General features: G+C 36.3%; 2 protein-coding genes across 3 annotated transcripts in view; one reads left to right on the forward strand and one right to left on the reverse strand.

Moving 5' to 3' along the window:
• Positions 1-14,678: 14,678 nt before the first annotated feature.
• Positions 14,679-66,959, forward strand: LOC145686052 (2-oxoisovalerate dehydrogenase subunit alpha, mitochondrial-like). 2 transcript variants are annotated; one of them, XM_081758937.1, is made up of 9 exons: positions 14,680-14,968; positions 25,925-26,212; positions 32,808-33,003; positions 35,311-35,472; positions 42,256-42,400; positions 44,578-44,781; positions 46,379-46,550; positions 54,527-54,621; positions 66,400-66,955. In XM_081758937.1, exons 1-9 carry the CDS (start codon positions 14,870-14,872, stop codon positions 66,482-66,484), a joined length of 1,446 nt encoding a protein of 481 aa, XP_081615063.1. In that variant the 5' UTR covers positions 14,680-14,869; the 3' UTR covers positions 66,485-66,955. The 2 variants fall into 2 exon arrangements, with proteins under 2 accessions (XP_081615064.1, XP_081615063.1); XM_081758938.1 differs by lacking the exon at positions 25,925-26,212 and having other exon boundaries at positions 14,679-14,968; positions 66,400-66,959.
• A 6,400-nt stretch (positions 66,960-73,359) lies between these two features.
• LOC145686053 (thioredoxin domain-containing protein 16-like) overlaps positions 73,360-144,179 on the reverse strand; it is an 88,095-nt gene continuing 17,275 nt past the window's right edge. Inside the window, exons 2-18 of the mRNA XM_081758939.1 lie at positions 138,687-138,772; positions 134,807-134,880; positions 130,390-130,464; positions 125,182-125,303; positions 121,896-122,170; positions 115,708-115,868; positions 114,861-114,936; positions 108,973-109,105; positions 106,289-106,414; positions 99,324-99,543; positions 91,629-91,753; positions 88,976-89,054; positions 85,717-85,861; positions 84,690-84,874; positions 79,448-79,626; positions 75,226-75,378; positions 73,360-73,568 (exon numbers count right to left, since the gene is read on the reverse strand). Coding sequence (XP_081615065.1) covers positions 73,537-73,568; positions 75,226-75,378; positions 79,448-79,626; positions 84,690-84,874; positions 85,717-85,861; positions 88,976-89,054; positions 91,629-91,753; positions 99,324-99,543; positions 106,289-106,414; positions 108,973-109,105; positions 114,861-114,936; positions 115,708-115,868; positions 121,896-122,170; positions 125,182-125,303; positions 130,390-130,464; positions 134,807-134,880; positions 138,687-138,772 — 2,246 coding nt within the window. The 3' untranslated portion in view covers positions 73,360-73,536. The remainder of the gene's footprint in view (positions 73,569-75,225; positions 75,379-79,447; positions 79,627-84,689; positions 84,875-85,716; positions 85,862-88,975; positions 89,055-91,628; positions 91,754-99,323; positions 99,544-106,288; positions 106,415-108,972; positions 109,106-114,860; positions 114,937-115,707; positions 115,869-121,895; positions 122,171-125,181; positions 125,304-130,389; positions 130,465-134,806; positions 134,881-138,686; positions 138,773-144,179) is intronic.

Below are 144,179 nucleotides of genomic sequence, written 5' to 3' on the forward strand. Positions count from 1 at the left end.
CCTTAACATACGATCACTGTTGACGCACCAACTGCTCTTTACACAGCTCCTACAGGAAGAACAAATTGCCGCATTTGCTCTTAATGAAACTTACCTTGCACCATATTTAACATGCTATATACCGAAGTATCACTTACTTCGACATGACGCACCAACTGGACCACGTCTCTACGGAGGCACAGCTATTGGTATTCGGCAAAATCTTCCTTATCGTGCAGTTACTGTTCCACCTGCTCTTCACCTTCCTGAACATATCATGACGACAATTTATTTTAGAGGCAAAACCATTACCTTTGTTACTATTTACTATCGTCCAGGCAGAGCTTTCAGCTATGATTTCTTCCGCTATATTGATACCAACTTCCGGCATTACATTATCATGGCCGACCTCAATTTTCATAGCCGTTCCCAACGTGACAAAGACAACTTTCTCGATTTTGTTCGGAATGAAACACGAGCTGAATTTCATACTTTACCGAAACCTACACGTCCTATCAGTCGCACTACTCCTGACGTAGTCATAACTTCATCTTCACTATCTCAGTCTATTCACATATCTGTACTTGACTCCATAGGTAGCGACCATGTCCCCATCAAAGTCGAACTTCATTGTTCTCCCAACACTCAGCCGAAGCCTCCTCCTCAGAAAGTCTACTGCTACCGAAGGGCAAATTGGGAACAATATCGCACCGATTTAGACACTGCTGTAACTACGCTCACAATGCCTAGTACGCAATACGAACTCGATCGAACAATCACTGGACTTACTACAGCCCTTCAAGACGCAGCACAACGTTCTATTCCAACAATCGAAGTTCAGCTACACAAACCTAAGTTACCTCCGCAATATTTACCATTTATTTCAGCATCCCGGAGAGCTTTCCGTGAATATCTCGCTACGGGTAACCTTGAAGCGCTTCGGCTTCATCGCCAGTACCTAAGGATCACTCATAATTATATCGTTGCGTTCAAGAGACGCCACTGGATTCAAACTTGCAACACACTAGCTAATGAAACACATCCTACAAAATATTGGCGCAAGTTTCATCAATTAACAGGTAGAGTCTCTCGTACGCCTTACTCCATTGTTCATAATCATCAAGCAGTCCTTACGGATGCAGAAAAAGCTAATATTTTTGCTTCCTATTTTCAAAATATCTTTACACCTCTACCCGGTTGGCATACACCAGGTCGCTTGCAATCAACTATAAACCGACATACCGATGCAGCTTCTCCTTTCTTTCGTCCGTCTGCTGATCATGATTTAGAACCAAATAATCCTCTAACCATGCCGATTCAACCCGAAACTATTAGTAATACACTTAAAGGTAAACGGAATACTGCACCAGGATTTGACTCTGTTACATATGTACTCATCAGACAGGCGCTTCACTCTTTTCTACTCTTTCTTAGCACCATTTATACCTTTATTCTGCGAACTGGATATATTCCACTCGCCTGGAAATACTCAAAAGTGCTTCTCTTTCCTAAACCAAAGAAACCTCCATCAGAAGTCACATCATATCGTCCTATTCACCTCACTAGTTGTCTCTGCAAAATCTTGGAAAGAATCCTTGTCCGACGCATGCACGACCATCTTCACTCACATAATCTTCTTCCAATACACCAAGCTGGATTCCGACCAAATTTTAGTACTCAAGATCAATTATTCCGTCTCACCACAGCTATTTACAATCAATATAATACAGGTTTTCCTTATTGCCTTGTAACGTTTGATTTGGAAAAGGCTTTTGACAAAGTTTGGCACCCTGGCTTACTATATAAACTTCGTAACTATCTTCTGCCAACTTCGTACATCCGCTTCATACACTCCTTCTTAATAGGACGATTAGCTTATATCTCAATTAATGGAACGCTCTCTCATCCTATCTTGCTGCAATCTGGTGTACCACAAGGCTCATCATTGTCTCCTTTATTATACTTACTGTACGTCGCTGTTTTTTGTTATTCCTAATAACACCACAATATTTCAGTTTGCTGATGACACTGCTTTTTTCACAACTGGCCGCACCGTACAATCTCTCAATAAAACCATGCAAGTAGCCATTGATGCATTTGTGCGATGGTGTCATGTTTGGAGGTTAAATATTAACTCTTCCAAAACACAAACCATAGTTTTCTTACCACGTCGACGCCGTTCACGAGTACATCGAAACCCGAATCTACTTCGCCTTCAGGTTGACCTTACGCCTATTCCAGTTTCAAGTACTATTACGTATCTCGGTGTCATTTTTGACACTCATCTTACCTGGACTCCACATCTCACCAAACTCATAGGTCAGGCGCAAAATCGACTTAATCTTCTCAAACGATTAGTGGGCACAACCTGGGGATTAAGGGCACATACCGTTCTCAATACATATAAAACCTTCATGCGGAGTACATTAACCTATGGGCATACAGCCTGGGCATCTGCACCCCTAAAATTCTATCAAAAACTTGCTATACTAGAACGCCATGCTATACGCCTAGCATACCGCATAAGCCTACCTCATCCAACACGTTTACTTTATGAGATGATCGATTTTCCGCCATTATTAACGCACCTCGAACAACTACGTATACGTTACATCAGCAAACGTATAACACAGCCCCATCCTATGATACTTGATATACTCCGCTACGACCGTGACAACGATGCACCACCAACATTCATTGACACCCCTCTCCAACACTTCATGACATTATATCATTTACAGTTAGATGATGACATATTGGACCCCGAAATCTATACAATCTACCGACCGCATGAACTTTCATCTCATATCTATCCATCATATGCACAGTAATACCTATTAACAAGGGCCTCCTTCGTCTTCATCAGTTCCTGAATCGCCCCAGGAACAGAAGATAACTTCATTCGTCTGAACTAACATAACCTTGTGATGTGACGTCCAAAGCACTGCATTTCATCCATTCATTACAGTTGTTCATTTTATTACTGCAGCCCTCAACTTTCTTTTCCTCTCATATTTTGTGTTTCTGTAATAATAACTGCCAATATTCTCTTCTAACCATTAACCTATTAGTGTTTGTGTTATATATATATTTTTTTTCTTTCCTGGAATCATTTCAATCCATGTATGTTTCATATTAATGTGATGAATAAAGAAATAATAAACCTGGCAACCCTTAGACCACCTACATTTCCATAGAGACACTTGATACAGTACAACACTTACCCGAAGAAAGGGCACAACCCTTTAAACGGGACGACGAACAAAAAAAAAACACCTTCTACTCATCATACTGAATCAAGAGTCCTAACCTCTCTTGTGTTAGTTAATGTGCTAGCTACGATCAAGTGTTGTAATACGCATTTGGGAGCACAGCACACATACGACACTTAGAGGGCTGACGGAAGTTTTCACTTTCGGAGGGCAACTTGCTTTTTGAACCTCATTCATTTTCATCATCTTTTCTTTCTTCTTCATCTTCGTTTGGGCTTCGGCCCTTGGCTACTTTATCACGATGACGAACTCTGGCAACACAAACGGTCAAGCTCACCTAGGACGACATATAGGATTACCACCTACACTTCCGATGAATCCAAGCACTTCCCGCGATCAACCTTCATCTATTGGATCTCGCAGCCGGACTCGCCACTTTTCTTGGGGAAGTCAACCGATAGAAAGCACATCTAGAGATAGGCATCCTTCTACAGAATCTACACAATCTGCTAAACGTGTTCGATCAAGGTCCCCTATTACATCAATGGATATCGAGGGCAATCCACAGCATACTAATAAAATAACGGGTCCTGTAGATCATTCCTTACCAAGTTCAACTTTCGATCCTGTTTATCACTTTCTACTCACAGAATATGACACTAAATTCACAAATTCCAAAATGATATTTTTGCAAATAATGAAATACGTTCCTAGGGTACGGGACACTCTAGTTCAAATCGTTTCCACTAGGAATGGCTACATTTTGAAATAGAGATGCAAAAAAGCCGGCTTTTTTGAATCGATGGTTTTTTTCACATAAAAAGCCGGCTTTTTTGGAAAAAAAACGAGAATTTTGGAAATTTTGGCTTTTTTCATTTTCATGATTTTTCTATCTAAATAGCTTTCTTATAGTATATTCTATACTTAGATAAGAATTCCATGACCTAAATGTCATATTTCGCTCTAAAATTCACCATCAAGATGGATGGAGCACATGTTTTACGAATTAAAGCTAACATGAAGAATGTAGTATTTGAGGGCCATTTTAGAGGCTATTTAACTTTATTTTAACTTTTGAGTTATCGATATTTTTTCTTCTCGATATCATTTCAGTTTGTCGTCTGTTTCATTTCTAAGAGCTTAGTACTCTAGCTTCTAACGCAGAAGTTAAACTTGCGTTTTTCTATATGTCCGTCAAAGCGTACGTTTTTCAATATATCCGTCTAACCGTACTTCCACATTTCTGTTATACTGTAGCTGTGCAACGATTTAGCAATAATTTTCCGGGTACAACTTGAATACTAATTTATACAAATAATCAGTAGCGGATTTAGAAACGTACTTTGGGACGGGTTTCTCTTATTGTTTCATTTTCTAAAATCTCCTAATTTTATTTGGGAGGAGCTTGAAGTTTATGAGTACAAGCATAACTAATACTGTATTTCGTTTCGTTTATATATTTAGCGATAATCTTCCGGATACAACCTTGAAGATCATTTTATACTGAGAATCAGTGGCGGATTTAGAAAAGTATTTTGGGAGGGTTTCTTTCTTACTAATGTTTTGTTTTTCTAAACATTCGTAATTTTTATTTGACAGCAGCTTAAAGTTTATGAGTAAAGGCATAATTAATAGATATTTCGTTTGTTTTAGACATTCCGTAATTTTGGGGAACAGGCTTCAGTCCGAAAGACCGCCCCCCCCCCTAACCCTCGCAAAACCGTCACTGCTGGCAATTAGTAATAATAACGATTTAAAAACAATAAGAAATGAAGTCAGCCAACTCACAGTACACGCACTATTTCTACTTCATAGATGGAATGAAGAAAAGTTTTGTCACAATGGTCGAATGCTGAGTTGAATTCCGGACTTCTCGATAGAAGCGCAAAAGCTCCAGTCAATCATGTTTGTTGTGCAGTTGTATTTATCTTAACTAAAATATATTCCGTAGTCCTTTTTTTGTGTGTGTGTTGGTGGGGTGGGGAGAGTTCCATAATGATATGAAGGGTGTGAGCCAAGAACATGGTAACTAACAAATTTTCAATTGCTGAGTTACGCAGCATCAGATAGGCAGCAACGCATACCGCTTCGTTTAATCCCTCATGTATAGACTTATGTGAAAAATCAGCTTTCCGACTTTCAAAATGGATTGTGCAGCAGAAAATTTCTAATTTCTTAATATAGTAAAATTATGGGTTACCATGTTCTTATGTCACACCCTTCATGTTCAATCCCTCTTGTTAAAAATACAGAAAACTTGAGGACTGAATAAACCGTGATGATGCTTATATAAAACTGTAGAATTTCAAGAATATACAAAACCAAAAGCTCTAGGTGTGCAGCCTTTAAGTGTATCATATAAATCTAAGTATTTTTCTTATGTTCTATTTTAATTTTATTTTGTTCCAAAAAGAGGGTATGGAATATTTTGAAGTAAAAAATACTACATAGAATTTTGCTACTTATTTCAGTATTTTTTAAAAAGAAGTATTTACTTTTAGGGTTGGCTGGTTTACACCAGCTGTTTTTCTTCTTTTTTTTAAATAAACAACTGGTTTAAACCGAACAAAAAATAAAAGGTACGAAAAATGCGAATCGTGTGAACTTCATGGTGATGTTTCCATACATCAAACCATCTGCATTAGTTTTATTTCGTTTTCACCTTTTAATCAAGGTGTCCCATGTTCAATTCTCGGTCGAACCACAACCCTTCTTTCATGCGTAAACAAAGTAGCGGTTCGGATGTCACTTTAAGCGAAAATCTTCTCCTTGATAACCTCGGTATTACGTAAGGATGTTAAGCCTGAACATACGAAACGAAACTAAATTGTATATTTCTGCATGCCTGAATGCCTGTTGTTTTATAAAGAAGCCAAGGTTGCTTAAATATACTGATATAAATTGACAAAATTTATCGATTGCCTACGTAGCTTCCAACATTAGCTTGGATTGTACTTTCAATGATATGTACATACTAAATTTGTAATTTAATACCTCAGTTTTAGCGTACTGATTATGATACGTTGACCTTTAAATTTTACATGCAAAGCAATAACAGGATTTTTTCCATTATTGTTTTACATTTAGAGTAATGACGGGATTTTCCCGATGGCTAAGGCGGGAGTTTCTCAATTTAAGAAATTTACTGACCGGACCTCTTTAAGCTTATGTGACCTCTTCCAGCATAACCCCGTTGTTGCATAATAACACCAAGGCGAAACAAACTTATTTCTGTCAATATGTAATATAAATACATAAAGCAAAATATCTAAACCCAAAAAAAACTGGTTTAAACCAAAAAAGCCTAGTTTAAACTCCCCTCGAAAAACGGGTTTTTGGCATTTTCAAAAACAACCATGGTTCTTGCCAACCCTGCTTTCTTTTGTATTTAGGAGGTTAAAGAAAATCTTATTATAATATACATTGGTTAATCCTTTGGAATTCATAATGTAAATATGTTGAGAAGTAAAACTGTTTGAAATATCTTTTCGAAATTCATGGTTTATTTTCGACGTTTTATATTATTATCGGCATCAACCACTAATTAAATGACTTTTTGTGTTGTAGAGAAGCGAAACAAAATCTGGTTTCTCAATTTAAATCAGAATTTTCAAAAAAGCCCAAAATTTCCCAAGCAAAAAAGCGAAGCAGAAAAAACCGAGTTTTTTCCCAAAAAAGCCGGTTTTTTTCCGAGCCCTTGCATCTCTATTTTGAAATCGAAAGATCCGAATTTTGGAATCACCATACGGAATAAAGCTTCCTACGAAATTTTCGGGAAAAATGCTAAACTGACGAAATTGACAGATAAGCGTCAAAAGCAGCCTCCACCACCTCGACAACCATCTTTTCTGTCTGTTGTCATTAGAGGAGTCTCACCTGAACTAACAGATGCAGAAATACACGAGGAACTAGCGCAAGAAGGGATATCAGTCGATAAATGTCTTCGCATTCGAAATAATAATGGTCCTACATACATGATCCGCGTTCTTTGTAAGCGACAGGACACTATTGACTATTTATTGCGATATGGTGCGCCTATCTATAAGAAAATACACAGAGTTGAACCATCTAAAACTCAAGGACCGTTACCAATTCGTTGTGAAAAATGTCAGGTTTACAATGATCATACTACCGCTAACTGTTCAAATTCTTCTAAATGCGGATACTGCCCAGGGCTACACGAGACCAAGGCATGTCCCAATCTCCAAGGACCACCGAAATGTAACACTTGCAGTGGGCTTCATCCTACTTACAGTTATCGCTGTAAAGCCAAACCAGCACCGACCCCTGAGCATCCAGAACTAACGGTACCGCTAAAAACGGCCGATAAAACAACTCAACCTACTCAATCAATATTACCTCCGCTAACCGTCGAAGATCTCCTTCGTTATATCAGTTTGGTGTTACAAAATATATTTCCATTTCAGCGAGCTCATATCTTACACCACATAATCTCTGCTGCAAAAGCCATTTTTCACATCAATCTCCATGCAACTTACTCTAACAATTATGTTCATTTTCATGTTGGACCGCTGGAAACTGCTGTTTAAAGCCATGCATATGTTACTTTACATCATGGGGATTACTTTCCTATTCGTTAATATTCGATCCTTTTCACAACATAAGCTGCTATTTGAAACATTATTATATGAAGAACATATTAATGTATTTGCACTTAACGAAACCGCCTTAAGACCGAACATGTTAGCCCATATTTCTGGTTATCAACTGCAGCGCCACGATTATCCCAATCATATGGCACGTGCTCAAGGCGGAGTTGCAATAGGTTATTTTTCCAAATATCCAGTAAGAGCATACACTCCACAAGTTTTTGCCGATATGCCGGAATACTTACTTTATTCTAGATATTTTCCATCATTAATAGTTAATTTTAGCACTATCTATATTCGACCACGCCAACCCATACCATTACAATATTTTGAATACATAGCCCATAACTTTCGAAATATTATCATCATGGCGGATATTAATATCCATAGTCGTAGTGCTCGCGAAAAGGCAAATTTTCAGCAGTTCTTAACTGAAAATCTACAGTTGCATCTTCATGTCCTTCCGAGTCACACTAGACCAATCAGTCAGACTACACCAGATGTCATCATCACATCTATAAATCTTATTAATGACTGCCAGCTTGAAGTTCTCGATTCCATCGGAAGCGATCATCATCCAATTAAATTAACATTAACTCGAGGACAACCGCAACGACCGGTAATAGCCCCGCGAAGTGTTCCTAGATTTGACAAAGCGAATTGGCCTCATTTTCGGCAAGACATCGAACACTCTCTTTCAAGTGTAACAGCACCGGCTACCGAGCCTGAGTTGGCTTCGTGTCTTACTACTCTCACAGAGGCAATACGAACCAGTGCTCATCATAATATTCCAACTGTTCAAGTAACTCTCCATAAGCCAAAATTACCACCGATGTATGTCACTCTAATACACAAGGCTCTTCAACATCTTCGTGAATACTATCAAACAGGCAATGATGTCTATCTACATCAACATCGCCAATGGCAACGAGCGGTTCGCAACTATCTTGCTGCATATAAACGTCGCAGTTGGATTAAGACTTGTAATACCTTATCCGAAGAAGCACACCCATCTCGCTATTGGAAGAGGTTTAATCAACTAACTGGCAAGAATACGTCAACAACTTATCCTCTAATTGCAGATGGCACTCCTCTTTTCTCCGACGAAGAGAAAGCTAACGCATTTGCTAGTCAGCTACAGAGCGTTTTTACTCCAACAGCTGCCTCTAAGATCTCTGAACGGATAGACATCTCTTGCATTCCTGCTTTACAACCTTCTGCCGATCATGCTATTGATCTGGAACATCCACTCACCGCACCCATTACTACTGATGAACTCCACATAGCCCTCAAGCGGAAAAAGAACACAGCTCCTGGGGTTGATAGCATATGTTATCGACATATAAAAGAAGCCCCGCAATCACTTCTACTACTACTGGTGGCGATATATAATTTTATTCTCAGAACTGGTTTCTATCCTCCAGATTGGAAAGTCTCAAAAATTTGCATGTTCCATAAACCAAACAAGCCAGTGCATTCTGTTTCCTCTTACAGACCAATTCAACTGACATCAGTATTCAGTAAAATATTTGAGAAAATTCTTGTCTGCCGTCTTCATAAGTATCTTGAGACAACTACTCTACTACCCATCCATCAAGCAGGTTTTCGGCCTAATTTCTCCATAAATGACCAGCTACTTCGTCTCAGCACCATAATTACTAACCAGTATAATAAAGCCTTCCCTTCTTGCCTCATTCTTATGGATTTAGAAAAGGCTTTCGATAAAGTTTGGCATTACGGGTTAATTAAAAATTACAATCATTTAAGTTTCCACTTTGCTATTTGAGAATAGTATATTCTTTCCTTACAAATCGCATTGCTTATGTTACAGTGGGAAATGCTCTATCTTGGCCTATCTTTCCGCTTACTGGAGTTCCTCAGGGTTCGGCTCTCAGCCCTTTATTATATATCCTTTATGCTTCTAACATCCCTGCAGTTCCACGTAATGTTTTTACTTTCCAATACACCGATGACACAGCTTTTCTCGCTCTTGGTAAAACTATCCAACAACTTAATACTCTTTTACAACAAACTCTCGATAATTACGTCAGGTGGTGCAAGAGATGGCATTTAACTATTAATACAGAAAAGACGCAAGCAATCGTGTTCTTACCTCCGAACAGGCGTTCCAGAGTTTACAGAAATCCAAATCTCTTGCAAGTAAATGTTGATGGGTACCGAGTACGCCCTTCCCCTACTGCTACCTACTTAGGCGTGGTCTTTGACTCAAAGCTCACTTGGAATGCTCACCTGAAAAAGTTAACAGCTAAGGCTAAAATTCGTTTAAATCTATTGCGTCGTCTCACAGGCACAACTTGGGGTCTGAAAGCTGAAGTGTTACTTCATACCTATAAGGCGTTTCTCCGTCCCATCCTCACTTTTGGACACACCGCTTGGAGCAATGCTTCTGCGGCATATTACGAAAAACTCTGCATAATGGAGCGACATGCTATTCGGCTGGCGTATCGTGTTAAGCTTCCTTACCCTACATGGCTTACATATGAGTATATCGACTTCTCAAAACTCACGAAACACCTCGAAGAACTACGACTAAGGTATATAACTTCACGTATACAAACAGGTCATCCGTTATTCTTGGACATTCTGCAGACTGATGCTCTTACTGATGCTACATTTCGGTATAAACACTCGCCTTTAAACATCTTTGTATCACTGTTTGTTCGAAATGCACATCTGACTGCTGATAAACGGGAAATATATGATATTTACCTCATTAATGATCATCTTCCTCATATTTTTCCATATTAGCACGTAATCCTCATTATTAACAAGGGCTTCCCCCTGTCCTCATCAGTCCCGAGTAGCCCCGGGACAGAAGATTTAACACTGCATCTGTCTTGCTAATATAACTATGTTTGTGTTGTCTCTGCACTTCATCTCATACCTCATCATCATCGCTCTAAATTCTATTACTTTAGTGATACATTTTGCTTTCCATCATCTTAATATCTTAGCACCTCGTATACATATATATTCTTGCACATATTTATTCTACTTTTGATTTATTATTATTGTTCTTCTTCTTCTTCTTCTTATTATTATTATTATTTATCAGTATACCTAGTTTTATATGCTTACTTTTCTTCATGTTTATATAATTGCACTTTGACCATCTCACAATGTTTAACAATCAATGTATATCTACTGACACCTATGCCAAAGAGAGGGCGTAATCCTCTAATGGCTGGGAGTAAGAGTACCATCTTTACCAAAGCAGTACATAATTGATGAATAAAGATTTATCCAGTTCACTTATTACCTTATTCCCATACCCCCCCCAAAAATACCTTCTACACCCCGAAGAAAGGGCGCAACCCTTTAACCGGGTAGAGGACAAAAAAAACATGCCTTCTACAGCCCACCCACCCATCTACGGATGGGAATGGAATTCTTGAAAAAAAAATGGTGTTAAATCTTTGTATTTTAACCATGTATTGGTATAAAGGTTTCAGCGCTTAAGTGTCAATACGTTTCCAAAATTGAGAGTAGGTGATTAAAGGCGGCATGAAGAGAAATTTTGGGGGGCAATCCGCCGTGGTTTGCGATAGATCCGATTACGTCTTGCACATGGGGAAGTACGTGAGGGGATTTCAGTGGCTGGGTATCGGCTAAAGGCGGGGAGCAGCGGGATTATGGCGGATACCCCGCCGGTGGGACGAAGGCGTAATTAGTGTAATCGAGCAGGTGGCCCGGCTGGCGGAATGCTTATGGGATCAATTTCTACACATAATTCTATAGCATTCAAATTGTCTTGGTATTTCAAAGTGAGATCCGCGCATGATTTTTTCAGGTCCTCCGAAGACATTTCACACAATGAGCTTTCTCTGAGAAAGCTGAAGTCCTTGCTTACTTGAGTTCTTTCCGTAAGAGGTCAAAAATTCTGAAGAAAGATTGTCTAAAGCGATCCTCTTCACTAAAAAGTCTTGCTATATCTTCTCCTGACATTCTTTTCTTCTTCAAGATACACTTTTCTCTAAACTGATCTTCTATCAATCAAATTAATAGTAACCTTCGCTTCCGACAGCCATCTGTCAAATCCATAATTCTGAACCTGAAGATTGTGTTCAATTAATCACATGACAAATCAAGAGACCTTTGCAAAATCAAATCCTTATTCTCAGTATTCCTTCCAGACATGTTTCTAGAGGGACAATGCCCCCGGAGGGACACTGCCCCGTGTGAAAATAATATGATCCCTTCCGAATACTAAATGGGGCCCCAAAGAACATTTTTTTTCTGAAAGAAACCATGCTTATTCTGAATGTCTTTGTTAACTCCATTAGTTCATGCAAAACTGTCCCCCAAAATACTAAATTAATTACAAATTTAAGATCTTTGATTGGTTTCGTTAAGTTTTTGGCAACTTATGATTAGGGATGCGCACGAGTCGAGTCGAGACAGAATTTTCCTGAGAAAATTCGAGTCGAGACACAGCTCTTCCAATAGAAAAATATACGTTTTTCGAGTCGAGACATCACTTTTACATCACGTTTTCGAGACGAGACATCACTTTTACATCACGTTTTCGAGACGAGACAGCCTCAAATCTTGTCTCATGCGCATCCCTACTTATGATTGGTTTCATTAAGTTTGAATTAGATGAAGTGGTTATAATTTCATCAAATGCTGCGAGAACACTTTTCAGCTCAGATTTCCTCCCACTTTCTTAATTCGTCCAACCATCCCATCATCGTCCATACGGCCAAACTTGCCAGAGTTGATCTTGCCTCAAAATGGCGCCCCCTACATGCTCTCAACCAGCTGCGCCCCGGGGCAAATGCCCCCAATTGCCTCCCCTCGTAGATCCGGCCCTGCTCACGGAGTTCATATTTAAAAAAAAAAAAAACTGCACATAGGAAAAGAACTTGCATTATTACAGTAAAGTTAGTTATTTTATATAACTCATGTATAACTCCAGAATAGACAATAATAAAAAGTTTAGATGACTATAATATAGTTGTTATCGTTGGGATTAATTGCATTCGTAACAGCATTGTGACAACTACTCCACTGTTGTAGTCTTATGTGGCAGTGGCTAATTTCAGAAACTAAATGGAAACTACAAGTCAACTAAGTGCACAAGTTCGAAACAACATGAACTATATATAAAGTCCACAGTTCTAAAATACAGAAGTTTTAAACATCAGCTAGGTGCACAAGTTTTAAACTACATTAATCGTAAAGTTCATAAGTTATAAACTGCAGAAGACCTAAAACAGTGGCGTATTTGAGGGGGACTTCCAGACTTAAGCTCCCCCCGAAATTTTAGTTACTATATTAAAGTAAATTAATATCTTGCAGAATTTTCACATTTCCAGGAATAGTTAGCAAATACCGAAACAGAATCCTAAATACGCCACTGACCTAAAATTTAGAACTTGTGCTCATAATTTTAGGACTTGTTATCAAGGGCGCCGATCCTGAGGGGCCTGACCCCCCCCCAAAGCTCATGTGGGCCCCCTATTGTATTTATGAATATACAATATTTGGCATAATTTGAATGCAATTTGTCTTAAAATTCTCATATATATACCTTCTGCATCTGAATGGGCCCCCCCAAATTTTCAGAGAAATCGGCGCCCTTGCTTGTTATCCTTATTTTTGTACTGAGAAACTATGAAAGTAAAATGAACTCAAGGTAGCGTCCCAGAAGTTCTCTCTTCCCAACCCTTATAATGTTCTGGCTGTGGATCTGCTGCCATATAGCAGAAACAATTGCATAATGTAATATAGTCATGGCCGTATTTAACATTTTTGCCTTCCCTGTCCAATAAAAAATGTATTACCCCTGCGCTTCTTGGCCCAAGATTTTTTTTCTAAAATTCTCTTATATTCAGTTATACGTACTCAAAAACAACACAAGAATTAACAAATAAGACAAAACATTGTAGTTTTACGCTTGCAGCCGATAAGCAACAATCTCAGCTCCTAATGTCAGTAACATTGTAACGAGAGATCTTGGTCGTGTTGTCATACCAAGATTCTTTTCAGAATAGACGCCATTTAAATTTCTTGTTGATAGCCTCAATTTTCTGCATACTTCTATATCGAGTTTTTAAATATGCCGCCCCTGGAAATTTTCCACCCTGGGCCTCTGTGATCCATACATGGGCATGAATATAGCTGTAAGTTTTTCAGCCTCTAAAGTCTGTTCTCTGTATGGAACACATTTAAATGCAAAAAGAACATTATCTTACTTTTCAGGATCGAACAACTGAAGAACAATAGAGTAAATGAGAGACGAGCTCAATAAAAATTTGTGTTCCTATGTAGCTATAGGTATGCAGAACGATATTTTTAGGGGGCACTGTGGTTCAGTAGTAGAGCGTTTATTTCTGGTGCTAGGAGTCTCTGGTTCGATTTCAGGACAAGCAATTTATGGTGAACAAGTTCATATCCGTTGATTTTCTCCAGGTAGAACCTCCCCCCGTTTCCTCCCATGTTTCAATCCTACCATTTCTTTCGTGATCATTCACTTTCATTAATCATCCATCTCCTTTAGTCTGAAGGGAGTAATCGTGGGACGTAAAGCTACAAATTTGCTGACCAACATCTTCGAATTAAACACAAACCGCCCATATTCCTATGTGAACTGTACTGCAATGGGTGTTCATTAAATTGAAGGAATGACACATCCGTAGTTGTTTAACTCAAATGCTCTCCAAATACAAAAATGTAGATAAGCAAGTTATATTTCTAAAGCAATATTTTTCTAATGCTATGATTAAAATATCGTTTCACAATCGAGTAAAAAAATCTGACATCACTTTGACACAAAGTTATTATTGTCATTTTTTTTCTCCGTATGATCACTCTTTCTCTTCTAACTCAGAGAATGAATGATCTGTCTTCTATGTCTAATCTTCTGTGATATAAATGTTACAAGATTAATATGATCAGCACCCGAATTCGCATTTATCGCGAAGCTTAAAAATACCAGTTACAAATAAGCAGAATTTTATATATGTATATGAATTGAAATAGATTTATGTGTTTTGCAGAAAGTAGTCATATAGTCGAACGAGCAAACTATTCGTGTAATAGACAATGCAATCTGTATTCAATTGTGCGTCTTTTAGGCGATTAATTGCTTTCAGAGAAAAACTGCCAAGGAAAGTTATTTGGGTCCAGTTTAATCAAACATTTGTAAGTATCCTCAATTTCCTTGTCCTTATCATTTGTGTTAAATATAACTTGATTTATCATTTGTGTTAAATATAATCCGTCGTCAAAATAGTAATTTTAAGGTTAAAGTGAGTGAGTAACATATGAAAGAGGGATATTAAGTTGTACTGTCGAAGCACAATGTAGGAAACTAATATTTTATGTTTACAAATGTTGTTACTAGTGTCAGACCATTACAAGGGCTATATTAGGGTTAAAATGAAAGTGCATAACAAATACGATTGTGTAATGTACGTATTAATTGGGTTAACTTTCGCAGATGGCGGCCTCGAAATACAAACTTTACGGGAAAAATGAACAGAATCAGACGAAATGTCAGTATGAGAATAAGAAAAAGGTGAAGGATGACATTTATAATCTCCCCCAATTCGTTTAATGGCTCCAGAACCAAGTAGGGGGAGGTTGGATAAAACGAGATACCATATTCTTGTTTTTATTTTACTACGGAAAATGTGTTGAAGAAAACCACACATTAATTGTGTTTTAACTACAACATTTATTGAAGCATACAAAAAAGCATAATTAACTGACAGGAAACTACTGTGAAGCAAAATTTCCGTTTGAAAGAATAATGTCTTCAGTAATCAGAGACGTAAAATAAGAGTTTTTCATGTTATTATTTACAAAATGGGAAAGAATACCTTTTATTTAGGTCTATAGCAGAACAAAAGTCGCATACAAAGGTGTCGTCATCTTCCTTAGCATTAGAACACGCTTCTTGAGCCCATGCTTAGCATCCATAACATTGGATCTAACCTTCACCAGCTTTAGAGTCGACGTACAGTGAATTAAAAACATGCAAATTTCTCCTCCCTCTGTTTCATCTTGAGATGATGGCGACATGCATTCTTGGCTGTTTGCTGAAGGTTTATTAAACTTTTCTATGTGTTGACTTTTAACATCAGGATTAGGCGTTCCTTTGGATTTTTTTGTAAGCCTACTTTCAGGTTTGGCTGGTTTTGGTAGCTCTGTTTCTTCCTCTTGTCCATTTCCTTTTCTTACAAACGTCTTTTTGAAACGTTTTAAGAGGGATTTCGTAGCAGCCTTTTCTTCAGTTTTCTTGATTCTTTGTTGTAGTTTAATCATCCTTTCTTTTCCTTCCATTTCTAACTCACTCTTATATAGAGATGATGTTATTACAACAGTTTTCTTCTTTTATCAGTCATTTTTTTCTGGGCTAGGTCCTTTTACTTGAGGTAGGTAGAACAACATTTGGAGAGATGGAAAAGGGTAGCTTTTGTCGATAACAAGAGAGTTCTAATCCTTTCTCCCCTAAGGATGTTGCAGACTGGTCTGGCCGTAGGCTGTCTCCTGATAAATTTGTTTTTTGATCTCGTACGAAGCCCGTTGAAGAAGTGGAAGGTTACTCTTGGTCTTTGCTCACAGCAGACTGATGCATAACGCCTGGAGGTTCTTGCTGCAGGTCTGGCGTAGGATTGTCTGTGGTGACATAGGGTGCAAACAAGTGATCTGGGAAAACGTCAGGATTGTAAGGATTTATGCCGGTTTTGCTAAATCCTTTAACGGCAGTTTCTGCAACAGCTGCCCGTCAATACGGTGCTCTGAACAGTTTTCCAACTTTGTAAATTGTAACGCACGTACCTGGATGGTTGAACAGCCACTTTCGAACTTCTTGTTCACAATACGTGCTCAGTGGAGCCATGAAACTGACACCCAGGGGCTGAAGGCGATGAGTTAAGCTGTTCAAAAGGCCTAGGCCTACATTAATATATGGCTATTTAAAAAGAAATAGGTTATTTAAAAAAAGTAAAAGTAATAATATAAAAATAAATAGATGGATCAAAGGGGACCCAAAACAACTGTATCCCGTTTTATCCAACTCATAAGTGTCCCGTTTTGTCAAACTCCGACACTTTTCAAAACAAACATGGCTGCTGTCTAAACCTGAAGGGGAAATTAGATTAACTACACATGAGAATATTCGTTAATAAATGCTTATTCAAATGTAATACTCACCGGAATTGTATTCAAATATATGTAGGCAGTATAAGTAGAAAACAAAGCACGTAAATGTAGAAAGTGGCAAGAAAACAGAGTACAAAAGTTCTAAGAGCTACAACTTTCCATCAGCTGGTGCTCTGGAGGCGGGACGAACTGAGAATGATGTAATGACGGCAGAGAACAAGTTTCTTTCGTCGTCCGCTAGATAGCAGCACTAGTCTGGTGCCTAGGCGACGTATCTCGTTTTGTCAGACTACCCCGTTTTATCCAACTCTCCCCTACCTTGTTTCTGTCTAAATTGTGATAAAGGCAGTGGTGCTATTCAGTCGATTCGTACTGGTTCGCTAGAACCAACTGTTAAAATATTTCGAGTTCGCAGAACCGTTTGTTATAGTAAGTCATAAACTCTCTCTCTCTCTCTCACACACACACACACACAAGCTGGAAGGGACAGCTTGTTGGATACAAATTTTTGACAACCAAAACGAATTACCTATCTAAAGAACCTGGGAACGGTAAATTTTATTGTCTTTGTTTTCAGAAATTTTTACAGCTACAGGGTTAAACATGTAATTTCTCAAAACAAGGTATAAACGTTTATTTCTTAATCTCAAATGCTAAGATATCAAGAACGAGAACGGCTTATATCAGTGAAATGGTGAGCGTTATTTATATTTGAAACACATACATACCATTATCAACAATTGTCGGTCCATTGCTCATTGCTGACTGAAGGTCTTTCCAATACTTTTTGACAACAATCTATCTTGGACAATTCGTTTCCAATGTATTTACAGTGCTACATAATTTCGTAACACCACCTTGTATTAAGATGCTGTGTAGATCGCTATTTGTCACTTGTGGTAACTGTTTCGTTTTGTCTACCTTGTATGGTTTGTTTTTTATGAGAATTGCATTTATCTATCTACTATTTCATATCTATCTATCTATCTATCTATCTATCTATCTATCTATATATATATATATATATATATATATATATATATATATATATATATATATATATATATATATATATATATATATATATATATATATATATATATATATATAGGGTGTTCATTTATTACGTAGCCAAAGTCCACTGGTGAAATCCTCACACCTAAACAATAAAAAAAATCCATATGAACATAGGGTGAAATATGTGTTGTTTAAAAGTTACGAGATGCCGAAATCGAGAAAATTTGAGGCTGCCTAGCTCGAAAACTATGAGAGATATGAAAGGCGGTTAAAGAAATATTAGAGGAACTAGTACACTGCCTATCTAAATAACCATCTTTCAGACTTGACCATGTTTCAGAGTTGGGTTGTACCGGCGCACATGCTTCTAGAGAGAGAGGTGAAAGAGCGGAACCTATACTGCAGTTCCCTCTATAAAATCCGTTGCACCGATATGTCTCAAGTCTGAAAGATGGTTATTTAGATAGACAGTGTACTAGTTCTTTTAATATTTCTTTAACCGCCTTTGATATCTCTCATAATTTTCGAGCTAGGCAGCCTCAAATTTACAATTTTCTCGATTTCGGCATCTCGTAACTTTCAAACAACACATTTTTCACCCTATGTTCATATGGACTTTTTTTATTGTTTAGGTGTGAGGATTTTACCAGTGGATTTTGGCTACATAATAAATGAACATTCTATATATATAGCCTATGGAACCCGGAGATTCAATGCTGCGTTCACAGAAGTTCTCCACTATCTTTTATAGTTAGCGAACTGGATCCAGAACCGGTTGTTAAAAATTTAGAATAGCACCACTGGATAAAGATAGAAAACAACGAATCCTGCGGGGCTTGTAACCCCCTTTGCCCGCTCAATTATATTTTGTGAAGCACGTAACATTGGAGATCTTATATTGGGAGAAACTAGAAGATACCCAAAGTGAATGGTTATCATTAAAGAAAGAACAAATAAGTAGTAATGCAACGTTGAAAAGAGGCTTATGTGGGACTTATCCGAGGCCGCTATCTGCGGGAGTTTAACCTATTACTTTCCACTGGCTGAGTACATCTGCACGATGTAGAAAATCTGTATTTTATGTTTACAAATATAGAATTACTAATATGAATCCGAATAAAACCATTTTAAATGCTCTCAAAAACAATGTTCCGGGTGGCCCTGCTGATACTATTCTATTTGTTATTATATTCTTCTTCTTGTTCACCTCAACCATAGGTTGGTTGGCAACATGGAAATTTTAAAACTTTTCTCTCGGGAGAGCTGTTTTATACTTTGATAAGGCCTCCTCTTCGTAACTGCATCTAGATATTCTATCCTTGGTCTTCCTCTTCCTGGCTTTCCTTCTGGCTTTCTCTCTATCAGCACACTGATCCAATCGGAGTGTCGAATAAGATGACCAAGCATGCTGTTTCTTCTTTTTTTCCTATTATCTTCATGATCTGTCGTCCTTCGTTAGCTTCCTTTAGTACATCTTCATTCCTTTTGCTTTAGGTCCATGATATGCGCAGCATTCTGCGCCAACACCACATTTCAAATGCTTCCAACTTGGATATTTCAGCTTTCCTCAATGTCCACGTCTCTGATCCGTACAGCGCCACGCTCCATACCAGTGTCTTAATAAATCGTTTACGAACGTCCAGCGAACATTTCTTAATGTTAGTAGTCCCCTTTTCCTTTTCCTATTGAATGCTTGCTTAGCCTGTGCTATTCTGGAACTTACGTCTTTTTCACTTCTTCCGTCCGAGGATATTAGACTTATTATATTATAGACATATTATTTTGGTCTGCTCCTGGGGGGGGGGCACTCTCAGATCTCCGGGGAGCAGCGCCCTCCAAAAAATACAGGTCTGGAAGAAACACTGCTCTGGACTATGTGATTTTCTGCGATATCAAGTTTTTTTTTTTTTTTTTTTTTTTTTTTTTGTAGTATCAACCTAGAGTATATTAAAACTTCTTTAATATGTCTACGGTAGTGGCGGAGCCAGCAAAACGCCATGTGGCTAATAAATCCACATGTTAACCCTTTTAGGATTTCCTACTTTTTGAGGTAAATTTAAACTTTTATTCAAACAACTACTGCTTCCTCACTATTTACCGTAGGATCATGTGTTATACCCTCCTTTTTTCTTTTAGGATAGAGCATACTTTTCAATGGTACCAATCGCTTGTCCGTATCATATACCTGAACTGGAAAAATCGGGAAAACCGGAATTTTTCTTGAAAAAATCACTCCCTCGGAACACTGGTGCCCCTCGGGTCCGGCCCTGGTTTCACGAAAGGATCTCAAAAATTTTTGAGTAACATGCAAAGCTACGCACAATCCGTATGCAAAGTTTTAATATGATATCTTGAAAACTAAAGGCGTGGACAATTTTTGAAATTTGCCTTAAGAAAAAACGAAAAATTCAATACCCTCTGTCCCCACTGAGCGCCACCAAGTTAACCATCCGGTTCCAAAACGCATCTGGGGTTCTCTGATCCATCCTTGACTTGACCAATAAAAAAACCGGCTTAAATATCTGTTATAGAACCTAAATAAGTGGTCAAAGACGATACTACGCCATGATAACAAAAGTTACCAAAAATCCTAAAACGGTTAAAGGAGCGCAGACAAGCATCCCCATGCTGTAAGCGTTGGTGGACCACCGATGGGCAACTAGCGACATCTCGCCAAAAATTGGGGGCCCCGCAGCGACAAAACGCCAATGAACCACAGAGTTACTCCCCAAAAATATCTTAAATCGCTTATATGCGTGATTTGTTTACATTAAGGTGAATCTAAAAAAAAAAAAACACTTGAAAAAAGTATAGAAGAAAGTGTCCCGATGTAGGCGCAAACCACTGACCTTATGATTATTAGGCGCATGTTCTTCCGACTTTCAACCGTGTATATTCGCGATAACCGTTTGAGATCAGATAAAATGCATTCTCCATATAATTTTATAACAAAATGACACGCGTCTATTTACTTTATTTCATAGTTCTCCCATATTCACTTTCTGATGACAGTTGTCATCTGAATTCATACAATTATACGCAATTATCTCAAGATTTTTCACTTCATGATGTAGAGGCAGGGGTTACTTTTGACCCCCGGAGTTCACTTTAGGAACAATTCGTTAGGAAAAAATAATATAATAATAACTGCATGCACATGATTCGCGATAGTTCGTGTTGGCCCTTTCGCGATTCTCCACGACGAATTTGAAGGAGCGCGGAAAATGAAGTTCTCGCTGCTACGAGGTGGTAACTTCAAAACCCGGACTCTAGATATCTGTTTCGACTCGACAAAACTCTGCCGCCAGTGACACTAGCGGCAATCCTTCGACGAGTCGCTATATCGAAGATCGACATTAACCAGCAAGTGGGTCACTAGGTGTTGGCGACGTTTGCGACATGGGGATATATACTGGGTGGCCAAAAAGTAGGTATACACCTCTGCATTGATCTAGTATAACATTCTAGTTTAATGATTTATTTACTTAGGCTGTTCTGAGCTTAAGGTATAAGTAAAAGGACATTAAGATCAAATAACAAACTAAGTCTAGCTGATGGATAACAATAGGAAATGATATAAAATGCAATGAGCTGATCAGTACGGTTCTCTATACCTACTTTTCGGCCACCCTGTATATATTAAGCATATAATACATATACAAGCAGACAGTGGCGTATTACGAAATTGAAAACTCTGCAATATTTTTAATTTACTTTAAGACAGTAAATAAAATTTCAGGAGGGTTTATGCCTGAAAGCCCTCCTCTTAAATACGCCACTGCAAGCAGATATAAACCAATATACTGGACTGACTCTCTGGACCTGAGTTCGCTACTTCTTAATATTCACATAGTTCTCCAATTGCCTCATGATATGAAGAAATGAAACGAGATCTTTCAGTTTTAGAACCCACGATTATGCCTTGGAGGCTAAGGAAAGTGATGGTGATGAACGAAATGAAGAAAGTGGGAGAAAATAAGAGAACACGAGAAAACCCAAGCAATAGAAGTTGTCCACCACAAGGCCCACTTGGCGCGAGTTAGGACCCGACATAGCAGGAATCTACCTCCTCTGAGCTGCTGCGGCCCTTCAGGATGATGAGTCAACAAGATGTTAGTGGTCCAAATGGGAGTACAACCAGGGATCACTTACTACAAAGTTGCGTGTGCTAACAATTCAGCTAAACAGGTCAATAATTTTTAAAAAGTGAACTTTAGAAACTTGCTTCTCTTTTGTTCTTACACGGATACTCGCGCCCTCAGTCTTTAATTTTGATGCTTATGCTGACGAGAAGGAGCCCCTCACCCCCAAAGAAAGATAATTCAGGACATAACAAATGTTAAAATCTTGTGTAGGGTTAAAGGGAGCTTCAGAGAAGAGAGTTTTGTTTTTAACATGACTGTACAATTCTTGTGTTAAATTATAAGAAAAGTGGTATTATCGGGAGTCACAAATAGGAAATACTGCATATTAGCAGAATCAATTTTTGATATCACTATACTAAGAAGGCATAAGCTTAAGCACGTCAGCCCCTTCTCTACACCATCCGCGCCACTGGTCTACAGTGTTGATTTATCCATATACTTTGAACAGTATGGTTGAAATTATACCAATTTTATCAATTCTGACACTTCTGTCTATCACACAACCAACTGTGTTTGTTGTTTTATTAAATGCAATATAAGTCCACTTTTTTCTATCTCTTCTACGAAGTTTTAACACTTTATACTGTATGTAGTCCTAAATACATTACTTTGTGAGGAGTTTTTATTTATTTTTATTTATTTATTTTTTTATATTTTGTTTCCATTTTCCACTTCAAATCACAACAATCACTTTAACAATATTACAACACAACAAACCAAGAAATGAACTGTGTATATTGACTTTTCGTGCTTGTACGTTCAGGATCTTATTCTCAAAAATTTCAGTCTATGTTCTTCCCTCAGAGTAAGCGACCATGTTTCGCAACCATACAGAACAACAGGCATGATTATTGTTTTATGTATTTTAAGTTTCAAATTCCTCGACAGAATTCGCGACGACAAAAGATTTTGAACTAAATAATAACACGAATTCCCTGTAAACCTAGATATTTGAAAGTATCCATTTTATCAAAGTATTATTTGCTATTTTAACGCATCCATAATTTGCAGTATTACGATCCCGACGAACTTTCATGTATTTAGTATTCTCTGCGTTTACTTCTAAACCCATGTCCCTGCAAGCGTTTAATAAACCTTTGCATTTCTTTCTATTGTTCTCCTATCATCCCCTATTTTCATAATGAACATACAACATAAAATGGTGAATGCCATTCTGCTCCTGGCCATGGCTGCTATCTTTGCTTTTCCTTATAGCGTACTCCAGGCAAAATTCCAAGAAATACTTGCATTCTATCGGAATTAGTTGGGAGTAAATCTGTTAACACTCTGGGTAAGGAAACGATTTGCTTGATAGACGATCATATCTACTAAATCACTATCAAAAAGTAAGGAAAATAACTTGTATGAAGTTCGGGAATTAATGATCTTTACATCAGAGACTCCAGATTTTTCAGTAAACGCAGGAATAGGCAACACAACATATTTCTTATCTCATGATGAATTTTTTACATCCTTACGCGCGAACTTGGATGTGGAACAGTATCCATTTTTCCACCTCGTTCACAGGCTGTACACTTGGTCAATTACTTCCAATATCACTAATGACGTCTTAACTTTCTGTGCTGCTGCTGAGTCATCATTCAGAACACTTTCATCCCCTGAAGAAATTTCGTCCTCAGCAGTGTCACAAATTGCCGTCTTACTCAAAAAGCGTGGCATTATAATTCATTAATACTGTACGTACAAAATGGCGAGATGCAAACGAGAGACTCCAACTTAACAACTACTACTAGCAATACAATTCGCGCCAGAAAAATATTCGCGCCAGAGGAGAATCGTACTGCGTTACAATTGTGTACTCAAACATGGACAGTGGTTATAAATTGAAACCACAATTTAAGTCGTAATTTTGATACACGTTATAAAATGTCGTGACATACTTAAGCTGATAAGAAGACTGCAAAGAACACATTTTATTGAGATTTTTGAAGGGAACAAACGTAGCTTTAATTCAAAGCGATATAATACAAAACATACGAACAGTACAGTTTTACTTACATAAATAATTAAAATTTGGCCACAAAACGAAATAATCATGTTAAATCCATCAGTAGCGTAGTGTGGTATTCCGAACTGGGGATGCCAAAGTTAGTCACTTGTGCGATACAATACTACTGCAATCAGCAATACATAGCTATTCCGAGGGGAAATATAGGGTTGTAAAAAAAAATTAGGGGGAGGCCCCCTAATTGGTGGAGCCCCCTACGATTACAATTACGATCCATTTTATTACGATTAAAGCATAATTATTTTTATACTATTATTTACATAATCGACATGCTTCAAAGAGGCATTGAACTAACCATTTCTGTTTTGTTCTATCTCCTTGATGTTAGCGCTCGTACGTTCTGTACGGAAACTATGGCTTAGTTAAAGTTGGAAATACTTGAATATGCCAGCGTATATCTAAAGCAAAATGTAGAGTTGTAAGCGATTAGGAGAGTAAGGAAGCAGGTAGTTGGGCATGCGCATTCGACAGAAAGCAAACGAAAACCCCGATGCTTGCAGTAGGCCTGGAAGCCCAAGGAACATAACATACGACAAAAGAAAAGACAAAAAATGTGCATCTGAGTGACACGCATGCGTAGGTTCCGCTTGTCAAAGTAAGGCGAGAGAGCGCATCCAGAAGATTGCAGTGGAAATAATTGTGATAATTACAAGCAAACAATTTACATATAACGAAATACGTACTTTTTCTTATTGACAGGGGATGCCGGGAATACCGTCGTTCCCTTATGCTACGCCGCTGAAATCCATCTAGTGGACATCAAAGAACTTATAAAGGAACACACTATGGAATGACTGTCCCAAAATAGTCTAGAGAGAAAAAAGGGAGTGCTTTCAATGCGTAACCACCCTCCATAGAAATCCAAATTTTGGTAGTTAGAGTATGAAGGTACACCCCTTTAATCGGTTAAGCTGAAGATCTCAGTGCTGGAAGAGACATTGATCTTTAGCAAACCAACATTTTCACTAATGTGAGGACAGTTCGAATACAAATGGTTTCGTAAAAGTTGAGATTCTCTTAAAGACTATAATCATCAAATAATCATCACTATAATGAGAGGTTGATAAAAACGGTGACTCTTCTTTATCATTTTATGGAGCTATATATGCAGTTTATCTATTCGGATACATTTTGTTGTTAATATCAGGTACGTACGCAGGAATTTATTTCAGGTGGGAGTCCAAAGCTTTTTGGAAGGGGTCCAAATTCAGTATGAGAATAAAATATATTAAAATTCGTAGAATCACACCTAAAATTAGACTAAACTTACAGAAAAGTCAGGATTTCGATGGGCGGATCTTCAGGACACACCTCACGCGTATACCTGATATTATAGTTATTGGATGGTAGTTGAAGCTGATGTTAGAAATGTCATTTCATTACAAAAGTACTAAAATATTTTTCAGCATCCTTTATGTTTCTTTGTAATAATACACTATTCCATATTTTCTAAAAAAAAAAAAAAAAGTAAATAATCGCAAAATGTATTTTCAGTTATTTCTAGCATCAAATGATCTGTGAAATGGCTTTGATGCTTAATATTAGTAGGATCTCTGTCCCTCTCTAACGAGGTAAGGACAATGTCGCAGCGTATAGTTTGAAAACTCTATATATCTCACAATTTTAATTTTTACAAACATTCAGAAAATGTATAATTGTACAAGTAGGAAGAAGCATTTAATTTCCAGTATCGTAAATCCAAATTTAATATTTCTGGGTGTAGTGAAATTTGACGTTGATAAAAACCAAATATTAATGAATACTTCTTCTGTAAACAACATAATGTAATTTTCTTTTCAGTATAATTCGTCAACTGCTGCAGAATCTTCTATTAATGAATCTCAACCAGATGCGACTTCTGCTAAAGCGTCTACGTCTCTTGAGAAACCTTCAATGAAAACATCGGCAGCTTCTCCTCTTCCCTTATCGTCACATTCAGGCTCCGGTGAAGTAGCACGCTTCCCAGGAGCAAAGTGCCATTTCACTACACAATTGACTTTCATTCAACCGGATGTGGAAAATGGCATTCCAGCTTATCGGGTGATGAACAGCAAAGGGCAAATATTAGACGAATCACAGGATCCAAAGGTTTAATATCAATAATATGTCATTTGTTTAGTTTATTTAAAAAAAATATTTTAAGCTAAACTGTAGTATGTTTTACAATCTTGTTTTTCTTTAAGTACTGCACAGACCTCCACGTTGGCCTAATGGTTAGACTGTGCGTCTTTGGTGCATCTAGTTTCAGGTTAGATTCCTGGTAGTGAATTTTGAACACACTACCGTAGTTTGGATCCCACTTTAAACTGTGTGTCAACATCTCATATAGCCTCTCTGTGCTGAAAAGACTAAACTTCAACAAGCAAAAAACAATAAATCCTGCTCACATATCTGTATAGTAGGTACAATACCTAATGCATTTTAATGGTTTCACTTTTAAAAAATCAGTTCCTTACAGAAGATTAAGATTTGTTTCATTTAAGATTTGTTTCATTTGCTTCCATTCATGGACAGAAATCAGTATTATACGTAAAGTTTCATCAAGGGGGAGCTTTAAGCTCCAAGTTCATATAATTTCAAAGGTAAATGGCAAATGTTTATTTTTGCATTATATATTCTCAAGAGAAGATAAACCCTCTCCTTGCATACGCCACTAATAAGAACGTAGTGATTTTCAATGTGAAGTGTATAATAAAGTGTTTAATTATTTTTTACATTCATTTAGAACCTTAAGTACTTTTTAGTGCTCTGAGCTTCATAAAGTACTAGAATGTCTTAATTACTAGGGTCTAATATTCTCTAAGATTATTCAAGAAATTGTACTCATCAGAAATAAAAATCTGGCCATTACGATAGAATCAGAATTTAAACTGAGAGTTGATAAATAAAGTACTACTCAGTAGACACTAACTTTAAGTAAATAATTCTATTATGTGCAAAAAAAGATACTAGTGGAATTAAATCTTATGCGCTGAGTACATATAATAATAATAATAGTTACGGACCGTATCTCGCTCGGGAGATGGTTATTATGTTAGGCAACCCGCCTTACAAACAACCTCAATTAATTAACTCGAAATCTTAAGAATAAATGCTCCAAATCTCTTGCATATTTTTAAAAAGTATATAATAAAGACATTATACAAATTCTAATATCCTGTTAACCCAGAATATATCAGTTTCAGGCTGTGCCTAGGGGTTTAAAATTTAATCCAATGAAATTACATACGGGAACATATCCTGTTAATGAAATCCTTATATTCTTTCATCTCTATGCTTTATTTATGAAAAAATCTTTGGGCTTAACTTTGAATCAATCTAATTCGCAGAAGAGTTATCGAGTCCACAATTTAGCTGTCGAAAAACTATATTCCAAACTATAGCCCGTATTAGAGATATAGCTCCTACTGTGATATATCTTTAAGATCATTAAATGAAACCTTAACTTAACTAAAGTTACTCTAAATCTTGGGGCCTGCGGACTCACCTTCTTTGCATTCACTTACACGCCTTCCAGTGAGCCCTTAATTTTCAAAGGTTCCTTCAGCACTCGTTCAGAAACCTGGCCTAACCTCTACTCGTAGTAAAGCCTGTCAGAGGCAGTACTACTAAATAAGGATTCTAATCTAATCAATTTACAAGGATTGGGTAAGGTTAAAGGTAAGGCAATATTTCCTCAAGTAGGAAATAAATATGTCCCTCACTACGGAACTGGTTAAATTGTCGGATGTTTAACAAAACGGTATAGGTCCATAATCTCTGTCGCTCAGAAGTAAGACCTATAAACCCTATTCGGCAGGCCGATCATGACACCTGCCTTCATAAGGGGAATCGATCCCAAAACCATAGGATCCGTAAATACCAAATTAGCCTGCTGCTGGCCCTCAAGTAGAAACCAGACTTAACTGAGAGCTTACAAAGCCTCAGAGAAACTTTAAGAAAAATCCAATTTCCAAAATAGGAGTAGGATTAAAACCACATATAATACATAATAACTTCTAACTAAATCCTTATAATTTCGAAAAAAAAAGAAATTCCTAACCAGGGACTACCCTATCAAACCTATCTTACCTAGGAATACAGCCTCTAATTTGAAAAGCTGAGAAACTTCCTGTCTCAGAATCACTCATCTGAGTCTCGAAAAGTGCTAAGCTTCTAAGGAACCTAACATAACCTATAATGCTATCACTAAGGCAAAAAGCCAGCATAAAGCTGTGAGAAAAAATGATCTTCGAGGCGTCGAGCGTAAAGTCTAGCCAAAAATGAAGATGAGGAGGACAGCTCCTCCTTGTATTTATAGGGAACTACCCAAAAGGACGCTTTGACCTCCCTTACAAGCAATCCATTGATACTCCAAAAGAAAACAGTCTCCTCTCTCTTCAAAGCTGGCTGGCTAAATCCAGAAATAAACTGGTTTCTAAAACTATCAAGAGGGAAAGAAAGATTTTTGTCAATAATTTTTTAAGAATCTCTAAGAGAAAAAAATACATGTAATATACAAACATATATACAATAATAATATAGATAATAATTCTTACATGCTAATCAGAATATATGAATTAAATGCTACCAGTCCTGGGATCCCCATCTTATTTATTTTATCATAATTAAACATAATCATACTACTACTAATACACACACACACACACACACACACACACACACACACACACACACACACACACACACACATATATATATATATATATATATATATATATATATATATATATATATATATATATATATATATATATATATATATATACCTACGATATTAAGTTTTTTTAATATATACTACCAAGAGGCATAAAGTGACTCTTGCTTATGTAAGGTGGTAATGTAATACGTTAAATTGAGAGTTTTGTCGGCATCAGAGTGCTCCCAGAAGAGCCCTAAGCTATAGTGCTATTAATAATAACGTAGGCCTATGCATATACAAAGTTAGATAAGCAACTCTTCATGAATTATTTGCAAGACCTTTTCCTACTTCCAGAGTCTATGCAGATTTATCAGATCACCAACTGAAATGAAACCTTTAGTTTTACGTCCCACGGTTATGCCGGTTAGGCAAAAGGAGACGGTGATGATGAGAGATGAGGGAAATGGCGGAATGAAGAAAGTGGGAGGAAACGGGAGAACCCCAAGAAAACCCACGATCACGGTGTTTGTCCACCACAAAGTCCACACGGCGCGAGCTGGGATCGAACCAGGGACCCCAAGCACCAGAGGTGAACGCTCTACCACTGAGCCACCGCGCCCCCCCAGATCACCAAGTGAGTATTACGTGCAGTGTTTAGTGATGTATTTTTAACGTAGAGGCAACTCAATTTACATAGCTATTGATTGGGTTGCATATGCAACAGGGGATTTGGATATGATCCTCCAGTTTGTATTGAACTTCTCTCCAGCTTGTCTTTCACCAAACACTTTGATTTTAATTTGACATTTTTGAAAGTGTTCCTATAGTTAAATGACCTTAGATTGTAGAGATTTACATTTGATTTCAAGGAGCGACATGTGAGTTGGTAGTATGACCTTATACTAATTATTTCTCTAGGTGGTCCTTTTCCTTTTCCATCAGTTACTCCCCAACGTATAAGCAAAATATTTGCGTGTGCATTCATTTGGTTTGTTATGGCAAAAGCTAAGGTCCCTTGTTAATATTTTAACACTCAATACAACAATAGTGCTACAATACCGACATGACTTCTATACTAATTCAATTACTCAAATTTCAACTGCATTAAATAATGTATGGAAGTGTTCAGATGTGAACTATGCATTAAATGTCCGTTTACAATTAATCACACCGTAGACCACAATATCCAAGAAGCCTTACCCGATGGTCTAGTGGCTGCACATACGCCTGTGGTACATGTTGTTCAGGGTTCGATTTCCTGCAGGATAATAATAAACTCATTCATCATTCATCTATTGGAGTTATTCATCTTAAGTTGCAGTCCCGCGTCTCATGCAAGCTCAGTGCTAAAAAGAGACGCTAAACTTCAACAAACATCCCCATAAATTGCACAACGCCTTTGAAGATATTACGGTAAAATGTAAAAGTGATTAGCAGTCTCTTATCAAAAGGGTACTGTTAGGTTTCACTGTTGTTAAAGTGGATTATCATTCATATTTTCCTCTTCGATATGGTTTATCCTCATTTTCAGAATTACTCATATTTGATACAGCATACTACTTTGAAAAAGGATGACAATAACTTACTTTTGTGTTTGAATCATGAGAAGGAAATTTCGTATCATCATCAACAATAATTAAATGGTATAAGACGTTAGGTAACTGGTGAAAAACTCTGTTCTAATAATGTTTTATCTCATGTTAATTGCTTTATTGGTTGGATGGCTGTATTATAGAATTTAGCACCCTTGCAGTAGTAAGGCTACGTAAACCTACAGTTTAAGGGAGAATCCAAACCACCGTAATGCGTTCAAACTTTGCAAGGCTCTATCACTGAGAACTGAACTCAAGATCCCATGCATTAAAGGCGCGTGCTAGTCATTGGATCAATGGGTAGGGCTAAATGGCTTTATATTCACAATTGCTTAAACTTTTTTTGGATGTCTATTTATTTACTAACAATTCAGGTGGAAGAGTGGTTTGCACAAGGATCGAACAGCAATTGTAGGAAGTTCACTGCCAAGATATATAACTAGCGCAACCATCATAACGTTTCGTAGATAGAATAGGAAAATTCTATAAATTTCTAATTTAGGTGCCTGGCCACAAATTAGAATCTGGGACATCCAGTTATAAAGCAATGCCGTTATCTGTCCACGCTTGTAATTGTTTGGTGCTTTTTGTGCTATGTTTTAAAGTGTTCTGAGATTTCGAAGAGATCTTTAACTTTTTCCAGTCTTTATGAACGAATCAAGAATTCTTTTTGTGAGAACATAACTTTCTATAATAATAGTAATAACTATTATTATTGTTAGTATTCACAAAATTTTTCAGTTTGAAATATTGAGTTATTTGTCAGTATATTTTCGTGGAACACAGAAGAAATTTGAAGTCTTCTACTTTTCAAGAACTAGTTGTCCCTCTTCCTTTACAATTTTTATCCTATGACAGGCAATGTATGTGGTACGGTGCAAACTTTAGCTAAAATCTTAAATAATATATAATATAATGTAACATACCTGCAAAAAGTTGTAGCACTAACGTAATAATGGTAGCAAAGTTAAATTTTTTGCAACAGGCTAAGTAAAAAATCATTCAAGGCCACATTGAAAATCCTCTCATCATGTATACTTCTGACTTAGGAAAACCCTGTTAAGTCTTTGTCATCAGTCGACAGTGGTTTTAGAAATTATTTTATTATTCATTAGTAGAACATCTTTCATTGGAAGAGAATAGCATTATACTAACGTCAATTGCTCAAGAAATTATTTGATCATGTGCAAGATTTCACATTATTTTCACAGTATATTTTTTGAAATGTTATTGAAACTGGTGGAAATGCACTTAAGAAGACCTAGTGAGAATTCATAGATCTAATCCACTTACGTTATACAAAAATAAGGTGATTGTAAACCCAACATGGCAACCGTTGACATCCCTAACATGGTATTCAAAGACATACAGGCCCACCGATCTTAATAACACTTTTATTATCCGGAGCAACTACACAAGAAATCGTTCAAGCAGTTAACTGGTGGCACAGACTGATTATTTGCCAACAATATGGTATCTCAGGCATGCTGTAGATCTTGAAATAGAAGGACGATGGTCGTTGGCGATGGGCAGTTGACATTCAGGTGGCTTTCCACCATTTCTCACACGAGTTTCGATAGGGCTTATGTTTAAAGCTCCAGCTGACCAACATAGAGGATGTATACCGAGTAGCATACTGAATTGCCCTGGCAGTATGAGGATGCGCATTATCTTACTGGAAGATGGCTAAATACAATCACCCTCCACCCGCCTCGCCAGTACAGTCTCTTCCAACACCATCGGAAACGTTCTAGGAGATAATAAACTGCCAGTGATAATCATGCGACAATATCGCAGAAATGTAGACCAGTTTCAACAAGCTGTTATTTCAGTGCTTGTGTTCTCACATGACGGATTATGCTAGTCTGGTTGCACTGATGGTTGCCATTCTGTCAGCTAGGGTGACCGAAACGATCCTTCTATCTAGCTCGTCTGCTGTGGGTCCCTTTCGTATCACCCTACTGCTTACAACATCGAAAGATCAATGTTATGTGAGGGCCCACGCGAGTGGTTATTGTGCAGAATGACCACTCGATCCTTCGCATCCTCAAAATACGATAAAATATACAATCACTGGCTCGTCCCACCATTACAGACACACACTGTGACCCACACACAACTATTCGCAGTCTTGTCTATTATTTTCAAATTAGCAGTTATCTAAAAACAATACAATCAGTCTGCCATCTACGGCTTCTGGTGCGCTAGGATTCTATACAGATACAAGAACATGTTCCGGGGTGCGAATTTCATTGAAACCGGACGATATATACGTAGTGTTTTAAAATACTTTTCCACTAGTATATAATAAGATTAATTTTCTTTGAAAACCCAAATTGTACGTATTAGATCAAGCATTTACATAGTTATGTCTTATGTTTTCCGTATCAACATCATATTAGTAGCTGCATTTCATCTCAAGTGTAATATCTTCAATATTTAATTTCAGTTGGATAAGGAGACTGTAGTGAAAATGTACAAAACAATGACTCTTGTGAATGACATGGATAACATTTTGTTTAATTCTCAACGCCAAGGAAGGATTAGTTTCTACATGACGAGTACTGGGGAAGAAGCCACTCATATTGGCAGTGCAGCGGCTCTAGATCCGAAAGACTTAATTTTTTCACAGTATCGAGAACAAGGTAAGTATATAATTCCACGTATTATCAGTAGAAAAAAGGAATGTTCTGTCGCTTTTTGTGGAGGTCTGTGTTCAATTGGCCCTCCCACCATGAGTTGAATGCGAATGGAGATAAGGCAAGGTCTGTTGTTGGTGTGGGTATATCTAACACACTACGTGGTTGTGGCAGTTCAGCTTCACCGTGAACTTGTGTAGGGACAGAGTGAATATGGGACCTGCACAGAGCGTCATAAGGACGTGTATATTGTACGAGTTTAAACTGGCTTCAAACGACGCTGCGGCAGGGTGGAAGATATGCGAAGCCTTTGGTCAGGGTGTCATGATTACGCGGACAGTGCAGAGGTGGCTTAACAAGTTTAAGGATAATTACGAAACACTCGAAGACGCACCACGTGCCGGAAGACCAACACATGTACAAAATGAAGATCTTCAGGCAACAATTGAGGCGAACAATGGCCAAACATGTGAGAAACTGGGACTACAATTCAGTGTGAGTGTAGAAACCATTCGGCAGCACCTCCATCAACTTGCAAAGCGCTACAAATTGGGTCCATGGGTCTCCCATGATTTAACTCCGGGCCAGAAGGCAACGCGAGCAGACACCTGTGTTTCTTTTCTGTCTTGTCTGAGGAAGAAGTCACTTCTGGACAGGGTGTTGACATGTGATGAGAAGCGGGTCCTGTAGGAAGCTCCACGACGCCATCATCATTTTTTATCATCCCAGGAACCGGTTCCAAAACAGCTTAATCAAGCACTGCACCACAAGACGGTCCTTCTGTTTGTTTAGTGGACTGCTCACGACATAGTGCATCGGGAATGCTACCTGCTGATCAGAGCATCAATGCAACTGTGTACTGTCAGAAGTTGAACCGTATTCACGAAAAACTCTGGAACCAGCACTTCTGAATCGGAAAGGGGTCCTCCTGTTAAAGGACAACGCTAAGCTCAACGTGGCTAGGATGACCCGGGACACTATTCTGCGCCTTGGATGGAAAACACTATTGTATCTCCACACTCCCCGGACATTGCACCGTCCGATTATCATCTGTTCCATTCCTTCTACAATCACCTTAGAGGACGCCAGTTAAAATCCCTACTAGAGGTGCAAAATGCACTTGATACTTTCTTCGCTTCACAGCCCACCAAGTTCTATCGCGATGGAACCCATGGCTTTCCAAAACTTTGGCAGGAGGTCGTCGATGCTGATGGAGACTACTTTTGGTCTTCCAGGTAGTCTTAGGTTAGATATCGATGTTCGAAGGTGGTGGATGAAAAAGTGACAGAACTTTCTTGGTTACCGTTATAAAATACTATTGCAATTAAAAGGAGATTCTCAAAATCTTCCTAACTTCTCTCTATACAACAACAAGTAACACAACTACTGATATTATATTGAAAATTTAAAAAGAAACATACTTTCTCCAACATTCACTAAATTATTTGATTGTTACCTGAAATGGACCCTGAAAATTCTCTGGCTTCCTTTGTTGTATTTCGTATTATTGCTATTCTTAACATTTGTAAATTTCTATCCTCTTCAGTTCAATTTTGAATTTCAAATGTGAAAATAACTAAAAATTTGTAGGGCGATAATCAACAAAGCCTATAGATCAAAGTGTAATTCAGGTACCTACAAGCTAGTACGGTAAATATCAAATATGAAGTACGCCTTTTATGTAACTGAAATTAAAACAATCATGGAAAGAAATTAGAAAAATGATAAAATTTCTCAATGAAATACTTTATGTTAGTTTCCATAAACAAAACTATTGAAAATTCACTATGCAAATACAATTGATTATTTCCTTCTAATTAGCATTAATGCTTAAGATGAAAAGAAACTAAAACTACTTCAGCAAGTAATAGAAAGTTTTGATAGACATTCAAATGATTTTTTAAAACAGCTGGCATCTTAGGTTGCAAAGATTAAGAAATGTATACTCCCATCTGTTTATGTATAAATGAAGGTATTTTCTACTCCAACACACACGAAACTATATCATGAACACAATACGTAGTGCAAGAAAACCGAATTTGTAATGTTGTATATAAAAAAGTTCAGTGAATCATCAACCTTCCGTATAGTGAAAATATTTTAAGCTTCACCTAAAAGCAGAAATGTCCTAATTGAATCCCTTAAAGGTAAAAATTTATTTGTGGATACTTCTAAAGATATTACTTCAATTTTTAACTTAAAATGCCTTATACGTTCGCAGCACATAATATTGATTATTCTCTTTCTTATTATATATTATTGAATTATTCAATTTATTATATGAACAAATGAATATCACTTATTTTATTTTAGGCGTTCTAATGTGGAGAGGTTTCAAGTTGGAAGAATTTATGAATCAGTGTCTTGGAAATCATTTGGATCCAGCTAAAGGTCGTCAGATGCCTGTCCATTATGGTTCAACTGAACTTCATTTTGTAACAATATCTACTCCGTTGGGTGTTAATATTGCACAAGGTATGTTAAAGTCGTTACTTAGATGCTAACTAACTAACTAACTAACTCTATGGCCTATGGAACCCGGAGGTTCAGTGCCGCGTTCACAAAAGCTCTCCACTGACTTCTATCCTTAGCTAATTGGATCCAGTTTCTACTTTGTATTCCTATCTCTGCGAGATCCATCTTAATATTATCCTCCCATCTGCGCCTAGGTCTTCCTAATGGTCGTTTTCCTATGGGCCTACCAGTCAAGACTTTGAAAGCGTTTCTACTTTCTTCCATTCTAGCTACATGACCTGCCCACCTAAGCCTCCTAGACTTGACGACCCTAACAATGTTGGGTAAACCGTATAGACTATGTAGTTCCTCGTTATGAAGCTTCCGCCATTCCCCATTCTCGTTCCTCTTGGGTCCGAATATTCTTCTCAGGATAGTACCAAATTGTAGAAAAATAGTACCAAATTGAAACAAAAAGGGCTGAATTCATTGTTTTAAAATAGTGTAGTACATGACTCTATAACACCAAACTAAAAGAGGTAAAGTTCTAGAACACCCCCCTCCTTTCAAGAGTCCAAATCAAGAAAGTACTCTCTTTAAAAATTACTTTTTAAAACCATCCAAATAGGAGGGTCCCGAACAACCGTGGAAGTAGGTGAAACTTCTCTCGCACGTAGGAAGTATAACAGAAACCGCAAATTAAAAGGGAAAAGAGTTATCATCTTCGGTATGTATTGTACGGAAACCAAACGCACCTCTATTTCAATGTGACCAATAAACCGAAATGGTATTATGGCCATATATGAAGAAATATATAAAACGAGGAACAAATCAATCATCTCTGAGTCCGTGTGTAAACAGTACGTTATAATAAAATATTAAAATATAAATTATTGCATCTTATTCTCGCTTATTTCACGACCGGAGGAGAATAATAGACTGTAAGAAGAATATAAGGTAGGTAAACTGACATTTGTAAAAAATGTAAAACCGGCCCAGGGTCCTAGAACCTTCTCTGGAAGAAATAACACATTATTTCTAACTAGTGCAGCAAAAAACGCATAATACACATACGGAAACAAATTTTAAAAATGTGACAAGTATTTGTTAAATGGTGCTGAATTGGGTAGGATTGTACCAACTTTTTCACAAACCCAGATAGCAAAAATGACTTGCAACAAACTTGCAGCAGGTTTGCAATTCAAGTCTGCCAAATTTGCAGCAGACTTGTGATGCATGTCTGCAAGTTTGATGCAAGTTTAATGCAAACTTCCTAGTTGACGCTCTTCGAACTTGCAGCACGCCTGCAGTGCAAGTGTATGGTAAGTTTGCAAAGCAAGTTTCTGCAAGGGGTTTACTTGCACAGCAAACTAATTGCAAGTTTCCACTTGCACTGCAGGTGCACAGCAAGTCGGCAGCAAGTTAGTGCAGGTTTGACGCAAGTCTCTGCAAGGATACAACTTGAACTGCAAGTCTACAGCAAGATTGTAGTAAGTCTTCTGCAAGTTTATAGTTGCATTGCAAGTCTACAACAGGTCTTCAACAAGTGAGTGTAGTAAGTGTTCTGCAGGTATATACTTGCATTGCATCGCATTCCTTTTACAAACCGAACATTTACTGTATACGAACATTCACACAGTATATTTTTCTCAACAACTTTGTCAAACAATACACATTTAAAATATAAATTATCTCTACATACTGGATACTTACGTTATAATTATCCATTTGTTTTAACGCTTCACACACGTCACACCTACTACAAATGGCGGCATGGCGGGGAGATTTCTAAGATTAGACTTTTGTGACATCTGTTGGTAGAAACTAGAACTGACACACGTGCTACAAAGTTGCAGCAAGCCTCCGAGGCAAATAAAATCTAGCAAGTGAAAATCAAATTACGATATTTGCGGGTAACTCTTTCAAAAGGCTTGCAGCAGATGTACAGTGCACGGAAACTCTAGCAAGTTAAAATCAAATATAGTGAAAGACTTGCAGCAAACCAATATGCTATTAGGGAAAGAGGCTAAAAATGCCAGCGTGGTACCAACGTGCCGATGAATGAGAAAAAGGGCTGAATTTGGTACAATTGTACCAAGTGTTGCAACACTGAGCTGTATGTATAATACAGTATTAGCTACGTTATCATAGGTACAAACTAGAGACCTGCACGGGCCGAATTTTTCGGCCCGAGCCCAATCCGGCCCGAACGTACCTAGGCCCGACCCAGCCCGGGCCCGAAAAGTTTTGGAGATTTTCGGCCCGAGCCCGGCCCGGCCCGATAAGTTTTTTAAAATTCTTGGCCCAAGCCCGGCCCGGGCCCGATAAATTTTAAAAGCTTTTGGCCCGACCCCGGCCCGATAAATTTTTTTAAAAAAATAGCTCGAGCCCCAATCTTTCTCAAAATTTAGTACTAAATTTGACCTAACCCTCAGAAACATTTTCTAAACTCTGGTTCACAACCTGACGCTTGCCTCCCGAATGGTACCATTGCCTCCTAGAACTTTGCCTGTCACCGAGAGAACAAAAACTCTATTCCCTGTAACAAAAATCTAACTTAATTGATTTTTAGCATAAAGTGAAGATGGCAATGTTGTTTAGCGACAGGCACAACATTCCCATCCCTTCTTGTTATCTTTTGTGTTCAGTGAAGGTCAAGGTCAAAGCTCAATTTACCGCAAAATGCATGCAATCATCTATAGTGAAAGTGGAGCCGCTAAGCAACACAAACTGTAAATAGCCATTGCATTCTTTGTAACATTTTTCACGGACACACTTCTTCAACGTTTGACTTTATTCCAATTATCGTTTAACGAAAGTCAATAATTATTAAAGAATTGCAATTGATCGGCTCCAGCCAGGCCCGACCTGAAGAGAAATCAGTGTCGGCCAGCCCAAGCCCGGCCCGGCCCAAAGAAATAACAGTGTCGGCCCGCCCAAGCCCGGCCCGGCCCAAAGAAATAGCAGAGTCGGCCCGCCCAAGCCCGGCCCGCGGGCCGGGCCGGGCTTCGGGCCTCGGGCCAGGCCCGGCCCATGCAGGTCTCTAGTACAAACCTTACTGTATCTGTAAGGTTCCAGCTTTCAGCTAAACAGTAAATGGTGATTTTCTCAGAACCAATTTTTCAGTAGATTTTTTGCCTTGCATACCAAAAGTGTGGTTCGGAGCCTGTGTAAAACTGTAGCTTCAAGACTCGGTGCTGAACATACTTTGAACTCTAAATAAAGAAGCGAATTCTATTTCGCATGGTTGAACATGGTAGATTTACAAACTAAGCGAACTCAATATTGAAACCGGACATTCACAACTTTCAGCTGTAAAAAATGAAATGAAATCTTTCAGTGTCCAGGTTATTCCGTGTAGGCTAAAGTGATGATGGGAGTGAATGAAATTGTGGAATAATGAAAGTCGGAGGATGCGGGAGAGCCCACACAAACGGTGTTTGTCCACAAAACCCACGTGGCGAAAGCTGGAATCAAACCGAAGTTCCCACGCATCAGGGGTGAACGCTCTACCACTAATCCATCGTGTCCCCAGCTTTTGGTTGTAATATGGAACGTATTCTTGGGACACTGAACAGGTTCCAAAAATTCACTTCTCGCCGTCTCTTACTATTTTCGCTCAATTGTGATTAAGTTGAAACCAGAAGTAGTAGGAAATTTCTACCAGTTTCGTTTTTAGTAGCTTTATATGCTGAATCGATTCCAAAAACAGCTTGTCGCTATCACCGTTTTTTTGTTCTATGTCGATCAAAATTAAAACCAGAAGTGGTTAATTCGAATAAAGTGTTAGTGGAGTGGATTGAATTTATTCTTCGGACGCTGAATTGATTCTAAAACAACCAATTCTCGCCATCTTTTTCTGATTTTGCTTTGGTTATAAATATTGAAACTGGAAGTAGTAGTAAAATTCTACAAATTCCACACTGAGAAAAATCCGTTCTCCGGACAGCAGTGTCTTGTACAAATATACGGAATTCTCTTGCTTACTACAGAAACCAATACGCAGCATAAGTTATCCGTATGCTACATAGGCACTGCCTTTAGATGTTACATTATGCCGTTGCAAGATGCCTGATATTTAACAGTCTTCCTTATATTACATTCATATATGTATGTTACCTTCGTTAGCTAAATGTTATATACGTCCATTTGTATGTGAAATCCTGACCGCCTATATTGTTTCAAACGGAAAGTACGTACAGATGGAACACTTATACAGAAAGTATTATAGAAGATGCGTTTTCAGTTATACATCTGCTGTACGTAAAGTCCAAAAACTATAGGATTTACAAATGTAACATACGATTTTAAGAACGCCACATACGATGCTTTCTCAGCGCAGTTTTAGTAGACATATCTGAGTGAAGATGATATATTTTCTTCAGATACTGAATCGATTCTAATAAAGCGTTTGTTATTGATTTTGTTCCATATTAAAAGCGGAAGTGGTCAATTTGTGTCTCTTTTGGTTTGAATAGATTGTTAACAGAGGAGATTAAACCTATTCTTAAGATTCTAAATCGATTTCGAAACATAGCGTCTCAATATCTCTTACCCCTTTTAGCTCTGATACCTATCAACAAATGGATAGATAGATATATGTAAGCCGTTCTATAAGACTTCCTACACTTGTACATTTCACATAAATAAAAATTGCGACAGCTAACGCCGTGCAGCTAGGCCACCCAATTTACAGCTTATCCCATAATCGTGTCTGGTAAAGAGACTTCCTCTCTCTCTTCCCTTCGTCTCTCCCATATTAAAATCTGCAAACAACATGAGCGCAATTCTAATTTCAAAATATGCATGTACTAATATCGATAAAATGAAAAAATAAGACGAAACAAGATTCTAAGTTGATGGAGGGAGAAACTTAAACAAACACATTCATAATGAAAAATTGAAACCGATAGATATCTGTTAGAGATACAGAAGTAAGATAGAGAAAGAAAAGGAGAGAAAAAAAGAAGAAAACAAGAGCACAGATAAAAATATGAAATTTAAACGTAATAAAAAGAGCAACCTAAGATTATAAAGTTCCTTGTTCTAAACATATTTTCAGAACTATTCGAATAATAGAAGATGCTTGAAAAATTCATTAAATCAGTTTCAAAATGAACACCAAACTTAGTGGTCAAATTAAATACTCAATTTCTAGTGGAAGTGTAAAGTTCTGAGACACATCTAGAATAATATGAAAACTTTAACACATATGCTTTGTATGCGCGTGGTTCGGTTGCAAATTCAGTGCTGTTCATTGAACTTACTGATCCGAAATACATTATAATAAACCCATTAGGTAGCGTAGGTCATACCTTCTATTCCAGATTACTAATGCAAATTGAACAAAACCAATTGAATGAGTGCTATTTTACTGCTAAATTTCAATCAGAAAGAACCAATATTAGAAGTCCAAACTATATCATATGAAAAGTCACAAATGTTCAAAAGGAAAATTCGATGTTCCTAACAGACGTAGCAAACCTTACGTGTTTCACATTTGAAACGTGATTAAAACACATTGAATTATAGCAGGGAATCAAATTTTATGTCAAACTAATATAAACATTTTTTTCTTGAAATTACGAAAAAAGGGGACACTTTCTAGTCATCTCTAAAAATTTATCTGTTCCGAACATCCACTCTCGATTTCACCTGTTGCGACAAAGAACAGATTTTACTTATTTCTTTGCTTTTAAATTGTATTTCTTTCAGAGGTGATCAGGATTAAAGATGCTATCTCCATAGCACTAAAAACTACAACGCTGAAATTCCTAGTTAATTAGATTTTCCCGACCGGGTTGATTGGGTCATTTGAGTCATGTTTTGGAGCGGAACGCTTCTGTTTTGGTAAGGGCTAGTCACCAAGCTATCAAAACTGGCTCGGTTTAACTCTGTAAAACACACACAGACAAAAAGTTCGAGAGAGAGAAAAAAATCAATAAATAAGGGATGAAGATAAAGAAGTTTAGAGAGAGAGAAAGATCCAAGACATAATAAGAAAACGTCAAGGAAGACACAGAGAGGAAAACGAATTTAAATATGAAAACTACTTATCATTACATTATATGATAAAGAACGCACTGTTTACTCGGATTCTCGCCAGTGTTTCCTTGTAAGTTCTCCAACTGCAGATGAATCTCTGTTTGCAACCATTATTATTTTGCGAAAAAGGTACTATTTGTCCGGGAATCGAACCAAGATTTCCTATTTGGAAGTCTAGTATGATAGATACTCCACACATTACTCTACTCAAAACTTGTTTAAAAAAGATATAGTGTTTATTTAAGAACAACAACATGAAAAGTGAATGTTTCATATCAATGAAGTGTTTCTGATTATATACTTTCGGGGTCAATTCCTAGTAACGTTTTCCTGGACCTTTCCTATTTTGAGTTCTTCAGTTTTCTCAGAGATTCTGTGCACTTTCGTGTCTCAAGGTTCAAAAATTTGGTGGCGGGAATTTAATGTGTGCGTTTATAACTTCTTCTCTTGCAGATTTTAACAGATACTACATGTTGGCATATTTTAATACCAACATGTTATAAACATGCAGAAATTTAACCAAATGGTTAAGCTCTTGAAGTTGTTTATATAATGTGTTAATGGCAAGTAAATTCATTGTTGATTGGCCCATTTCACTGTCGATAAGGTTTTAAATACACTAAACATATACCTACTGTAGATTAAAATTGTGTAAATATTAATCTTCATTCTTTAGTATATCCATTGAGATCGTATTTTGTAATTGGTTAAGGATTGCATTATAAGAGTGATTTCAATAATTATTTTTAATTGTTACAGCTGCTGGTTCTGGCTATGCTTATAAACTTGCGAAGAAACCACAGTGTGTGGTTACATATTTTGGTGAGGGTGCAGCAAGTGAAGGCGATTGTCACGCAGGTTTCAATTTCGCAGCAACTCTAGACTGTCCAGTTATTTTCTTTTGGTAAGCTAATAATAAAACTAAACTTCAATTTGATACAATGGAGTTTATTCGTAGTATATTACTTATTAAAAGTTTATTATTTGCTATAATGTATTCTTCTTAAGAATATATAAAGAGAAGTGAACAAAACAATACCGCGATCAGTTATGCTTGAGTGTTATTTAACCCACAAAATATCGCAGAACTTTTTTATTAATTTTTCTCACTAATAAACAATATCTCTGCGAGTGATGTATTCTGATTATCTTAGACTTCTCTACTTTGTTACTGATGACCTGTATGATATTCGGTAACCGGCATCTTCGTGAAGTTTGGTTGTAGCTTTTTAAATTCCCCGGATGTTATCTTTTTGCGACAGATATTTTTTTTCAAAACTTTGGTTTTGCCAACTCTCAGTTTCTATTCTTCTCTTCGCGTCAGCAACTACCTTTTGAATCCATACAATAAGATGGGAAATGTATACCTGTAGTAATATTATATCATCTCCCATGAATATTGTATCGAATGCATGGAAAATAAGTGGTTCAGTTCGTACAACAGTAGGCCTCCGTTACTATATATTATTGTTTCAATCGCGTATTTCAAATAAATACCAATAAATGAATGAACTTGAAAAATAAATAGAATAAGATATCTCCTTGCTTGCAAAGCGTTATAAATACCAAAAGAATTATACAACTTTCTTCCTATTATCTTGTATTATCTTGTTACACAAACACGTTTTCACTTATAATCTTCACTTATAATCTTATATAGATATTATATTTATTATCGTCGTTCTGGTAATTTCCTGAATCTGATTCTTTTTATTTACATTAATACAGAGAACTAAACAGCGTAGGAACAATGTAAGAATATAACATAAGACTAGGAAGAACATAAAACGTATTTTGGTATTAATTAATATTGCCAAACAGATTTTAGCAATGATTTCAAATTTTAAATCAGATATATCTTGAAAGTAAAATTTTAAAGTTAATTGCTTCTGCCAAAATGACGACGATATAGTCTATCTCGTTTACCAGAATCATAAGGTTTCTTGAAGTATGCGAATAGTTTGTGAACTGTCTCACCATTTTCTCGAATTTTAGTCTCATGAAGAATATTTAAGTTCAGTGTTGAGCTATCTATCCTATGTATTCATCATCTAAAGCTACATTGTTGATCTGTGATCACCTACATAGTGGGTTAACCTCGCTTAAGAATGTTACCCAAGATCTTGTAATTCGATAATAACGTTATGCCTTGATACTTATTGCAGTCCGTTTTGTTGCCTTTCTTCAATATAGGTGCGTTTACCGATTGTCTCCATTCCCTAGGAATTTGAGATGTATGCCATATTAAGGAGATAAATCGGTGGACCCCTTAATTAACGTGGTTCCTTCCGCATTGAGCAGTTCGACTGCAATAGAATAAACTCCCGCAGATTTGTGGAGCTGATCAGCATTTATTTTGATTATAAATTTCATATCTATACGTTTCTCATTCCAAGTTCCCTCTCAAGCCCTACTGTTAAAACGTTATACAGTAGTACGTAAGAAGCATTAATAAAAATGATAGTAATTTTTGTACTACAAATTTAAGCAAAATTTAACTCTCGTTCATATTAAAAATGAATTCGTCTACGTGGTACCAATTATGAGCTAGTCCCTCAAGTAGTCCTCCCCCTTAAGCTGATGTGAAAGTATTCCTATGATGAATAAAAATAAAAATGAAATGAAATCTTTCAGTTTACCGACCCACGTTTATGCCCTTCAGGCAGAGGGAGACGAATGATTTAGGCACGTGAATGCTGATGGAAGAATTGGTGGAATGAGAACGTGTGAGGAAACGGGAGTTTCCTGAGAAAACCGACGGACACGATCTTGTCCACCACAAGCTTACTTGGTCTGGGATAGAACCAAGGACCCCACAAGCCAGAGGAAAGTGCTGTACCACTGGGCACAGTGCCCTCCATGATGAATGATAGACAGAAGTTAATTTATGGTACCACTATTTATATTTGAACAATCTGGACAAAAGAAAGGTAGGAAAAAAAATTTAGCTTATATTTTACTTTATTAGTTTTCTCCATCTGAACTATTGGAATGAACACTTACTTAGTTTACGATTTTTGTATGCTTGAGTATAAGTGAATAATCTCAGAGCGCCACTAAATATTATAATTTTCTTTCTAGTAGAAACAATGGATATGCAATATCGACTCCAACGCATGAGCAATATCGTGGAGACGGAATAGCGGCAAGAGGACCAGCATACGGAATATCCACCATTCGTGTAGATGGGAATGATGTATTTGCTGTTTACAATGTTACCAAAGTTGCCCGGGAAATCTGTGTCAAGGAGTCAAGACCTTTCTTGATAGAAGCTATGACATATAGGTGAGTTCCTTCGTAATTATCAGGTTTAGATTTTAGATCCAGTTTTCACAGAAAAAATGAGAGCAAAGTTTATTAAAAGAAAACGAAAAAGAGCAAAAATGTGTTATTTTCCTCAGCTTTCATGACTCTTTTTTAAATTAATTAAAAACAATTTTATATAGTATATTGAATTGAGTACATACTTAACGTATACTTCTTCTTCTTGTTCACCTCAACCATAGGTTGGTGGGCAACATGGAAATTTTAAAAGTTTCTCTCCCTTGAAGAGAGCTGTTTCATACTTTGTACTTTGTTTTATACTTTGTATATAACATATACCTAGTATATAACGTATACTAGGAAGGTAAAACATAAAGCTGCTATACTTGACAACAACGAGTATCTCAAGCTGTTAAATATAAGCACGTTTCCGTTTGGAGATAAAACGTCTTGGTAGAGGCAAGAGCTTCTTTCCAGTGGGACAAATTTCGTATTCACTCAGAGTAGCAACTCTGTAGATCTTGCAATCTTCTGAAGATTAACCTCAAACTTTCCTTTGGTGAAACCATGCAACTGTTACCTCACTTAAGAAGATAGGTTATTGTTCTTTTTCTAAGCCATTTGTTCCAGGTTTTTAATAATAACCGTAGATTCAAAACAATTTTCTCTGCAAATCATGAATTTTCTTTGGTTGAAGAAGTTGGTACCTTTTGCAAATTGCTCTTGCATGCACAGAGGAAAAACCGATTTTCTCCAGCCCAACAGAACTAAAAAAGAAGCCCTATCCAATGGTTTCATAACTTCAAAGAACCCTTAAAGTTGTAGCGCACGTATAGCGCCGCCGAACTCTGCATCGTTTAGATCTAGATAAAGTACGTACTATTTGATCTTTTTAAAATTCTCGCACAGGAAACCGAATACTCAATCCATGATGACCGGGAAATTTTGTACCCATGCAGAAGTTTGTGTTTTCGAATAGGATCCATATGATATAATTGTCACTTACGCATCCTCATTCATCTGCCATCGTATGTGAAGGCAACTATAGAAATTTTACATAGGCTTGTTTTTGTTTTATATAAAAAGGCAAATATTGTTACCTGTGTTGTACGTCGTGCAGTTGCATTTTGTTGTAAAATCTCACAAACCTCAGTTTGGTTTATCTAGTTGGCTTTGTTTCTTTAGATTACTTCTTAAATCATTTCATATTTGTGTTTACGCGAAGGAAACAGGATACGAGCAATGGAAGTACATCATAAGTTACATCAAATGATCTTACTCTTACTGCGATAACATTTACATAGCACTCGATTCAGTAGACGCCACAAAACATCTATCTACTTCAAGGTTAGTAAAAATGGAAACATTTTTCTTTCATGAAAGAAATACGGTGGCTTTATTTGTTCAAAGTATTCTGTTGTGTGTGCGAGATCGCCAAATCTTAGGAGAGGAAAGCCGTACTAGTGCATTTACCAAAAACAAATGGAATAATATGCAAATGGAGATATCTCCGAAACTCCACAAGTAAAAAATTCTTAATTTAACATTGCTTGTGTATTACTTTTGTATTTCGTATGAAGAAATCAAAGGGTTTAGTTTGATTTCTCTTTTATTCTAGAATTGGAAATCATAGTACGTCAGATGATAGTTCTATGTATCGTGAAAAACAGGAGATGAAGCCATGGTTGTCAGAAGAAAATCCTATCAACCGCCTAAAAGCCCATATGATATTAAAAGGTTGGTGGAACGAAAGCTTAGATGAAGAATGGAAGAAGGAATCCAAAAAGCAAGTACGTTTAACAACGACATACTTAATACCTAGTCCATGGCAAATAGAGCTGCAGTAGATTTCAATTTTTATTTAAACTTAATGTCTTACTGTGCGCTCACCATGTTATTGACACACTAACAAGCCACATTTCGAGGTTTGGCTATAGCTTCTTATGTTCACCTTAAGTCTATTAGCAAAAGACTACACTTACTTTCTTAAAGCGCGATTGAAAAGCTTAGGTACTATAATTACATTTGATATCCCATGAAGGAATATTTTTGAACATGTGTTCCATTTCCTTGTAATTTTTTAACTGCATATTCTGAGCAGTCATTTTATCTCTTAATATCTCTTTATTAATTTATGAAGTGTAATAATTTAGGTGAATTTTGATGTTTCATCTGAGTTTTATTGAATCTCAAATCCATCCTCTTAGCTATTTATCTCAAGAAATCGTTACAAAGTATTTAATAATAGCAATCAACCGAATAACTATCCTACATTGACGCTTCTGTGTTCTTTCACATTCTCATTACCTCACGAGCCATTATAAACCAGAAAATCTCAACGTACAGATGTTCCAACATCCAATGTTATGCTCCTCTAATATAAAATTACAACCAAGCCCTAGATTCTTTTTTAAGCATTTTGCGCCGAGGTAATCACACTGAGAAAAATCCGTTATACAGACAGTGGTATATTGTACAAATATACGGTATCCTTATGTTTATTAAAGAAATCAGTACGGAGCATACGTTATCGATATCTTACATATGTACTGCCCTTTTTCCCGGTTAGATGTTATATCATACCCTTGCAGCATGTCTGATATCTATCAGTCTTCTATAGATTACATACGTATACGTTTCTTGCATACGTCAGCTATATGTTACATACCTCCATCTGTATGAGAGATCCTGACCAACTATATACAGTTCTTTCGTTATTGCAGAAATTACGTTAATTCGGAATACTTATATGGAAAGTACGTATAAAATATACGTTTTCAGTTATACACAGAGAAAAAACCGTTCTCCGGACAGCGGTATATTGTACAAATATACGGCATCCTCTTGCTTACTATAGAAATCAGTATGGAGCATCCGTTATCCGTATGCTACATAGGCACTGCCCTTAGATGTTACACCATACCGTTGCAGCATGTCTGACATCTAACAGTTTTCCGTATATCACATGCATATACTTATGTTACCTTCGTCAACTATATGTTATATACGTCCATTTGTACGTGAGATCATGACCGCCTACATTGTTTCATACGGAAAGTACGTATAGATGGAACACTTATACAGAAAGTATTATAAAAGATGCGTTTTCAGTTATACGTCTGCTGTACATATAACTACAGGAAGTCCAAAAACTACAGGAATTACGCATGTAACCTATCTTTTTAAGTACGCCACCTACAATTTTTTTTCTCAGTGTACGCTTGCTGTACGTTAAGTCCAAAAATTACAGGCTTTACACATGTGACCTAGGTTTTTACGTACGCGACATACGATTTTTTCTCAGTGCACTAAATCCCATTCTACATATCCAATTTATTGTATATGATATAAAAATTAATCTTTACATTGCAGCTTTGATTTTCCGACGTCAATCGGCTTGCTGACTCACGAAGAAAGGAGAGATTAACTATATGTCAAGTGGCCCTATTTAAGACATCTTAATGAATTTACGCTACGTTGCACGGAAGATTCTAAGAAACTCTTATCAATATAATGGATGTAAGAAAAATTTAACCCCATTCGATCTAAAGGTCAAACATTTCGTTTGCGCGAATGAAATATACATTTTGACATCTGATGGAGACTCACCTCGATAACACAACACAAGAATGAACTGAGATCACGCGTCTTAAGTCACAAACTGAGTACCCCTCCAGCAAACAAGTTGGGGTACCCGGACAGTCATGAGGCAGTGCATTGTTGAAGAGGGTCACATGAATAGATAAAATGGAGAACACAAAATTACGAGTGATTTTTCTTCACGACTTCAAACTGAGACATTCTGCACAATAGGTTATTAAAAAAAGCATTAGTAGTACATTTCGATCATTAACGGAGAATTAATGCACCAGTCATCGTTGGCATGTCAAATTTCATTCTGGTGACACAGCAATGAGCCACGTAGGCACCTACTGGCATAATATTCGGATGAACTTCTGAGGAACATCTTAGAAGCAGACCCTCGGATAAGGGTTCCCTTGACACCTGCAAACAAGAATCGTTGTCTGGATGTGTACAACGGGAAATTGTATCACTTCAGATGAAACACGGGTCTGCTATGACAATAGTAAATGGTTAGGAAATGATCGGATCATGATCAATGTCCGGGACGGTTTTTTTAACCACTTTTTCACCCACAGAAGATGTTGCTGGTATGGTAGTCTATGGTTGGAGTGATCCACCATGTCTCTCACAGGCGAGATGAACCATCAATACAGATCGTTATAGTGCCGAACTTCATTAAATAAACCGCAAACTTGTCCGTAAGTATCCAGGAAAGGTTAAGAGACATATCCCATTATGTTGGGTGACAACGCTCACCTACATATTACAAGAAGAACGATATAGACTCTCCATGAGTCCTTCGTCACCTACAACATTCCCCAATGTCTTTTCCAGTGACTTTCACTTCTTTAGGCATCTCGATTACTTCTTGGGATGGAGACTTCCCTGATGATCTGCGGTGCAACATGCGTTTGAGAACTTCGCATCGCAGACTCCAGACTTCTTTCACCACGAAATCCAATCGTTGGCTGAGCGATTGCAAAAATATATGGTTACAGGCATCAAACTATTTTAATTAAACGTATTTTCTTTTGGGGGGCTTGGGAAATGGCGCACATGTGGTGTACATGTCATTCGCACCAATCAGTTACAGTGCAAGTAACAATATTACTATAAGAGTTAGAAATTTGTAGAAAGATAACCACACGTATATATTTGTTCTTATAAAATAATTCTCTTTCTTTCATTATTTATGCTCAAGAAACAATAATGAAATGGTAGTTCGAACAAGGTACATTCACGAAGTGTCCCCTCGGAATTTGTGTAAAATTAATTCAAATGCAAAGTTCTTCGCAGCCCAATGTGTATTGTACTGATTTTAGAGGCCCATACCGGTAATTTGCATATTTATAAGCCTTCAATCATACACTACTATAACGTTCGGGCACAAAAATTGTTTTTACGTAGTTTCTTTAAATGTAACTGAACATGAATGTGGGCATATGCAAAACAAATTGAATCAAGTACTACTCCTCTGACATATATTATCCACCCCGGCCTCCATTTTGGATAAGCCATGTTGGATTAAACTTTCAATTCTTCAAATAGGAATAGGTTCAAGTGACACATCAAATTCATGTACAATTTTCTCGGAAATTCAATGGTAAAAATGAAATGAAGTCTTTGTTTTACGTCCCACGGTTATGCCGGTTAGGCTAAAGGAGACGGTGATGATGAGACATGAGTGAAAATGGTGTAATGAAGAAAGTGGGAGGAAACGGAAGAATCCCGAGAAAACCCACGAGCACGGTGTTTGTCCGCCACAAAGTCCACACGGCGCGAACTGGGATCGAACCAGGGATCCCAAGCACCGAAGATGAACGCTCTACCACTGAGCCACCGCGCCCCAGGAAATTCAATGGTGTATTTTATCATAACATACTGTTTGGAAGGTAGGCCGATTGCAGGTTAAAACCCTCCAGGCACTTCGCGAATAGACATAGCAGAATAATATCAGTTACGCTTAGGTTTTTGATGTTGACAAATCAAAACAATTTCTAACTTGAAAAATACTGTCGGTATAAACAAACTCTTTACAAAAATGATGTCATAATCTTATTACATTTCTGTGGGTGATTGTTATTATTTCCATGTTATACTGTAACAAGGAAGTATTGTGTTACGGTCAAAATGCCTAATGTAAATCCAGATACGACCAGATTTGGGTAAAGATCTACCATTTCCGTATTGACGTCTGTGTGTCTGTATGTATATACGTTCAGAGAACATTTCGTCAACGATAAATCACGTAAAAGATTACATACATACGCAGGGCCCTGGATAACTTTCAATTTAGTTCAATATTCGTGAAGTGCCTGATATTTAACATGCAATACCTTGCAAATGGTACAAGATACGGTAAAACTCACTACAATAGTGAATTTCCGAGTAAACTGTACATGAATTTGATACAATAAAAGACAAATTCTGACTAAAGCATATATTAACTAATAAATAATAGCGTTACAGTTTCGGCAAATTAACTTTACCTTCGTCAGACACAATATCTGACGCACTGCAACGCTAATATTAATTAGTTAATATATGCTTTGGTCAGAATTTGTCTTTTATTGTATACAGGAAGTTCCAAAGCTAAAATGGGTGGTATTCAGATGAATTTGATATGTCACTTGCACCTAATCCCATTTGAAAAACCGAAAGTTGAATCCAATATGGCGGATCCAAGATGGCGGCCGGGTGGATAACATGTGTCACAGAAGCAGCACTTGATCGAATTTGTTTTGCATATGTCCGCATTCATGTCCAGTTGCATCTAAAGAAACTGAAAGTAATTTTGTGTCCGAACATTATAGTAGTGTATGATTGAATTCCGGATATATGAAGGCCCATAAATATGCAAATTACCGGTATGGGCCACTAAAATTAGTACAATACACATTGGGCCGCAGAGAACTTCGTATTTGAATCAATTTTACACGAATCCCGAAGGGAGACTTCGCGAATGTACCTTGTATGAAAAACATAGATGAACAATTAATACACAATATCTTGAGTAAGTGCTGTTTCGTGAGTTAAGATTTATGGTTGTTTCATGTTAAGGTTATTTTATATAAATTTCATTCATATTAAGATTTTTATCTTGTTCATTATAGCTTTGGAAATATTCCACATTATTACTAAAAGGAAACTAACCACAATTCCAAATATATATTAATAATACTTGTCTAACAGTTTTGGCAATGTAATATCGCTATCATCATGGGAATGTAATATCGCTATCATCAGACATGTTATCCAGTCTTTCGCCGATGTTGTTACATTGCTGAAACTGTTAGACAAGTATTATTAATATACATTTGGTGCATGTAAGTTATTTCATGTTAAGATTCTTATAACATAATTTCAGCAGCATTGAGATTGTTGTAGCAGTTTTATAGCTTTGACGCATGATCTGCTTTCCATATTGAATTCGTACAAATAAATCCCAGATTTGTGTTTCTTGAAGCGAAAACACCACATTTTAAGATTTGTGATTTTATATTTCAAACGGTTCAGGAGAAATATAGAATAATAGTTCAATTTTCCCTTTCTCGCTCCTTTGGAATTGAGTTCAAAAATGAGTGCAAAGCAATGATATTAAATGTATGTTCGTATATTAAATGTATTTAAATCCTCCATACAGAATTCCCTGCTTCTATGCCCAGCTATTTCAAAATGATTCCATTTCCTCCTATGTCTCCCATAGTGAATATGTCTACGCCATGAGAGTAGAATTCCCAAAATTCCTGTAAGTGAATGAAATCCCGTGTAGCTAGTTTCTTGTCTTTATATGCAAGTATAGAGGCAAAATATGTAGTAATTGTTAAATTTTTTCCTTCTCTTTTCTTCAGGGTTCATTTTTCTAAATAGTGTACTTAAATACGATTTTCGTGTGCAGAAGTGTGTAGAAGTAATATGCCAAATTTTGTGGTTTAACGAATCTACCAAGTATTTTTCTTTGTATCCGCCATATTGAAATAGCCTCTCGTTCCTTTGGGATGAAATCTACAAATTCACACAAAAGATTTCCGTATTGAAAATCCCGCATTTTATGTCTAACAGTTTATAAAGTGATACCCTCTATTACATTGCCCCTATCATATTGAATTCGACTTCTACTGCCAACATTCTGTAAGCAATTGAGGTATTTACGCTTCTATTAAATTCTCTCATATGCCACATTGCAAGTGTCTTGTGTAAAACGATTCAAAGGAAACATGCAGTAATAGTTATATTCCCCTCTTCTTCTACCTCTTCCGGGTAGAAGTTTTGAAATTCGTGGAAATGAATGTGAATATCGTCTTCTGTATTTTAAATATCACCTATAAATCGCATTTTGTGTCTGCAAGTAGTACGAAAATTCCATCTCTTTCCTGCACCTCTCATAGTAAATTCGTCTTCCGTTATTCCAACATTTGTGAAAGTGAATGAGACTCGTATTATTTGCATCAAAGTCTCCCCATATAACTTTTATGTCTTCATGCGCAACGATTCAGAAAACAAAATCGTGGAATTATATATAAATCTTCCTTCCTACTGTAGACTGAAATTCTCTAAATTCGTTAAAAGAGAATATATGCGCATACTTTGGGTCAAAAGACCCCAAATACCAAATTTTGTACCTAAAAAACCTTCCTTTCTGTGTTTGCCATACTGAATTTGTTTCGCACTTCTTCGAAGTAGAATTTCCAGTATACGTCCAATTAAATTACATATTCGTATTCTGATATCAAGGCGTTCTCATATTCTTAATGCCATTATGTCTAACAGTTGAAAAACAACATGTAATCATAATATTCATATCCCATGTAATAACCAGTTTATTGTACACTTTATTCTAGGTTACAAGCTATTGGTTAGTTCCATGCAGGCAAAGCGTAGCCTGATAATATGTAGCGCATAATCATCAGGAACAAATGTACTTTTCAGTGGTGAGATTACCTACATCAAACACACAAATTCATACATTCTTTTCGTATAATAGCATCAAATAATTTTCTCACGCCACAAAATAATCATTGCTCGTAACATATAGCATTCAAATATTAATGACTTTAGCAACACAATGAGTAACATTACTTTATTTCTTGAATGAAAATTAGTTTTCACTATTCAGAGAAGAAATTTAGATAAAATTAATGAAACATCAGGTTCACATCAAAAGTACGTGTCGCTTACCATATATCCCACAGTTTTCAGTTTTCGATTTATCTGTCAGTTGTCATCACAGTTCCCGTCCACTTCTACACATCATTACAATCTTTTCATCTCGTTATCAAAAACATTTGAGAAGTCTTTTTTAGAATATATTTTGGATATTGGAAAATGTCACTTTGAAGGCGCTTCTGGGCTTTAAAGATATGCCTCGCAATGAATTCTTCAGTTTCGAAAATGAAAAGGGATCACTAGAGGATATTTTTTTGTGAGCAACATGGAGTAAGGATCACTTCAATGTTTCTTACCCTGTAAAAACCCTTCTTCTTATCCGGGAAACCATCTCCTCTTCATTCAGCTCTTGAGAAACCTAACGTGAAGCAACCTTGACAACTTCAAGTGATCTGTCAATATTCTTCCTGCGATGCTATGAGAGAAACTTATGAAGTTACAATTACTCTCAAGATGAGCTTTCTATCCTCCATGACCAGAATCTCAATAGGAGGTGTTTTCTGAGGTGGTTGCACAAATTGAGCTTCCGGACTTCGGCAGATCTTCAGTTGATTCCAGCCCCACCTTTGTAAATGTCTGTACTGATTTCCACACAGTTCAGTCAGCAAGGGCAGTGTCCTTACACGCCTCCTTTAATTGGCGATGAATATCGATAGCTTTTTCACAACACATAGATGAAATTTTTAATAGGCATCTGTTGGTAAAATCTGTTATTTCAGGTCAGTATAAAAAACGGCTTTCTTTCACATGTTAATATATTTAAAACATACACAGTTAAAAACTTGAATTTTTGCACAACTAAGTCTCAAGGTCTGAAGTTAGTTCTTGTGTCATATATATTAATCTACCTTTTAGGTTTTGAGCTTTGGCAAAATGACACGTATTTTTTATATACATTTCGTATATAAGCATTCTTTTTAATTTCCCTTTTTGACTTAACTAAACAAAATACGTATGTAGTCTTTTCTCCTTTGGAAGTTGTCTTCATGTCGTCCTTGATTTTTTTTTCTTCTAGGTAATTACTTCATTCCAAAACCAAGCGAAAGTACCAAAAGCTCATTGGAAGGAAATGTTTGAAGATGTGTATGATGTAATGCCTGATAATATTTTGTAAGTCTTTCTCCTTCCTTTCGTAATTAAAATTAGAAAGATAAGTCTCACGATTCATTTTCGCTCGTTATTATTTAAAGTATTCACTTCTAACTGGCTAATCTATGATACAACTGTATCTTTACGTTACGCTATCGATTTCTTGTTCTCCTACCAGCACTACCTTTCGTCAAGTTATCTATAAGCTCCTTCTCGTCTACGTGTGATTACTGAGAAGGGGAGCAGTAAACGATGATGTTACAGAGCTTTCAGTTGGAAAGACGGATTTAAAGAATCATATGACAAACTAAGACTGATTTAAAGAATCATATGACAAACTAAGACTGATTTAAAGAATCATATGACAAATTAAACTGATTTAAAGAATCATATGAAAACTAAGAATGATTTAAAGAATCATATAACAAACTAAGACTGATTTAAAGAATCATATGACAAACTAAGACTGATTTAAAGAATCATATGACAAACTAAAACTGATTTAAAGAATCATATGACAAACTAAGAATGATTTAAAGAATCATATAACAAACTTAAGACTGATTTAAAGAATCATACGACAAACTAAGACTGATTTATAGAATCATATGACAAACTTAAGACTGATTTAAAGAATCATATAACAAACTTAAGATTGATTTAAAGTACAATATGACAAACTTAAGACTTATTTAAAGAATCATATGACAAACTTGCAGTATGATGATTTGCTGTTAGCTTCTTTCTTTCTTTTGTAGTGCAATGGTTAGCAAATTGCTTTCCTTGCATTTAGTCACAGGTTGTATTATTCATAGTAAAGGTACACTAAAGGGATGTCCATAAGGAGACTAAACATTGACAAATTTTGGGGTCCGGGCATTTGAAAAAACCGTAAAAATACATTTCCTTAAGTTTTCTTCATTCAATTGGGGACCGCGGTGCCTCAGTGGTAGAGCGTTCACCTCTGGTGCGTGGAGTCCCTTGTTCGATCCCAGCTCGCGCCAAGTAGATTTTGTGGTGGACAAACACCGTGTGAGTGGGTTTTCTCGGGGTTCTCCCGTTTCCTCCCACTTTTTTATTCACCATTACATTCATTTCTCATCATCACCGTCTCGTTTGGACTGGCCGGCATGACTGAAGGACGTAAAACTGAATGATTTTTTTCTTCATTCAATTTTAATTTTTTAAAGTTTGAAGTTCCCGACAGCGGAAAAATAATCATAGCTTCTCTAGGAACTGAATTAAATAAAATCATTTTTTGAATATGGATTTAACGACTTTCCGAATACCTATCGATGAAAGAATAATGTTTAGTCTATTGAATAATACACATGTTTAGCGACTTTTCAATTGTTACATTGCTATTTTCATGCAAACGGAATTAGCAATGATGGAGTCCATGGAAGCTGTGGGCAGCCCCGGATACAATTGAATATTTTCTGTATTTATTCAACATTATGAAAGAATTTGGGAGTTATTTGAACGAAAATTAGAAACAGCAGCTATAGAAGCTGCTGTGCTCATCACACGTCACACACTAAGCTAATTAATTGTAGATATACGAGACTACTTGTAGCTAGACATTACTAATTATTATTAATTTACTATATGCTGCTTTTGCTTCCTTGCTATAGTAAAATAATGCTTGCTTATACAGGGTGCGGCACGTAAAACCGGCCCGTAAAGTGAACACATAAAATAAAATGTAATGTATTGAATATGATTAACTACAACACATAAATGAAATGTAATGTATTGAATATGACTACTCACCTTCACACAGGGGCAAATCCAGGACGGACTTCTGGGGGGGTGGTCGGCGGTAATACTGCTACTTTTAAGAGCTCCAAACTTGTTATGGATGGGTTTATTTATATATAAAATAAGAAAGTTTTCTCTTGTGGGGGGGCGATCGCCCCGATCGCCCCCCTCTGGATCCGCCCCTGCCTTCACAGCAGCCTTCACAGCAGGTGCTGAAAGTGTCCTCCGCCCACTTCAACACACATGTGAGCACGATTGAGGAGATTCATATATACCCTTGTCAGTTCTTGTGTTGTAATGCTATTGGTGACATTCCGGATCCTGGTCTTGAGTTCTTCAATTGTGTGTGGATTTGTTTCGTATACTCTTCCATTTAACAGTCCCACGTGTACAAGTCTGGTGACCGAGGAGGCCACAAGCCTTTCCTGATTGTCCTCTCTGGTGTAAACATCTCATGTACAAGGGACAATGATGCAGCTGATGTGTGGCATGTTGCACCGTCCTGCTGAAAGTAACATAACTGACGCTCCTCTTCGGTCAAGTGTGTATAAAACTCCTCCAGGATTCCCATATACACGTCACTGTTCACTGTCGTCTCAAAGAATATGGGCCCAATAACGCGTGTGGCGGAAATGGCACACCAAACACCAATCTTCTCATCATGCAAGGGTACCTGGTGGATTGCGTGTGGATTTTCTGCAGGAGCGTCATTTCAGACTTTGCTTGGGGGGGGCAAGACCCCTTGATATAAGTAAAATTTCGCGTTTTTCACTGATTTACTACTACTCTATTGATAAAATCTATATACATCTCAAACTCAGGGGGGGCAAATGCCCCTCCCTGCCCCCCCTAAATGACGCCCCTGATTTTCTGTCGACCAATACCGGTTGTTTTGGGAATTTACGTACCCAGACAGGTGGAACCACGCCTCGTCACTCATGATGAGCATTAGTGGATCCAAGAAACCACTGGCAACATTGCTCAACAGCCATGAACAGAAATGCACCCTCTTCTGCAGGTCAGGCTCCTTCAGTTCTTGCACAACACTTATCCGGTACGGTTTTAACTTCAGTCCCCTTAAAACACGTCTGCAACTTCTCTCACTCGCATGAACCTGTTGACTCAATCTCCTGGTTGACTTTCGAGGACTTCTTGTCATTATCTCCTCCACCTGCATCTTTAATTCAGGTGTGCAGACAGATGGTCGTCTGTTCCTGGGAGCATATTTTAACCGATCCTGTACGCCGCCATTTTTCAATCAATTCCTGAATGGTGCTTTTTGCTGGCACAGAACGTCCTGAAAATTTCTCCCGAAACAAATTCTTTGTTTTCACAAAAGATCCAGTGAGAATGAACCCTTCAACAATGGCAACACGCTCGGGTATCGAATACGGCATTATCACACACTGACACTCACCCGGCTTAACACAACGAGGCCTTTTTCTCAACTGGTTTCGACAAGTTTCACTGGCTGCGGCTGCACGTGACTGCTGCAGGTCACGTAAGTCGACCCGACCTCGACACGCCATCTCTTGGTAGGAAGGTAGATTATTTAAGTGTTGCCAAAAACACAATATACCAGAATATTACGACGGGCCGGTTTTACGTGCCGCACCCTGTAGTTCAAAACTCATTGATTGATTGGTTGGTTCGGAGTTTACGTTTTTTCCAGCATCGAGGCATGGACCTACAGCTTGGCATCGAGACCAAACCACATGAGCTAACACCTACAATCGGACCCAGTCTTTCATACTTACGATAAGATAATTATATTTTAGAATAAATTTAAAATATGTGATATAACGAATTCCATAAGCGAAAAATTTGTTCATGGCAATACTGATTCTCAGTAAATGTACAGGATGATTTTTTTTTTTTTTTTTTTTTTTTTGCTTTTTGGTAGAACTGACGGATTTCATTTGTTTATAGAATTTCTAACTGAAGTTCAATTTTCATACGGTTGATGACATGGCCAAGATGGGAGATTTATAGGAGTATCTTTTCTAATTTAAATCCATCCCCAGTAGTATACCTGTAGCAACACATCAAGAAAAACAACAACGGTCTTATGCATAATCGTTTTGACGTATGATTAGCATCACACTAAAGGCCTGTCTACTGCCGGAAACCTACGTTAGTCGAACTCTTTAAGTGGCACTAATCATGCGTCAGAACTACTCTACATAAAGCCTCAAATGTCCATCAGTGTACCTTACGCCTTGATATCGTGTGTTGATTTGAGTTTTCTACGGTAGATCGCAACCTCGTTAATGAAATTCGTTCAAAGGTTAGTCGATATCGAACTCGCACAGGATTATATCCAACAAGATGGGGCAACATACATGCCATGCATTACATTACAGTATGGTCTTGATTAAAGTTTGAAAAAAAGAAAAGAAAACCACAGAGTTACTTCAAAGGCCAACCGGTGTAAATTCTGACAATTCAGAGAGGACGCTCTGAGAGAGCAGATAGTTTCCGGAACAGCAAGCGAGGTCGCTCGGAAGAAGATGAAGTCTATCAAAGAATTAACCATGAGCACAGCTATAGATATTGCCAATCAAATTGAATTATTAGAAAAAGAAGTCACAATATTTTATGGAACTGATACGAGGTTAGGGCAACTAAAAACAACAACCAATCATCTTCTGGGTTCAAGATTAGAACCACCGCGCCCAACAACAAATCGAACGGTTCAATATAACACCAATTTTGCCAGAAAGTCCATAAGGCAGAACTATGGATGTGTAGCTTGTGGAAAACATGTAACGTGCCAATGTCCAGCGAGAGATGTACAATGTAGGAATTGTAATGAATATCACCATTTCGCCAGATGTTGTCCTGAAAGAGAGAGGAACGTTAACAAAAGAAGACTTAATCAGATGCCAGAGAAGGAAGATAAGCACACTTTTATTATGGAAGATTTCCAACAAGCGTTAGATGGTTTGATAGCCAATGATGAAGAAGAAAAAGAACAAAATCTTACTTCAATGGATGATTTCATGCTGAATTCTTACTATGAGAGTCAAGACAGAGCCAAGATTAAATATAGAGGAAGGTAGACAAATTCAGATAGTATGCGGAGGATCAGAGGAAATATATGGGGATCACGACACTATGAGTACAACCCGGATGAAGTACAGCTACGAAAAGATGAAGACCAAAGTGAAAGTCGATTGAACAGTGATACGAATTTTAATCACAACCAATACAAGCATATATATGTAAACAGTATAATAACTGTAGGAAAAGACAAAAAAGATATTGAAAAAGAAGATGTACGTGCTAAGAGGACCTATGATATGAGGACAGGCAAATCAGAAGGAAAAGATGAGTGTTTTACGAAGTTAGAAGAGGTAGATGCACTAGAAAAAATGAATTCCAATAAACAAGAAGAAACTAAGAAAAATATGAGCACAGAAGATAAATTGGAAGACAAGCATAACAAAATGGTGAGAAGAGGATTGAACAGGGAACGAACCGAGTCGATGGAGGAAGAAGGAGACCGAAAGGAAATTGAAAAAGGCAAAGAAGAAAAAGGAGATGATGAAAGGTTGATTGACAGATTTAAGTTACAAGCAGATAGACTGATAGCAAGAGGAACAAAAACCCAAAGAGAAGATTACGAAGAAAAAAAGAAAAAAGCGGGGAGAATGTTGTAGGTGGTAGAAATAAACAATAAGTGGATCGGAAATGTACAATGGCAAGAAAGACCTTGTTTAGAGTGCCACAGAATTTATTTGTTAAAAGACAAATGAATAATTATTGATTTAAAATGAAGAATGTATGTTGTTTAATAGTTACGAAGTTGTGATATAAGATGATATAATAAGCTGAATGTTTTTGTGGAAGAATTGAATACTTATCGGAAGTATCTAAAATAATGATAGGGTTCAGTAGTAAGTTGAGTTGAGGAATTGTATCAAGAGAGTACGGAATAAATAAATGTATGAAGGCGTACACAACTTGTGGTATGAGTTAATGATATTAGAGTAATTACAGAAGTCTAATCTGAATTAGTGATTTTTCGAAAACGTAACGTAACCTATATAAGTGGTATCACATTACAGTATGGTCTTGATTAAAGTTTAAAAAAGAAAAGAAAACCATGCAGTTACTTCAAAGGAGTTGTGGCCTCAAGTTCTCCGGGTTTGATCACATCTGACTTCTTTCTATTGACTACTTGAAGGGACGTGTGTACAGAAACAACCAAACAATCTTGAAAATGTTGAAGCAATACATAGACCCTAACTAAATAATTACTTCTATGGACTAGGAACCCGAAAATTCAATGCAGCATTCACAAAAGCTCTCCATTCACTTCTGTTCTTAGCCAACTGGATAATATTTCTACTTTGTATTCCTATTTCTGCGAGATCCATCTGACAATTGTCCTTCCATATGCGCCTAGGTCTTCCTAGTAATCCTTTTCCGATTGGATTTCCAGTTAAAACTTTGAAAGGGTTCTACTTTCTTCCATTCTAGCTACATGACCTGCCCACCTGAGCCTCCTAGACTTGATGACCCTAACAATGTTTGGTAAACGGTATAAATTATGTATTTTCTCGTTATGAAGTTTCTGCCATTCCCCATTCCCGTTCCTCTTGGGTCCGAATATTCGCCTTAGGATTTTTTCAAATACTTTCAGTGCGAATTCTTCCCCCAGAGTAAGTGACCATGTTTCGCAACCATACAGCACAACAAGCATGATTATCGTTTTATATAGTTTAAGTTTCAAATTCTTCGACAGAATTCACGAACACAAAAGATTTTGAGCTGAATATTAACACGAACTCCCTCCTTTTATTCAACATTTAATTTCTTCATGAATATGGTCTTAGTCTGTTAATATTTGTCCTAGTAGTTGAAAGTATCTACTTTGTCAAGTTTTAATTGATACTTTGACGCATCCATAATTTGCAATATTACGATACCGGCGAACTTCCACGTATTTAATTTTCTCTGTAGTTACTTCTAAACCCACGTCCTCACAGGCATTTAATAAGACCTCTGCATTTCTCTCTATATTTACATAATCAGCATATGCTATAACCTGGTGAATAATATTCACCTCTAGCCCCTTGTTGCTATCTTTGATTTTCCTTATAGTATCCTCAAGGACAAAGTTGAATAATAATGACGACCACACATTTCCTTGTTTCAGGCCATTCTTGACTTGAAAGTTCGTGGACAAGAATTTTCCTACTCGAACTTTACTTTGAAATTCACTTAAACTCATCTTGATTAATGTAACTAGCTTTTTCGGTATTCCAAATTCTGTAAGAATGGTGTACAATGTGTTCCTGCTAACCGAATCAAAGACCTTTCTAAAATCAATAAATAATTGATGTACCAAACTATTGTATTCCCATCTTTTCGAGTATTTGTCTAATGGTAAATATAGTCGATTTCACCTAAATCCACACTGATTATCTCCAATAATTTCATCTGTGTATGGGGTCAATCTTACTAATAGAATGTTTGAGAGAATTTTATAGAATGTTGACAGACGAAAAATCAATCAATAATTATTTCAGTCAGTTTTGTCTTCTTTCTTGTGAATTGGAGCACGATTGATTCTTTCCACACTTGTGCAATTACTCCTTGTTCGAGATAAGTAGAATGAGTTTATCTTCTTCCACAATCCCCTCTCCAACTAAAATTAACTCAGCTGGAATTTCGTCTACACCCGGAGATTTGTGTTTCTTTAATTTATTTATAGCAATTTCTACTTCTGTTCGGTTATGGTCTGAAATATAAGGTTCTGCTGTGTGCTGTACGGTAGGTGCTATAAGGTTCTGTTGTAAATTCTGAGGTGTGAAAATTTCACTTTCTCCACAAACATTAGTTTTCATTACGTATTGAACAAATTTGTTGATGCCCTTATACATGTTCCCGAATGTTTTTACTTTTAGTACTATCTTCAAGTTAATTAATTTTAGCTTGCAAAAAGTTCGTTTCTTTGTTTTGAAAGGTTTGGAACTTTCCCGCCTGATGTCAACGAAATTTTGTGTAGTTATTTCGTTCGGATTTTGTAGCCAACCTTATTTTGCCTGTTTTCTCTTCTCTTCTAATTTATTACACTCTTGGTCGAAACATGGTTTGTTCCTACGTATTTACACATGCTCCAATTTTTCTTTTGCTGAAATTTTAATGCTATCTCTAATTTCAACCCAAGTATCCTCAAATTAGTACACTCCAAACCTAAAACCGAGAACCTATTAGACACTTCAATCTCGTATTCCTCTTTCACCTCGATCTCCTCTAATTTCTTTAAATTAAATCTTTCCGTTTTCAGATATTGAATATTTCTTTTATTCAACAATATTATCTTTCTTATTATCAGTGTTGCCAGGTACTAATCAGTGTCACAGCCAGCTCCTCTGAGCGAGCGAACGTGAATAATGCTAGACTTTCCACTTTCATCTACTAAAACATGATCAATTTGATTGTTTTTCCATTTGGGTGGTCCAGGTATATTTATGAACGTCTCGATGTGGGAATTTTGTATTCTTCACGATAAGGTTTTTGGATGTTGCAAAGTTCATGAGTCTAACCCCGTTGTCATTTCTTTCTTTATGCAGACTTCCATTCCCAAAATCAGTTTGAAAATATCCTCTTGTCCTACTTTCTCATTGAAATCTTCTAATAGAATTTCCATATGGTATTGCGAGAATTTTGTCAAATACTTGTTCTATTTCTTCGTAAAATCTGTCTTTTATATCCTTTTATATCATCATTCTTATCTCTGTTGGGGTGTGTACATCTAAAATCACACCACCGACCCTTCAGAGTAATTTAAGAACCATTAACAAATTAAACCTGTTTAACTGTTGATATTATTCGTTTCTAAACGAAAAACTCTGTTCCTAGTTGATGATTTTTATTTCTTTCCTCGTAAAAGAATGAAAATTTCCGGATTTCATTGCTCCACTTTCTTCCCATCTGATTTTCAGAACTCGTACGAGGTCCATCCTGTATTTCTCTAACTCACTCGTTACGGATTTTGACGTGCCTGCCCTATAAAGACTTCTTATATTCCATGTTCCAAGTCTCGTGTCCATTTTACTTTGTTGAGGTCGTGTCAAGTTACCAACTCTGGTCTGAGGCTTCTGTGAATGTTTCTGAATAAGTGCCTTTTTGTAAAGGATGATGGTGTTAGCCTTGCGCCAAACCATCCAAGCTGAAAGACCACTCCTTGTCGTCAGTCCAAGACTGCTTATTCAGTATATTCGCAGTTAAGCTCTACATCTAGTGCCTTCTCCTCGATCTGAGGACGCACCATGCCGTGGTGACAGGAACTCACATCACAACTGAAATTGCAATCGTTAGTCAGGAGACATTACGTTCGACAGCCGTCAATGTGGAACGGCACGTTTGACTTTGTCTACAGGAATGAAGCGAACATTTTTAACATTTTCTCTAAAAGTCAGACGTTATATGCCTTCCTTCGTTTGATTAATGATAATAGAATTTAATAACTTTTATATTTATGCGTGTTACCACTAATACTTTAATTTTACTTTCATTCTTTAATCCCGCTTCAAAAATTTAGAAGTCTATTCCAATTGTAAGATACTGTAATGGATATTTGCTGATGTCTTGAGGTGTTGCCTGAACTATCCGGAGTGAATTTAAACAAGTAAACTTAGTCCAATAAATCTCTAATTCTTCCTTGATCATTTGCCACAAACCTTATGAAAATTAGACTTGAGTTAGAAATTATATAAATAGATGAAATCCATCAGCTCTTTGAAAAATCACCTTGTATTATTTTATATAATGCAAATTAATTTATTTGGTAAAATGTAAGCTGATTGAAATAAATTTAACCCACAAATCCCCAGTGTATCACAGGTGTCACATTGATTTCCTGTTGACCTTATAAAGTTAGTTTCAAACGTTTTACACAAATACCCATTGTACTTTATAAGCCACACATAAACCTTTGTAGCAAGATTTGTTTCGTTCCTTTTCTTCAGGTTTTAGCAATTTTATTCAACTTTTCTTGTCAGTAGCTGCATGTGGCTCATGGAATTCTCGAGTGCCTTTCAGCTTCCGGATATATTTTATATATTCCTATGATAAGTAAGTATTTAACTCTCTAATATTGATTTTTCCTGTATCTAAAAGGGTCAATAATTATTCTGGTAAAATAGTAATTGTTCATATACTAAATAAAAGTAGTAAACTACGTCTGTTCCTCGCTGAGTCACAGATATCACATTGGGTTTCCAATTCATTCAAAAACACTTCTTTTTGGACATTTCTGTTATCTAAGACCCTTCTTTAGTGAACCATGAAAGTTTTGTTCAAAAATTCTTACATGAACCATGTTTGGTTTTTTGTGGGTTAGTTCAAAAATAATATTTTAAACTGTTATGTTATGTTATTTTTGCTGCTTTTGTTGTAGAAACAGTTATTGTTTGTAGTGTGATAGTATTTCATTCTTGGTTACAATAATTATCTCTACTTATTTATAAATGTTGCAGTATATTTTAAAACTAACAAGCAAGGGGCGCGATATCGAGACTCGAATTGCGCAGTAAGAGTTACTTATACTGAAAGAGCATCAGGTAGTTAGTAAGTTACCAAATTATTAGCTGCAGTCCGCCAGTAGGGAAAAAGTTATGGGACTGTAAAGTTCAGAGCCTGGCGTACGAAAACCACACAAAACTTAGCATTTGGCTTGTTCCTCTTTGTATTGACAAGAGATAATGAACTCTAACGTATTTCCATCACAGATCATGATGTTTGACATAAGAAAATCTGTATGAGAAGAATTGTCAGTGTTGCCATCCATAGAAATTACAGTGTTGCCCGAATAAGAATACCGCGAAAAGCTTGGTTTGCAGCGAATGAAAGAGTGAACACAGCGGTGTTTTGTGACATCATGTTTTCGTGGTTCGCACGGAACTATGTTTTTACATAATACGTTATTTAGTTTGTAAGAATCAAAGTAGTTATACTTGTATTAATATTCCAGAATATTATTTCAACAGAAGTGCAAAAGCTACCAAGAGAACACTAGTATGAAGGTGCTTCGCAAAGTAGACCTCACGATAAATCTGTAAAAATGTCATTCGGGTTCGCATCGGTTTGTTCGTTGGGCATTTATCGTGAGACATACCGACAGACAAACAACACAAATGCCGAACATCGCGAATCGTAAAACTCGGTTCGTGTTGTCAGTGATATATCATCCAACGCCGTGATATATCATCCAAGCGGGATACATGGACATCGCACCGGAAGCATTCGAGACACCAATTCAGTACGGTTTTGACTCCCTTACCACAAAAATGTGTTATCACTGCGCGTCGCTGGCTATCGTCCGATGTACACATTGTACTAACTGTTTTTGTTTGGATCACTCGATACTTTCTGCTCTTCATATCAATTGTGTGGCTTAACACTGTCATTTACATAGCTATCTCCCCTTACCAAACAAATACCATTTGCTATTGCACACACAAACAGGTTATTCCTTCTGTTTGCCATAGACTCTAATGTTCACTTTGCAGCCCCATAATTTTGCCCTACTGGCGGACTGCAGCTAATAACGTGGTCACTTCATGATTGATGCTCTTTCAGAATATACTTTATAACCCGTATTGTGCAACGAAATTCCCGATCGCGTACTATTTCCTTGTAAGCTTTTCGAGGTATTCTTATTCTGGCAACACTGTAATTTCTATGGATGGCAACACTGACAATTCTTCTCATACAGATTTTCTTATGTCAAACATCATGATCTGTGATGGAAATACGTTAGAGTTCATTATCTCTTGTCAATACAAAGAGGAACAAGCCAAATGCTAAGTTTTGTGTGGTTTTCGTACGCCAGGCTCTGAACTTTACAGTCCCATAACTTTTTCCCTACTGGCGGACTGCAGCTAATAATTTGGTAACTTACTAACTACCTGATGCTCTTTCAGTATAAGTAACTCTTATTGCGCAATTCGAGTCTCGATATCGCGCCCCTTGCTTGTAAGGAATAAATAAATCGTTTCAATATTCGATTTTGTGGATTTACAGGGAACAACTGCAGTACATGGAACGCATTGTAACAGAATATAAGGATCATTATCCACTTCAAGATTTCACAGGAGGTGAAAAATAGATTCTTTCTTTCGATACTGATGAAGATGGAAAAGATATTTATTCTAGACTATGTTAATGCTATGTAATATTGTTTTTATTCTCAATCTGTTTATATTAATTTAACAGATATGTAAACCTGTAATAACAAACTTTAGTTATTGTGTGTGAATATTGAAAACTTCAACATATTATGCAGTATTAAGTTGTACTTACACTACAAACTCTAAATAAAAATAAATTTATGAATATCTGTAAGGTGTACTAATGTTTAGACTAAGTTCGACTGTTCGAAATAATTTATTCTGTTAATGGCTAAATTTGTTTTTTTGCAAATATCAAAACAATATATAGAAGAAGTTTCATATAGCGAATTGAACAAATTAAGGGAAGGGTGAATTGGTGATAAGCTAATTATAGATATCAAGAAGTATGTTAATAACACATGCGTTTTATTTTTTAACGTTGAAACTACCTCACTACATTACTAAAATTATTTGACACTAATTTGATTTTCTCAATAAAATATTAATTTATTAACTTAAGAAATTTGCAGTAAAATTGAATGTACTATAATTGTATTGTTTGGTGAATAAACGAAACAAGTTAGTCAGGATTTTTAAAAAGAAAAAGGAATTCCACCTCCCCTGATGATGAGAAACATAATTTTGGAGTCAGAGTAATAAAGTAACCAATATAATAATCCTCATGCGAATCATTACAAAAATCAAAAGCACTTTTTTTTATTTATATGCCTTAATTCTACGACTAATCGGAGCTATTCTGCGGGCTAACGCTATATACATGTATATAACGGGAACAAGTAAAATGTGTGAAGTTGTAACTCTGAGGATGAGTGTGCATGTCCCAACTATTGTTAGACAATAATTATTGTTAGTGGTGTGTCACGTGATCGTCTGTTGTATGTCAGGCAGTGTACTGCGGAGGCGTATGTGTTGAATCGGGCAGACGATACTAATGCAAAAAATGAATGACCTCTCTGACCTGACAAGGTAGGGTCACGAAGTGGCTCCGCTGAGATCCGAACGAGACAATTGTGTTTGCATTTGATATGTTATAACTAGACGAATCCCAACGTGAGTTACAATATATTTTGTAAGGTAAAAGCTACAAAGCTAGCAGAATAGTTTGAACAGGGTAATTTTTTCAGAAACGGTTGGGTAAATCGAAAGCTCGGTGAACATGTATCCCATCATTTTCAAGGGCACACTTTTTGGGATAAAAATTTGCCCCCCCCAGGGCCCTCACAGGATCTCAAGTGGGGTCCAACTCAAAAGTTTCAAATGGCAAGGGGGATAAGTAGCACATCGTTTGAAAGTTGTTGTTAAATGAAAGAAAGTGGAACAAGTCTCGACTCTATGATAATCCTGTGCAAAATGACGGCGGGTCAAAGTGTAAACCAGAGATGGCGTGGGTCAATGAAAATTTGACCCACCACCCATCGTGACACTCTGACCCACGACCCACCAGTAATGCGGAATACTTTTAGTGTTGCTCACGACAGGGGTGCATCTCGTCTCGTACTTTTAGTGCATCTTGTGGGATACTTTTAGTGCGTATTGCCTCGTCTCGATAGCGAGACGACAATAGATTTTTATGACGAGACATCCTTAAATGTCGTAAGACCAATTGTTACCATCAAGGCTGAGACTTGCACGGTCGAATTTTTTAGCCCAAGCAGAGGCCCAACCCGGGGGATGTCAACCGGCTCGGCTCTCTTCAACTGAGCGAGCTGCTCGAGCCGGCTCGATTGGGATGAGCCATCGGCTCGGTTGGGACAAGCCATCGACTCGGCTCAATTGACCCAATGGCTCGAACCGGCTAGGTTGGCATGAGCCATCGGCTCAAGCTAGCTCCGTTGAAACGAGTCGATCGGCTCGGTTCGACTCAGCTCAACTGAGTCAATGGCTAGAATTGGCTCGTTGGCTCGGTTGGGTGAACAATCAGCTCGGTTCAGTTCGACTCGGATGAGCCATCGGTTCGAGCCAGCTCGATTAGGTGAACTGCTGGCTCGGGTCACTTCTCGGTCCGGATAGATAGTGAATGAGCTGTGAGCCGAGCCGCACGAGCTCTTGACAACCATAAACCCAGGCCGAGCAGTATTGAACATCTTTGGGCGGCGCCCTGTAACTTTTAACAACTTTTGGCTCGAGTCGGAATACTTATTCCTCCGGAACTCAAACCCATAAGCTCGTGACCTATGTCCTTGTCTCCTAAAGACTTTTCGAAGACTGAGTCTACAGTCAACTAGTTTTCAGTATTCAGATACAAACTGCCTACCTTTCATGGTTATAGAAGGTGTTGTAATAATAATAATAATAATAATAATAATAATAATAATAATAATAATAATAATAATAATAATAATAATAATAATAATAATAATAATAATAATAATAATAATAATATAATTTAAGAAGAAGTTGTAGTAGTATCATAGATAATGGTATTGTCTATGTAGGATACTTAAAAAGAGTACGGTACTTGGAACTACACATAGGGTTTAGCTCGAATTGGCTCGACTCGACCCAAATTCGAGTCGAGTTGGAGGATATTTTTCGAGACGAGTTGAAAAATATCTGTATCGAGTCGAGTCGAGTTTCAAAGAAAACTCACCACTGAACTCGCTCGTGCCCATCCCTAGCAGATACTCAATTATTTCTCTAAAATTTGGATCACCACTACCCCTTAGGATATGTGTCATAATGAAAGCGATATTCCCAGTTTGGATTAAGACCTAACTATATACCACAAGTCATTTAATTTGATTCCTTAATTTGGCCGCGATGATCAGGCACACATAGTTACATTCAAGTTTTCATATAACAATTTATATGTTACAGTAATTCAAAAATATTTTTTCTAGTAGTTAGCTCCTCTGAAAATTCAGGCTGTGTGTCTCGAAAGCCAAGTAATAGTATAAGTCCTATTGCTATTATTATAATCACAAACATCAATATCCAAAAGTGCCTAATTTTTTTTTCCACTTAGATATACTCACCTCAGGTAAGTAAACAGAAACTAATGAAAAGGGAAGGGAGGTCTTGAAAGTAAAACGTAGACAAATTCACCAGTGTTCAGAAGATGCTGTGTATAATGCAGTGAGTCGGTAGATCAGTTGAGCTAATTTTGAGTTTAACGTCCCGTTCAGCAGCGATGCTATATGAGACAGTGAGTCGGTGGATCAGAGTGGGTCATGGTGGATGGTGGGTCGCAGTGGGTCACGGTGGGTAGTGGGTTGCAGTGGGTCAGTGGGTGGTGGGTCACAGTGGGTCACATGCCGGTGACCCACGACCCACTGACCCACTCAGAAAACTTGACCCACCGATCCACTAACCCACTCCATCCCTGATGTAAACACAAACTTAGTTGAAAAGTCTATGGCCACTTGAATCCAAGATGGCCGCTTAAAACCTATGTCATTCATAACAGTACAAATCTAAATCTCTATTTTCTCTATTATGTATTTAGAAACAATAGGAAGACTAAAGAACAATTGAATTTCGATTCACTTCAACTGATATTTCATTCCGTAACAACACATATGTTTTGTTCCTAATGCACGTTCGTCACTGTTCTCTCGATATCATTTACGTGAATATAAAAAATATGGCATGAACACACAACTCTGACTTCCTATTCATACTGCGAAACAAAAGTTGAATACCTTCGGATATATTTCTAATTTTATCATGGTTCATACATAAAGGTCTTGCTGCACCAGCCAGGTTGGGGGCTTTATTGTAACGTATTCGTGATGGTTACATTTGTACGCCATTCTTTGGTTTGATCACAATATTTCAAGCAATACCAAATATACAAAAAAAAGAAAGAAAAAGAAAGAAAGAAAGAAAGAAGGAAAATGAAAAAAGAAAAAAAGAAAAACGTTCATTTACAAGATTGGCGAGCAGACCAAACCATGTGTAAATCATTTCAGTACATCGAGGTGCGACAAACTTTGTTGGTTTGGTCACAATATTCCAAGAAATAGTATATTTATATTCAAACTCATTTTTCATGCTGGCAGCCATATTGGATTACAGATGATATCCTTTGATATTTTGTGGATATCTACTATTTGATCATAAACGTAAGTACCATATTTCGCTTCTCCAACACCAGTGGTTTGAGGCGAACATGCGTTTGATATGTAGTGCGGCATTTTGAACTCAAGTTGTCGCGTTTCAGAACATTTCGCATCTTTCCGTCACTTACTGATCAACATTCATGTCAAATTTCTTTTTTCTAGCTTCAGCAGTTTGGTATGCCTATTCTTTCGACATAGATTCTTAAGCGGCCATCTTGGATTCAAGGTAGCAATAGATTTTTCAATTAAGCTTTTCTTTACATTTTGACCGCCGCCATTTTGCACAGAGTTGTCGTAGACTTGTTCCATCTTCTTTCATTTAACAACAGCTTTCAAACGATATGCTACTTAATCCCCTTTTCTATTTGAAACTTTTGAGTTGGAACCCACCTGGGACCCTGGAACAAGACGTTCTAACTTAAATCGTTGTACTTTAAAATTAATACCACACGTCTTTTCCTGCTTTCTCATGTGTCTCATAGTTTCCGATTTATAGGAGTGGCCATGGACTTTTAAATTAAGTTGTTGTTTACATTTTGACCCGCCGCCATTTTGCACAGGGTTGTCGTAGAGAGTCCAGATTTGCTCCATTTTCTTTCATTTCAAACCGCTTCACAGGAAGTAGCCACTGCCAATGCTTTACCGGCAATTTTTTAAGTTCTTCAAACATAGTTTCTATAGTGACCGCAACAACTCGTGAAGCCTGGATTCTATACCAATCATAAAACTGCTTTACCTTACAAATGACGAAGAATTCGGTACAATTCGATTAAGTGCCTTCCGAACGCACACTTAAGAAAACTTGAAACAACGGAAGTGCACCAACAATGTTGCCAAAGTTAGAAGATATAGCGAACGAGCGACAAAAAACAGCATTAAAGAACACGAACACAACAATATTCGAATTAAACTGTAACAATAACAATAGCAAAAATATAAAACGACATAACATTAACAACAAAAATAAGCAAAACGAAACTTAGCAGCAATCCGACAATACTGTACCCTCAGATTGTTATCTATAAAGCGCGAGAGACAACACTGGCAACATTTCATAGTTGGGGGTTGACGACTAGGACACACTTGCAAGCGCGTTCCATTGGATGCTAAAATGGGTAGATGTAGGTCTTCACGACTCCTTGCGACCACAATAGTAAGTAATAAAAACTACGCCTGTACTGGTATTTAAGCTTAGTTTCGCTATCTTCACTTAAGTTATCTGGGTTGCTTATTCAGGATTGCCCCACAAAAGAAATGATGCAACCATCAAGATTTCTAGAAACCAACTGCAGACGCATCCGTTCAGGCTGTGAAGTACTTATCACTTCGTTTGGATCCTGAGATCAGCTGAGGTGGTAGGCTTGTTTAACACACGAACATCATTTGGGATGAGATTTAGATTGTGATTCCTTGTGTCGACTCGCACCAGTGACTGACTTTGGCATCCCCATTTCGTAATATCACCTTACGCTACTGCCTTTATGCAACATGATGTGAATCCTCTATGTACTGGAATAAGAGTATGTACTTCGTATGATCGAATAAAATAAGCGTTGAATGTATTCCTGAGTTATTGTTTGGCATGTTGATTATGTCTGATACGACAAACATTTACACTGATTACTGGAGGACTGGGACGAACAGGGTGCCGACTAACCACATTCCACACATGTTCCATGAGCAACACGTCAGACGACCATGCAGGTCAGAGAAGCAGCTAAATTTGTCATTGCTTGAAAAAGGCTTGCACATTCCAAGATACATGTGGTCTGGCATTGTCCTGCTATCCCTACTTCTAGAATTTCCCTGAAGTGACAGCCCTCAGTGCGAAGCAGACAGTAAATCATGCCATCTTATGGTATCTCAAATCATTACATTTGTTATTCAACCGCAATAACATTTCAGAATGCACACTGGCAGATTTCCTTCACTATAGCACATTGAGACCATCACTGTAGGATGGGTGGAAGCCGTACTCGTCCAAAAACACGACCGTCTAATCTTCAGCACTTCAGCGACAGTGTTCATAGGTTCATTGTATCCTGAGGCGTTTGCAGTCCTACCGAAATACACCTTTGACACTAGTCCTACGTTAAGCAGATTAGTAATGTTTTTTGGAAAACTGAGAAAGAACTTAAAAGTAAATTCGTGGTATCAGACAAACGAGTCTGGAACTTTCTCAACATTAGCGAGTTACAGTGCCGTGCCGTGCAAGATTAGCGCCCGGGGCGAGAGTATACGACGGCGCCCCCCTATATATGAGTGAGGTCGACAGACCAGCCGGGAAGCACCACCATGGTTGGTACGAAGAGTAAAAGAGTAAAATTTCAAAAATAAACCGTGCTTTTCCTTGATTTTGAGCAATTTTTCCTTCCATTTTACCTCAAATTTTCCGCCCCCTTACTTCGGCGTCCGAGGCCGTTGCCCCGCTCGCACCCACCACGGCACAGCACTGGCGAGTTACCTACTTCACATGTTCTTTTAGTGTACCTTAGTATTGCTGATACAATACCACTTAAGGGACAATTCACATTCATGAAAACAAAGGATATCCAGTGCAAGAAGCACTTAGGAATGAAATTAGAGCTAACTCTTTCCTAAAATTTTAGTTTCCCTAATTCAGGTTTTCGTTTTCTGATTCAACAACCTTTCCGATGATTTTTTTTTTTTTTGCATGGTCTTTATCTAATCTATATAAGTGCACTACTTGACATTTTGCTTGCATCATAATACTTAGATAAAAGCTTTACTATTTATTTTATTGTCAAAATGAAACATGATACTTGAACTTTGGAAACAAAGTTTATTATTTATTTTAGTTGTACAAATATTTAATCATGTATTTATGCATGATTTAAAATATTATAACTTTACATTAGTATCGAGACTACCCTGTTTCATTTTGTTTATACGCAAGATGTGCGTTCGTTCATGTAAACAAAATATGATACCCAGCGTTTCGTAATTCAAAGTTCACTATGCATAATGCTGTGCGTACCTGAAAAGAAATAACAATAAGCATACTAGTTTATACAATGCAATGTTTATGAAACAAAAGGATTTTGTTAATAGAACAATTAGTTCTAATGAAAGTAGACGTAGATGATAGCCATAATTATAGCTTTTCGAAAATATATATATATATTCAAGGGCGCCCATGTTATGGTTTCCAAGGGGGGGCAAGTATAAGCGACATTTCAAATGTAGTCTCAAATTTTGCGGTAACTATTCTAAAATATCTATTGGGTTTTCGATCTTCTGAAGCACAATTTCCTCTAAAGGGGGGCGAGCGCCTCACCTTGCCCCCCTGATGGGCGCCCTTGTATATATTCATTATTTCATGATCTCAAAACTTTCAAATTTGTAGGTAGGGCCTACTGTTATTTGCCATTGTTCCTATAGCTCGTATTGTTCAGGAGCTTTTGATTTCCAAGCATATTGGTAACTGATAGTATACGATCCTGATTAGCCTTAAATACACTTTATATTTTAATTAAGAATTAAGTTATGTCCGTCTTCATGTTCCGTAAGTATATTTGAAAACTATCTAATACGAAACATCTCCAGAATTCGTTTTCTTATTCTGAATATCTGTTTCACTGTTTCTTCGTTAGCATCTTTTATTTCACATTTGCTACATTATTTTCTTTCGTAACATAGCTTTCAGGTGTGTTGAAACTCGAATATGTCAACAGGCTAAATACAAATATTTTCTACAGCCTTGGTACTTAATTGACTTCTTAAAATAGCAAACTTAACTTACAACTAAGCATAGAAGTTTACATCTCGTAATAAGAAGTAAACACATATATTGATATTTATGACAGATACAAGTGCTTTTAAGTAACGTGGATGGATTATTCGATAATTCGGTCTTAATACTGAAATAGATATTCATATAATTGAGGCAGATCAATTCAACATTTACAATATAAATAACCAATAGACTGATGAAGAAAATGAGTTCTAAATGTTGCACCTCAACAACTTATACGAGGCATTTCAAATGATTTCTGCTTTTTAGCATTTCTAAACATCATACACAAAGACTTCAGAAACAACGTAGCTACTGCATTAACATACTTCTGGAAATACATTCATCACTTGCAGGCTAGAATGACGAACAGTCTAAGGCATAAACGATAGAATCACAAACCTATCTTTCGCAGGTTCAATTTCCATTCAGGGCATGCATTTGTATGTTGTCCTTTCATGATTCATTTCACTATCATTGTTCGTTTTCTTTTGTCTTTTTTTTTTTTTTTAGTTTAAAGAGTGCAATTGTAGGATGTAAAGTACAAAACTAAAATAAAATAAACAAATAATCTTCACCACTTGACTTTCAAATAAAGAACGTTTGTCTCATTCTGAAATGTTCGTGAAGACACAGTTTATGATTTACATGTATTTGCTGATTTTCTACGATGAATTCCTTTGATTGGGCATTTTTATACCTTTAAATTATTCCTGTACTCTTTTGCGAGGAATATATCCATTCATGCTCCTTAAAATTTGCCTGAACAAGTGACATCCCGTTTTTATAAATTTTTATTTGTATCATGTTCTTCATGAGTTTACTCAAGTAATAGAGCTAATTTAAATCAGAGCTTTCATGCGAGGCATGAAGGATCAAGTTAAAAAATGAGTATACGAACCTACTTCCACCGATGATGTTGTGTCAGATACAAATATTTGATCTTCGGGATCCACAAAAATATCATCTGATTCTCGTTCCCTGTCTTCTTCTAACAGACGCAAATAATCGAATCCCGGATGAAGAGGTAGCCATTCCACATTTGGCAACATTGCTGTTCAAGCAAAGAAGAAAAGAAAAATTATTTTTGAAAAGATTATAAACAATTTTGCAATAACATTGAAAGCAATACACAATTTCATAATGGCATTGATGTAATTCTTCAATTATTGTATCCTTGCGCAAGCATACGGGACTTATAGTTTCATTCCAGTTGTATGTGTGGTACTCTATTTCTCGGTAACTACCGACCAGAACTGACCCAAATTTGTAAGCAAGTATCCCACAGTCTAAAACATAAAGATCGCTATTGTGAAGTACCTGTGTATTAACAGTGATGTGATTGTGAGATGACTGTGTAAACTCTTAATTCGCTAAATTCAATTGCTTTATTAAATTACATTTATCAACGACAGAACTATTAACATTTAAAATCCAATGGAACAAAACTTCTTATTAAGATTGTACATTGCCAGACAGTTTGAATAAGCATGTATTTGTTAATTGTTACTTTTGAAATTGTCAATAAACGCGACTAGTTTCCTTCTTGCCTTTCCGCGTTCTTTTCCGCCTAGCCTGACATTTCCTTGTTTACTGAACATCAGACTCATCGTTTTTAGATTAGACAAAACCACGGAGGACACATCGACAGGGGGCATTCGACACAAGGCTTAGGAAGGTGCAGGAACGTCGTGAGAGGCACGTCACTCCATTGGAGAACAACTAACTCCATGTCTTGGGAGTGTCATTCTGTCGATTCATCGCCGCAGATTCAGTAGAGTCCAATATCTGACTAGTGGAAAGAAGATGTAGGAGAATATCATTGAAAACGCATCAAGACGAGAGAACTCGACGCCCCTGGCAGTCCAGCAGGATTGAGTTCCAGATGTTGACTGACTCCAGTACATCCAGGCTCCTTCAGGGAAAACCATTCATCGTTTCAGATGACCAGGACGACGCCAGTTTCGTGGGAATATCAGGCTAGTGCTCTTCGTTTATCTGTTAATCATAACCTATCTCTCTCTCTCTCTCACCTACCGTGTGCGTGGGTTTTCTCGGGGTTCTCCCGTTTCCTCACACTTTCTTCATTCCACCATTTCATTCATCGCTCATCATCACCGTCTCCTTTAGCCTAACCGGCATAACCGTGGGACGTAAAACTCAAAAATTTCATTTCATTTTCTCTCTCACCTATTTCCCCAACTAGACATTTTCAAAATTAAAAGATTTGAATTTTATTTAAATTCAACCATAATTTCGCAGTTAAGTACTGTGTTGTGCATTAGTTTCATCCCCAATTGTTGCATTCATTTGATGAGAATTTTAGAGATTATTCTGAGCTACAACTGATGGCACAGCACCGGCATACTATATTTGATAGCCGAGCTCGGCTAGGGACAGGCACGACTCAGCTCGGCTCGCTTTATATGTATAGTATTTTATTTTATTTTATTTTGGTAACTACTTGGTGGATCTAAACAAAACTTGGTGGATATGTACCTCATAGCCTAAGGAATAAAGATCGCTATATTTGGTGCCCAAGTTCGTCCAGAGACAGTTTCGGCTCGCCTTGTATATGGTGCTTTAATTTTTGGTAACTATTGGTCTCATCTGATCCAAATTTGGTTAGCAAATAGCACATCGTCCAAGAAAGCACACTTTTGGTTGCTGAGTTCGGCCAGGGACAAATCAACAATCAGGGCTCGACTCGGCTCGCCTTTTATGTTTTACTTTATTTCTCGGTAACTACCAGCTGGATCTGAACGAAATTTTGTGGAAAGTAGCCCATTGTCTAAGGAATAAAGTTCGCTATATGTGGTAGCTGAACTCGGCCAAGAAGAGAGACGGCTCGGCTCGACTTGTATGAGGTACTTCATTAGTCAGTAGCTACTGTCCAGATCTGAACAAAATTTGGTGGACAAGTAGTCCATCATCTAAAGAATATAAATCATTGTATTTGATGTCCGAACTCGGCAAACGACATAAGCTCAGCTCGGCAATAAAGGATACAATCCACAGCTTTGCATGCCGGGAGATTCAGAGTTTGTTTTGCCTTTCTTGTTATGAGGCTAGAATTATTATGAAAATTGATGTTTAGTTAATTAAATAAATTGAATATTTTTTTCACCAATTCGTTCAGTTCAACTATAAGGAAGGATTTTTATGTATTCGTAGCTCTTCCATAACCTACGTCTCGCATTTTGCTTATTAAACACAGTACATCTACATTACATTTTATGTATTTCTTCAAAGTTTATCATCTTTATGTTCTAAAGATAATGCATATAAAAATTGATGAATCTTATGTCAGTACAACCGCATATATATTGTAATAATCTAGTAGTTTTATTTTATTTATTTTTTGTATACATAGAACCCTTCTTTTAGAGAGGGTGGAAAAGATAGAATAACACTACTTATGTTAGACAGCCCTGAGGAAAGAATTACTCGCCAATTAAATCTTACACTATTTTTAGCTCTTTCTGTGAGATGTCACTGGTCCACTCTCGTCTGAAAAATGCGTTCTGTTCTCATTCATTACGAGACTACTACTAGAGATATCGTAGGTCAAGTGGATCAGGTGGGTCAAATTTTGAACGTAACTCAACTATAAGTAACCACTGAGACTCTTCATCCATCATGGGCCACTGCAATCCATCCACCATCTATTGCGGCTATAATTAGGTGCGACATTATTTACATGCAGACAAAGTGCTCGCTCATCTACTTCATGTGTATAGCTTAAGAAGAAAGTATCAATTTTTCAAGAAAAAAGAAAAAACTTAAAGTTGTCACACATAATACTACTTTCCATAAACAATCACTTATCTCTAAAACACAGAAATGAAATGAAATGAAATGAAATCTTTGAATTTTACGTCCCACGGTTATGCCGGTTAGGCTAAAGGAGACGGTGATGATGAGTAATGAATGAAATGGTGGAATGAAGAAAGTGGGAGGAAACGGGAGAACCCCGAGGAAACCCACGCACACAGTGTTTGTCCACCACAAAGTTCACTTGAACACAGAAATGAAATAAACAAATAAAACATTGAATAAATACAGCAATGGACCACCAATGCAATATTTTCCAATACTTTCAGTAGTGGTGCTTATCCCACCCATGGTAGAATTTCTTAACATATTAACGAAATTTCTTTCTTTCTTTCTTTCTTTCTTTTATAGTTGCATAAATCAAATATGAATTTAAATCAAAATTTCGTAAGATTAAAAACTACGAAAATGCGTGTACATGTTGAAGTATACAATAATGAAATCTCGAATAGGTATTGAAAAATGTTGATATTGATGATCCGACACATTAGTATATATATAAATCTAAACAATCTGCTGTTAAAAAAAAAAAAAAAAAAGCAGAAAACGATAACAAGAAAATATTTGGAAGGAAATGGCTACACTTTAAGGAACGAAATGTGTTGCTTATATTCTTTGAAAAATGAACTAATGTATTTCTGTTTTGGAAAGGATCAAGAACAGAACATTCGTAAATGAACATATCGGAACACTTGGTGCTAATGGTAGCATTCAAAAAATTTCTCCATCCTATTCTTAGCATAGAATTACTTACTAGCAAAATGGGAAAGAAAATTTTAAATTGCTTTAAAATGTGAAAGATCTCTTTACTCTTATTTTCATCAACATGAAGATTTATGAAGTTAATACTTAATAATAATAATAATAATAATAATAATAATAATAATAATAATAATAATAATAATAATAATAATAATAATAATAATAATAATAATAATAATAATAATGAACATTGCTAAAGAAATTTTTGGAATGCTGGAACTCCATTTTCCTAATTTTGTAAAAGTTCTGCAACTTTCAAAGCTTCAACTTAACTTATGGACATAAGGTACAAAAAAGTTTATTTTCCGCTTTCTCGAAAATGACTACTACTGTTACATATATAATATTTCGAATAAAGTAACACACAGTAAAATATTTGCCAGCATTATCAGAAAAATACAAGGTAAAATTTTGACTGTAACAGTGTTGAAAATATAAGTGTAAAGAGATTTTTATCAATCTAGATTACGGCACTCCATGTAAATTTTGAAATAAAACCAATAAATTATATGAATTGACAAGAATACCTGTAGGAGAGATTCTTCCAGCTAGGACATCCTTAAGCCAGTCAGCAACATGTTTCTTGAACCACGCTATCGCTGAAAATCTGTAGCTACTGAAGGACTTCAAACCAAACACAATTAATACTGGAATATCTTCATTAGGAGCATGTATCGTAAGAACTTTGGATAACCATGGGGCGTCACTACAAAGAGACAAATATATAATTACACTTCAGATCCTTCATAATATACAAGGCAATTAAGTTTAAGATTTAATCGATCAATTAACTAGTAGTTGACCAAACAATACGTATGCAGATGGCCAAAATTCATGTCTTTACGTTAAATACAGCATATAACTCCAGTTGATTGTTTATTACCAGTAAAATAAATGATATAAATGAACTTATCTGTTAAATGACGTCCTTAACTGTGCGTTCGTCGCTTTCCAAAATATCAAGTTCTGAAAACATTTCAGCTAGAGTTATGAGGGAAAAGGGTCATTAGTATATAGTGCCTCGTAACAGTGTCAGATCGCGCTTGCTTCAATTAATGTCAAAAGTTTTAATTTAATCTTTTTTCTTTTCTGCAAGAAACTAGCTAAAATACTACATATAATTAAAAAATACTCAGTATTAACTAGTTATAATACAAAAACTGTCTGTGAGTAACGCTAACTCCCAATAATTACTAATAGCCGCTCCGCTGCGTTCACTGCTTGCCTTGATTTGAAAATAGTGATGAAGCTGAACATAAACATACTTTGCTGTTTATTATTAAGACAAGAGCTGTGTTAAATGTAAATGAGGTCGTAATTACGTATAAAAATCCACAAGTATTTATTTTATGTGAAGCAACAGACTAAAACTACATCCAGGAAGAAATTAAATTTTTACTGAAAACGGGGAATTCGTGTTATTCAGTGCAAAATCTTTTGTCTTCGCGAATCCTGTCAAAGAATTTGAAACTTGAAAGATATAAAACAATAATCATATCTGTTACGTTGTACGGTTGCGAAATATGGTTGCTTACTTTGAGGGAAGAACGCAGACTGAAAGTGTTTGAAAATAAAATCCTAAGGCGAGTATTTGGACCTTCGAGGGACAGGAATAGGGAATGCCGGAAACTTCATAACGAGGAACTGTATGATCTATACCATTTACCAAACATTGTTAGGGTCATTAAGTCTAGGAGGCTCAGGTAGGTAGGTCATATAGCCAGAATGGAAGGAAGTAGAAGCGCTTTCAAAATTTTAACTGAAAACCCAATCGTGAAATCCATTAGAAAGACGTAGGCGCAGATGGGAGCACAATATTAAGATAGATCTCGCAGAAGTATAAATACAAAGTAGAAACTGAATCCTTGGCTAAGGGCAGAAGTTAATGGAGAGCGTTTGTGAATGCGGCATTGAACCTCCGGCTTCCATAGGCCATAGAGCTAGTTCAGTTAGTTAACTAAGCAATATGAACGCAGTATGTAAATTAAATTACAGTTATTTGTTACTGTTTACTTTCAGGACGGAAATATTAACCAACTTTAACGCATTAACCATACAAGATTATTTAGATTTGAGCATCATTATTTATGTAACTGCAAGATAGTTGGGCAAACTAAAGAAAGATTTAAATGTAAACAATTAGAACTTTTAATGAATCACAATTTTAACTTGTAGCATACAAAAGATCGAAGGATTGGCGGGAACAACTGGAATTCGTTAGTTGTAAAACGTTGAAAATGTGAAACGTTAGTAGCAAAAGCAGAAATATCTCTGCTTTTGCTACAGATAGCTTGAAGTAACAGGTTATATTTATAGTTTTACTGCCGTCTATTGACCACATGAATGCTTTACTGATAATTACTAGCATATATTACCCGCTTCGCTGGGTTGAAATGTAAATTTAAATGCACAACTCCGTCTCTCATGTGTGTAGTATCCGTGAAATATATGGCATCAAAAAGATCAATCATCATCTCGGCGACCCCAAAAACCATGGATACGACACTAATATTGGTCATTTTCGATCATAAATATATATAGGCCTATATCCAGCGTGTATCAAAAAGAATCATCCGGTTTTAAACAATAATATCTATTCTGTCTTTTCAGAGATGTGAGTGAACAACGTACTGTTGGAAAGAGGAACATCTCTAGTTGTACATGGTTTCCGCTAGGTAGCAGCAGTGTGCTTGAGTGAACGCCCACTACGGTTCTGGTTAAAATGGCATCTGGAGAACAGAAAGCGTTTTGTGTACTACGTTTTGCGGAGTGCAAGGCAGTGATAACTGTTCAGCGTGACTTTCGTACTAAGTATGGTGTGGATCCTCCTACTGCACAGAGCATTAGACGATGGCATGAACAATTCCGAACAACAGGTTGTTTGTGTAAGGGAAAATCACCGGGACTTCCTCGAGTGCCCGACGCAGACGTGGAGCGCGTCCGTCAATGTTTTACACGCAGTCCGCAGAAATCCGTTCGTCGTGCAGCTCGACAGCTCAACATGCCCTCGATGTTCGTCTGGCGTGTGTTGCGTCGTCGTTTACACATGAGACCATACAGAATTCAGCTACTGCAAGCTCTTTGTGAAGATGACAAAGAACGACGTATGGAGTTTTGTAATTTCATTCTTGGCAAAACTGCAGAGGACGACAGTTTTGTTCAACGCTTAGTGTTGAGTGACGAGGCAACATGCCATTTGAATGGAAATGTAAACCGCCATAATGTGCGAATATGGGGGACGGAACACCCACATGAAGTTGTACAACATGAGAGGGACTCGTCAAAAGTTAATGTGTTTTGTGCAGTTTCCCGAAAAAAGGTGTACGGTCCATTTTTCTTTGCCAAGAACACTGTGACGGGGATAACCTACCTTGATATGCTTGAGTACTATCTTTTCCCACAGTTGGAGACTGATTCGAATGATTTCATCTACCAACAGGATGGAGCACCGCCACACTGGCATGGGAAAGTGCGAGGAATTTAAATCGAACGATTCCACAACGATGGATCGGTCGCACTGGACCAAATGATGCAGCGTTACATTACTGGCCTCCAAGGTCACCTGACCTTACTGTATGTGATTATTTCTTGTGGGGGTTTATAAAAGACTCCGTTTATGTGCCTCCGTTACCAAGCACATTGAATGAACTGCGACATCGCATAACGGCAGCTGTGGAAGCTGTAACTGAAGACATGCTAGCTGCAGTTTGGGACGAATTTGAATACCGCATGGACATATGCTGTGCATCTCACGGGGGCACATTGAACACCTATGAACAGGTGCAATAAAAACTTTTTGAGTTTCACTGTCATGCAAAACAATAACTATTTGTATATGTTTATTAGTTTCAGAAATACAGACTTGCCAAAGTGGATGAATCTTTTTGATACACACTGTATATATATATATCCCTCCCCATGTTGCGGCATCGGAAGTGTCGCCGTTTATCTGAGCGACCCCAAAAAATGTGGATTCAGCACTAATACCGGTCATTTTCGACCATTTTTAAATTTCTCTTCCTAGCCTCACCCAAGTTGTGGGGTTGAATTTGAATTTAAACGGTATCGAAAGTGTCACTGTTCATCTAAGTGACCCAGAAAACTATAAATTCGACACTGATAGTGGCCATTTTCGATCATTTTTATATATCTCTTTCTCGCCCTCCCTCCAAGTGGCGGGGCTGATTTTGGATTTAAACCGGATCGGAAGTGTCACTGTTCATATGAACGATCCCGAAAACTATGGATTAGACACTAATATTGGTCTTTACTATATATATAACTCCCCCTCCTCCGTGCTCGGCACACGGCATCAGAATTGTCACTGTTAATCTCAGCTAGTCCTAAAACTATGGATTCGACAATAATATTAGTCATTTTCGATCATTTTTAAATGTTTATCCCCCTCCCCAACTATCAGGCTGAACTTGAATTGAAACAACATCATAAGTGTCAGTTGCTCTCATCCACCCCGAAAACTATGGATTCAACACTAATATCCGTCATTTTTTTATCATTTTAAAATTTCTCTCCCCCTCCCCTCCCCTAGGTTGCATCGTGAAAGCGAATAGCCTAAAGTAATTCCTGCCCCTAAACTCATGTATGTTGAAAATTTGATTGAGATCGGTCGGGTAGTTCAAGAGTAATGAAGTCACAAAGGCAGTCATTTTAATTTTAATTTTTTTACATATATATATCTCCCCCTCCCTCCCCTCGGTTGGCTCGTCAAAGTGAAAGGATTTTTAAAAAACACCCAAGAACCGACCCTAATATATGTTGAAAATTTGATCGAGATTGCTTGGGTAGTTCAAAAGTTATTAGGTTTTATTAGTTTTTGTTTATACTACCGTGAAAGTGAAATTACGAAAATGTTACAAAAGTAGTCACTTTCAGTCTTGTATAAATTAATTTTTATATATCTCCTCCCTCGTCTCCTCCCCTACGTTGCTCCGTCAAATTTAAATCATGAAAATGATGCCAGGCCAGAACCTCATCTATGTTGAAAATTTGATCAAGATCGGTCGAGTGGTTCAGGAGTTATTAAGTTTTATTTATTTTTCTATACCTCTTCCCCCGCCTCTCAGTTCTACCATCAAAGTGAATAGCCTAAAACCAGCCCAACCTTGAACCTCATCCATGTTAAAAATTTGATCGAGATCGGTCGGGCGGTTTAGGAGATTTAGAGTCACAAACATAGTGATTTTCAATTTTATATATATATATAGATTTGTGTAAGAAATAAAAAGAATAAGAAAATTATATACGTAGAAGTAGTGCTAATTAAGTTTTTCTTTTAAATTCTCGTCCATCATTGGATTTCTGTGAAATTAATAGATTTTATAATTTTTTTTTTGGGGGGGGGGCTAAACTTATGGTTTTAAGTAGTAAATTTTAAATCAAAACATTAATGAAATCAATACATTGATATCACGAAGTTTCTTAACAGGAAATACATTTATGTAAATATTTCACGTTAGAGATCACTGCCTCAGAGACTCTAAAACTCTCGAAAAAGATGCTGACAGAAAAAATCGCAAATATGTGCGTTCAAACTGAATCCCGTATTGTTCAAAGGTATCAATATTGTGATACAAGAATTTGAATTTCGCCCTCTGTAGTCATGACCTCGATAATTTTTCTTTATCTTAATAGATGAATTGGTGCCCAATCGTTCAAAAATATTGAAGAGACGAAAATACAAAATGACGTATATATATTACATATAAGTCACATGTTTTGTTTTATTACATTTTAAGCTTACTTACTTACCTGCGGATCCAAGTAAACTTCAAGTCAGGAAATTGTTTCTCTCGAGCTAACTGGAGAACTACGGAAAATGGGTCATCCATTGAATCGATAGCATTTGGTACTTTTGGTGGATTTGCACCGAGTAAAATAGCCATTGGAACATTAACAGATTTCAACTGATGAAATAATCGAGGAGTCAATTCTGGCTGAAAGTAACAAATACTTTTTATTAAGGAAGTTCAGTGTAAGTATCAAGATATTATTTGTTTATTAATATGTCTATAAAAAACTAAGGCTAACGTAGACAGAGAAGGTTGTATTCAATCAAATAGTTATAAACAATCTGATGAACTGGTATGTTTGATTCTATTTACTCACAGATATAGTGTATAATTTTGAGAGAATGTAAAAAAAAGATTGTATTCCCGCACTGTATTAGGCGCTCATAAAGGAAAGTGGACTGCACACTAAAACCTGAAACGATTTTTTTTATTGCCTCCTGAGACGCAAGAATGTATTTAGCCAATTTGTTCAAAACAATCCGTTCATCGTTTATTTTAGATTAGCAATGGCCAAATGGCGACCAACGACCGGCCATGAGTGTCTTCCATTGTTTTACCTTTATCACCGTAAGGGGAAAACAGTAAAGGGATAGCAAGTAATGAGTTTTTGATATGGATTCAACGTCCTTGGAACAGGTTCTATCTTTAATCTTATTATCTATTGCAACTTCAAATTGAGTATTGAATTCGCATGGTTTGGAAGTCTGCCGTAGTTTCACACTGTGTCATAGAATGTTATATTCTAATTTTGCTCTGGTGTGTCTAAGGTACGGTACATGCAACTGTGAGTAATGGAGTTTTTCATTCAATACGTTCTTTTTTTTCACGGCTTGCCATCTTTAGAGTACTTTTGGAAGCAATCGAATATTGAATGGTATAAATTTTACACATTTTCACATGTTTTTCAATTACGACAGCACATGGTTAAATGCATTATGTATTAGAAGAGAACAACAATGAATGGATGTATATGAACAGATACTTACAAATATTGGAGGTGAGGTAGAAATAATAAATTGTTCCATAGAATTGACATTATTAATATCTCCTTCGTATATAGCCATTTCTTGAAATGGATCGTTGAACTTCAGAATAGCAAGGCAAGGAAGTTTGCATCCAACCAAATTAGAGCTATGAACAAAATAGAAATATGATGTAAATTATTTTTGAATGAAATAAATTTTTAAGGTAACACATTGAAAACAACTAACGTTATGAACAGTGTAGCTTCAGTGAGGTCGTCAATTATAATTTGTTTGACAATAAGAATAATTATTAACATATCAATATTTGGTGCACGTATATTAGTTTCCAGTTCAAATTCCTTGGAAACTTTTAAGCCTTGGACTTACTTTACATGAGCGCGGCACGTTATACATCTGGAAAGTAAACGTGTTCTAATGGAGGTCCCGGAAACGTCAAAACGAATGAAATGCAGATACATTTTGAAAGATAGTATTCTCGCTCAGATTATAAAGGTAGACTAACATACAATACGATATACTAAGAGATTTTATTTCTGTTCGTTAAATTTTAATCTTTATATTTGTGAATCTTCGTGCTCATAATATTAGAGATTCTTTTAATCTGTGTCGTTTTTGTTCGTTTTTAAAATTAGATACCGCGATTAGTATGAGAGAAAATATAAGTTAAAATATATAAAAATATAATTTTTCTGGTCGGAAAAGTAGGCATTAATTCTGAAAGATGAACTTTATGAAAAGTTAAGAAAATTAAGTTTCGGGGTAAAAGGAGACAAATAAACGGGTAAGTGGAGAAGATATATATATATATATATATATATATATATATATATATATATATATATATATATATATATATATATATATATATATATATATATATATATATTTCTCTGCTATAGGCGCTACCGATTATTACTAGTAAGTAAGTCCTGATATCTAAAAAAAGGCAAGGAAAGATAATCATGGGAGATACACGTACTTTGAGACTGTGATAAGTGAGAAATCAGATCTTATTCTATTGTTAGTAATAGTAATTATCATTGGAAAGATGACTTACTTACTCTTAGAAAAAATCAATGTTGAGTCCAAAAAATGTATTTACATAATATACTGAATACTATAGGTACAAGTACGAGCAAAATAATTGACGCGTCTCTTTAATCTGATATTCATTAACAATATCTCCATTTTCTTTGTATGTTCGAAATTTTGGAAGGTTTTTACAGCAGGAAAGGTTAATGACAAACACATTTTTAATGTTTGTGTTCAACATTATTTCAATATAAAGAAATTAGAAGCAAAAACCTTGATTCGGCCGAAATTACGAAAATTACCAACTCTGTTGGAAAGGGTATTTTTCTAGGTCGGGAGGGAATTCTGTAGTTCAACGTAGAACTGAGACCTCTACGTCAGCGACAGAACAATGTGGATTCATATCTACAAAGAAATATATATATATATATATATATATATATATATATATATATATATATAATCAAATATTCCTAACATTTCTTATACCTGTAGACTCCATATAAATATAGAAAAAGTGAAAATTATCTATCAAGAGGGATGAATTGGAACACGATTATAAATGAAAATCATGTCTTGTAGTAGAACAGAGGCATAGCATGTAATAAATCGGTAGCGTAGTTGGTTAGCACAAGACCATAAAATCAATCAGTAAATGTGGTTGAAGGTGATTCCAGTCTCATACACAGAATTTTTTTTCTTATGATTATATATATTTTTTAAAAAGTTTCTTATTTTCTGCATGTGAGAAAAAATTAAGCTACTACATATGTTTAAAACTCATCATGATATCAAAGTGAGAAAAATGCCATGCTTCCACTTGTAGTTTTTTTTTTTTTTTCAATTTCCTGTATGATCTTTTATGCATAAAGAATGCTTTCCAGTAAATTCTATTTCTTAAAAGCAGTAATGTAGGGAATTTTATAATCAATTTTCACATTACGTATCGTCTCGAAAATTATATGATTGTCTCTTATCGTGGAATCACTACTTAATTAATGCATTATAGGACTTTGCCCTCTATCTACTTCTTTCATAATACACTTCCATATTAAATGCTTAATTTTCTCTGTAAACATTTTTTGAGGTGAAAGTTGTATGATGCATTTAATTAAGTAGTCATGCTTCGAGACGAAACAGTCATAATTTTCGTGACGAGACAGCATTTTCACGAGACTTAAAGAGTCGAAATTTTAAACTGTCTATTCTCGTCTCGTGGCAAGAGTAGTGATGTCACGAGACAAGATATATCTCGTGTATCGCCTCGATAACGAGCGGAGACTTCCAAATGAGACGGCGTTTGCACACTACCAAACGAGACAGCTTACAATCTCGTCTCGTGGCAACACTATTAAATTAGGTAACTTTTTCGTAGGGAAACTTTAAGTATCAGTAACCGTCGGAAATGTTTAAATAAATGAACAAGTAGTGAATTCCTGACACATATCGCATTTCCAACACTTGCAATGTAGTTATTCACTGACAATTACAGAAATGTTGTCACTAAGGTGGAAACGGGAGTAATTTATTGTTTTGATTCCATGAGCGCCAGTAGCGAAACATATAAAATTTAGTATTTAGTTTATATGAAGAAATTAACAAATATGTTAAATTATATAATCAAATTAACAACTATACAAAAGTACGTTCCTAAGAGTGTAAAAAAAATATATATTATTTTTTAAACAATAACAGTAATTGCCCTCACTCTGCTTGAGTCGAATATATTACTGAAATTCACATAATGCAATGGAAAGTGTTGTTTCCAAAGACTCGTTTGGTTCAAGACTGGAGTCATGAAATAACCATGTGTTTCGTTTTACCTACGTATTTTATCACTTCCGATACTTTAGCTGCTTTTGCGTTTATCGATGAATATTTCGTAAGTCATAGAAAATTGCTACATTATATAAAGAAAACGAAAATTTCTACCTTAATGGGGACTCGAACCTACGTCCGTGATATTACAAGCATTATGCCTTCAATGATGTCATGTCAGCATGTTTGTCTGTGAAACACTATAATTTTATTAAATCAATTTTACGGTGTGTAACGTGCTTAATATTACGATAAGATAATACACCAAACAAATTTAATCAACAATTCACAAACTTTATTGTAATTTGTGTTTTCTCTAGTTTCTATAACGTATTTCGAAGACGATTAAGACTTTGCAAGGTCAAAACGTAACACTAGTATCATTTTTAAAATATATTAAAGGACTTACATATATTTAGCTGCATAATCCTTTCCTAACACCACCAAGAAGCGATTCTGCAAACGCTTGGAGAGTTCCCAAAAGGTATCTGAAATCAATGGTAAAGATGCAACTATTCTTGAAAAAACTGTTACTAAAACATCCAAATTTACAAGTCAATACAGTCATTAGCTTAACTGTCTCACATGTAGAGAAAATTGACAATATTTTAGTTTACAATACTAACGAGTTAACATGCATTACAATATTTCGTCTGCACACTGGACTCACAACAACTACATACGATTCATAGGCGTAAGAAAAGATAGATGCATGGTGCGCACTGTCCAGACGCAAAATATGACAAATGCATTTCCATGTTAGGTTGAGCAGTTTGCAAACTGCATATAACTTTGCACTACGACGTCATTTTAATGGATAATTTCTAGTCATTTATTGTCAACCTTTCTTGTTATTACTTGATGTTATTATTATTAATATTATTATTATTATTATTATTATTATTATTATTATTATTATTATTATTATTATTATTATTATTATTGTCTTATGTTATCATCTCTTAGATTTGTTAGATATTCCAGCGTAAATTGGCGTTCAGCTATATCTGGAATTATGTTTGTAAATAAATAAATAAATTACACTTCACTAGCTGAAATTCTACTGAGAATAGGATTATGTATTTGAATTTGAATCCCTCCCCCTTAGGATACGAATTTCAATGAAAATTTAATGATAAATATCTGTAATGTCACCCCTTTCACACTCCTTTCCCTACTCACTCCCCCACCGATGGGGATGAACTTTCACTTAGATGGTATTGGATGAATCATTTTTCATCTCAGCGACCTTGAAAATTATGGATTAGACAGTAATTTTTTTATCGTTTACGATTATTTTTACACATCTCCCTTTGCCACTCACATCTCACTCTCCATGCCAAGAATTATCAATATAACATTATAAGATCGTTGGAAAGCCTAACGTTGATAATTACGCCAAGTATAATTTTAATTTGTTCAGCAGTTATTGCATGATAACACACAAACCCATATTCGTTTTTATTATACTGTATATTTTACATTGTTTCAGAAAATGCAACAAAATTTCAAGTAAATCACATGTTTATAGATTAATTACATCAATTGATAAATACATATGCTGAATATATATCCCTAGTAGCAGAGACAAGTTGCAAACCACTTCCTAAGCTTGCATTGAAAGTCGGCAAGCTTGCATCTGGCTTGATTGGAAAGCGTGCAAGAATGCTGCAAGCTGGATTCTAGTGACAAAGTTACATGGGGGCAACCTTGCATTTAGTGTTCTATTCAAGCTTGACGTAAGCGTTGTACGCTGGCGGCAAGTAAATTCCAACGAACGACCAGTGATGCTATGAACGCTCTTCGAAGGATTTAAAGTATTGCTTGCAAGTACAACAAAAGGCAGATTGTATGAAAGCACACGTTGAAAGGGCAAGTGTAGGAAGCCAGAAGCCAAACACGCGCCAACTGGTCGAAAGCTCTCTCACTACTTGGGATGTCTCTATTATACCATTTTGCTCAAAATATTCTTGGTTTCGTTACCAAAAATTGGATCAATTTTTAAACTAAAAATTGATCTTATATTTCTGAAATGCTCTTCAAAGTAGTGGTTGTTCTTTTTTTTTAAGTCACATTCTCGGTTAAGGGGATAAAATTATCAAAAATTACTTTTTCTTAATAAAAAGGAAGATCTAATGGTTGTTGAAAATAAGATCGCTTATAGTACAACAAAATATGTAGCACTGGTCTGGTGACAGAAAAATTGCACGATTTTAGGATCGAACAGTGGCGTATTTAGGGGTAGCTATCGGGTTCAAGCCCCCGAAATATATTTGTTATATGCAAAAATTCATTAAATTTTGTCGGTATCCAAAAGGAAAAATATAGTGCTTATTCACGTGTTGTGTATAGCTCTTCCCCCGAAATAAAATTCTAAATACGCCACTGGGAACACGTGTAATCGTACCAGTATTCTTTAATAAACAGTGAATAGTGAAGTTTTTATCGTGGCTTTTTACAACAGTTTTGCGACGAACTGACATCACAAGGAAGACTATACTACTTTTTCCAACAAGACGGAGCCACATGTCAAACTTCGAACGAATCTCTGGTGTTGGTGCATGAATTGTTTACAGAAGAGTGTACAGGAAGCAGGGGGTTATGACCTCTCGTTCCCTGGAATTGTTCTGCTGTATTTTTCTCAATTCTGGGAATGCTCACGATAGAATGTGTATTTAAATAACCCCCGTATTCTAACTTAATTGCAGCAAAACATTATCGAAACATTCGGAGCATCAGCCGTGAAGGGCTACAAGCGGTGTCAGCCAATATACTGCAATGTGCGCAAAAGTGTTTTGTCATTAATGGAGGCCATTTTCAGCATCTCTTGGAAATGAAGATAAGCCAGGATGTATACATTTCTCTATTTTTTCAGTCGGTATCTGGTATTACCTTGCCAGGTTATTTTGTGTGGACCACCCTGTATAAGAACATCGAATTTTACTGACTACTGCACAGTTGTAAAATTATATTATTGTTTTGCTAACCATCTTAGTTATTAAATGGTCATTTACTCAAATAATGTAAAATGAAAACTAAACCAGATATACTGCTTCTTGTACCTTGCTGATAATTAGAACTAATGGCTGCTAATATCAAATGATCAAGGGTTTTGTATTTCTTTTCACTCAAAATCGTCATGATCTCTTCTTCAGTTGTGGTGATAAGAGGTAACTTAGTAACAAACCTGAAAAGTACAAAGTAAAAGATTAAAGGACAATATTGTAAAAGCAAATGAATTTCCATACAAAATCATGGTTTTATATTAGTAAAAGTGTTTTCAGCCTTTTATTACTGAAGGCTTCAAGAACCCTTAAATGCCAAACAGCTACATTCAATTATATCCTAGAACAATGCATCGCACTGAACAAGCAAGTTAAAATCCAACATAAGCAATAGAAAATAGTGTTCATCATTCAAATATTAATTATTCAAATAAAATATTGTTATTCAAACAATTACTCGGTTAACGAATAATTATACGAAGAATGATTCTGATTACAAATACGAGAGCAGATCGGAAAGTATCGCACAATATTTTTTCTCCCAGTTATTGCAGCTGGAATGGTAAAACTGCACGACGAGAGAGTTTGAAATTTGCACTACAGAGGGTATTTTATTATTCTGTGCAGCTCTAGCGAGAGAAGCCTGAACTAGGAAACAAATATGGTGCGCATGTTACTGTAGTCCACGTGTGAAGAGCAGCGAGGTGTAGTTACATTTTTGTAGGCCAAATGGCATACACCGAGTAAAATTCACAGGGACATAAGTGGCGTGTATGGAGAGATTGTACGGACCGTAGCAATGTCTCCAGGGGATGTGTATTTTTTGTAGAGGGCCATGAGAACCTTAGTGATGCGCTACGCTCCGGGCGGCTGGTGACAGCTTCAACACCACAGAATATCCGCGCCATCGAGGTAGCAATTTTGAAGGACCGGCTTGTGCACCTGCGAACCTTATCGCAGAAGTTCAACATTTCCTATGGCGTGGTGTACGATGTTGTTCATGACACGTTGCAATTCCGTAAAGTTAGTGCTCGCTGGGTGCCTAAGAACTTGACAGATAACCACAAGGACCAGCGAATGATGACAAGCTTGGATCACCTAACACATTACGCCACAGAAGGCATGACTTTCTAAAAGGAATCGTCACTGGTGATGAGTCGTGGGCGTACCATTACACGCCCTAAACTAAGCAGGCCTCTATCGAGTGGAAACATGCTGGTTCCCACTACAAATAAATAAATAAATAAATAAAATTAAAAAAATAAGATGACTCAATCTGCGAGGAAAGTGCTTGTGACAGTGTTCTAGGACGTTTGATGTGTTATTGGTACTTTGCTGAATACAGAACTACTGTAAATGCTGCAGCCTACATTAAAATTTTGGTTACATTGCGTCGTGCCTTCGTGACAAACGCCGCAACATTAATGCTGACGGTGTCAAATTTCTTCATGACAATACTCCACACGTTGCTACTCCTGTCCGTGAGAAACTTAACAAAGTTGGGTGAGGGGTGCTCCAGCATCCTCGGTACAGTCCGGACCTGGCGTCGTAGGACTTTCATATCTTTGGTCCCATGAAGAAATTCCTAGCCGGCCAACACTTTGCGACAGATGTGGAAGTAAAATCAGCAGTCCACAGATGGCTATACTCTAAACAACGGACTTCTTAAATATTGTGCTTTACTTTCCGATCTGCCCCTCATAATGGTTTGAATATTAAATTCGAATATTTGAAAAAGCAACAGAAAAGTTATTTGAATAAACAATATTTGAAAAATATTCAAATAACCTTAACAGCACTAATAGGAAGTGCTAATTTGCATTATTATCGAACGTTTCACAGTCCAATGATTCAAAATTTTGCTATCGTATATTGGAAGTTTTGAATATATGGTCTGAAATAACACCAGGAACGTTTTGCAGGGGGTTCTAACATGAAGTCGTGACGCAAAGTGTGTAATTGAAATTCTAGGACGGAAAGAAAAATAGTCGAGATTTACAGAGGAACTAAGTTGGATAAAGAGTTTATGAATTAAGCAAGAACTTGATACACTTTAATCAAAGTCATACTCAAAAGATAGATTTTTCATGTCAGACCCATAGAGATATTCGAAAATAGATATTGCTTTTTTGGCAGAACATGTCTAGAGAATTTAGGGGACGCGTTTAGGACCAGTGGTGTCATTCAGCAGGTTCGTATCGATTCCCTCAAATCGGTTGTTAAAATTTCTCAGATTCCGGAACAGGTTGGTAAAATTTTCTCCCCACTTCTATTCATTTAAAAGGATTTTAATTCTCTAATATTATTTTTAGAGTCTAGTATATACGTACAAGTATTTTTCCTCTGCAGTTTTTAACTCTCCGTTAATCTGACCACTTTGCATGCTTTAGACCCGCTAAATTATGCCTGCTAAACATTCAAACTTCTCACTAAATGTTCATGTAGACTTGTTATTTATAAGCCAGACATGAGCTACACATCAACTCAGTCAGAAATGTCGCTCGTTTATTAATGATTTTATTGGAAAAAAATATTTACCGGAATGGTGATATTCCCCAAGGCTCACGAGCCAATATGTTTCTGAAGTGTAGAATATCTAAGACAAATTTTTCAATAACGGAATTCCGGTCAAACTAAACCACTGTGGTCTATCATGTACGTACGTATTCTGGCAAAAAAACTACGTATTTAATAGAACATGAGCTTTGGCAGGAAGTATATCCAGGTAAATCTCGGAAGCTATTGTATAAGAATATCAGTAACATCAATCAAGCATTCAGTATCACTTGGAGGTCTCTTGTCACAAATTGAGGAACTTCCACGCACAACGATTCTCCCTTAAATTTTTCGCCTTGTATGAGTTACCCGTTGCAATACTACATCCATCCTTTACCCTCTTGTCCTTCCATAATGTCTCTTACCAGTCTCCTAGAATATAATTTCTTCTCCAACAATGTCATCTATATTTTCTTTTCATATTTTTAATTATTCCCAATATTGTTCTTTTATCCCTAAAAGTATTCTTAACACTTCTTCGTTGGTTTTCTATCGGCCCACTATCTATATATTAATAGCGATGTTTGTGAACAAAAAACTTCAGATCCAAATTGAAAGTGTATTGTGTTGTTACTCTTAATGCTCTTGTGCTCTTACTCTTGTGTAGTTACTCCAAACTATGTTTGTTACTCTTAATCTCTTGTACCACTCGATCGATCTCGATCAGATTTTTGACGTAGATGCAGTTCTGCCCTGGGAGTGTTTTTAGCTATTCACTTTGACAGTAGAGCTTGGGGGAGATTATAAAAAATAAATCAAACTTAATAACTCTTGAACCAAACGCCCAGTCTCGATCAAATTTCCAACATAGATGACGTTCGTACCTGGGATGGTTTTGGCCATTCTACTTTGACGGAACAACGTATGGTATGAGGAGGAGGGGGAGATATACAAAAATCAATAAATATAAAAATAAAAGTGACCGTGTTCGTGAGTTAATAACTCTTCAACTACAAGATCGATCTCAATCAAATTTTCAACATAGAAAAAGTTCGAACCTGGGAAGTTTTTTATTTCATTGTGATTGTAGAATTTAGGGGAAGGGAGAGGAGGTTAAATATATGAAAATGAATAAAACTTAATAACTCTTGAACCACCCACAGATCTCGATCAAACTTTCAACATAGATAAGGTTTGAACTTGGAATGTTTTCATCATTTTACTTTGACGGCACAATGTAGGCGAGGGGAAGGGGGCATATATGTAAAAAAAAAAGTAATAAAAGTCACTGTCTTTGTGACTTCATTACGCTTAAACTACCGAAACAATCTTAATCAAATTATCAACATAATGTATGGTTAAAAAAATTTGCACAAAAGTATAATCCGTTTGCCACACTGAACATCCGCAACTTTATTATGTTCTCTGATTGTTAAACAAGAATGACATCTGAACTTTAATGTACAAACACATTTACGCCATATCTGCCGGCCTTGAGACAATTGCGGGGAACTTTTTGCATGGACGACGCGAAACACGATGTATCAATTTCATTTAAGCATCTACGGATCCATCGGATAAGACCTGCAACGGATGTTGGCTGATAATTATTGGCACACACTTGTCTCTTTAAATTTGCCCAAAAGTCCTCAATAGGCCGAAGTTGAGGAACATTAGGATGATTTTGACCTTTGGGTATGTAGCGTATACCATTGTGTGCCATGGCTGCAAGACTTGCTGTAGCGTAGTGGCAGCTGGCTAAATCTGGCCAAAACACCACATTGTCTCCACGACGATACGTGTTGATAAACTGTTTAACTTTCGGCAGACAGAACTTCACATAACGTTCAGTGTTTAGCGCAAGACCGGTGGTGAAAAACTGCAATTTAGAGAGTCCCTTTTCACTCATCGCAAGCCATAGCAACACCTTTTGTGGATATTTTGATTTCGGAGAAAAACTCACTGAATCAGGCACATCACCAGTTCCCAGATCGTAGTACGATTTAGGCTGCCACTCGTGACCGTCTAATGTAAAATAGGTCTCATCTTCCATGATGCACAGTACATCATTTGTAGCAGTGAACGTTTTGGTAACCAGAGTTCTTAAACATTGTTTCTGAATCACAATTTGTTGTTCCGTAACCTTCGGTATATTTTTCCGTCTACGTCTGGTAATTCCCATTTTCCGTAAAGCATTCTTTACTGTATTTTTATCACAGTGAAATTTCCTACCAAGTTCTCGCTATGATTTCGCCACCTTACCTGCTGTAGCTCGTCGAAGTTATCTTAATACTTTGGGATCACTTAAAGTCGATTTCCGTCCGCTGCCGATCTTCCTATCCACGTTCATACCCTTCTCTACTTTCGATAGAATATTATACACCGTTCGTCTTGAATATCTCACACTCTGGAAGTGTTTCACAAGGTCTGACTTTTTAACATTCGGATTGTATTTCCAATATTGCACGATTATTTTACGACGCTATTCCTCATTTAACGCCAAACTCATTTCGTTGTGCGTCATTCTTCTCCTGCACTTGCTAATGCACGACAGATAAAACTAATCTTCCTGCATAGCTCATATCGTGTGCCACGGTCCACTGTTGTCAGGGTTTGCAGTGTTGCAAATTTTGTGCAATTTTTTCACCATACGTTATTTTCAACATAGATGACGTTCGAGCCTGGAATGTTTTAAAAATATTTTCACTGACGGTAGAACTAGGGGAGGGAGAGGGGAAGGGTAGATTAATATATAAAAATAAATAGAACTTAACTCTTGAACCACCCAACCGATCTCGATCAAATTTTCAACATACATGACATTCGGCCTGGGATAATTTTTATCATGCCGTGTCCCGCAACATGGAGAGGGGAAAGGATTATATAAAAATAACCGAAAATGACCAATATCAAAGAGCGCTTTAGTAATAGTAAAAACGGAACACATCTATTTTTCCTTAATTTAACCCAGCGAAATTGGGGTGCGTCTTAGATTCGAGGACGTCTTAAATTCGGGTGATTATCAATTGAAGAAATTATTAACGTGTTATTAAAACTACTTTGCTAGCCATAAATATATATTTTTTATTTTGTATCATATTCAATCATTCAGACAGCGATAGTGTCCTGCGCTTGCGCAGGACGTGCAGGTTCACTAGTTCTTTTTAAAAGCACATTTGGGCACCCTCTATTCTTCTCAACACGCATATTTGAATTCCTCTATTCTTCTCAGCACACACATGTGAAAATCATGTACACGCTTAACGTTATTTTTTTAGTAACAGTCAAGTTTTCACGTCGTATAGAACAATAGTGTACATGAAACATTTAATGCATTTGTGTCGTGCGATATTACTGAGGGGCCCACAAAATATTTTTTCTTGTCAAAAGCTTTTTTCTCAATACCTATGTTTTTATTAACCGTACATTTTTAAGATCTTTCCCATAAAATTATCTAAATATTGAAAACTTATCAGTTTTCATAGTCATCGTAATTTCTTATGTTACCATCGCTATTGCTTTAGTCTATTTGGTATCTCTATATTTAGGAATATTCATCTTATATTCTTTGCAGCTTTTCTTCAAATTGTCTAATTTCACTACCTAGGCCATATCATCTGTTGTGCAATACATTTGACTCTTCTCTCTCTTACCAAAGTACTATCTTTCATACTGAAATCTTCCTTACTGACCATTCACCTTTATTTGTAAAACTCTGTACATTTACCTATAAACTAAATTAAATCAAACAAATTTTATTTTCCTTACTCAATCGATATCTTTATTTAAAGCCAAATCTCATACTCACAGTTGCCAGAATGTAGCCTTGTAAAGCAACGTAGGTGGCCTAGTTTTTTCTTTCTCTTCTTTGAACTAGATTGTATTGGTACATGTATTGAATGAAGTTGGAGAGTGCTGTAATATCCCTTACAATTTCACTTTTCACTGTCATTTTCAGTTTTGTTCTGGGTTTTATTCATTGGCTTATGTTCTTTATGGGTCTTTGATTCTTCCATTCTATCCCAATTTTATATAGTAGCCCTACTATTATCAAAATTTCCCAATAAACTCGATGAAACTCTTCTCTAAATCAACAAATAGTAACAACACCAATATACGAATACAGTATTAAATGGAATGACCGAACAAAATAGATAAATATCAAATACTTGTAGAATGGTATAAAACTTTAGAAAAGATGTAATTTTAAAAATTATCTAAAAATGACAAAAATGATACCATTTCGAGTTTAAAATTTATGATTAGTATTTGTAGGTGGATCTGCGTTGTTTATCGCATGTCAGAAAAATAATGCTATGCCAGTGAAGTATATATCCCGTTCATTTTGTAGGTAACCTATGCAAGAGCTTTATACTTGATTGGTTGGATTAGAAATTAGCGTCCAGTTTCAGCACTGGGGCCATATTAAACATGGACCTCTGAAATCCGAAACGAATGGGGATGGTGAAATCCGAACCACTTTAATGTATTCAAATTTCAATGTTCTCTCACCCAGAATCGAAGCCTGTACCAAAGGTGCACGCGCTAGTATCTAGACCACCAGGCAGGACATCTTAATTACTCAAGTTAAAATAACAGTTAGTACAGTAAATTCAAAATGATTTATGAGGGGATCGGTGGCTCAGTGGTTGAGGGCTTACCTCTGGTGCATGGGGTCCTTGGTTCGATCCCCGACAAAGCAAGTTTGTGGTGGACAACATCGTATACGTGAGTTTCCTCGGGGTACTCCCGTTTTCTCGCACTCGCTCACACCACCAATTATTCCATCATCATTTACTTGCCTTAATCTTCGGTCCTTTAACCTGAAGGGCATAAACGTGGGATGTCAAACTGAAAGATTTCATTTTATTTCATTCCAAATTGATTTATCATAACTACATGTAAAATCTTAAGCAATGAAGTTTCAAATTGTTCTCTCCGTTGATCTAGTGGCTACCGCGCTTGCCTTTTTTTACACGAACTCCTGGGTTTGATTCCTTACGAGAGAGACTTAAAAATTTGGACGCATTACGGTATTTCGAATCCCACATAAAGTGCAGGTCCACATTTAAATTACCTAGATGCTGAAAGGACACTAAACTTCAACCAAACAACCAAATGCTTCTAATGTTTATATAAAGAAACCTTAAGTTGTAGACAAATTTCCCAAACATCATATATTAACTAATAAATAATTGCTACTTAAGATACAATCAGAGAAACATCAACCAACTTTGAGGAAAGGAATTTCCATACAATATAGCCGTCTTTATCAGCTCTTCTTTTGACTGTGGACCAACTCGCAGCGTCGTGACAGCGTTGGAAAATTCCAATGTGGGATAGTTTTTAATGCTAGCAACGTTACATTCTTCTGACGAATGGAAGCAACTCACTTCGTACACTTGGACATCGAGTTCAGTCAATGTTCTTTTCACTTGCCGAACTATTTTCAGCGATACTTTCGACGGAGGATCCCCTGCGGAAAGAAAATAAAATGTACTATTAAATTTATGAATAAATCTTCAATCTTTTAGTTACAGCGTCCTTTCAAAAGTCGCATAAACGAATGAATGTTCAGAATCTGAGAGAATAATTGCCACATTTTAAAATAAACGTTTCAACTTTTTTTGTAGATTTGTATATTTACTCAAAATAGGGTAAAGCGTCTGAGCAGTAGAGCGCGCATCTCTTGCATTGGAGGACTCTGGTTCGATCTCAGGGCGTGTGAGTTTATGTTGGACAAGAACATCATGTCTGTGAGTTTTCTCGAGGTTCTTCCATTTCCTTCCACATTCTCATTCCAAAAATTATCTCATGATCATTCACAATCATTAATCATTCGATACGTTGGTCTAAATGACATAACCGCGAAACGTTAAATTATAATTTCATTTCATTTCATTTGTTTGAAATGTGCTAATAAAATGTTATCTCTTACGGTAATAGCAACGTCAAAACATTTTAAATGTTGTATGATTTCAAACATTTGGTTATAAGTCATGCTTAATGTTAGTTTCCATTATTTTTTCCACACGGAAATTGCATTCCTCATCTTTGTTAAGTTTGTAGATTAAATAAAAGGTACTGAACTTGTTACAATTAAGTCAATTAGACCGGAGTTACTACTGGAACGAAGGAAATCCATTCTATCAGTTGGGTTCTTCGAAAAGTAATAGATTATGCCACGTTCTTGGTTATTATTGAAATATTTGTTTATGAAATATAAATGGAATAGGAGGGCGGGGTGAAAAGTTCTCGACCTGACAATGAAAGACTGCGAATTTCAGATCAATAATGATTTTATTTTTCGACGTAATCTTCCTTAACTTTAATACACTTGGTCCAGAGTTTCTGCAACATCAGTATTCCTTCCAGAAAGTGAGAGTCTGGAAGGTTGTAAAAATAGTCATCCATGACCCTCTCAACTTCTTCATTCGATGTGAAGCGCTTCCCAGAAAGAAATTTCTTCAAATGCGGGGAACAGATAGAAGTCCGATGGTGCCAAATCAGGAGAATGTGGGGAATGGCCGAGCAAATCGAACCCCAAATCCCGCAGTTTCCCCATCGCCAACGCACCCTTGTGCACAGGTGCGTTGTTCTGGTGAAAGATAATTTTCTTCTTCTTCAAACCAGGCCTCTTCTCGCGAATTTTGGCATCCAGCTGGTCAAGAAGGTTGAAGTAATATTCGCCTGTAATTGTTCTCTCTTTTGCAAAGTAATCAATTAAAATGATCACTTTCACATCCCAAAACACAACTAGTCATGACCTCTCCGGCCGATACGATCGTCTTCGCTTTCTTCGGAGCTGCACCACCGGCTTCCACCCACTGCTTGGACTACTGTTTCATTTCTGGCGTTTCATCCATTGTCAGAAATCGCCGTTCAAAATCAGTCGGATTTCCTTTTCAATCGGTCCAAAGATTGGTGCTAAAATCGTTTTCGCATTTGCTTTTGGTCGGCAGTCAGCAAATGAGGCACCCATCTTGCGCAGAGCTTTCGCATCACTAGTTTTTTGTACAAGATGTTTCGCACCCGTTTCTCCGATATCCCCACACTCTCAGCTATCTCACTCACCTTCACTCGGCTGTCGTCCAACACAATATCATGCACTTTTTTGATTCTTTCCGCTGTGGTTGCGGTTTTCGGCCTTCCTTCACGTGGATCATCTTCGAAGGATGTGCGACCACGTTTAAATTCAGCTGCCCATTTTTTAACGGTTGACATGGAAGAAGCAGAGTCCCCGTAAACTTTCGTCAACTTCAGATGAATTTCCGTAGGGGTTAATCCATCCAAAACGAAAAATTTGATTACCGCACGATATTCAAGTTTATCCACTTTCACAACTAACACGCAAGACGTCTTACTGTAACAACGCCTGCACACAAACTACTTGACAGAACAAGTTGACCCTGCTATACGAACAACTGAAAAGCGCCCCCAGGCAAGAACAATAAAATTTTGCTGATTGGAGTGCCATCTCTAGGTCAGGCCGAGAACTATTCACCCGGTCCTCGTAGTTAGAGCCACTTATGAGAAAATAGTTTTTTGTCCGGTGAACTACCTTTATATTTCGGTTGAGAATAAAATTTCGAAATATCCTCCATGGAGAATTGTATTTAATTAATGTTTTAAAATTTGATATTGGTATGCCAAACGATGTGGCACCTAGACCTGAGAAAAATCCGTAATCCGGACAACGGTATATTGTACAAATATACAGAATCCTTATGTTTAGCATACGTTTTTCATATGCTACATACTTTTCACACTTAGGTGTTACATCATGTTGTTGCAGGATGTCTGACATCTAACAGTCTTCCGTATCTTACATACTTATAGGCCTACTATGTTACATATGTCAGCTATATGTCACATACATCCATTTGAATGTAAGGTCCTAACCCTATATACATTTCTTTCTTTCATACGGAAAGTATATGTAGATGGAACACTTATACGGGAAGTATTATAAAGCACACGTTTTCAATTATATGTTTGATGCAGAATGTCACCTATGGTCGTAGATTAAGTCCAAAAACTACAGCATCTACGCATGTACCCTACGTTTCTACGTACTCCACATGCGTTTTTTTCTTCGTGTAGGAATGAAGAAATTAGCGTAATCCTAAAAGCACTTGTTACGGCAGTGTAAATGCACGAAAATCTCGGGTTTATATTTTTAACGAACAAAACACTTTACTGCTGTTGTCTCTGACGCCACCAATAAACTATGCCTTCCGTCTTTTTTCAAGGAAAGTAACATAATCTTTGAGCTTCTTAGCGTGTAGTTTGAGAAGCTCATATTCGATTCCTGGTTGGAGATCATATGACTCTATACTTTGGATTCTACGTTAAGCTGTAAGTCCACACTTTAAATAATCTTGTGCTGAAAAAGTACACTAAACTTTAAACCAATCATCGAGTGACACGATGTATTACAGGACTGTTAATGAAATATTTATTTACGTAATATGAATTAAATCATAGGCAATAAGCAACTGTAAGATTTTTGTTAAAAAAAAAAAAAAAGGTTGGTAGCTCACAGTAGGATTTAAAAACGGTATGGTAGCTCAAAAGCTTCATTCATTAGTTTGGCGACCACTGCTTTAGATGAAAACCTGCTTTTTTCGGAGGGGGAAATATTAATCGCCTTTTCCTTCTCATTTTTCATGATATTGTAGTGTTTGGATTCTTTGTTTTCCTATTATATAGTGTGTTCTACAAAAGAACTAACAGTACTTGAAAGTCCGTATGTTGAACCGAGGATGGCTAACGTTTCAAAATGATATTACACTGTTTTTCACTATGTGTTATGCAACCAACTTACCATTAGTGTCGTTTTGGTTGCCTAACAATCTGACTCAAACTGTCAAGCAAGAAAGCACAACGAACAAGGAAACAGATATTTCATCTCTCCTCTCTCTCTCGTCTCTTTTAAGTTTAACGTAGCAGGATTATGCCATTTAGGCCAAGGGAGATGGATGATTTAGGCAAGTGAATGATGATGAAGCAAATAGTGGGGTAATAATGTGGGAGGAAATAGGAGTACCCCAGGAAAACTCACGGACACGATTTTGTCCAACAGAAACAGATATAAAACTATTTTGATTCTGATATAAAATTGCGCTTATATCTTTGTCTCCAATAGTAAAACACTTTCATGTGAGCTTCAAATATTCTGTAAAATAACCTAATATAAATTCAGTTTGCAAACTTAAAGCTATTAACGGTATGTTACAGCTTAACATGATAGTAAATGTTCATTATTTACGAACATTTTAATATAAACCTTTATAAAAGTTCTCTTATCAGGAGTATTGCTACGGGGAACGATTTTCTGGTTCCCCGAAATGGGACTAGTCTCTTAAACGTTTATTAATCTTGTACAATTCTTACAGCATATTACGAATGTTTATAATAGAATATGGAGGATTAAAAAAAAAAATTGAACCTTGCTAACATGTTAAAATAATTTAAACAACTGAAATTAATTACCCATTTTGTTATTCTCATTTGCCTGACTGAATGCACAAAGTTTATTATTATATTATTGCACAATAGTGTTTGGTTTGTTCTTATTTCTTCTACAATTATTTCCTGTACTATTTATGCACATAAATCCAAATTCAAAAAAATACACTTCTATAAACACTTTTTATTTCCTTATGAATAATTTGGGTCGTTGCCAAATATAGAAATAGAAGGAGAGAAAATAGTACAGATGACTAGTTTTCAATACCTGGGTAGTATAATTAGTGATGATATGAATTGCGAACGTGAAATAGAAGCAAGGATAGAAGTGGCGAAAGAAGCCTTTAAGAGGAAGAAAAGTCTTTCTTTGAGAAAGATTCATAAAATACTTTGTGTGGAGAATTGCACTGGTGTGGGGCAGAAATATGGACATACGCAGGGTCGGATCCAGGATTTTCTGAGGGGGTGCATCATAACTACCAAAATTTCCAGTCTCATTAAAACTCTTCAAAGTGACATGTCACAATATTCTTTACATCTGATACATAGAACGGGGTGGGGTGTATTTTAAAGAGAGCCGCAAGTGATATGCAGGTAAAATTGTTCTCTCTTCCTGGCTTCTGTTTTCTTCCCTACTTGACAAATGTTATATTACTTTGCTTGGTGAATTCTTTTCCTCCAATCTTCAGAAAATTGACTTAAACTATTGCTTTCGTAAAATCCCTCTTTCTTTTAAGCCCCAAACGGAAACATGAGAGCAGAAAGTTTCGAAAAATGTTGCTATTTTCACTGCTAGCTTCTTATTTTAGATAGTGTATATTTACAACAAAAGGAGGATGCACGTGCATCCCCTTAATGCGGCCCTGGACATACGCAAAAATGATTTTAAAAAGAGACTAAAAACTTTTGAATTGTGGGTGTGGAGGAAAATTAAGAGAATTAGCTGAGTCGATCAGAAAACAAATGACAAGATGTTAGAAATGGTAGGGAAGAAAGGAACAGTTTTAGATATTATTAAAAAGAGGAAGATAAACTGGTTTGGACATTGACTAAGAAGGAACTATATCATGAGGGACGTGCTATAGGGTATGGTAGCAGGAATGAGAGAGAGAGGACGAAGGAGGCTAAAATTGATAGATGGTTTCAAAACAGAAAAATCATACGTAAAGACGAAGAGGATAGCTGAAAATCGTAGAGCATGGAAGCTTCTCAGTTGCGGCAAGTACCCTGCCAATGACAGAATACCTGATGATGATAATAAGGAAGAGGAGGAGGATGGATACTTCATTTATTTATATATTTCATACAAACTATAATTCTAACTTCATACACTGTCAATATCCATGTTTCAATAAGGTAGCATATTGAAAAATAATAATAATAATAAATCTAAACTTTTATATAAATGAACATAAGTGAGCGACTCATCATCACTCACTTAGTAGTAAGCCCTACTACTGTGGACAGAAAATTCATTTTGTCACGAAAACCGAGGGATAAGGAAAGATTTTCCGAAGTACGTGCTATAAGAGGGGGAATGAAGAGGAGTTCAAATTATTTTCATTCATGCATCTCACGAATCCCTCAAGTTAATAAAATTATGCTATACGTATCAATTTCCCATTAAAATAACTAAACACAAGTTTTAATGTTTTTTTTTTTTAAAAAGTCCACACCTAAAGTAGCAAATAGGACAATTTGTATAGTAGTCAAATATCCGTTTTCTTACTCAAAGAAAAAATCCTATGTCCACTGTGAGGATTTGATTAAGTTGAAAAATGTGAAGATTGGTACTTATTCTCTACATTAAAAATAAGGGAATACATGTCTCAAGGTTTCGAAAATTCTACTCCTGCAAGAGGGAGATGCGAAAATTTCTATAACGTTAAAATTTCTTATTCTTTATTCAGAAAATGCCGAATGTGAGGATTAACTTAAGTCAACAATGTGAAATTTGGTATATAAACTCCTTATTGAAAATTAGCGAATGCGCATTGAAGCGCTTTCGAAAATTCTTTTTTCTAGAGAAGGGGAACGGGAGGAATATATATAATATTTAAATTACCGACTTTATATTCATTAAATCTTATTCTAACCGTGCGAAGAAGAATAACTTCTGTTAATAATAATAGTAATAATATGTTTGTATATGTATTTGTGCGAACAAATTGAAGTCGTATACTGCTCACTGATCTAGTGGCTAGCGAGAACGCCTTCGATGCACAGGGCCCCGGGTTCGATTCCCAGTGGGAAAGCTTTGAAATTTGAATGCAGTGTGTGGTTCGAATTCTACCGTAAATTTGTAGGTCCACGTCCCATATAGGGTTAGTGCTAGAAAGGGACATTAGACTGCAAACAACCAACCAATCAAAATTGAAGTAGTTTATTATCTAAGATACGCGTATTCACGCTCCATCATCGATCATGTTCGATGTAGTGGCCACAGGTATGTATAATCACAATTTCTGCTATAGCACACTTCGTTTCACTACACCTGATATATTGTCCCCTATTGGTTGCAAGCTTTCCAGAGACCATTTACCGTGCATCTTGATTAAAAGCAATGACTATTTGAGAAATCCAAAAGCACAGTAATCAATAGAACTAGTATCTGGACCCTTAACACGAATACTTTCGAACGGAATAGCTGGGGAAAATTTGAGCGAAAAAAGAGTAAAACTAGTGTCGTTCATATTTAATAATCATTTAAAACATATCTAATCTAGTTAGAATGGCAATAGAGCACTTACAATCTAAGTAATACACAGTCAACGATGGAAGTAATGGATTTTTAAGTGTGTTCCTCGGACACATGGGTTGCTCCTCATAGTCTCCGGATACAGCTTGAGCCACCTCATCATCCTGTCTCAACTCAGCTGTAACAACAGAAAACCAATAAAATTATTCACGTATGTACCATATTTTAAAAGACAAGTTTTCTATAATTAGATCATGTTGAAAATTGCACAAGCATCACAAGCAGTATGCGCTATATGCATCACTCTTGGAGACACCAAATAGTGAATACAATCAGTTTCATCAGATGGCGACAAATAACATACTTATTAACAATATAGAATTTGTTTTTTTCGCCATAGAGTACTCGAAAATTATCCATGAGAATATATCCTCACCATGTCATTTTGTTCAGCGTAACGTGACCTATCAATTAATGTCTTATCTTTAGATAACATCATAGATAAACAAAAACTAAAGTCTAATAGTAATAGCTAATGATAATTTTGGGTTGTATTGCATTAAGGATTACAATTATTTGTCTGTTGTATGACAATAATAGTGATTGTGTCAATTATGCGTTTACGGGTTACAAGGAGTTAACTACTATCATTTGTTTTGAATTTTAGGGTTCAGCGAGCTGGATCTTTGTCTTGTTTGCTTGTTGACACATATTCTACCTCTATCTTTTCCTTGAGTTACAGACTATCTCAATCGCACAACTGCACCACGGTCAGACAGAGTGCTATAAACAGAGTTCTGGGCTGTAAACGCGTGGGATAAAGTTCTGTTACCTGGTTTGATATCACGGAAAAGAAACAGCCTTTTTGATCACGAGTTGGCATCCGAGTGGAATTCAGATCCGCCTCACGCAAAATAGGCCGTAAGCTATCTTAAACTAACTGAAAAATGTCGCAAGTAGTGACATATCTGCTAATGCTTATCATTCAAAGCAGTTAATAATATTGGTTTATGCTCAAAACCCTATCTTATCTATAACCTGTCTTTTTGGATAGCAAACTGTCCCAGTTGCTCAAGTGGCAGGACGTAAAATCCGACGGATTCGAGCTAGCGATTAAGGTTTGATATCTGGTTTTCCGGTATCTCCTTAAAAACCTTATGAACACGAACCAATGCAAGAGCAAAGTTAGTTCTTGCTCATTCGTTTTCAAAAGGGCAAGTTACCGTTAACAAATCGCTATATGGATCAAACTGCGCATGATATAGGCTACTGACACAGTTAGTTAATAGGTCATTAAAAGCATTGTCATGGACAAGACCGAAATAAACGCATTGTAATGAAAGAAAATGAGTTTTACGAAAGGTTAAAGAAAATATCACAGAAATTTAAGGATATTGGCCATACGTCATCCCCAAATCACTCTCTTCCGAAGGAAAGCATATGTATTTAATAGACGATTGAGGGAATTATCATTGTAATAATAAAGTTAAACAATGAGGACGAGAACTCACGAATTAAATCAATAGCAGCTTGACTATTCGGGAGAAATGTACGATAGTTGGGACCGAACGATATATCTTAACCACCTACCACCAAGAATAGGTCGTGAAGTTATCCCGTTGGCAACTTCTAGCCCAGTGGAAACCGAACGGAACTCTGCGAAAGTAGATGTTGAAAGAGATGAAAAATCAACACTGCAACCTAAAATTATCTGCCTGTCCTAGTATGGACGAAACACCACCAGGTACAGACCCGAAATATTACAAGAGAAGCTGGTGTTGGCAAAATGGACTGTAATGGTTTATGTAGAAACTACCCCAGTACAAACTATTGAACTAGAATCTATGCCGGGTGTAGGTACAAATAGGTGATCGATACCTGTAGGCGTGAAACTAGATGCAGAAGTGTCTAAAACTAGTTTAACACATGTATCACAAACTAAACCGAAAGTGAAATTTCGCCTGGGCCGACGACAATCGCAATTTACTTTCCAGCTAAATATGAAGTATCTGAAGTTCCCTCCTAGTCTGCATTAAAGCAGTCCGATTTAAAACTTTGCGAATAGACTGGAAGCGAGTGACTCCCTTCCGCTTATAAAAGTAAGAATGAGGCCACATTAGCGAGAATTAAGGAATCAATGAGAACATATCTCTCTCCATTAATAATAAACCTAGTTAGACTTTTGATACGAGGGATGCTAATAAAAAAGTTTATGATATGGTCATTCGACGGATAGACGATGACCGGAAAAAGCTAGGTATCATATTTCAAGCCAATCCGACGGCCCCAACCGGTGATATATTACCAATAAATACTATATTGGGTAAATTCGATGTTCATGTTCGATCAGATCGTCTAACGAATAAGGAAAATATTATTACCCACACGGATTATAGGTTCCCGAAAATGATACTGATAGAAACTGATCTTGATCTAAAGGTATTAATATCCAAAATGTCCAATAAGAGAGGAAAAGATAGAGAATCAAAAAGGCGAGAAAAGGTACTGCAAAATTATCTCTATTACCATCCGAAGACAACGTTTGATCTTTATGAGAACCCTTCCTTGCTTGAAAGAAAAAGACGTGCACCAAATAATTCCTAACCTTAATCATTATTCCTTCTTAGAATTCAAGATTAGTATTTCGTGTTACTTTATTTGGTATTTTTATAGAGCATATCTCCTCTCTGGTACTTGAAATACAATACTCAAATGAAGATATTACACGTAACATACCAAGTTCATTGAAACCGCTATCCATTGTCATAATTGCAGCATCTTCAGCCAATTGATTCGCTTCTACAAATTTCAATTCATCCGAAACAAAGTCAAATGCATCATGAAATTCATTCATTATATCAAAGTCTTTCTGTAAACAAAAATAACAAAAGATAATTAGTACAATGTGAACTAAGAACTAAAGTTTTAATACTTTGAAATCTTTTTTTTTTTTTTTTTAACAGATTATGCTTGTAATAATTATTATAGCAATATAAATAAATAGCTTTAAAATGTCACGAAAAAGTTATACTATATGAAAGAAATTATAACTCATTAACTTTGAAATCCTTACGTTCATGCGCAACAGAGAAAATAGCGAGGAGTTTCCTTTTAAAGTCACCATTCTACATACATATACTTGATCGAAAGTTAATCGATCATGGCGGAATACGGTGTCACTAATATTACATCTATAATTGAGGATTAAGTAGTTTTCTATATACGATAAGGTTTGACAATATTTCAAATTATTTTTTTCGTTGATCTTATACCCGTTTGTACTGACAAAATGAATTAATCACATATTTCTTATGAATATATTCGAACTACACAGGAAATGTAAGTGTAGTTAGTATAATCGCAGTAAATCGAAAACCATATACAGTGGAAGTTGCTGACGGATTTCACACATTGCGGAAACTTTCCAAAGTAAATTCAATCTACAAGTGCAGTGAAGTTAATATGAATTTACTTTAAAGTAAAGCCATACTACCTGATACCTTTAGAAACAAATCATGCAATACACAGGTAGTTATCAAACAGGGACGGCGCCAGAAACGCTTGGTGGGGTGGGTGGAAAGAGGCGGACCTATTTGGTGGGTGGGCGGACAATGAAAATGAGAACTGGGCAATGTACACATTTTTTGACAGTAATTAAGTTTCAATTTTTATACTGTTTAGTTAGCTAAGGCTCAGACCGAAATAGAAGAGGAACAAGGATGTGAAAAACAGCTATCTTGGCCTTATAGAAGGTATAATTCCGGCATTCGTCTGGTTTGACTGAAGAAGTGCAGGACATAGGATGGACTGCGGGAGTTCGTGGCTATATGCTCGACCTACCAAATTCCGCGTGGCAGACACACTACCTCTATTTTCAGTTTTTTAAACGATAATAACGGTGTGTACTGTGTAGTCGATAAAGTTCAAGACAGCTTTACCTCCTCTCCCTCCAATAATGCACATGAATGCATAGAAATAAAAGAAGGTTCAAACAACACAAACTAACAAGTAATACTCAACCTTTCGTTAATAACATTTACAACATACCGTTTACACAATAGGTAGGTAAAGTAAAACAAAATTTTTTGACGTGACCTCTATATGCAACGGCAAAGACCTATGTTACTAAAAGAATAAGGAATTCGACAGCATGAATGTTTGATCATAGCTTACACAGATATCTTTGAAACTGAAACTCAAGTTAGCAACAACAACAACAAAAAAAAAGAAAAAAGGAAAAAGAAAAAAAAGAAAAAAGAAAAAGAAAAAAGAAAAGAAAACTAAAACATAAATTGGATAAAGTAAATAGCAATTAACAAAACTTCATTATGATCCGCAGAAACAACAATGTATTTTAAACTATGAAGGACTGATCACATGATATGAACAAGCTTACAATAAATTTTTATACCTGCACTTTAATGAAGTGCAATACGTCGATTTTTATGTCCAACATCGAATGCGTTTACCACATCCTCTAGAGTAATATTCATTACAAGTTTTCTTTCTACTGAAAGGAAACAAAGATCACTTAGGCAACCGTTTGCCATTCGATTTCTTAGATATGTTTTAACCCGTCTAAGACACAAGAAAGAACGCTCCCATGGTGAACTAGATACAGGAATGGTGATAACAATTACGGCTAATTTGTGAATTTCATGAAAATTTTGAAACGATCCATCACTTCAATAAACAGAAACGGATGTAATTTTGTATTGGTTTTCCTCCTTATAACGGTTCCAAACTTTCGGGAGAAGCTTCAGTTCCATCTCTACACTATCGACATCACATCCATAATGACGTGCAAGTGATTCAATTTTCTCAAATAAGAGAAAGTGTTCACTTTTAGGGTGAAAACGGCTTATCCCACATAGAATACCTGTATTTTCTGTAAAACGCATATTCATTTCTGCAAGTATTCTGTCAAGTACAGGAAGAAATATCCTAAGTCTGTAGTCTTCTTGGGATTGGATATCTTCTTCCTCAACCGATATTTGCTCAGTCATAATATACTGACGTAAATGATGGGGCAGTGATCGTGTTCTGGACATTGGACCCGTTGGAGATATACCGTTATTTTCAGCAAGACTCAAAGACTCTTTCCAAATGTTTTCAAACTCCTCGACTGTGTTTCGATATCAGTAAAATAATCCAATACACCATTCGTAACTAAAACAGCATCAGCCAGTGTGCTCTCCTTATTTTGTAGATAATTTGACAACCATTTCAACTTTCCGAGAAGTGTGAACAAGTTGGGTTGGAACACAAACTGAAAATTCATTTCACTCAATAGACGTCTCGCTTCAGAAGAGCGACTGCGATTTTCATTACTTATCTCAGCAAGTGTTAGAATAACTTATCTAAACGTTCTCTTCATAGCCACTGCAACCTAAGATAAACGGGTAAAAAATATGTCGTTAGTGGTTCAGAAGATACTTAATGCCATAAATAATACTATATATTGAACCATAAGAAGATAGTACATTAGAAGCCGTCATTTTCTGTGTAGTATCACTGACGACACCTCAGCAATATCAAAGGACGCGATGACCGATTAATGGAAGATCATTATGATGATGCAGTGTCCTGCCCGAAGGTCGATCTTTGACCCGAATGTCCCTGGGCAAAGTGAACCCATGATGGCTTCCCATAGCCTTCCATGGAACGATGATAATGTCCTAAGAACGGGATCTAGAGTGGGATCGAAATCACTTGTGTTCCCAATGGGAATCGAATCCGGAACTCCGTGCTTACAAGGCAACGAGCGGATCCACTCATCTACCGGGGAAACTGGAAGGTCAATAGGAGTAACATTTCGCATCTGTTTATTTTCATGGTAACTGTGCGGACAAAATGTGAACCAGTAATAATCTTCGGTAACTACAGCAGAAAGCGCGCGTTAATCCGAATATTTGTTTGAGTTGTTCGGATTTTTAAATTGTTTTCGTAAAAAGGGAGTGCTCAAAAGCCACAAATCCAGTTATAAAACGAATATTTGTGAAGGTTTAGTTCTAATCTAAAACATGTACAGTACCGTATATGTAGTTAAGCATTCAAAAGTCATTTGAAATAGTCTTGTATTAAAGAAAAGTGACCTGATCGAGTCTAATAATTCACAACAACTGTTTCTGTTTGAGTAACCAGTCTAAAAATATCAACCCCGCCGGCTAAATGTCATTCGAACAAGCGCGGGGTTCGGATTACGGTAGGTCTGGATTTACGCGAGCAGCCTGTACTGCTAATGGAGAAGCAAAATACGTAAATGTGTAATTAAATGAGCTCGAATAAAAGCAAGTCACCTATACTCATGTACAATAGAACAAGCTAGCAATCATGTTTACACCATGCGAGGGGAAACAATATTAGCAATTCTAGCCATACTAACTGTATTGGCAAACAGCAATTTGCGAATTATCTGAGAATGATGGGGAAATTCCCCTTTAAAACGAGATACACCATGTGAGTTTTAATTTTTTCGTGGTATTTTCTCCTGGAGTAAAAATTGGAATTAGAAAGGAAGGTTTACATGGATTGTGATGTAAAATAATGGACTTAAAGGAATAATAAACACATATTCCTCCTATCAATATATTTGAGAAGGAGTGGGGGGAGAAGTCTTAGGTTTCTTTCCTAAAAGGAAATTTACAGTAACAAGAATACTAATAATGCAAAATAATAAAAATCACGTATATCAATAACTGAAATTCAAATAGAGATATTAAATAACAAAAGTTTTCTTTGTTTGTTTTTTGTTTTATGTGTCTGGGGCAATTACGAGTGATTATTCTTACGTTTTTTCCAACCCCACGAAATCGGTTTAAATGGCTTCGTAGTTCACGAGGTGCTGGAATTTAAAGCCCGCGTAATTTAAAGGTTAATCACGACTTTTGGCATCATTGTATTATTACAGGTATCTGTAGTAAAATCATTGTTCATTGCAGAGTTAAACAGAGTCCTAGAACCTATTACATTACAATCCAAAGTAACAGGGGCGTCATTTAGGGGGGCAGGAGGGGGAAATTGCCCCCCCCCCGAAGAGTTTGAGGAATACATGTACTTTAATCGATTGTCTACTAATATACTAGTACAAAACGTGAAATTTTTATGTCGGTGGTGCTCTTTCCCCCCTTAAGCGAAGTCTGAAATGACGCCCCTGCAAAGTAATACCTGTTGTTTTTTAAGTACAGGATGTCACCTTCATCACTCTACTTCTGTTGGGGTGGGCGAATGGGTGGGCGGTCGCCCTCCCCCGCCCACTCTTAATGCCGTCCCTGTTATCAAAATAGTGAGAACACAAATATGCTACAATGCATAATCTCTGTGAGTTCGCAACATTAAACATTCGTGCAATGCCGTTACTTAAATCTTTTCCTGTAGGGGTAAGCAATAACATTTAGGTCTTCAAGAAAAAAAAATATGTAGTTTGGCCCCTATTAAAATATGAAATATGAAATCTGCTCTCCCTTCAATTTAAAACCTTCATAAACAGTCTCATTTTTTCTAGGGGTCCCCAGTTGTTGTTTTACTGAAGTAGGGCCAAGATTATGTTAGGGAAATCTTCTGTTTCATCTTAGGGAAATAAGCTTTGTTTAGATGATAGGGTAGGAACAGTATTTTAAATTATTTTCAATTCCTTTGGAAATGATATGGTTTTCCCATGCTATGCTTCACAAATTAAATTCAGTGAATAATATTTGAAACAATTTAAAGCCTTTATCTATCTATCTATCTATCTATCTATCTATCTATATATATATATATATATATATATATATATATATATATATATATATATATATATATATATATATATATATATATATATATATATATATATATATATATATCGTCCCTCTCGAGACAAAGGGGCGTATCTCATTTTCTCAATTTTTTTCAGGATACAAGTTTTAACCTTTTCTTATTGTACTCAATTCTCTTCTTTTAAAATTTAATTTCGATCTCGTAAGTTATATATCCTGAACGAAGGATATCAAACGAAATTTTAAAAGAAGACGATATAATAAATAATGAGAAAAGGCTTATAGTTGTCTCCTGGAAAAGATAAGAAAATGAGATACGCCCCTTTGTCTCGAGAGGGACGATATATATATATATAATTTCCGGAGTTCCTAACAGTAGACATATTACTAAAATGGGCTCACATCACATTTTTAAATTCATTTAAGAGTTTTTCTTGTGTGTATATTATTTTTGGGATGTAGTGCATCTTTTCCATGCTTCATTTATACATTCATGTTCGAATCGTATCATATGGAGTAAGAAAACTTTATCTTGAAGTGGGCCTCCCCTCAACGGTTGGGAACTTCAATGGGAGGACAATTTTCCCTCCTATTCCTCTGCCTCGGATTACGGCCCTGAATTCGTGCATTGCGACTGCCTTGTGTTGGAAGTGTGTGAGTGATTAATACACGATGTGATGTGATATGGGTTTGTGTGTGCAATAGATCAGAAATTGGTGGTGCAAAATGGGAGACCGCTCCAATTTTCAAGGAAGGAAAAATTCTGGGAGCACCCTTAGTTGATCAGCTACTTCCAAGACTCTTAGTGTTTTCACTTAGTTTAAATTTTGTACATCTTTCTAAAATGTTCTTAAAATATCTTACCTTTCCGCGAGCTCGAAATGCAATAGTTGGAGGAAGTATTGTTTTATTTGAGAGAGGAGATTTCGGGAGATCTTTCCTGATAGCATGCAAGGAAAAACATCAAAAATACTTAGATACAATATTTAAACATACACCTATATTCAATAAGTACCTATAAAATTTATGCATTTATGCATATTCTTACACACACACACACACACACACACATATATATATATATATATATATATATATATATATATATATATATATATATATATATATATATATGTGTGTGTGTGTGTGTGTGTGTGTGTGTGTGTAAGAATATGCATAAATTTTCTAGTAAAGAAGATATAAGAAACAAGATATAAGATAGACTGTCTGAAAAGTAAGTGTTATTTAGGTATATCGCCATAGTTATGACATTTGTCTTCTGTATCATGAAGAATTTTGTTTTGATGTTACTTGAATATTCTTTAATAACTATATAATTCATTTGTAGAATATCTAGTGAAGACCTATGTTACTGAATAGTATTATCCCAAGTTCCGCACGAAGGATAATCTAGAATAGAAATTCACATGTTTTATATCCTTATGAGCTATGGATAAGAATATCCCAAAGTTACAGTATGCCACCTAAACTTCTTGCCTCCCAATAGTTGCTGATGGCTGAGAGCTTAATTATCAAATATTTTAACTTCTGTGATTTTACAAGTTTGAAATAATATAATTTAAAATTTTACTTACTCTTTACCTATATGTGAAACATTAAATTAAAAATTTTAGTCAACTAATGTATATAATACTGTTGAACAATCAAAATTCAAATTTTTACAAATGAAAAAAATAAAAACTTTACTTACGTTGAAAGGATAATGACGCCTATTTTCCCACGGAATGCTCTGCCGAGTGCTGGTGCTACGTGATAAATTCGTTGTCTCGATTGTTTGTCGTGAATGAGATATACTTCATGTAAACCAACATCTTGGAAGGCCTGTAACTGTGTTTTATTCCTAGCGTCGATCTACAATTACAAAGATCAAACAGTTATTATTGATACTTTAAAAATTATATGATAAGATTATAGTCGCGGGTGTATATGTATGTAGTCGTGTAGAGAATTTATTTGTTAATTTACATGTATGTAGCTTCATTGATATAGATTATTCTCAAAGTCAAAGTAACAAATAATCGAAAAAATATTTAATTCGTATTTCTAATAGCTATACAAAGAAATAAAAACGTATGTGGCGTACGTAAAAACGTAGGTTTCATATGTAAATCCTGTAGTTTTTGGACTTAACGTACGACTGTATGTAATATTCTTCAGCAAATATATAACTGAAAACGTATTTTGTATTACTTTCCGTATAAGTCTTCCATCTATCCGTACTTTCCGTATGAAAGAACGAATTGCATGTAGGCAGTAAGGCTCTCACATACAGATGGCCTATATAACATATAGCTGACATATACATATGAAATATACGGAAAACCGTTAGATATCAAACACCCTGCAGCGGTATGATGTAACATCTAAGCGGTAAAAAGGCAGTACGTATATAGCATATGGATAACATATGCTCCGTACAGTTTTCCGTAGTAAACATTTGGATTCCATGGTACAGTTGTCCAGATAACGGATTTTTTCCCAATGTATATAACTGAGAAGAGTCGCTGGTGCTTCACTGAAATGACGGTTCAACCCTCGCATGTGTGATTAATTCACTTCTGCTTACATGTTCTATTTCGATTTTTCAATATGTCAAAGAAGAAAAATATCTCTTAAGACTCTGAACGGTAACTTTCATGGCTTTAAGATATAGAAGAATAACAATCACCTTGTTTTTCTGCCTATATATGAAGTAAATTAAAGGAAGATGCGATGGAAAGTAAATGACTTCGAGACGATTAGTGTAGAGTCAGCTTTCGGCTTTTGGTTCTCGAACCTTCATGAAGCACTGACATTCTTCTTTATAAGTATTATATAGAAAAATCAAAGAAATCATTTCTTCTCATATATTCACTAGTAACTGCTTTACATAAATAAAGTATACCAATACTAGGAATTGAAACTCGTATAGCCCGGTGAAAACAATTTCTAGCTCAATTATAGTAAAGCAATATCAATTTCTAATCTAAAAAGTTTGGGATTCGCCATCAACTTCTTTCGAGAAGACGATACCGTATTCTAATTAATACTATAAAGAATTCACCGTCAGTTAGTATTTTTGCTGTACTGTAATTTGGAGAGAAAACACTAAAACCAACTTCTACAGTGACCTACTGTGCTGAAGGAATAAGAGCATAGTGAAGAAAAGTTATCTGGGATCAAATTAGTACAGCACAGAAGCAAAGGAGGTTAGGGATAGTAATAAACCATAACAATAAATTAAACACATTAATAGAGTAGCCCATGAGATGCAAGTGAGATGGAAAAAGGTATGTTTACTGTACTTAGGCCATGACGAAGCGAAGGAATCTATTGATGCCTGTTAAGATAAGTAGTGCCGCACTGAGAACTAAGAAGACTCCTAAATCTTTTCGAGTAAAATATTGTATTTTTTTTAAAAAAAAGGAGTTCGAAATTTGAATAGAGAAATGAGAAAACTAGCTAAGTAGAAAGAAAAAACTAATGAGAAAATGTTAGCAAGGTGAAATAAAAACACTAATAATTACAAACGAAACTTATTGATTGGTATTCTATTCGAGAAAAAGAACTAACTTCTGGGATATGATAGAAGATAAAAGAAGAAGAGAACAGAAAAAGATTACAATTAATGAAATATTCTAAAGAGGATAACTCCTACATAAGAGAAGAAATCATCGGACTACTGTAAATAACATTAATCTTCCAAGTTTACAACAAGATTACAAGTCGATGATGCAGAATACTTACGATGAACGATGAGTATCTTTTAGCAATGATGTAGTCACAAGTGCAACTCAAGCTCGTGCCATATTCACTTATATGAAGAAGACATTCATTTGTGTGTTTTTACTTGATACTTCGTTCTTTTTAATGAACAGAATATCATTAATAATTTGTACTTAATTAGTATGGTTTAGGTTTTAGGGTAGTACATATCTAGTTACTACATTCAAATCAATTCAGGGAAGCATTTCAATATCAATTGGTCAATTTATAAAAAAAATGTAAGTATAACGTTAGAAGATGCAATAACTAAGTAAGAATATATCAAAACTAAGTAAGAATGTTGGGATATATACATACAGGGCCTCCGTGTGGGTTGTAAGCGCCCTGGGCGAGAATTCCCAGGCGCCTCTCCTCCCAGTGTGTTATAAAAAACAACCAGAGTTTATTCTGTACTCCTAGATTTAAATATGGAATGTAAGATAATAGAAGTTAGTATTATGTCAATTTTTTTAAAATGAATGTCTTTTGTAGTTAAGACAAAAGTTAATGAAAACAGGTTTTCAATTATTGAAATCGAGTGATACTCTTGTTTATTTTGAACTTGATACACATCAGATTAGTAATAGCATAGAATATACAAATAACAATACAAATATTAAAGCCCAATGTGTAGGTCTAAGTGATAACAAAAACTTTGTCATTTTCTGACTTTTCCTGAAAACAATAAAATAAACCTTCCTTTCCTTGCGATTAGCACACAAATTTTTCAATAAATTTGTCATAGCGTTAGAATACTAAAGTAAATTTTTCAGGTGATATTCGTAATTATTTGTAAGTATTTGCTTGAATTCAACCCTACAATTGAAGCGCTTAGAGGTTAAAAGTGTTATGTTACTTTTTTTTTAACGTTGCATTCTGGCAGTTCGTGCACATGTTATGTGTTAATCATGCTTTGTAACACATTGTTTAGTTAGTCCTCATCTGAGTGCAGATATTTAGAAACGATAAAGGCAGTATGTTGCCGGACAAAGTTGTGAAAGTCAATTTTCCCGTCATATTCAATTTGTTATACAACACTTTTGTCATCTAAGCGCTTCAACTACAATTTATGTTCAAAATCAAAATGTTCGTTAATGTTCGGTCTGCAAGATGATGTTAACGATACGTTGCTCCAAAACATGTAGTGTAAAGACCATAAGAACTATAATTGTTCTTAATGGTAACATAAAAATATTATTAATGATAACATAAAAATACTAATAAATTAAAATAGAAGTGAGCAAAATTAACTGCATAATGACATATACAGACTTTATTCAAACACTAAATGGCATTCTCCTGTCTTTTCTGTGAGAAAATAATGACATTATCTCCTTCAAATGTAACTTTCTGGCTTCATCATTTTCAATAGCTATTATGGCCAATGAATTAAGTCTTTCCTGGACCATTGTTGAGCGTAAATATGTCTTTATCAGCAACTTACTAAATTGTCAATTCGGATTTCACACAGGGAGCCAGGATTTCGATTCGGGGACACTGGAAAAGGGTGTCTGGGAATACCCTCCCCCCGAGTGTACGAGGTGCGGGAGTACCCTTCGAAACTTTTTATAAAAGTTAAGTCTTAAAATTGCATTGTAATGCCTTTTTAGAAAACTGTTTTCTGTTTAAACCATATAGAATAGCCTAAATTTGAATTTTATTAAAATTTCTTTTTCCACTTTAGTCGGGGGCCTTTGAGCCTCCTCCATGGCTACATCCATAATAGTTAATAAACACAGTTGTTATATGAAGTTAGTACAGAATTGAAGGACTGAAAAGATATTTATTCTGTTATTGATTGGAAAATACGTACGAAGTTGTATTTGTGATGCTAACCGGTTATCAAGTGGTGCCAAATAAGCAGATAATTGTAGTATTGCAGTTATTGTATTGTGGTATTACTTAGCATTTCTTGGACGGAATAGGAATAAAGAAATATTATTGGATTCTACTGAAGTTTCTTCAGTTTGTACCAAACTGTCATACGGATAAGAAGTAAGTAATAGCAGATCTCGGTCAGTTTTCCACGATAAAATCTCTTCTCACAGAGAGCTGGAGAGAGTTCCCATTGAATAATCCTAGACGATGGTTTATTAGCGGTAATTTTACTTAGCCATGACCTGATCATTATTAAAATGTATGAATTAACATTAATTAAAAAGAATTAATTTACCAACATAATCTAAATTCCTTGAATTTTGCTGATTTGTCGTCCCGGTGCCTCCCCTGGTCGCGGCGCCCGGGGCGATTGCCCCGGTCGCCCCGCCCACGCGACAACCCTTTATACATATATTTCTAGTAAAATACTATAAAATAAAGGTCACCAAACTACATTTCGCGAGAATTTACAATCCAACCCGCCACAATTTATTTTCATTAAATTGTAAAATCTATCAAGTAAATTATACAAAGTAATAATCAAATATTTTTATAATTTGGACTGGTTTTATCTACTCACAATTGAATATGCTGCATTTTCACTAAGAAACTATAGTCACAGAACACACTAGTCCCACTATATTTCGCTTTCCAGATCGCACTTATTGCTCCGAACTCAAAATTTGGAAGTGTCGAATTCTCTGTTGTCTCCCATATTTATGCCACGCGTAGAATATATTCGAAAACACTCGAAAGTATTCGAGTCTTGCAGACGAGAAATCATGCAGCAAAACTTTTTCAGAACATACTCTAGTTCTGCTACACGCTACAAGATGGGGCTGTATACTGCAAATAACCAAGCATAATTGACGTTTCGCATAATTCCGCCGCTCCTCACAAGACGATGCTGGCGCTACGGTATGTTGATATTTTGAGTCAGCTTGATTTTGACCTTTAGGACTTAGTGGAGAACTCAGTGGGTCCCTTAGGTTAAAAAGTTTAGAGACCCTTGCTATAAAATAATGGATTCGATTCTCCTCACTCTGTGATAATTTCATATGGAAAGTACTGCAGCTCATTCACTTCTTCAGGACCCGTGAGTTAGCGTCGAACTTCCATAGTTACTATGATCAGCTTATCTCTTTTACCTTTTAAGAGTCTTTCCATGAATATTTGTTTAAATACTCACCTTCAGCTCAGGATATCCGGTTTCAATTCGTAATGGAGATACATGTTGTTTTGATTGCATGTTGAACTATAAACCTACATCTCATATAGTTTCGGTCTTAAATGGGACGTTAAACTCCAAATCAATAAATATATTTTCACTTTTCCATAATAGTTTTATCAATCCTGGTGAGGCAGGAGTGTTCAAAACGCTTTGTAGAAATCTCTGGCTGTAGATAAAATCAGTTTGCAAGAAGTGCCCAACCGATCCCACTATACTCTACAGCAGTGGTTGCCAAACTTATGAATTTTCTGAGCTACCGTGACGTTTTAAAATCGTACTGCGAGCTACCAACCAAAAGAACTACCTACTTCTTAAAATGATCTTACATTTATTTATTACCTATAAACTTACATTTCTAGTAAATATGAAATCAAACAATCCAAGTTAGCAAATGTCTAATATACACACGAAAAACAACGTGTATTACCCCACGCGTATACAATTAACTGTGAAATGAGGCTGGCAACTGGCAGTTGCGCGGGAGAAACAAGCAGTTGTCAGCGACCCCTGTCGTTAGCGTGGAGGAATCAAGGTTAGCCAACCGGAGCGTCAATGTGATTTACCGAAAATATCCCCGTGAGCTACTAGTAGCTCGCGATCGACGATTTGGCGATCACTGGTCTATAGTATTGAAATATTTTGTTTGTCATCTTTCAGTTTCTTATATTCACGTGTCATATACATACGTAACATTCATTTTAAAAAGTCCAGTGTAAATGGAAAGTGAGTTGTTACATTCCCAACTGTTACATTCCCAAATCAAAATTTAATTTAACTCAAACACGTCTCTTAGCTGAGAAACATTGATATAAATATCATTTTAATAAGAAAAGGACGTCTACAAATTTTCCATAAATGTCACTTAGAACAGTTACGAAAGTCGGCAAGATAAAAAGACACTCCTTTGCCTAATGTGAAGAACATATCTAAAAGTTTCTTATTCTTCCTTCCTTTTTCATATCTCTCACAACACACTTTATATTCTTTTTACTTTTATTGTGTGAAAAATTATAAATGAAGCTTACCCATGGTGGCAACTGCAGAGCCCTTATGAATAAACTTGTATTTAGAAAAAGAAATGGTCCTGTATATCCGCTGTAAGTGCAAAGTTGTTGTTGATCGGTTAGATGACTGCACTGCAATAACCACAATCCAACGTTGTGCTCACCTGCGTCGATTTCGCTCTCTTCATGACCTGAGTTGTAGGCGTTCTGTTGGGGCTCCGCTGACTTTGCTGTAGTCATTGCGAAGACATGATGTTCTAGGAATCTCCAAGCGAGCTCCAAAAAAATTCTGTGCTCTGCAAGGCGAAAAGATACAAGGAAATTCAACAACAGTACTTTTTCATAATGATTATCTGCAACATAATGCCACTTAGACACACACAAACTTATTGTAATCCGTACAAGTGAAAAACATTATCCTCCTTAACTTCATTGCAGCTGAGTATTTATTTACTTATTTATATATATTTCTGGAAATAACGGGCATCTACGACCTTAATGCTTTCACGTATGACAAATGACTCTTCCAGCGAACACACTTTCTGGGAAAGAAGATAGGGAAGAAAGAACAAGGAAGGAAAGAAGCGGCCTGAGACCTGTATGTTAGGTGCTATCCCGTTATTTGCCAAGTGTGAATGAGGAAAACCTTACTCAGGAGTCTGGCCAAAGAAAGCTATTACACCTTTTTTGACAAGTGTACAGTCGGGCAGAAAAGAAAATCTTTATTAAGATGCGTAGCGCAACGTTGTGAATCTACAGCGTCCATAGTATAAATATTATCACTATAAGATTTATTTGAATGAATATGAACTTCAGATTTGAGAACACGTAGCATCAAATTCTGAAAGAAAGAACGAAGAAAACACAATAACAAATAATGATAAGCAAAGATTTTACTTAAGACTCAGTTCACTAGGAGAAGCAGCAAGATCAAGTTCAGATGCCCATATTTATCACTAAACTAATATGCTTGAGTCTAAGCTACCCTCTGATAAAAAGGTAACATTTTATCTTTTATTTCATTAAACAAAAAAATGAATTGTTTTAACAAAAGAGACACTGACCAAAGCTTAAAACTTTACTTTATTTTAAATTATAATTTGTAACTGTAAATGGGTAGTAAAAGTATAAAAGGATGGACAAAAGAGAAAGTAGTTAAGGCTCTGAAGTTAATATGGGAAAACAGTTATTGTATAATCGGTGAGAAAGTGGTAAAAATAAGAAAAGGAATCAGTATAGGTTCGAGGCTGAGCCCAGTACTGGCAGAAATAATTATGAACAAATGGGAGAAAAAGGTGAAAGAAGAAGGGTGTAAGAACTTGATCATATTTTGTAGGTATGTGGATGACTGTCTAGGCTTGTGGAAAGGAACTAGGAGACAATTAGAGAACTTCAAAGATAGTGTGGAAGATAAAGAAAAAGGCATAAGCTTGGAAATGGAGTTGGAAGAAAATGGAAGAATAAACTTTTTAGACATGACCATAATAAAACAAGAAGAAGGCCTGGTTACGAGGTGGTACCAGAAAGAGTGCTCAGCGGGAGTGTACTGCCATGAGAGGAGCGACGTGGATAGGAGTACAAAGAGAAATTTCATAACAAATATGATAAGAAGAATAGAAATGTTGGAGGACGAAGAGGAAGGAAGGAAGGAGAGCATACAGAAATTCTACAGACAGTTAGAGAAGAACGGTTACAGCAAGAAAGAGTTAGAGAAGGAAGAAGAACGCAGGAAGAGGAAGAGAGGGAGAAAGAAGAATGAAGAGGATGAGAGTGGAAAATGGCATGGCATAGAAAGTATGGGAGAAGAAACGGAGAAACTGAAGAATTTATTGAAGAAAGGAGGGGTCAGAACTTATAGAAAGAGTGGAGAAACTTTATTAAGATCAATAAAGAAGAAGAATAGAAAAGGAACTAAAAAGATTAATGAAGAGGAAGAAGGGGTCATTTACAGGGTATGGTGTGAGGACTGCGATATGTCATATATAGGAGAGACAGGAAAGAGAATGAAAGAAAGGATAAAACAACATGAAGATGATGTTAGGAAGAAAAAAGATACCAATGCCATATACAAACATGTTAAGGAGACGAATCACGCAATTAATTGGGATAAGACGGAAGTATTGGAGATGGAGAAAAGAATGATAATAAGGAAGTGGAAAGAAGCGGATTGGATAAAGAAGGTAGGAAGAGATAAATTGATGAACTGGACTGGGGGCTTACCAATTAATGAATCATGGCAAGGAAGTTTGAATAACATAGAGAAGAAAAATAAATAAATAAATAAAAATAAAGGGCCCTTATAAGAACCAAAAATAAAGGAAGTGATTAATTGGAAAGTGAACACGAAGACTTACAGGATGGGCTGAAGGCCTCGGTAAATAAGAAAAATAAATAAATAAATAAAAATAAAAAAGTACAACTATATATGACTGTTAAAAGAATTTAAAATTTTTTTATAACAATGAATATATATATGACGGTTAAAGAATTTAAACTCTGTTATAACAACATTTATATATATGTCTGTATTTTCATTAATTTCGATCGTGTCTGAAGAAGGATATGCTAGATATCCGAAACAGTTACAAATTATAATTTAAAATAAAGTAAAGTTTTAAGCTTTGGTCAGTGTCTCTTTTGTTAAAACAATTAATCCAAAGCCATGAATAGTCTTACTAAAAAAATGAAATAAAAGATTAATCTATCATAAATATTTCTGTTTCTAATTTTTTTGGTATTCCTAGGCCCACGTCTTATATAGCCTTGATGCTGAAAGGGACGCTAAATTCCACCACAACCAATCATAGTTTTCGTAGCAGGTAAGTGCATGATCAAAGATGTTTAAGTTGAAACATTACCTTTTTGAGGACAGCCAAAACAAGCTTCAAAATCTCAAAAATCGAAATATTTATTTTTAAAAAAAGAAAGTAACGATACATGAATATATTTTCAATATTGTTCCTTTTCTGGAAAAAAAAATAAACATTTAGATTTTTGAAATTTTCAACTTAGTTTTGACCCTCTTGAAAAAATAATGCTTCTGACTTAAGTCCCTTTGACTATGCACCACGTAAACATAGTTTAATTAGGAATGAAGAAAACAGAAACGCGAGGAATTTATAACAGTATAATGGTTTCAAAATATTAGCCTAAATTAAATATATACTTGAAGAAATAAATATTTTTTCTTTGGCTTAAGAATATCTACTGACAATAATAAACCTAGACATGCAAAATAATAGATTTATGCTATGTACTGTATTAGCTAAAAGCCTACCAAATTATACTTGTAGAAAAAAGTAATTACCCATTGTTCCTAAAGCATTGTGGTAAGCCAACACAATATCACATTGTCCTTTGCATTTGTTTTCCAGTTCTTTCCTTTCGCCTTGTGACTGAAGAATAGGAACTACATGAATCAGTGATAAACTGAAAATAATAATAATAATAATTTTTAGTGTGCTTATTTTATTATTCTAGTAGCAATAAGATGGTCAGTACGTGAGTGCTTACCAAGATGAGGGCTCGAGCTCGATTTCGGTGGGGAAGGGTTTATTCTAGTCTCACCTGGCCACTGTCAAAGGGTAAATTGAAACACTTGAGTGTACAATGACCGGATAGTAGTTACCTTACTACCTTTACACCACGCATTAGTTTGTCCCGAGTAGGGGCATACCTTACTTATTATACCTTTGGTTACTCTTAGTTTTATACTAGCTGTAATGCCCGCAACGGACAGCATAGGTTTGTGGAAAGTATTTGAACTCTCTTTTCCCATAGGATACGCATTTCAATGAAAGTGTAATGATAAAAGTCCATAAGATATTTTATTTTGACATAAATTTTAAACACCCTTCCTCCGCTTAGAATACATAAGTTAGTCAAAGTTACATAAAAACTCAAATTGAAGTACGAAATTCATTATTAAAAACTCAGATTAAAGCATTTACTAACTGTGTCAAAAATTCATTTCAAACAGGTCAACCATGTCTCCATGATATAACCACAAACCAAAGATAAAATCGATTTTAATGTATCGAAAACAATTATAGAAAATTCCCCATTCCTCTATTAAAACCGTAATTTTGGAAACGCTGAGACAAGTCTGAGAAACTGACTACCTCATCGGCATCTCTTCTTGGAGACTCAACTTGCACTTAAATGGCACATGGAGTGTCATTATTCATCTCAACGACTTCGAAAATTACGCATTCAACATAATGGGCCTTTCGGCGTGTTCTTATCAGGCAATCAAGAGCTGACTAGAATAAATGACGAGCAATGCCCTTGACGCTACCCTGTCGATTTCCACGCTAGCTGATATCCCAATTCTTCACTAATCTTGAGACTTAAGTGTCATCGGAATGTCACTATTTATCTCAGTGATCTCCAAAACCATGGTTTTGACAGTAATATCAGTCGTTTTCAATCATTTTTATGTCACCTCTTTCCACTCCTAGGAGGAGAGCGGGATCTTATCCCACAGTATTTTTTTCTAGGTTATGAGTAATATATGTACCAAACTTGATCAAAATTGTTACAGGTGTTCCAGAGTTATGTTGGAATATACATATACACAAAAATACATACATAGAATTATAAATATAGATATAGATTTATAAATAAATATAGATTTATAATGTTAGATTACTCATTTATTTTATAGCATACATATGTCGGATTCGAGAATTCTTATAGTTCGGATTCCCCTTCTGATATAGAGAAGTCATGATCAGCCTCCCCCCATTAGAAAATGGGAAGCTATTCTTAAAAAAATAAGAATTCTCATAAAAGAGACTTGAAATATAATTGTATACAGTTCAAGCTTCAAAATGTCCGAGGGGAGTACGTTCTGACCCACTATATCGTTCTGTTGGGATGGCTTATAAACCAAATTAAACTTCAGGTAACTTAGCCATAGCATACATGAAATAAAGTTAGTGCTCACAAGCAAAGGGTACGATATCAAGACTCGAGTTGCGCAATAAGGGTTATATATCCTTAAAAATCATCAAATAGTTAGTTAATTACCAAGTTATTAGCTGCAGTCCGCCAATAGGGAAAAAGTTATAAATAGAGCCCGGAAGTTGAGGAAAAATCCTCTTTTTTACAAGTGCCCGGAGAGGAGGCTTAACATAATATATGTTCATTTTGGGTCATTGTAGGCCAGAAAATGGTGGATTTTATTTGTCCTTTTTTGCCTTTTTCGGCTTTTTTTGTTTGTTTATTGGTCCTTTTAAAAGCCTTTCATAGGTCTTAACGTCTCTTTTTGCACTTCATCTTTCGACAATAAATTTACTGACCATTAACTCGAATCACCACCACCTCTTAAACACCTTTTCTTAGGAAAGAAAATTCCAGTGAAAATACATTCTTCAACTACTGGACTGATAAGACCAGATCTGCAACAATCACAATTCAGATAAGGAGGCGTAAAAATGTCCTTCAGCAAGGGGGTGAGGGGGGAAGTTTTCTTATTTTAGTTTGTACTTCAGGTTGTAGAAGAAGGACATACCGTTAACGTACCAGAAGCTTGTATTTCTTGAGCATTATGTTCACTAAATATGTAATTCTAATTAAATTGGGTCTTATTTTTACGTCTTTTTTTCAAGTTTTTAGGTCCTTTTTTTTAGATATTTTTAGGTCTTTTTATAGGTCCTCTTCTAGCAACTTTTAGGTCTTCAACTTCCGAGCCCTATCGATGAGATTTCAAAGGTAACATGGAGTCTAGGCAAAGACAAGAAGGAAAGCGTTTCTCCCGTCTTTCCTATGTACTTGGGAAGGCGAGATACCAATTGAAATGACATGTTCAAGTCACACAGTTTATGTGAAGAGAAGAAATGATCGAATGATCCAAACAAAAGCAGTTTGTACAATGTGCACACCTTACAATGGCCAGTGATAATTCAGTGGTAAGGGAGTCGAAGCAGAACTGAATGAGTGTCTGGAATGCTTCCGATTCGATATCCAGGTATCCCGCTTTGTAGAAAGCAAATCAAACCATGTTGCCGAACAGGGGAGCACAACTGATACAGCGTAAACGATTACGGATTCAAGAACTTGTTACGTTGCCAGATGTTCATTTCCTGGGAAAGTACGATTGTATCAGTGACGAACTTGACAAAGTTATTATAAGAACGGAAAAAGTACACATCCAGGGACTGCCCTAGTCCTGTGCATCCAGCCGGGATCAGTTTCTTCGTGAATATGACCTTCGCAGGAGTAAATTTGTCGAAAAGCTCATTGTATTTGTTCGGGATCCACAAGCCCAGCAAGAGATAGATGTTCTCCCTGTTGTTTGGAATGCTATCCCAGAACACTTTGTTATAAAATCCGCAAGCTGCGCTTTCAACATATTCGCTGTCCTGGAGGCAAAGAATCTGGTGTTTTGCGGATCGGATCTTATTGTTGGGGAATTTTCCGTTCCTTTCGGACACCAGGACACACATTTCCCCGTCAGCGGTGATGACTGGTATGATCATATATGAATGGCTGGTGCAGGCAACTGACCGTACAACCACTAGAACAGGAGTGATTCCCTAAATACATAGAAGAGACGGTAGAAACGCTTTCTTTTTTGTGTTTGTCATAGAATCCTACGTTACCTTTGAAACCCCAGCACTTTTTCCCTATTGGCGAACTGCAGCTAGTAACTAGGATATATAACTCTTATTGCGCAACTCGAGTCCTGATATCGAACTCTTTACTTCTCAGTATTTTAAGTTCAGGTCCGGGAATTGCGGTTCGTATGAAGAATTGACACAAAGGAACTTCAACAGATATTAAAATGTGAAACCATCTGAAAGCGTTACCAGCCAGAGTATTCCAGGGCGAATGAAAATGCCTACAAATTAGAAGTGGGCAACGTTGTGTCTGTGATCTTTCTCGATGTTCTTTCATTTCCTTCCCATTCGCATTCCATTCATTCTTCTATAATTATTTACTTTCATCGATCACCCATATCCTTTAGCCTAAGAGACATAATTGTGGGACGTTAAATTATTTTTTTTATTTTACAAACAAATGCGACATGGGATCTTCATAGGGTTGTTGAAATTATTTGAACATTATTTCAAAGAAATTTCCTCACGTTATGCGCATAATTATCCGAAAAATTTGCATTATTTAAATAATTATTTGCTATTTTTGTAAAAAAAAAAAAGAAAAAAGAAAAAAAAGAAAATAAAGAAAGAAAGAAAAAAAGTACAATTATTTGATAAACTTCTACGAACCGAATATTTGAACATGACTTCATTCGAAATTTGACATAAATATTTGTTCAATACTCTCACCCCATTTTCCTTTTAGAATTTTTTTATATACAAATAAACAACTGGACTTCAGCTAAATGAGCTGGCGAAAAATTTGGCCCGGATTAGGGATACGCTATGGCTACTTTTGTACAATTTTTGTCAATAGCCCAAGTAGTGCTCTAGACCTTTGGGGCATGGGCACCCGAAGGGGAGGGCAGGGTGGGGCCAGGCCACCTCTTGTGTGACGAAAATGCATACGTAATATAGCAAACCGCGTATATTAAATACCAGAAATATCAGACTATATAGCAACCATAAAAACGGGCCCCTCCCTAGAAAATTTTCTTCGAGCGCCCCTGCCCTGGGGGTATTACCCCCGTCCAAGGTCCCCATATCTCACATTACCATTTAACCTCTTTTGATTGTTCCACGGTGTCGGATAAATGAGAAGTGTACATGTCTTTGAGAGGTGTACCTCTTGGTTGAAACAGTTACAGATGAAATGTTATGAATTACCCTCTCGGATACGACCCTTGACCAGAGCTAAGGTACTCCTCTTAAAAATTTTGGAACCAGATTTAGGATCATGACTTTGTGAGATCAGCAACCAGAACTTTGGTAATTAATTCAAGGTCATAGGTTAGTTGAGAATAATGTATACTTAAAATTAGTTGTCTGATGTTAATTTCTGATGTTACTCAGAAATTAACATCAGCCGACTAATTTTAAGTGTACATCATTCTCAACTACGGTAACTTATGTTACTCATATCCCTAACTTTGTGAGGAATGTGTGTGTTGGATCTTCTTAAAAATCTGAAAGAGATACGTTGTCCCATGCTAAAAGAAATTGAAACTTTTACTTCAGTAAGATAACATGTAAGTGTTTGACATCAATTTGGAATGTACTGAATTGAAAATTTTGGGAAGGGCATGATAATACACCTTAAAAATTTAGAACTTTTTCTTTAGAATGTGTGTATGAGTTCAAATTTAGTAAATTGACATCGATTTTGAACGTATCTACGTCTAAAAATCTGGCAGGTGTATCTTAACCCTGCCTACAAAATTTGGAAATTGTACTTAAAAATGATGTATAAGTTCAAGTTTAGTTATTTGACATTAATTTCTATTGTATATTTAATCAAAATTTTGGCAAGGAAACGTTGGCCCATTCCTTGGTTTCTTTCTGATCACCATATTAATGCGTATTATCGAAACGAGGGGATTGTTTTATGCGAATTTTTTGTATAGAATACTTACTGTAAGGCACTAGCGATAATGGCGCTTTCATCCACCAAAGTGCTGAGAGGAAGAACCAATCTCTCGCGACCGCCTCTACAAGAGAAAATAATAGTTATAACAAGAATAAGACATTTAGTAGTCAGAGTAATCATTATTTAAGATTTTTACTAATATAAAGGCTTTATTTTAAGTAAATGTAACAGACTCAAAAGGAATCCACAATTTATTTTAATATCTTCCTGAAAATCTATTGAATTGAATGCTTAAAAAAGGAGGGAAAAAGTATCCAAAGATTTTTCAATGCATAATGACAGAAAACTAAAAAAAAAAATAATAATAATAAAATAATTTATTTTATGTTAGACTATTTGTGAGTAATTTCAAAGAATGCAAAATACTTATTAGTCTTCATTAGCTTTGAGTTACAATTTCTGCTGGTAGAAATACTTATTAATCTATACTAGTACTGAGAGATTTACACAACACCAATAAGCTTGCTATTGACAAAGCATGTTAATCTATCTATCTATCTATCTATCTATCTATCTATCTATCTATCTATCTATCTATCTATCTATCTATCTATATATATATATAATTGAAAATCACTATGCTTGTGACTCTAAATCTCCTGAACCGCCCGACCGTTCTCGATCAAATTTATAACATGGACGAGGTTCGAGGCTGGGCTGGTTTTAGGCTATTCACTTTGATGGTAGAACTGAGGGGATGGGGGAGGGGTATAAAAAATAAATCAAACTTAAAAACTCCTGTACCACTCGACCGATCTTGATCAAATTTTCAACATAGATGAGGTTCAGGCCTGGGATCGTTTTTATGATTTAAATTTGACACAGCAACGTAAGGGAGGAGAAGAAGGGGGAAATATATATAAAAGCCAATTTATTTAAGACTAAAAGTGACTATTTTTGTTAAGTTAATAAATCTTGAACTATACGACCGATCTCAATCAAATTTTCAATCAACATACATGAGGTTCGGATCTGGAAACATTTTTGTAATTTCACTTTAGCGGTAGATCTTAGAGGAGGAGGAGGGGAGGGGACGTATAAATAAAACTAATAAAACCTAATAACTTTTCGATCACCCAACCAATCTCGATCAAATTTTCAACATATATGAAGGTCGGGCCTTCGTTGTTTTTTATCGTTTCACTTTGACGAGCCAACGTAGGGAAGGGGGAGAGGAGGGATATATATATATATATATATATATATATATATATATATATATATATATATATATATATATGTGTGTGTGTGTGTGTGTGTGTGTGTGTGTAAAAAATAAAATAAAAATGACTGCCTTTGTGACTTTATCACTCTTGAACCACCCGATCTATCTCAATCAAATTTGAACATACATGAGTTTAGGAACAGGGATTTCTTTAGGCTATTCACTTTGACGATGCAACGTACGAGAGGGGTAGGGGTAGGGAAATTTAAAAATGATCAAAAATGACCGATATTAGTATTGAATCCATAGTTTTCGTGGTCGATGAGAGAAACAGTGATACTTCTGATGCTGTTTCAATCCAAGTTCAGCCCTGATTGTTGGGGAGGGGAGTGTACAACATAGAAGAGGGGGATAAACATTTAAAAATAATTAAAAATGACTAATATTAGTGTCGAATCCATAGTTTTAGGAGTAGCTGAGATTAACAGTGACAATTCTGTAGCCGTGTGCCACAGCACGGAGTAGGGGAGGGGGAGTTATATATAATAATGATCGAAAATGACCAATATTAGTGTCTAATTCATAGTTTTCGGGATCATTCAAGTGAACAGTGATATTTCCGATTCGGTTTAAATCCAATATCAGCCCCACCACTTGGGGGAGGGGAAAAAAGATATATAAAAATGATCGAAAATGGCCACTATCAGTGTCGAATTTATAGTTTTCTGGGTCCCTTAGATGAACAGTGATACTTTCGATCCCGTTTAAATTCAAATTCAAACACGCAACTTGGGGGAGGGGGAGGAAGAGGTATTCAACAATCATCGAAAATGACCGATATTAATGCTGAATCCACATTTTTTGGGATCTCTGAGATGAACGGTGACACTTTCGATGCCATGGCCGGCAACACGGAGAGGGGGAAATATATATATATATATATATATATATATATATATATATATATATATATATATATATATATATATATATATATATATATATATATATATATATAATGGTCAAAAATGACCGATTTAGTGTTGAATCTATAGTTCTTGCGGTCGCCGAGATGAACAGTGACACTTCTGATGCTGTTTAAATCCATTTTCAGCCCCGACACTTGGCGGATGGTGAGGGGTGACATACATTCCAATGATAGAAAATGAGCAATATCAGTGTTGAATCCATAATTTTCGGGGTCACTAAGATGAACATTGATAGTTACGATACAGCATAGATCCAAAATCAGCCATACAACATACAAAGATGTGCATTTAAATTATTTATTTCAACCCAACGAAGCGGGTAATATATGCTAGTAATTGATAACAATATAGTGGAGCATGAACCAGTGTTCGTAGGTTTCCGTAAGAAAATTTTCCTCAACTGACACAAAATTTTCCCTTTCCTTATCAAATTTTCCCTAGTTTGTTGAGTGTCCAATTCATATGACAAAAGTTATGTGATAAGGTTAATTTAGCTATATTAAAGGAAGTGCCAACCATATTTGTTTTGCTCATTTGCTTTTTCCTTCTACTTTTTCTTACTTTCCCTTTATTTTTCTTTACAAAATAGTACAATCAAATACACTTAACCAACAAGGGTGAAAATTATCCTAGTTTCAACACATACAAATTATTGCTATTGTATTGATTTATTTCTAAATAACGAAAAGAAATTTAAGTATTTATATTGATCATTCAATCAGAGCGAGAATTTCCCTGGATTTTCACGTTTTATCAAAATTCTCTTTTTGCTAAATTTGTCTACGGAATTTTCCTAGATTAAGGAAATTTCCCTCAAACTACGAACACTGGCATGAACTTACTAGCAATTTATTATTGGCATCAAACGACATACTTTTTAGCGCCACAAAAGTTTGTTTTCTCGAAAACAAAGCACAGAAAAATTGCCGATACATATGTTATTTACAATTGACCGACGTCGAGTGATTAGTTGACTGATATGTGTCTTAATTTTTAACCATATTTTATTTAAACAGAAATTAAAATCTAAGAATTAATGACAAATTTAGACTATATTTCATTTACCATACCATGTACTGTCATCTTGCTAGTATCACAATAAATACCTTCATGATGGTATGCTTAAACATCAATTTCACCTCACTAAGAGGCATTGTACTTTTACAGCATCATTTTTTTAGATTTATTGAGATACTAGCATCAATTACCCGTTTCACTGAGTTAAATTAAGAAAAATAGAAATATGTTCCATTCGTCAATCACTTTTTACTGTTACTAAAGCACTCTTTGATATTCTCCTTCCTCATATTGCGTGGCTGAATTTGGATTTAAACGCCATGGAAAGTGTCACTGTTAATTTCAGCGACCCGGAAAACTATGGATTCGTTTATCTCCACTTTGTCGACAACTACGCATCCGAATATTATTTTATACTTCTCAATGAAAGCTATTGAGTGGTGTATATCTCTTTTCTGGACTTTTTTTCGTTAAACTCTAATAATATTGCAAAAGTTGCTCAGGAGTGTAGTAGCCACGGGGGATAAATGTGACTCGGCCTTCCAAATTGGTTTCGCGTGCTATATATATATATATATATATATATATATATATATATATATATATATATATATATATATATATATATATATATATATATATATATATATATATATATATATATATATATTTAAGTTGCTTAACATTTACAGCAAGTGAAGAATGTTATAATAGAATATTTTTTGGAAAATATAAATTATGCTCACTGTCCATCAGCAAGATATCGTCCTTAAACCTAAATGTCATGAACAGTTATTCTTTGATTGTGTCTCCTTGATTTCTTTTATTGCTTTTAAATCTATGAATCTTTAAATTTATGAAATGTAAGGAAATTTTCATTGAAATGGTACAACTACTTGATGCCATTTCTTCAACAAATCATCACTTGTGACAAAACTTAGATCTTTTGGTATGATTACCTTCCAGTATTCAATATGGATAAAATCAAAGGAACACGTTTTGATGAATGTTATCACCTGAATATGTGAAAGCTGCTATCAGAAACTGATTTACACGTCTTCAATCAGTGGAAAACACATCTATGCATGTATGTATAATTTTAAATGGGGACTGTTAATGTAATAAGTATGGGAAATGTATATATATAACTAAATTTTAAAGTAGCGCTAGTTTTTTCTTCAGAAATAAGACCAATTTCTTCTGAAAGTGTATTAAAAAGAAATCTAACTTACCGAAAACCATACAATACTCTATCGGTGCGTTCTCGATGGCAATAGTCGAAAGTTTCAAAACCATCACATTCAACCTAAAAGAATAAGAACAAAACTGTTATTTTCTACATAGCAAATAATAAATAGCTAGTTTGATTATATTCCTAAATGTTTATAACTTCACTCTAAGAATTAACGATCTATTTTATGCTTGTGTTGAAACAGTAGGAACGATACCAGTGCCTTCCAGCACACTTTAGTTCATTATTATTATTGTAAGTGTCGGAAGTCTTATATGTTGGTTATGTTGGTTTGTCCGTCTGTGGACAGATATAAGAGCAAAAACGGTAAGATATCTCGAGAAGCGGTTTTTTGCAATCGATTTCGCGTCCAAATGATAGGCTAAATTTCTTGCATTAACCCTCTATTCAAACGGCAAGAAGTTGAAAATAACCATTTCCGGTTTCAATGTTTGTCGGCATAGAATAAAAACGGTAGCATACAGCGGTGTGTGTGTTTTTTTCTTAATCGATCGGGTTTCAGGCGAACATGTTACCAGCCGCAACACTTTACGGAAATCGAAAGTAGTTAAAACATTAGTAATTTACGACCCGCTCGGGAGAGTAATACTCCCGCAAGTACGTTTTTCCGCGCGCTACTCTAGCCAGCTGTTTTACGCGCTATCCTAGCCAATTGTTTTAAGTTGGTCACAAAATTTATATCATGAAGTACAAGGGGAACAAAATGAGCCCTATATCATGGAGTACAAGGGCATAAGTACTACAACTACTTATCTGCACAAAAATAAATAAATCACTTTTTAAGTATTATTTTCATATTATTTTAATTTAATAAGTGTTATAAAAATGTAAAAAAAAACTTCCCTCGGGCCGGGTTTGAACTCGCGCCAAAAGAGACTTTTATTACTAGCATATAGCGCTAGCCCACCGGGCCACAAAGGCCGACAGCAGCAAGCGTTTGATTTCGGTATTTTATTGCAACGTGGCAAGAAGTGGATAACGCCAACTAATCAGAACTGTGTTTCTCGTTTCTACTTCCGGGAGAATTACTCTCCCGAGCTAGTCCTAGTAATTTGGATTTAATATTGAATTCCATAGAGTAAAAAACAGTAAGAGAAACAGTTTTTTGCAAACGATTTAGCGTCCAAAGAAAAGATTGCGTCTTCTTTGTTAACCATCTATTTCAACCGGAAGTAGTAGAAATCAACCGTTTCTAGTTTCAACGTTGATCGCCGTAGAACAAGAATGGTAATAGATAGTGAAAAGCGGGTTTTAGCAATCGATTCAGGGTTTCAAAAAACATACCATCATGAGTAGCAATAATCTAAAAGATCGGAAGTGGTTGAAATTTACTAATCCTTCCGGTTTCAATACTTATATCCATACAAGAAAAATGTTAAGATGTACGTCGGAAACCGGTTTTTAGGCACAGATTCCGCGTCCCGGGAATGAGCTTTATCTCGACTTTTATCTATCTGTTGAAACCAGGAGTGGTGAAAATTCACGATTTTTCGGTTATGACACTAATCGCATAACGGATAAAACGGAAATAGATTGCGATGAGTAGTTTTTTGTATGGATTCAGTACTGCAAAAATGTTTCACATCTGATTTTATTCGTTTATTGCAAGAAGAAGTGATAGACATCAATTATCACTTCCGGTTTTAATTTTAACAGTGGTGAAGCGTAATCCCACAAATAGGGTAGGCTCGATAAACTAATATTCCCATTTAGCTCCACTACAAATACAGAGTGGCCCAAAAGTAGGTATACAGCTCTGTATTGATCAAGTATGACATTTTAGTTTACTAAGATAATGAGTTTATTTGCTTCAGTGAATTCCGAGTTCAATATATGAGTGAAAAGAAATTAAAAACAAATAATAAACTAAACGAATTCAAACTTGTATGGATAACAATAAGTAAATTACATAAAATGCCATAGGCCGATCAATATGAGACTGTATACCTACTTTTGGGCCATTCTGTATTTTGAAGTGGAGTTCATATTTTCTTCTGCCTGGTATTTGCAGGGGGGGATGAGGGGCCCACTTGCTGTTTTCATTTTCTGTATATTTGAAAATGGAAAGAAAGGAAAATAAAGTACACTCTTACTGTTAGCTGTCAACATTCTTGGATAGGAGTTTATTACTTGCATTTCTCACTGGGGCCGCGGTGGCTCAGTGGTAGAGCGTTCACCTCTGGTGCTTGGGGTCCCGGGTTCGATCCCAGCCCCCGCCAAGTGAACTTTGTGGTGGACAAACACCGTGTGCATGGGTTTTCTCGGGGTTCTCCCGTTTCCTCCCACTTTCTTCATTTCACTCATTTCTCATTATCACCGTCTCCTTTAGCCTAACCGGAATAACCGTGGGACGTTAAACTCAAAGATTTCATTTGCATTTCTCACTTTAAAGTAAGTACAATGCCACATTCAATTTTCTCTCGTCTTCGATGCGAGCGATCCCGGATTCGATTCCCAGTGGGGACACCCGTCGAAAAAGTGTAAAAAGCTTTTCCAGGCCAGCCATCCTGAAAGAGATTTTCCTGGGTTTTCCTCATTCACACCAGCCAAATGCCGGTGTCGTACCTAACATATATAGGTCCCAGGCCGCTTGTGTTCTTCCTCAATCCCTTCTTCCTTCCCTTTCCCGGATAGTGTGCTCGGCAAGGGACGACATCCCTTAAACGTAACGGGCTAATATGGCCATTGATGCCGAAAGCATAGAAATCTAAATCCTAAAATCCTGCATTTAATAAATGCATCACGTGATAATGACTTCACTAGAAATGTTAATGATCGGAAGGAACTTCATTTGAATAACCAAAAGATATTTAATATTGCATTCTACGAAAGCCCCTCGAAACAAAATCGTAAGTACTCCGTTGATTCTATGAAATGGAAAACTCAACTAAAATTATATACAAATATTATTATTTTATCCTGTACGATAGCGTTTTGTAAATTTATTCATTTATGTTTAATGTATCAGACATATTTTACAAGCTATTATGGACCAGGCCCCATGTAGGTATATATATATATATATATATATATATATATATATATATATATATATATATATATATATATATATATATATATATATATATATATATATATATATATATATATAAAACTACTCCGATTAACTCATGAGAGTATACATTGTATATCGAAATTAAACAAGTTATACTAATAAAAATACATAATTCTACACAATAATTTCTTATTCTGTGTTAAGGAATAATTTTATAACATATTAACATTGAAAGATGGCTTTAACGCTAAAACTAAACTCCCAGAGACGAGCCTTCGCACCTTCCCAGCAACGCATGCAATCCCCAGCGATAATAGCTTCGCTGCCTGAGCAGCATAGCCTGTAAGCCTGACTAGCGAGCTGGTGAGGCTCAGACGAAAGGGTCTTCAAGTGTTTCCAACCTACTATTTTGTTACCGAAAAAACGAAATTTTGAAGTATTTATTTTATAAGTAATCAAAGATAAAGAAAACATACGGTAAATACAGAGTAGGCCCGGCCTCATAACCTCATAGTACATTTCGCCAGTGAATTTTAATCCCCAAAGAGCAAACACAGTAAGGCATAGCGAGTAATGGCTTTTTGATATGGGTTCAGCGTCCGAAAAACAGGATCTATCTTTGATTCCACTATTATAACTTGTAGTTATCAGTGTACTACTTAAAGTTTTATCGAAGCCAAAATTAAAGTGATAACGAAATCATTTTGATTACAGCAAAGCTATTTCGACTTTACTCAGCCAATCAAGACAATATGACATGATAAAAATATAACACCATGAATTGGAAACTTAATTGCCTAATCTCTATAAACAATTATAGGAAACTTTAAGGAAATGAACTTAACTGTCCGATATTAATACCATAGTTTTTTAAGTGTTCTGCTGCTTCTTCTAGTTTAGTAAGGAAACTTCTCACTCTTGGCAAAGTATCTGTAAAGGAGAAGAAAAAGATTTGGAGTTAGTCTATAAATAACCAAATAAAAGTAACAGAGCATAATTTTATTTAATGTAAAATTAAAGGGCCGCGGTGCTTAGTGTTAGAGTGGAATCCCTAGAGAGATTCCAGCTCTCCCCAAGTGGTAGAGGTCTGCATGGGCTCGGGCCTACAAAGCATATATCACTTCGGGTCCGGCTCGGGCTTGGGCCGTGAATTTTTAAATATACAACCACATTTCTCGGGCCTTTTCGGGCCTAACTTTGTAAATACTCTACAACGATATATATTGCACGGCTCTTTCTAGAGAACTTTTAAAGTACAAGTGCAAAAATAAACCTCTAATTGCTGTAAATAAAAATATAAAATTGCGTTAATTATTAAGTTTCTGTAATTCGTGCTTATTTCGGGCTCATTTGATTATCACACGAGCTCGGGTCAGGCTCGGGAATAAATGATAAAACATATTTCGGACTTGGGTCAGGCCTCACATTGTAAATTCACGGGCCGAGCCCGGACAAAAAAAAATTCAGCCCGTGCAGACCTCTACCAAGTGGGCTCCGTGGTGAACAAACACTGTGTATGTAGGTGTTTTCGTGGTTCTCCCTTTTGCTTTGCTCATTCCACAATTGCATTCGTTAACATCACCACTCTCTCCCTTAGCCTAGGAGCGTGAGAGATTAAACTGAAAAGAAAAGAATCAATATAAAATTAGGAATCACTCATATAAAATATTCACAACTAATGTATTACAAACAAAAGGAAATTATATTTTATTACTTTATTAATATTTAACAAACTTCCGGATACATCTTGCATCGCCATTGGAATCGCTAACAGTTAAAACAGTAATGGAAATGGAAGTAAAACGAAGTCAATCAAGATCTATATTTAAAGATGCAATCTTTGGCATACGCTTGGTGGAACTAAGGAAAATTTCGTAACACATCAGTTAACACTAGATCAGGGACGTACCCACGCGGGGGGTCCACCGGGTCCGGACCCCCCTTCTCAAACTTCGTAATTCGACATACATTTGCATACTTTCTTTATAAAACTATATACTTATTTAGCTGAGAAAAGATTGATATAGCATAAAGATTTAATAAAATCTATCGAGTTCCATATTTTCTTCTGAAAACATGGATGGTAAGTACTTAAGCTGGATTTTGCTACGCAAGTACAGGAGCGAAAGTGTTACGATATCCAGCCATAGCAGGTGATCCAAGTCACCCGAGTAGCGATTACGAAATAAAAATGTTATTTACTAGATTACGCCTGAATGCGATCATTTTTATACAAGAAATGTATCATTGAAAAGAACTGAAATTTTCAAATAAGATTAAAGCCTATCCAAATTGCAAATTCAAGAAGGCTGTATCCGCATTTCTACTGGATACAGCAATCTTAGATGTGGCACTCGGATGGTGCTCTTCAAATATTTACATAGAAATGGCATTGTTTCATCCACAGAATAAAGTTAGTATGAGGCTAGTTTATGAATATGATGTTTACATTACTTATAACTATGCTAATTGATTATTTTATTTACTTTCATGATAATATCCATGATAAATCCTGCATTATATTTATATGAATGAATGAATGGATATACAGGGTGGTCCGTAAGTCTTAGTACAGTGGATTATTTTGGACACAAACATGATTAAAGCAAATTTGATTAGCGGAGGGCGGACCGATTGATGCATGCGTTGTGAATGGCGGCCATCTTGATGGCCGTTATCTTGAATCAAGGTTATTTTTTTCAAATAGAAAGGTAGGCGTGTGACACATCAATTAACACTGTTGTTTGCAGGAGAATGCAGTCCAGCAAGTAGAAATGACTTATCATGTCAAGTTCAAAAGTTATGACGCCCCAAAGTTGACTGCTGCGACTGCCCCAAAGTTTTCTGTTTCCTTGCAGGGAGAGCGACATGGCACTAACGCTGCAAGAAAGACGTGTCACCCCAAATTTGACAGGTTTTCTTTTTGTTGCAGGTAGAGCGAGATGGCACTGATGAAGCAGGAAAGAATTGAGATCATCCTAATGTCTGGGAAAAGAAGCAGTCATGTTATTGCCCAGGACTTCAACGCGCGCCACTCCGAAAGACATGCAATAAGCAACAACACCGTTAGCTACCTCATTAGGAAATTCAGTGTAACTGGTAATGTTGCCGACAGACCACGGTCAGGTCCCCACGTACCGTGACAGATGAGGAGACATCTAGAATGGTACTTGCTGCGAGTGTGAAAAGTCTGAACCGCAGCACAAGACAACTATCAGCAATAACAGGCGTAGCACGTGCTTCCGTGATGGGGATTTTCCATACAAACCAAGTGGCATCCCTTCAAACTGCAGCTTGTCCACAACCTTTCAGAGGAAGATCCAGACCGGCGCAAAGAATTCGCCAATTGGGCTTTGTTACAATATGACCGAGATTTGCATTTCCCAGCCATATTCTCTTCACAGAAGAGGCAAAATTTTATTTGGATGGGGAAGTGAATCGCCAGAACATGCGATATTAGTCGGATGCAAACCCACATGCGACCAATCCCTGCAAGAGGGTTACCACTGCTCATATCATGGTGTGGTGTGGCATATGGAACACGTCAATCATAGGACCCTTATTCATACCTGGTACCCTAAATAGTGTCCGGGATCTGGACGTGTTACAGGAGTTGGTGTTTCCGTTGCTTCTCCGCGCTGATGCTATCTTGCCGCGATATTTTCAGCAAGATGGTGCCAAACTGCATTATGCGCTGCCTGTGCGGGAATGCTTGGATCAGCATTTTCCTGGACGTTGGATTAGTCGCCGAGACCCTGTGGAGTGGCCAGCCCGGTCGCCGGACATCACTTCCTTGGATTTTTTATGGGAACACTTAAAACATCTGGTGTATCAGGAGAAGATTCGGGATGCACACCTACAGGGACGTATTCAGGACGCCTGTGATAGCATCACCCCGCTGTGTTGTTATGGGTTCAAGAGGACTGGATTAAGAGAGTCCGGTTGTGTGTTGCAATGGACAGGCAACATGAGGAGCACATCCTTTGGTGGGACTTTGGGGCATCAAACTTTGGAACGGGACATGACAAATCATTTTTGCCTGCGGGACTGCATTCCCCTGAAAAAGAAATCACTGTTCATTGATGTGTCACATGCCTATCTTCCCATTTGGAAAAATAACCTGGATCCAAGATGGCGTCCACGAAGATGGTCGCCATTCACCACGCATGCATCAATCGATGGCTCATTTACCCAAGTCCGTCCTCCGCTAGTCAGATTTGCTTTAATCATATTTGTTTCCAAAATAATCCATTGTATTAAGACTTATGGACCACCTTGTCGTAGAATTTTGAACAGTGATATTCATCACTACTGCTCAAGGGCTGTTCCTTTAATTCCAGAATTGATCCTCTAGATAATTTTAGAGACGACATCCACCTATTCGTGCTTATCCTCTTCAAAGTACTTTCGGATGCAGCTATACACTGATTACAGCGTTGTCGCAATTGCTGACTGTTTTGGAACACCCGTTGTGGAACGAGCTAGAATTTCCTCGTCGCCTTATCCTGCACGATTTTAAACTGTTTTCTTTTAAGATGAATTTTAGTGTAGGGTACGGGAAGAAAGTCGCATGGAGCTATATCTGGTGAATAGGAGAGATGGTGTATGACGGGGAAGTACTTTTTGACCGACAAGTCGGACACCATTTCTGAAGTGTGACACGTGCATTGCTATGGTGCTAACACATCTGCCTAGATGCACACTTGTCCGATGTTTTTCGGCGAAACAACTGTGTAGGCATCCTTATTGATTGTTTAGAACAATTCGTGATGCACAATCCCCATCAAAAAGCACGATGAGTAGCACTTTCAGTCGCGATTGAATTTGTCTTTTATTTTTGAGTCTCGGATACCCAAGTAACTTCCACTCGGACAACATTACCTTCGTTTTGGGGTAGGTGTAAATCCATAACCCATTATTCAACCTGTGGGACGAAACTGCCAAGGAATATCATTAGCGGATGTTACGTCCAGTTACCTGCTTATGGTAACATAAGATTCTGGTCTTGTGTAAGAATCTTCAGCACAAATTTCACCGACAGGCCTACATGTCGCCTTCTAGATACGTGTAAGTTTTGGTGACATAAGCCGATGGAAACTCTCGCACACTTTCACAAACAATCGGGGTAAACGATCGTATCTCACAAGTTCACTGACCTGGATAATTTCTTTCTTATTCCAACTTATGCACGGGAATTTTCCAGCTTGGAAACGTACCACTCAACGGTTACTGTGCGGCTACTGATACATCAACGAATGCAACTTGCAACATTTTGTATAGCCGTTTTTCAAGTCTGAAACAAAATTTAACGTAGATTCGCTGTTCCTTTTGATAACATATTTCACAATCTAACACGGAAAGGTAGACATACTGCACACAATCAAATCTCATTTGACACTGTCTGGATTCTAGTGAGCGATAATGCTGTGAGGTTATCATGGAATGCTGCCACACGTTTCTGCAGTGAGGATTCCAAGCTATGTATAGACGACTCCAAAAGTGCATTACCACCTGCAATTCTCCTTTATCTGCAATAGTGGGCAACCCAAAAATCTCGATCGTTGGGTTGGTTGAGAATTCGAAAGGCGTTGGACCAAACCTCAATTTTGTTACAAATATATCAGTGTGGCAAACTGCAAATAAGATAATAAAATAAATTGTTAAGAATGGCGGTTTTATTATTGTAAGGAAAATGGATTACATAAAAAGTTACAAAATGATCTTACTTAAGCAGTTGAAACAAGATGAATGGTAAGAAATAGATATCAGAAGAAAGCACTTTCCTTCCTTTTTAAAAAAAAAAAACTAGTAAAAAACAAAATAGGTTACATAATGTAAAGGTTTAATATAAACTCCTAACAGCGCAACAAATATTCACAGGAAACGGAGAGAGACACAAACTAAGAAACACCATTAGCATAGTAGACTTGGAGGCCTCCCATGCAAGATAAAGAGACGGGATTCTACTTGTGTCCCCAATTGCTAATATAATAATAATAATATTAATACTACTACTACTACTAATAATAATAATAATAATAATAATAATAATAATTATTATTATTATAATTATTATTATTATTATTATTATTATTATTATTATTATTATTATTATTATTATTATTACAGTGAAACCTGTAGCAGTAATGCGCCATAACGGGTACACTGCTATTTTCGAAAGGGTTTAATGTAATCTCCTTTGATGCGGAACTGAAGGCAAATGATTTAGTGAGCAAGAAGTATTCAGTAAATTTCAATATAATTAACAATTTATTTTCAATATATGTAACAACTAGAATAATAGCAATAACTATATATATATATATATTTTTAACAC

This window comes from Thermobia domestica, chromosome 5 (genome assembly GCF_964235325.1).
Source record: "Thermobia domestica chromosome 5, izTheDome1.hap1.1, whole genome shotgun sequence".
NCBI lineage: Eukaryota > Metazoa > Arthropoda > Insecta > Zygentoma > Lepismatidae > Thermobia > Thermobia domestica.

Coding starts and splice junctions, on each gene's coding strand:
- LOC145686052 (XM_081758937.1), top strand. CDS start 14,870: ATGCAATCTGTATTCAATTGTGCGTCTTTTAGGCGATTAATTGCTTTC. Junction 46,551..54,526: donor AGAAGGAATCCAAAAAGCAA/GTACGTTTAACA, acceptor TTTTTCTTCTAG/GTAATTACTTCATTCCAAAA. Junction 54,622..66,399: donor GTAATGCCTGATAATATTTT/GTAAGTCTTTCT, acceptor GTGGATTTACAG/GGAACAACTGCAGTACATGG.